The 144179-nt window shown below is 44.6% G+C and overlaps 3 protein-coding genes across 5 annotated transcripts in view; 1 reads left to right on the plus strand and 2 right to left on the minus strand.

Moving 5' to 3' along the window:
• Positions 1–14653: 14653 nt before the first annotated feature.
• LOC142489519 (F-box only protein 36-like) lies at positions 14654–33169 on the plus strand. Of its 2 annotated transcripts, none has more exons than XM_075590455.1 (5): positions 14654–14733; positions 15093–15338; positions 18075–18183; positions 29412–29584; positions 30617–33169. In XM_075590455.1, the coding sequence occupies exons 2-5, from the start codon at positions 15243–15245 to the stop codon at positions 30782–30784; spliced, it is 546 nt and encodes a 181-aa protein (XP_075446570.1). In that variant the 5' UTR covers positions 14654–14733; positions 15093–15242; the 3' UTR covers positions 30785–33169. The 2 variants fall into 2 exon arrangements, with proteins under 2 accessions (XP_075446570.1, XP_075446569.1); XM_075590454.1 differs by having other exon boundaries at positions 14662–14733; positions 15096–15338.
• Positions 33170–45307: 12138 nt separating this feature from the next.
• UPF3A (UPF3A regulator of nonsense mediated mRNA decay) lies at positions 45308–93626 on the minus strand. Of its 2 annotated transcripts, XR_012799879.1 has the most exons (11): positions 93334–93626; positions 90227–90333; positions 74536–74642; positions 68066–68164; positions 67099–67209; positions 66517–66572; positions 66268–66426; positions 62055–62212; positions 51217–51455; positions 49802–49871; positions 45698–45733 (listed from the first exon to the last, which is right to left on the minus strand). XR_012799879.1 is itself a non-coding variant. In XM_075590456.1 (10 exons), exons 1-10 carry the CDS (start codon positions 93478–93480, stop codon positions 45666–45668), a joined length of 1251 nt encoding a protein of 416 aa, XP_075446571.1. In that variant the 5' UTR covers positions 93481–93626; the 3' UTR covers positions 45308–45665. The 2 variants fall into 2 exon arrangements, 1 of the variants encoding a protein (XP_075446571.1); XM_075590456.1 differs by lacking the exon at positions 49802–49871 and having other exon boundaries at positions 45308–45733.
• A 24940-nt stretch (positions 93627–118566) lies between these two features.
• CDC16 (cell division cycle 16) overlaps positions 118567–144179 on the minus strand; it is a 27164-nt gene continuing 1551 nt past the window's right edge. Inside the window, exons 2-18 of the mRNA XM_075590457.1 lie at positions 141597–141651; positions 140357–140454; positions 139630–139668; positions 138568–138708; positions 136459–136618; positions 133304–133395; positions 132793–132926; positions 131999–132078; positions 128473–128522; positions 127880–127953; positions 126799–126924; positions 126230–126382; positions 125817–125880; positions 123284–123345; positions 122186–122321; positions 120110–120200; positions 118567–119491 (exon numbers count right to left, since the gene is read on the minus strand). Coding sequence (XP_075446572.1) covers positions 119226–119491; positions 120110–120200; positions 122186–122321; positions 123284–123345; positions 125817–125880; positions 126230–126382; positions 126799–126924; positions 127880–127953; positions 128473–128522; positions 131999–132078; positions 132793–132926; positions 133304–133395; positions 136459–136618; positions 138568–138708; positions 139630–139668; positions 140357–140431 — 1743 coding nt within the window. The 5' untranslated portion in view covers positions 140432–140454; positions 141597–141651 and the 3' untranslated portion in view covers positions 118567–119225. The remainder of the gene's footprint in view (positions 119492–120109; positions 120201–122185; positions 122322–123283; positions 123346–125816; positions 125881–126229; positions 126383–126798; positions 126925–127879; positions 127954–128472; positions 128523–131998; positions 132079–132792; positions 132927–133303; positions 133396–136458; positions 136619–138567; positions 138709–139629; positions 139669–140356; positions 140455–141596; positions 141652–144179) is intronic.

Raw genomic sequence — 144179 nt, forward strand, 5'->3', positions numbered from 1 at the left:
ATCAGGCATGATCAGGGAATACAGGCAGTCAACCACTTCCTCAGCACACGCAGCCAACACCACCAAAAACACAGTAGTTTCACAGCAGAACTACTGGAGTTTGTTCTGAAGAGAAACTACTTCTGGTTCAATAAAACCATCTACCACCAGATACAGGGTACAGCTATGGGCACCAAATGTGCCCCCACATATGCTAACCTGTATCTGGGATGGTGGGAATCAGAGGTGGTTTTCTCTGAGGAACTAGAACATCTAACCATCTTTGTGGAAATTTGGCTGCGCTTCATTGATGACGTGCTGATATTGTGGCGCGGGACTGAGGCCTTATTGAAACGCTTCATTGAAATTCTTAACAAAAATGACTTCAACCTCCGCCTGACTCTTGAATATAGTCCTAAACAAATTTGCTTCCTGGACCTACTGATTACAAAGGATGACAACGGCAATCTTGAAACGAGTATATACCGTAAACAAACAGCCACAAATAGCATACTCTTAGCCAGTAGTCATCACCCCAAATCACTCATTAGGGGGATACCGGTGGGGCAGTTTCTTCGCCTAAGAAGAAACTGCAGCAAGGATGAAGACTTCGAGGAAAAGGCGAGGGACATGAAGGAGAGGTTCACTGAAAGGGGATACAGTCAGACAACAATTAAAAGGGCATACAAATGGGCGAGGCACAAAGCCAGATCAGAACTGGTTATGGACAAAAGAACGCAGCCAGAACAAAGAACAGTGAGATTCATAGGCACCTTCAACAAACAATGGAGGGTGGCTAAGGAAATCTTACAAAAACACTGGCACATACTCAGGGCGGATGAAGACCTATGCGATTCTATACCAACTTATCCAGCAATGGTCAGCAGACGTGCCAAAAATCTGAGAGACCATCTGGTCCATAGCCACTACAATGTGGCAACACCAAGGGCCACCTGGCTACCACCTCGTATAAACGGCAATTACCATTGCCAAAGGTGTAAGGCCTGTCAGTATATGACAGTCTCAAAAACCTTCAGTAACTATAACAACAGGAAGCATTTTGACATACGCAAATTCATCAATTGCAATACATTGGGAGTAATTTACATGGGAACATGCAAATGTGGGAAAAAGTATGTGGGAAAAACCCGCCGTCCCCTAAAAACACGGATACTTGAACATGTAGGCTCTATCCGGAACACACTAGACACTCCTGTGTCCAATCATGCAAACAGGTGCCAACCTGGGGATCTCAAAGCCATGAGTTTCATGGGGATAGACCAATTTTCTCCAGGAATTAGACGCGGGGATTGGGACAACGAACTATTAAAGATCGAGTCTAGGTGGATTTATACTTTGGGAACACTGAGTCCACATGGACTCAATGAGGGATTTATGTTTAGCCCCTTTATATAATCCCCACATGCCCTACGTTTAACCCCCCACCCACCCTCCCCCCCCTTATATCAGCCATCAAACATCAGAATAAACCTCAAACATTTAATGAAACAACGACAAAGTGTGCTTTTATTATTTTATTTTTCAATCAATGGAAGACAGTGTATTAGCATTTGGTACTATCTAGACTCATGGATATACCTCTACTATTAGTGATTAAACCATCACTTTCAACCATGAATATTAAAGCTTACAACACTAAACCCCCAGCCTATGTGAGTAGTTACAACAGTAACATATCACATATACAACTAGTATTGTAGCCACAGCTATTCAGCCCACTGTAATGTTGCAACTGATTTGATACTGTTGGAACAAATGAATGGGCACCCTGAATCTGGCATCAAGGCAGTTACGAGTATGCAAGCCACACACAGTGCATTTATGGCAGTGGGATATTATATCCGCCATGCAACAGTAACGAAGGGGTTAAGTGAGGAACCAGGCAATTCAAACTTGGCTATATAAACACACCTCTACACGCAGGGACCTCCCCCTACGTGCCCTGAAGAAGCGTTTACTACGTGAAACGCGCGCGTCGGCATTTTCTCTCCTGCACACGCGGGAAACCTGTTGATTCAAACACAACAGCTGTTGGATATTGATCCGCGTTGCCAGACTTGCGGTTTCCCCCGGCGTGTATGTTACATAGGATCGCAGTGTCTTTGCACAGCGGGATCCTACTATTTCAAGGGGTCTATTCACTCACTCCTAGATAGGCAGGCCCTCGAGCATATCAGCGCTGATATAACCAAGATCAGCGCTGATATAGGGGACCTTGCGACTCACAGGTAGACCGTCCCCCCCCCTTCTACAAACAGGTATTAGTTATACATTTGGTATTAAGGGTAGAGGGGTTAGGGTGATCTTCCAGTGGTCTCCCTTCCATCAGCAACCCCCCATACACCCATCTTACCTATCAGCTGACATTGTTGGCATTTTGTCAGTGTACTCACCAAATACTGGCAGACTACTTTTTGAGCAGTCAAACAGCTGCTGTGTGTATTTAACAGTGACTTCAACCTGTGTTGATACCAGCTCTAGCCACCACACACTGAAGGTTGCTTTAAATATTAGCCGCCTCCTCAATGCACCGCATCACTCAGCCTTGGGAACAGGGACCATGAGTGTGAGCTAGGTGCATTAATGTGGATTATAACAGAATGGTCAATATAGGACTGGTAATCACATTGCACCAACAAGCTCAATATTGATGCACCCAGACTTTACTGACAGTATAGGTTAGCTCTATGGACTAAGAGCACACCCATAAATCCAACGATATCGTCAGTATATATGGTAGTTTACATCAATCATTTTCTGCAGTATAGGTGTCCTTGGTAAACAAATCACACACATGATTAATGCCAACTATATTATACCTTATCCGTATTTGCTTATTAGCCTGCGCTTTATTTTATTTGTGGGCACAATATGATTCCACCATAGATCTAGCACCATTAACGCTAGAGAGACTATCAAGCAAGCAGCGCTACTTTAAGCAGGGGCAGATATGGTCAAACCTGTTGCTTATTATGCCATAGAACACTTACATTATCAGTATATCAATTGAGTGCGGAATACATGCACTGATACACAGATACTGAGACAAACCTCTTAGTGAGCCTCAATAGACCCATTACCTTACCTTTTAGGAAGCTATTACATATAGCGCCCAGATCCCAAATATCTATTAGGGATCTCATTATTATATCTACCCACCTAACCTTGGGTGGGTTATGAAGGATACAGTCAAGTGCTGTTGTAATACATCATTTAATTACGTTTTAACACCCTATTTTTTATTCTTGGTTATTAATAAAGTATTTTAAAATTACAATTCTACATTTGTTGTGATAGAGTGCTGGAAGACTGGGTCCTTTTTTCTCCTATATGATACAATCAGTCTCCATCCAGTCAGCACCTCATTGTGGTTAGCATAAGCTGTGCGGGTTTTTCTTGTGTGTATTACTCAGACCAAATCTAGAACTAGTCTTGGGATCAGCACCCAACTTCAACCTTAAACTCCTTTTCTCAGACATTCTTGTGCGAGATTGATCCATTAGAACATCTCTCTTTTTGGCCTTGATCTTCAAAAATGACTCTTGAATAATAGATTGCTCAGACCCTTTTTCCAGGAAGCGATCCACCAGTACTTGAGACTGCCGAACAAAATCAGTATCCACTGAGCAGTTCCTCTTAATTCTGCTAAACTGGCTCAGTGAAATGTTATTCAGCCACTTTTATGGTGGCAACTCCTGGCATGTAGGTAACTATTTGTCGAGACTTCTTTGAAGTGTACATTGGTCTGTATGTTGAAATCACTGTCCACGAACAGCAAGGTCCAAAAAGACTATGCGCTCTTTGTGGATGTGATGAGTAAATGTGAGACCCAGCTCATTAGGTGCAACCCTAGAGATGATATCCTCGAGGACTTCTCTCTTCCCATCCCAAATCATATAATTATCGTCAATGAAATAGCCATAGTACACCAGGCCTGCCCCCAACTGGGTATTGGTCTGTCAGAGTATCTGTTTTATGTAGTTGAATAAAGTTTTTTCATTTTAACCACTTCCTGGTGAGTCTGAGTATACAGGAGCGGCGGCGGCAGTGGCGGCGGCGGCATCGATCACCTACTCATCTACTGTTCATCCGGATCATGGCCACGCAATGGAGGGATACCGGTCACCTTTCTAGGTGCTCCGCCATGCAGAGCGAGAAGGGGAAGCTACGGTATTTATTGTGAGTATCATTACTCCATACCGATCACACTGTGCACATTGCAGCCATATCCACATACAGGAACGGGTCTGCACTCAGTTACTCCCCTCACGCTATATGCGTCTGATCAGGCACAATCTTCATATGCTCCGCTTCAAAACTCTATGTCCAAAGCAGACACAGTTTATAGTGTGTGATTAGCCTTAAGCCACAGACGGTTCACACTGCATCCAGGTCGAATTGAGCTCCCAGAAACCCATTAATAGGTTTGGATAGCTGGGGGCGAACCTGTTCTCCATGGCCGTTCCACAGACTTGAAGATAGAAAATATAATTAAATAAAAAATAATTATGGGATAGGATGAAGCGAATACATGATAGCAAAAAATCCCTTTGGGTTACAGGAAGTTTGCCGTCCACATCTAGGAAATGCTTAACTGCAGTAATGCCCTTGCTGTGTACAATGTTGGTATACAGAGCTTGTACATCCAGAGTTGCCCATAGATAAGTGTTTTTTAATTTAAAATAGATTCATGTGGATGCAGGTTATCCTCTAAGAAGCTGCAGTTCTGCCAAAGTCAAGTCATATCCTTTTTTGGACATTAACATCATTGTTTCATTCATGAACATGCCGATACGTATTATATTTATTTTTCTACAATTGTATATTTATTAATTGAGTAGACACTCTCATATTTATATATGCAATATTGCCAATTTCTATTGCCTCTAGTCGATGTATTCTTTTCTATTGGGTCAATACATTATTTTAACTATAGATACCATTTTACTGGTACTGGATGTCTAGTTAGCGCTGACTGTTTATTCTGTTTATATATATATATTTATATATATCTATTATATATATATTGCTCCCCTCAGCTGTCAGACACAGAGCGCCAATCATTTCCCACAACTATCTCCGAAATCTATTGTAGTGATGCATATATGTTTGTTAAAATAAGGTTCCGCAAAGTTTGGGAACTTTTCATAGACTCTTCGAGGTAGCTTGTTATGCTCTCCATAAGCTCTCTTTCTCTATGCTCTCCATAAGCATTGCTGGGATACTTGTTCCCTGACCTTTCTATATGTGGGGGGATTGATCTGTCTCCAACACCTAGCAACCAAACATCTGGTAGAATTTAGAATATGATAGTAATGAGCAAAAAAGGGTCATAGGCGCAGGCCCTGATATACAATACCAGTCCAGTATTGGAAACAGTCCTTAGATTAATAGTAGATTAAGACAGTCCTCTGTTGAAACAGCACGCTGACTCTGTAATGTTCACTCGAACTTCATGCTGTGTATCTGTATCTGGTACCGCACATGGTGTTCCATATTATTACATTGCGAGGTACACCAGCGGAGACCAGGAACAGAGGTTTTATCAGTGAACACTGGACCCCGTACTGGTGGAAGCACACCACATCTGAAGGAAGCATTAGAGGACCCCTGAGACCAGTCCCTAAAGATACCAATTGATGTATGCTGACTACCAATACATTGTAAGTAGTTAGCAGGGGTGAGGGAGCCTCTTAATCCTAGATGTACTGCGCAATGGTGTTCTTGTTTTTCATTTTCTACACAGCATGAAGTTCGAGTGAACATTACAGAGTCAGCGTGCTGTTTCAACAGAGGACTGTCTCAATCTACTATTAATCTAAGGACTGTTTCCAATACTGGACTGGTATTGTATATCAGGGCCTGCGCCTATGACCCTTTTTGCTCATTACTATCATTATCATCATTAGATTCTAGTGGAAGGATCTATATTATATTGTTTGTAGGCTGCCATCCTGTTACCTCTGATTTGGTCAGGATACTGATTGTGTTTAATTCCATGTATTAACCACACAGTTATTTTTCATTTGTTTCACTTTATTAGTTGCAGTGGTACACATTGGTCACTGTTGATTATTTCACATATATGTTGAACAATCACTAATGTTAATCAAGGCGTCATTGTAAGCACGGTTAGTCACAATTTTGTTATATTAGTTGAGCGCTTTTTTAGTGTTAGTGTTTTTTTTTAGCTCTTTTATTCACAAAATTTAGAATATGTACAATTAATTTTTCCTCATTCTCTAATACTTTCTATTGGTTTATTTAGTAGTAGGAACCATGGGTCTCAGTGCCCACTATTAATGCTCTAGGGAGGTGTTTAAGCTTGTTGCTGTTACTGTCATCATAAGTGGCCATCTTCTGTGTAGCATCCGTAACTCTCTTTTGAGCAGCAACTTGGGTTACCCTTACTATCATGAACCGTGGGATCATTATCCCACAGTAGAGTAATGCATGCCACTCTTAGGCACTCTATTTCTGAGTTAACAGTGGGCCTATGTTAGGTTGTTGCTGACATCTTGGTCTGCAGTACCCATGCATGTCCACCGGGACAGCTGTTGCTCTTACTAGTTCTCTCAAAGAACCTTCCAGATTCTGAAACCTGATACGCTGCACCTGTCTTCTGTCTCTCAGCCTGCCCTATATAAACCTCCCCTACCTATCAGTGCCTGTTTATATACTGGTTCCGCCAGCACCTGCTTGGTTCCTGTGTTCACTGCTCCCTGCTGCTGTTGCCTTGTCCTGCTTCCTTATCCCAGTCCTGTTCCCTCGTCCCAGTCTGAACTCCTTGCCACAGTCCTGTTCCTGCCTCAACTGCTGACCTCTGCCTGTGACCCGACTACGATACACTGCCATCTTCCTCCGACTTATGCCTGTGACCCCGACTACAATACACTGCCGCCTGCATCCGACGTCTGCTTATGACCCTGGCGATTCTTGCCTGCTCCCTGCTGTTCCTGCCACTGGGATCCACTTCTGCCATAGATCTATCCTTGACAGCCTCTTATCAAGGGTGATTCGACTAGTTCCCAGGGCTACTACTTTGATCACCCCAAAAGTACATAGGCTTCCTCTTTGTGAGCCCTTTGAGCCCTTTGTGACGGAAGCAGCAAGGACGAAGGTAGTGTGCAGGGAGCAGTCAGCATCCCGGACCAGGCCAGACCTGGCCCCTTAAGTCCAGATAGCCCCTACACCATGAGCAGAGTATTTTAGTGTAAGGCCTCGCAAGTGGTGCACGTGTAGAAACCTTTTTGTTGAGAGAGCCAGTTCTCTTTCACTACTTTGTTAGAGGATTTTTAAAAGAGCGGGCAATTTAAAGACTAAGCTTGCGCCGAGTGTTTTTCAATCCTCTAACAAAGTAGTGAAAGAGAACTGGCTCTCTCAACAAAAAGGTTTCTACACGTGCACCACTTGCGAGGCCTGCTCACATGGATCTAGCAATAAGGTTAATTTTAGTTCAAATGCTACAGGAGAGGTGTTTTCTATTCGGCAGTTTATTACCTGCCGCACCACGTTCATGTTGCAGTGCCCATGTGGTATCCAGTATGTGGGACGTACCAGTAGACCACTGAGGGTCCGCATACTGGAGCACATGGGCAACATTCGGAGACACATGATGACGCATTTTGTGTCGAGACATTTTTTTCTTGAGCACAGAGTGGATCCCACTGGTCTGGTCTACAGGGCAATAGAGGCAGTACCAGCCAATTGGCGGGGTGGGGATCGTGTCAAAAGATTAGCCCTGAACGAGACCTTTTGGATATATAAGTTGAAGACCTTTGTGCCATCGGGACTCAACATAGATATAGACCTTGGTCCTTTATATAGATTCAATCAAAATTTAGTATAGGTCTTCTATGTGTTAATGTATCATTCACCCGAGTTTCCTCTTTGCTTCTGTGCCATTTTAGATCTCTACACTGATCATGACATTGATCGTTGTTTATGATATGAACGTCGTTTATGATATTTATGTCTGGGTTTTCACTTTATATATGCTATATATCCTAGTACATTTTGGGGAATTTAAAACCAGAGACATAACATAAAACACAGACAAAGCTCAGTGCACATCCAGAAAAACTTATATACGGTACCGTATATAAGTTTTTCTGGATGTGCACTGAGCTTTGTCTGTGTTTTATGTTATGTCTCTGGTTTTAAATATAAATTGCCATGCTCAGTAGCACTCCTCTGTGAAACTTATATGCTTATATATATGTTGTGGGTATTTTGGGGGTTCAATTTGAGCTTGTAGGTGTTCTGTATGTTTTACATTTTGGGGAAGCAGGCTATGCCTTGACCTGCTTTAAGATCTGTATTTTATTAGTTTTTTTTTTTTTAATTATTATTATTATTCTGTAAATAGCCTAGACCTGGTTTTATTTGTATTTATTTATTTGTATCATCTGTTTGTGTTTTTAGCTTTATATTTATGATCATGACGTGCTATTATGGGGAATCTGTCCTCGACACACTCAAGGTGTGAGTATATCTCTGAAGCGTATTTATAGATTTTACTTTCTCTTTATGGAGTTCTGATTGTGCCTCTGTCCCTCCACTTTACTTCCAATAGAGGGCGCTGGTTCACCTTTGAAAGTTTGAGGGATATCAGATCGCAGGGCTAGCATTCCTGGTGGACAGATTTTTAATGTGTTTTTTTAATGTGTACTTTCTAAATGTGTGTTTTTACCATTATTTTTAAATATTATCACTATATATGTATTTTTTGAGGAGGATTTCATTTTATAATTATCGGATGAATTTATTTGTTAATTAGTATGGTTTAAGTTGATCACACCCTATACCCTTTCCTTTTTTAGGATCTCATTTTGACTGATTTAAATGTGAGCATGAACGGTCCTGTATATATAAAAAGAAGGATCATGTTGTAACAAAGTGTGCTGTCATTTTCTATATGCCAATCAATAGGATTAACCAATGAAATGAATACCATTATGGGGTTGCTACCTATTGAATGAGAAGAGATTCAATGTGAACTCTCTTTTATTAAAGGATTTATTTGTGTGTGTATGTTAGCTGCAATTACAGCATGCAGATGGGGTTTATGTTTAAAAAAGACGAGCATACTCACAACTCACCTCCCTCGTTAATAACCCTAAATTCCCTCCAGGATGCGGATCTAAGCTGTTCGCCCACTTTCACACACGGGGTATAGAGGCGATTGCCGACGTACTGAGCCTAGGGAAGCTCCTGAGCTACCAAGAACTGAGGAACAAATTTAAAATTACAAAATTGGACACCTTTAAATATCTACAAATTAGAAATTTTGTTAGAACTACGTGCCCTCATCCAGAATACCCCACTCTCACTTCGTTTGAACTCCTGTGTGAGGACAAGTCTCACCAGAAGGGACTTATCTCTGATATATATAATATCCTAATGCGCTCAACGTCCCCAACACAGCACGACTACATGCTGCGATGGTCAGCTGATCTAAACGTTAATATAGAAAGAGAGACTTGGGAGGAAATCTGGCAGGCAGCCTCAGAAACTTCCCTTTGCACCACAATTAAGGAAAACATCTATAAAATCATGTTTGGCTGGTATCTTACCCCAGCACGATTAAACCAGATCTACCCTCTGGCATCAGACCAATGTTGGAGAGGCTGTGGTAATAGAGGGGACATGGCCCACATCTGGTGGACCTGTCCAGAAATTGTGAAATACTGGGCCAAGGTCCAAATTCTTTTAAAAGAGGTCACCGGCCTAGAAATTCCTATTGAACCACTGACCTTCCTGTTGGCTGCACCCATGCCGAATATAGTTCGGCCCACCAGGAAATTAATATCCTTCATTCTCACAGCGGCGAGATGCTGTATTGCGGCCTCCTGGAGGAAAACAGCTACGCCAGCGCTCAATACGATAAAGAAAAGGATTGGGGAAGTAATGACTATGGAAAGGCTCACAGCCAACATCAGACAAAAAACCCAGGCCTTTGAAGATATCTGGGAACCTTGGTTCCACTTTACCAGAGCGCCCCGACCAGCACAGGGGGGTGGGAGTCTAACTCCCCCCCCATAAGGAGAGAAAAAAAAAAAAAAAAAAACTCGTACGAATTTCACCAGCAACACCCTATCAGCCAAGTAGGACGAGAACACCCTCCCCTCCCCACCCCCCCCCCTCACCCCTCCCTCACACCCCCTCAACTACCCCACCACCCTCCTTCCTTACCTTCTCTCTACGAAGGCTCCCCCCCTCTTTTCTGGACAACTTAGGTTGCCTTTCTTTCCCCCCCTTTAAAAAATATGTTTTGGAAAATGTTAGGCAACAAAATATGTCAGAAACGTTGTATTCTCTAAAAATGCCTAATAAAAACATTGAAAAAAAAAAAAAAAAAAAAAGACGAGCATTGGGTTAATGACACTAATTGGAGTCAGCCCTATATAGGTATGGTACTCCAGGTCTTATGCATGAACCTGACGAAGGATTATCACATCCGAAACGCGTTGTTCATGCAGAGACCTGCAGTGGTATTTTGACTGTATGAGGACACCGTAGCTGGCGCCTGCACCTTGGGATTACAGTCCTGTGTATCGGACGCGATGATCAGGAGTACACTGCACCGAAGAGCGGGAGGTCGGCGACGCGGTCCTGGAGCAGCTATTCCCATGTGAGTTGTACTGTTACTCACTTTTACTTTAATAAATTCACTTTTAAATCTGTTTGTTTGGCGCTGTCTTCCATTACATACGCACTGAGACTACCACTGTGAAAAAAAATGAAGGGAGAACCTGTGACCTGCTGCAGAGAAGGAGCAGAGTAGAAAAAAATAAATGGTCACTACTCCCTTGTACCGACACAAGCTTTGTAAATTAAAAGATAAATTTTATTACAAAAAAAGGCTAGACATCATGGCTAAGACCACTCTGACGCGTTTCATCCCGACATGGGACTTTATCAAAGAGATAAAGATGTCTCTTTGATAAAGCCCCATGTCGGGATGAAACGCGTCAGAGTGGTCTTATCCATGATGTCCAGCCTTTTTTTGTAATAAAATTTATCTTTTAATTTACAAAGCTTGTGTCGGTACAAGGGAGTAGTGACCATTCATTTTTTCTACTTTATTCACTACTTTGAAATGGAGCACACAGAGGTCTCATACTATTAGCAGGTGCTAATCACCAGTATCCAGCGGAGGCGGTATCCAGACGATCTACGCGCCGGAGCGCACTGCATGCCGGGTCCCCAGTCAGAGCGCAGCTGTTTGTTACCTGGACGCGGCCCCTTCGTCATCCATATCGACGGGCTGAGGAGTTGGTGCGTGCACCGGCCGGCACAGCGGTAGCGGCATCCGTTAGAGCCTTGCGCAGGAGCGCCCTGCTTTCCTGGTCTCAGCAGCTGTGTACCCGCACATCATTCAGGTTACGGGGGTTTCTTCCACTTACACAGATTAGCTGATGGGGTGGCCAGGACACTAATCGGTTAAGGGCAGCAGCTTGGGATATTATTTGAGTTTACAGGTGGTGTGTCTGCGGTCAGATCACCATGTACCTCTAGTTCTTTTTTCTGCAATTTGGCCCCCGGTTGGTTAAGTCATACCACAAAGCCACCCCTTATTCATCAACTTTATTACTTTATATTACCTGCATTGAGACCCCTTCTCTTGTTGAACTTGGACAGTGGCTGTATACTCTTCCATATACCTCTACATGATTGTCTTAGCATTGGAATATAGGAGGTCATTCTCCACCTTTCTTTCTTGATGCAGAGAAGGAGCAGCTTAAAGATACCCATAGAGACACTCAGTACCACACATGGCCGTATGAGTACATCTATAGATTATTCCTACACCATCTATGTGCCATTCCATTGTGTCACTTTATTATTATTATTTCCTTTATTTTTATTTTCACTATTTGCAATATTCATTTGACATTTGCTTGTGCCCCAATATTTCTTTCTTCACGGATTTTCACATTAGACACTATTAGTAGGAGTCGTTAAATCTTAGGTATTTTTTTTAAATTAACCCTATTGGTGTTCATATAGTAGATAGACGCATTCGCGGTTCCCTTTAGGATGAGTCAATGATATTTGTTTATCTATTTAATTACATTGATTAAAATGTATTAGATTTTTATTTGTTAATTGTGATGTTGATGTTTTTTCTATGTTTTTGTTTATATACACATGCACTTTTGGATATAAACAGTTGCTTTTCTTTATACATGCATATGTACTTTATTGAACTATATTATATGTTCTTCATATTTTGAACATTTGTTTATAGGTGTTGATATTATACTATAGATTGGATGTATATTGTGATAGTCTGTTTAGTCACAAAAAATATGTTTGCACCATTGCAGCTTCCGTAGTTTATGAAGCAATGTTAACCACTTGCTTGTGGTTCACTTGGTGTGTTCCAGGGGGCGCTGATGTCAACACGCTTTGGACGTTCGTTTTTACGCTCATGTGTGACGTCATCAGCCACTACATTTAACTGATTGGGTTATTTGTATATAAACGTTACTTTTATGAGTTATCACTTACGTGATGAAAGGTCCAAGGATGGACCCGAGACGTAGTACTCTGACTGCTCGTTCACCAATAAACTACATGATTTGTAAAAATAAACACAAAAGCGCACCAAGGGTCAAGATTTATATAAAACAATGAAATAAAATAACAAGTAAAAACTTACATATAGGGATATATATGTCCAGTAGAGCAGTGCATGGGTAACAGTCCAAATGGATTCCTAGGCACAGGGGGTAGGTGCTGAGGCTTACAATCAGTCCCGCGCGCAGGGGCTGGCTTGCTCGGCACCACGTTGTTGTCACTTCCGGGTTGCGGCTTCTCGCAGGACCAGTGTTTAGTAGCCCACCATGATCGCCGGTCCTCCAGTATGAATCTCACTCGGGCACAGAGGAAAAGTCTCTAGCTGTTTGTGGGAGTACTGGAGCTTGTTCTACCAATTGACTGTGTACCAATAGCACTGTGTGAATTCCGCAACGCGTTTCACACGATACAGTGCTTCATCAGGTGCCTGAGTCAATTGGTAGAACAAGCTCCAGTACTCCCACAAACAGCTAGAGACTTTTCCTCTGTGCCCGAGTGAGATTCATACTGGAATTCATACTGCGCTTTTGTGTTTATTTTCTCATTGACACCTGACGTTTGGAGCCATCCCACGACGGTATTGGTGGAGGAGGGGTGCCTTCACACCACATCAGCTGCAAGAGGGAAGAGTTGATCTATTTCAAGATCCTGCTAGGATGCAAGAGCGCGGTTTGAATTCACTATACATGATTTGTAATTAGAGCTCTATTCAGTTTTTTATTTCTTTTAAAAGTCTTTGCTAATGTAGCCCTTGTACCCCCCTGTGTACTTAAACTACCTGTGCTGCTGTCACCTGTTCGGCTCACAAGAGGCCTGAGCCTCCACTACTGGGAGCCTGGGGTATACTCATTATCTTATGCAGCGCCTCCACCGGCGAGGGATCCCAGCGCAGTGGGAGGAGTCCCTCCCCGGAACCCATATACACAATAATACACACCTTAATGTAAACGGTATTTACTGAACACACCTTATTCATGCATCAGAATCAAAACATAGCTAGCAGATTATCACTCCACAATAACACCACCCGGTTGGAAACCCCAAAGTACTGGAGTGCCTGGGCACTTAATCCCTGAGTGTCCACCAGCAAGTTCCTCCCCAAATTGTGTGTGTGGGGGGGATAGTGCGCTTCCCTGTGTTGGGGCCCGTTGGTGCACTTGTCAATACCTCCCTGGTCTCAGTCCAGACCAGGACAAACAATGGGACTCCGCAGATCAACGGCTTGGCTCCGCGCTGTAATGTGCTGCTTCTCTCTCAGGTGGATCCTTAGGCGGATGCCTCTGGAGGGGTCTCCCGACTGGAGTGTACCCCTATAAATAGTCTCTATCAAGGAGTCTGATTTATTCAGATTCTTTACATGTTTTGCAAGAAGGATCAGGGCATTAAGCTTTAAATGGCCAAACTGACAGACAGGATAATTGATGGGAATAATTAAAAACCGACAACATATTGATGAAACAATTCTGAGCAAATATAGAAGCAAATTACAAGAATGAATGAGAAGCAACAATATATGGGAATTCTGATCAATCTATGTATAAAAAATCACAACGACAAATGATTGATTTTCAGAAGTGCCCCAATTTACCTGATACCAACATGGACACCAGCATAAAACATAAATATACAATATGTTTCCAGTGCCAACAGCAATTGATAGATAGGCCCATCAGATGAGGAACAGGTTAAATGAATCAACATGATTACAAACCTTTTTTCCAATAAGTCAGTATGCAAATTGTTAGTGTTTTATAACTCAGGGAAATGATCCCATTATAATAAGGATAAACACTATTACTGTACAGGGTAATCTGTCTGCTAGTATTCAATGAAGGGTTTCGATCTTCCTACTTGCGGTCGGTCTGAAAGAAACGAACCAAGTTACTCTGTAAACAAACGAGCGGTGAATATATATATATTTGTTTTACATGTTCTGTTGTGCCGAAATAATTCCTTAGCAGCACGCTTCCAGAAGGCGTCACTATTAGGGTGTGATTAATGCATTTATCCAGTCCACCTGTAACTGCTTATTGAGCAGCTTGTGGGAGGTTTTAGCCCCTCCTGTCAAGGTATATAATCTCCCAGTAAGGTCCCTGCAAATTCACCTTCCCCCTCACAAGTAGTGAGTGCCTTAAGACTTGCCTACATGTGAGTACCTTTCCTGGTATACCAGTCTTTAACTGCACTACAGAAGCATATGCTTTGTTTATTAACCCCTTCAGGGCATATTTCACATATTGCACATAATTCACTACAATGTGTATGCATTTAGCATAGAGAGCTGCTATTGAGACTTACCTTGACGCTGGTTAGCAGACTTGTCATAATTTGATCAAAAGATGCAACCAAAAGTCTCCTTTGTCACACAGACGTAGGTTTCACTATGTATATTTTTCACCAGATATTGTTAGCACAATGGGAGAAGCGCAGGGATTCACTTTCTGTTTATCACTCTGTAAACAAAGTCAAGTTTGTTCAGGGAATTAAAGATTAGCCCTTATATTCAGCAGGCGGGACCCAGGAATGTGATGTTCTCCGATCAAGACGACTACGCCAGACCAATGGAAAAGGAGGCTTGTGGCACACACATATTAGCAGACACTTAGAAACTCTTCGACAAGAAGCAGCGATCTGCAGGTGACAACATAAAATCCACAATGACGTCCCTACTGCAGGATACGCTGTATGAAGCCCAGCGCCAGGCTCCTGCCCCCAGCAAAGACTTTTACCACTTTACCATCACCAAAAAGGAGGTAAATTCTGATTATTACGGTGTGACTTCTTCGCGATGCACTCTTTCTTGTTGTTTGTATTCCTATGGAGAAATCATGTACATCCAGTTTGAGATGATTTTAACTTGAACTGCTTTGGGCGGCTATCACTCTAATCACTTCCAGCCGTATCCAGATTTTGAAGCAACTCTGCCTGACAGATTGCTCCTAACACATCATATGCATGATGTGCAACTCAGAATAACCTCAGTACTGGGGAAATAAAACAAGTTAAGACAGGGAGTGCATCTGCATAAGGGAATGAGGTTTTGGTGAATCTGTCATACAGGATGCAATTTCAGAAACGATAACCAGAACACACCAACCATTGCTTAGCAATGCAATGCATGCCCCCCTGCAAGTCAACACTTAAAACTGCAGCTATGGGAACATCAGCAATGTGCCAGTCCTGCTGCCTTGATGACAGTTAATATGGATCAAAATGTTGAACTGTGTTATTTTCAACCACCGTCCCCCCACTCCCCCCAGGTTTCCATCCTTTAAAACACAATGGGTAAAAAAATGAGGGTGTGATTGTTGCTTTAACATGTAGTTGGTGCACATACTCTCTTCTGAACAGTTTCCTTTCATTTCCCTTCAGTACCGGAGAGACCTGAGGAAGGCAAAACATGCATTTGACTTACAGATGTAGTAAGACTTACTGTCCCCAGTTCCGCAGACAAAAAGTAAAAGCCTACTGCGATTGCTCTGCGGGGGATCCATGCTTTTCAATGGGACCCCTGCAGGGGTAATCCTTCGGTGCCGCGACAACCTCGGTCTCGAGGACTGGGAGCAGTGGCGCCACCAAAGACATTAAGTCTTACTCCCTCTGTACTCTGCAACATTTATTAACGTTTTTGAGCTTGTGTTGAGCTCTCACTATAAGCCTAATTGCCCTGAGCCTGTGCGCACATGAGTTGTTTAGATAAAGTCTCTGCATTCAGACAAAAGAGGCGTCTAAGAGAGGATATGATTACTATTTACAAATGTAGGCAAGGTCAATACAAGGAAGGTTCGAGGTAACTTCAACCCAAGGACAGTACAGATGACACATGGTCATCCCTTGAGATTGGAGTAAAGAAGATTTCACCAGGAGGAAAGGGTTCTATTTTTATAGTAAGGGCAGTTAAAATTGGGAATTTACTACCGATGAAGACTGTGATGGAAGATACAATAGATACATTTAAGAAAAGGTTAGATGTCTTTTTAGTAGAGTAAGGTATACCTAATGTTAATCATTAGGAGGATGGTTGATCCAGGGAGAAATCTGATTGCCATCATTGAAGTCTGGAAGCAATGTATCTTATCTTTCTCCTTATGAGACATAATCAGATAATGTTTTACTGGGATTTTTGTTTGCCTTCCTCTGGATCAATATAAATACTAATATATAATGAGTATCTCAGTCGGCTACATTTAAACATTGCTTGAACTCGCTGGACATATGTCTTTTTTTAACCTCATATACTATGTAACTATGTAATCTGTGATACATTTTTATTCGGAGATGCCGCTTCTCTCACTGTAGGTCCTATACAGCAAAACAGAAAATTAAACACAAAAACTTTACGCATGTCTCACTAAATTTCATAGATACACATATACTTTCCAGGCCCTCGTTGAGACGTAGCTTCAAATGTTCAGACTATAAAAAAAAAGTCTGGGCAAAAGGTATCCAATGGGGTAAATCCGTGCGCGAAACAAAACCAGGGCATATAAATGGGTCAAAAACCCTCTCTGCTGTGGATGACGTCACTTATTCCATACTAAGGGAGAGATCCTCAGCACATATGGAAAAGAGAAATAAAAGTGAAAAAGGGAACATAGCACAAAACCATTTACTGAAAAATAAGTAAAGAAAACCTCATACCTTTCACTCACAAGTTTAGGTGAGTATAAAGCCTTTAGAGCAGTGATTTTCAACCGGGGTTCCGCGAGAGTGTAAGAGGGATCGTGAGGGGGGAGAGGCACGAGAGACAGGGACATGGCGGCGAGGGTTGGGGTTCCCCAGAATTTCACACTCTAATTCTGAGGTTCCCTAACCAAACAAAGGTTGAAAGCCATTGCTTTAGAGCATATACTACCCGAGCCTTCTTTGGGCGATTGGAGAGCTGTATTTGGGAAGTACTGAGGAGTAATTCTACGCCAGCGCACGACCGTGCATGTGACGATCAGGCAGCTGGCAGAGGGGATTGTGCGAGCGGAGAGTGGAGCGCTGGGAGAACCCCAATACCGCAACGCACCCAAAGAAAGCTCAGGGCAACCTCTATACGCTCTAAAGGCTTTATACTCACCTACACTTGTGAGTGAAATTAGGTTGTTTTAATAAAAAAATTTTTATCAGTAAATGGTTTTACGCTATGTTCTCTTTTATTTCTCTTTTCCATATGTGTTGAGGATCTTTCCCTTAGCATGGAACAAGTGACGTCATCCACTGCAGAGAGGGTTTTTAACATATTGAATATACCCCAGTTTTTTCACGCCCGGATTTATCACATAGGTCCTATACTGTACCAGCTTCCGGCATGTCTGTAGGATGATTTGCTGCTATATCCCCACAAGTTGTACCTAGTGAATGGATCTGCACATACGTACTTTCACAGCACAAAGCAAGCGTGCTCTGCAGTATAACCACACTCGCGGTTTTAATCAGCATAGTAGATCTGCACAGGTGTTAGTACTAACATCAGCCTTGTGATGTATGCTGCATTTTCCCAGGTGATCCTGAAATCCTGGAAGATCTCTGTCCGGGCTGAGCACAGGAAGACGTTGCCACGGGAAGTAAGGAAACCAAACAGCGAGTTCTTGGAGGAGGAAGAGATGCATAGTAAGTTTCAGGAGAATACATAATCCTTGACCACGTCATTTTACTTACCCTGCAATGTCCCTACATTATGTACGTGCATAAGTCTTAGGCCCTGCAGTCAAATACTAGATGTGATTAGGGTTGCCAGGTGGCTTCGCCAAAAATACTGGACACAATGGGGAAAGGTGCGATGTGCTCGAGACACACACACACACTTCTCACCTCTCTCCGCTCCATGATGTTTCCTCCTTTCTGCGGCTCGACCTCCACACCTTCTTCTCCTGATTGGCTGCTGCTGGGTAATGCAGCCAATCAGGATGGAGGAAGCTGCCCAGCCCCTTAACAACAGCCCTACTCTCTCCCTGCTTGGGGGAATCCAGCGACCCCCCCAAGCCGGTCAGGTCACTATGTCCAAAGAGGTAATATGTGGACACATGTATGTCCAGTATTACCTCTACATTTTTACTGGACACAGTGTCCAAATACAGGACAGTCCAGTTCAATACCGGACACCTGTCAACCCTAGCATGTGATCCGCCATACTGTATATTACAATTCCATCTTCCAAATAGCTAATTGTGTTTCCTTATGTACCTGGTTGCTTTTCTTGTTCTGTGAGAGTCTAGTGTGACGACCTCTATGCGTTTTGCACAGTAGTGCTTTATCAGGGGGTCCTGATGAAGATCCCCAGATGAAGCACTCCAGTGCGAAACGCGTAGAGGTCGTCACGCTATACTCTCACGTCATCATGGATGCAGGGAGAACTTCTTGGTCAACCACGAGCGGCGCAGCTGTTTGTTGTTGTGAGTAGAGGATTCTCCCATTTGGTGTCCGTGCACGTGGCCGTGTGCTGGACGCATCAGCGGTGTAAGAAACTGTTGAGCAATCAATTTTGCATCTCTTCTTCTTCCCGTGTGCTGCGAGCGGACGTCTTGGGACCTGGCTCGCTGGGCCCCTTCTGTAAACCATCTTTGGACTTGTCCAGCTCTCACCTTGGACTTTGAGAAGTTTGCTCTTAATTATATTTAATGTGAGTTACTATATATGTTTGTGTCTTGAATACACCTGTATTTCCACTCATTCCGGTGCGCTGTGCTATATAGATGTAGCCGGGCTCCCCGCTTACCTCTGCTGCAGGCGGGGCAACTGCCGGCTTGCCCGGGTGCCGCCGGAGCTACGGGCGGACCCGGCTAGGTGTAAGGAGCTCTTCTGAGGATGCCGGTGTAGGGCACCGCCATTTTGTTTTCTCGCGCATGCGCAATGGAGCAGGTACGCATGCACAGGTGCCAGAGTTAGTGTGGTATTCATTAGACATGCTCCGCACAGGAGTACATGTCCCAGCAGCCCCAGGTGATGCACACACATTGAGCAGGAGAGTCAATAGGGCTCAAGGATTCACGGAGAGTGAGATATAGATACATTTTGCGTGCTAGGTACCATGCCAGTTGGAGCAGGGACAGCAAGGGGTGAGGATTTGTTCAGGGTGCCAGTGGCCCCTGAACTAGGCAAGATTTTCCTCTAGATCCCAGCTAGGCCCTGGCTCACCTCAGCTTGTGGTTGCTACAGGGAAGACCCATAGATAGGGATTCTTCACCAATAGAAAACAAACAGTAGATGGCGCTCTAATACTAAAATTGTTTTAAGTGAATTATATAAAATATACAAATGTGCAATGTGATAATAAAATAAACATCAACAAGTGCAAGTATTGGTACAAAAATCACTGAAACCCTTCGATGGACTGTTTCAAGGTCCAGAAACAGTATGAACAGGAAAAACCAGGGGAGCGGTTGCACCTTAAAATAAAAACAAAATCTACATGGTGTAATATTGTTGGCACAATGAAGTGGTTTCTAAGAAACTTAGAAAACTGAATAGGGAGGCTATAGTGACATATAACCAACCAAACAAATATGGTAGAACCACAGGAGGAGCTTAAGATCTCAAGTAGAGACAAAACACAGGGATAAAACAAACACTTTTATCCACAAACGAATGAAATGGAGGCTTACAGGATCCAAAAGGATAAACAGCATAGGGAGTATATAATCTTCCGATTACTGCACTTCACCGATCACCGATCACACTGCCGATCGCTGCTGCTGCTGCACGCCACCCGACTGTGTCTCGAACAGCCGTCACGTCACTTCCGGAATTCCGGCCGGTTGGAGATGACGTCACGGGCTCAACGTTCTCTCTCTCTCAGTCTCAGGGTCACACTCAACGCGTTTCGACGCTCTAAAATGACGTCTTCATCAGGAGTCTATGTTTTTTGTCTATGTCTATGTGTTTTGTCTCTACTTGAGATCTTAAGCTCCTCCTGTGGTTCTACCATATTTGTTTGGTTGGTTATATGTCACTATAGCCTCCCTATTCAGTTTTCTAAGTTTCTTAGAAACCACTTCATTGTGCCAACAATTTTACACCATGTAGATTTTGTTTTTATTTTAAGGTGCAACCGCTCCCCTGGTTTTTCCTGTTCATTCTTCACCAATAGCAAGCATCAGTATTAGTGCACCAGTGACGGACGCCACGCAGTGTGCGCGGCCTGCGATCTGGGACCAGACCACAGGCATATCATAATAGACATTAAGGGACACCCTCCATTGGGAGCTCCCTCAAGAGACAGGCGCCTATGGACCTAGGTGTCATCCCTCATACCATCGCGGGAGACTCAGGCCCTCCTGTTGCCAGCAGGTATGCACCAAATTCAGACATGTAGCCAGGCCCTAGTACACCTTAGGGGGTCCGATCTGCGACCGGGTGGGGGTCTATTTAGTTAAACTGTTTTTAATTAGCAGGTTTTTTCATGCAAATGTGGAAGAATGGTTTAGGAGATGAGTGCAGAGGTACAACCAGGGAGACATAAATTGCGGAAATAAACAGTGTTTTGTTTTTTTAGCCTGTAGCTTTAAAACAGTACAGCTTCATGTAAGCAAAAACAAATCAAACAGGCCTATCCCTTTGTGAGGGCTGACTCAGCCCCTAAATGCAGGGCTGGGAGGCTAGGCCTCTTGCCGACCTCTGACCCCAAAGACTTACCTGTAAGCAGGGGGCTTTTTATATCAGTCTCCGGGTCTGTGTTGGTGTCCGTGGGGTGCACCCTCTGGAGGGCTCCAGGGATCGCTGTGTCCTAGAACAGAGGGTCTGGTTCCTTGGGATCTCTCTCTGTCAGCACACTCCTCCCCTATTGAAGATTATCCAAGGATAGCAGCGGAGCACAGCTGAAGGATGGGGTCAACACCAGCAATGAAGAGGTTAAAAATACTTCTTTAAAATACTTCACTCTTTGAAAAAGGGCTGCATAGCCTGAAACGCGTTAGAGTTGTTGCTGTCTCCCCCCGTTTTGCACCATGTCTCATTAAAGAAGTATTTTTAACCTCTTCATTGCTGGTGTTGACCCCATCCTTCAGCTGTGCTCCGCTGCTATCCTTGGATAATCTTCAATATGTTTACTTACTCAGCGTGATGCACGCAATAAATGGATAAAGGTTTCAAAGAAGAGTTTTGATTCTCCCCATTTATGGATTCAGGGGGAGTTGCTGACCAGTAAAAGTGCCGCAGGTAAGAGAGTTTTTTCAAGTCTAGTGAGGTGCTTTTCTAGCATTACAAATGTACCCTCATTAAAGACAGATTACTCTATCATACCACTTCCTGCTTTATGATGCACTGGGTCCAATACTCTTAATCACTCATTTAGACCTTATCCTAAACCTGCTTATTCATACATTTTTGAGCAACAATTGCCATTGTACCCCCTTTTTGCTGTAGCACTGTTTATAGGGAACCTTCCCTTATCTTCCACTCCTCCCCTATGATACAGAGCTCCATGCAGTTTGTGCAGCACACATTTAAACCTGCCCGATGAGCCAGGTGAAAGCTGGCTAACTGACTAACCAAGTTAACCTGCTCTCTGCTGGACTCATCAGCTACAGGCTTTATGTGCTGCCTTTTTAAACCGGGGAAAGGCCCTGTCACAAATGGTCTATTAAGACATTTTCCCTCCCTTACAGAGGTAAATGAGAATTTTCACAGTTAGTTTGAGGACCTGCAAAGGGGTCATGCCGTGATGTGGCTGCAGGTTTTAATGCTTTGGCTAAAGAGTTTAACTGTATGACCCATACTTATTAGAAGTCAAACAGATAAGTATTTAACTACAGTATAATATACTTTGTCATTTGGATGTTGCATTGGCGCTTTTATTTTTGTTGTATACTGAAGTCAGGGCTGAAACAGTGGCTCAGAGAGCGAAGACCCTGACTCTGGTATCACTGAGTTTGTGAGCCTGGTTCAGTTCCTGGTGTCAGCTCCTTGTGACCTTGGGCAAGTCACTTTATTTCCCTGTGTCAATTTCTTTTTATTGGAAGCTCTATGGGGCCATTGATGAATATCAGTAAAACCTGACCATTAAATATGAAGGGATATGTATGATGATATTCGTATGTGCTACACAATGGGGACCTAGTGATCAAAATTAGCAATGCATTGAGCAGAAGTCTAAATGCTGCTTCCTGTGTCAGAAATTGACATTCTAAAGTTAATTTGTTCTACCTGTTTATTTTCTTATCAAGCAATTAAACAACTTATTTTCTGTCAAACAAGTCTTAGATTTAATAATGGTACACAGCCTTACATACTTTATGCAATCACCTTTCGAATGTTGCAGAATTATGTTTTTTAATGAAGAATTAATTACTTTTAACCCTCCTCCATTCATTGTACAAGGAGATACACCTTGATGAAGGGCACACGGCCCGAAACGCGTAGGTGTGCGTTTGCTGTGACATCCAGGGGTCATGTTTGATCCTTTTATCCAATAAAGGAACTCTTTTTCTGCCACCGTTAGCCTCCTCCATTTTTTCAGGCAGTGCACTGCCTTTGTCTACCTACCTTCTTTTATTAGTATAGGCATATACCACAAAAACAGCTTTATATATTCTATCAGAAGCCAGAATCCCTGTGCAATTTCCCAAAACATTCTGAATGTTTCCTAAAGGGAAATATTGATTAGCAACTACATACTTAATGAAGTCAAAACTGTATTGCTTAACACATTGATTGCTCAGCTAGAAATGTTTATCCAAATGCTTTCATAGCCAAACATCACATGCCTTCAATGAAACAAGTTAATGGATGTAGCCAGGTTTGTTATGACAGTTCTCTGGCTGTAATGTAATAGTTACCATAGTGCTGCAACTATGCAGAAAATCACTCATTGGTACTTCAAGCTACTTCTTAAACATTTAAACTCCCTACAGGAGACTGAATAACCTAATTACTCTCAAGAGCAGGCATACATTGTTTGTACCAGGAACTAAGCGTGTGTAACGTCTTTCATTAATCTCTTGGGATAACTGTATCCATTGTATCGTAATGGTCTTTGAAAAGGAAACACCTTGCACTCATGTATCTGTGGCACACAATGCTCAGGCATGTTGGGGCAATCCATTGCACATTTGACGAGAGGTGTTTTTTGAATTGCAGTCCGAGTCCATGACCGTGGAGGTCATTATGGGCATTACCCCTGCCCCCTGCGTCTGGTGATAGAAATGTTTATAGTATTATTATTATTTTTTTTACTCAAACTTTATTGGTGATTTTGCCATTTTAACATGTATGTGAACAATACAGTATTGAGTGGGGTGGTGGCACAGAAATAATAGGAGGGGGGGGGAGAGAAAATTAAAAGGTTGAGGGGAAGGATGGGGGGGGGGAGAAGAGGGAGGGGGGCACATGTAAGTACAATCCAATAATATATATGTTCCAAGTCCAGATATATCAACAGTTATAGTAATATCGCCAACTGAATTGTATCCTTAGGAACAACATATCTTTGATCCCCATCTTTGATGTTTATACTATTTCCATGTGTTCACAGTGGTACCTGGTAATCAACTAACATTAGAAATGATCATAGATGGTGAAAGAGTCCACAAGCAGTTCTGGCACATGTGAAGAAAAGACTTGTTAGGTCTTGTAACTCGTGTCTAAATTAATCTGTGAAGAGCTCTCATATTGGTCCAATAAACGTGTCAATATTTGCACAAGGATCAAGATTTCACAGATTTTCAAAAAACATTTACTTTGTGTGTTTGATTAAAGCAAGCGTAACTACTTCCTATTTGCTAAGCACATAGACTCTTGTAGCTACCAAGATGGATGGTGGAGTCTAATTATTAGAAAAAGTGACAGTACTTTTATATTATTCAGTATGTCATTTATTTAGAGGAAATTAAGACTAATGGGAGTAAAAATTGTAGTCCAAGTAAACAAAGAGATGAATCAATTTTTTTCTTATGACAGTGTCCCTGATTACTTTACAATCCAGGTAAAAAAAACATACTTTTACAATCTAATACCCAGATATACTAAGCTCCATCAGGCTATTTAGCATAATGCTGTCGTTGTTTGCAAACTCACAAACACGGGTTTGTATATAATGAGTAGTTTATTGCCTGTACAGATTCAGAGTATGATCATACACACAAGTCAATGAGACTTTCTGCCAGGGGAGTTTCCAAGCAGGCTTTATATACATTTTAGATTCCTTTGTTTCAAATAGGTTACTAGGCAGAATATAATAACCACTCCTTAATTCTTAAACCAATCATCTTACAGATCATTAAAGTCTGGTTAAAACAGCTCTCTAAAGGTACTTCTTGATATCAGGAATGCGGGCGTTACATCAGGCACAGTCGTAAATCTACTGTGAGCGAATCTCTTTCAAACCACACACACACATTCTTATGCACAAAATGGACACTAAAGACATAACAGACAAAATGGAAACAGAACATTGCCTTCAATTCTTCTGCAGAGACCTCCCCCCCCCCCCCAGTCCATTTCAGAAATATATCGTCCATTTCAACAGTATATTAATTTCAGCAGTATTATTTCATCAATGCTAACTTAAATTAACATTGGGTCAATAGTAACACCGACCCACTAAAGCCAAGGTGGGCAACCCTATCGCCATTCGCCACTTGTGGCGAATTGTCAGTTAAACTGTGGCGAATAAGGCCGCCGGGACTCTCAACTCCCCCCTCCCCCCCGAGATGGCCCCCTCAACCCCCCCTCTCCCCTTCCGTGGTAGGGAAGGAGCGTGTGTGTGGCGCTCCCCCGCCCACTCCAGCGTGTGCTCCCTCCCCTACGAGACCGCTCCAGCATGACGCGCACACCCCCCCCCACAGCCCACTCCAGCATGACGCGCACACACCCCCCCACAGCCCACTCCAGCATGACGCGCACACACCCCCCCACAGCCCACTCCAGCATGACGCGCACACACCCCCCCACAGCCCACTCCAGCATGACGCACACCCCCCCTCCCAACAGCCCACTCCAGCGTGATGCGCTGGCCGTCTGCCAGCCACCCACCCGCCAGGCAACACTGCTGCTCGCCAGCCACCACTGCCGCGCGATCTGGTAGGCATGGGGGGTGGGTGCTTGATGAGGGGGACTGCTGAAAAGGTGCTGGGGTGGAGAGAGATCAATGGTGCCGCCGGGGAAGGGGTGGAGATCAATGGTGCTGGGGGGGGGAGGTTAAGGGTGCTGGTGGGGGAGATCAAGGGTGTTGGGGGGGAGATCAAGGGTTCTGGGGGGGGGGAGATCAAGGGTTCTGGGGGTGGAGATCAAGAGTTGTGGGGGGGGGGATCACGGGTGCTGGGGGTGGGGGAGATCAATGGTGCAGGGGGGGGAGATCAAGGGTGCTGGGGGGAGATCAAGGGTGCTGAGGGAGATGATGAGAGGGGTTAAAGGAGATGGTGATGAGGAGATGGTGATGATGATGTCTAATCATGGCTAGTGGTGGTGGCATGAGAGGAGGATGAGGAGGGGGGTTGCGGTCTGAGGGCTGTTCTATAGTGCGTGCGCTTGCTGCGCCGTGTGCGCGTGCGGCAGTTATAGTTTGCTGAGGTTAGTCAGCCTTTCTATAATGGTGCCGCGCGTGCATGGCAGCGAGTGTGGAACCGACCGACGGGAGGGAAGATGAGGAAATGAAAGATTTCTCGCTGCTACCGCCGCTGAAATGTGTGTGTACGTACAATGTTAATAAATACTTTATTAAAGTATTTCTTTATTTATTTCAAACTTATTTATAACACACACACACAGTGCCTCACTCGCTCACAGCATACACACAAAAAGCATGCGGCAATTGCACGTGCGTTCGCACACACTATAGAACGGCCCTGAGAATTTATAAACTTGTTCAAACAGTGTGTGTTTAAAATTTTCGCATGCGCAACACAATACCTCAATTTTTACATGGTGTGGCTATTTTCACTTCTAATTCGCCACACCTGTGGCTACATTGAAAAGTAGGCTGCCCACCCCTGCACTAAAGTGAATAACATTTCAATAGCGTATGGTAGTACTTACTGTATAATATACGAAATAGATGTTCCCCCTAACATTGCATATATATATATATCCACTTTCCTGTGTTCTGGTTAATTCAGGAAATTAATGTTAATGCTAGGTTATACCTACAGAACACATTACTCCCATCTAGACCAAGAGAGAGATCATGCTAATTTAAGTCATTTGAATATAGTTTGCTTATCCCAATTGGCATATTTCCCAAGTATCTCAGGTGTGTGGTCATTTTTGTTCACATGTATGTCTCTCTCTTGCTACTCTCCTCAAAAACCTATATATGAGAGCCTGGATGGCAGTAATGCCAGCTATAGGTAAGGCAGGCTGAGCACCATGTTATTTGAAGCTAACACAAGACAGCGCTAATTTAACCTGACATTAAGCCTGTGCCACGGAGTTAAATAACAGTTGCTGTTTTTGTATAGAATTACCTTTGTGGATATACATTAAACCCAGGGAAAATAGGATCCATTACTATTTTAGATAACGTCTCATTACTTGCCCTGACTTAACGTCGCTTTGTGTATTTTGCCCCGGTTGGTGCCTGAGGCACAGAGAGATAAAGTGATTTGCCCAGGGTGATGAAGAGAGAGGACAGAACGAGGCTCACCCCCTTCAAAGGCAGTAAAATTACCACTAAGCTATTTTTATTTATTTACAATTTGCAATCAGCGCTCCCAGCGTTTTCCAAGAAGTGCTGATGCCATATTTTACCTTTAAATAGTAACTGTAGTTACATTACCAGAGGACATAAAAAAAGTGTTCCTGGCTAGAACAAAAACGTACACCAATCTACGTTTGCAACATCCAGATTTCTTCCAAACCTCCTTATGTACAGTATACTATGCGCCTATTTGTATTATTCTTCCCTGTATTATGTCTTGTATATTATCTCCATAGAGCGCTGCACACACTGGTTGGCACTAAATAAATACAATACAGTACAGTCTATAATAATAAAATTCTGTCTGTCAGGGCGGTAGCTCTAAAACCGTGCAACCTAGACACCTGAAGCTTTGCATGCATGCTAAGGAGACCCGAAGGGTGTGCACCTCAGAGGTTTTTTTTTTTAATGTATACGCTTTAATTCTATGGAGTTGTTAACATTTCTCTGACAAGCAAGCCAGCCAGTGGTTGTTGTACCTGGTAGGCTATGTATCTGGCATGTGACATCATAATTCACATAGCCTGGTGGCAGAGAAGGAGAGTCGGATAGCTATACAGTTCAGACAGAAAGTAGACGAAGAAAGAAAGAAAGAGAGGAAGTCAGTTGACTCGTGAGGAGAAAGTAAGAATGCTGGAGGAGAGAGGCGGAAATAATTGGGGACATCATAATGTGTTGGGTGGGAGAAAGAGGGGGGGGAGAGAGAGAGAGAGAGAAAAGGTGAGGTAGAAGGGGAGAAGGGGAGTGAGAAGAGAGGCAGAAGAAATTGGGGACCTCATAAGGTATTAAAGGAAAGTGAAGGAAGGAAGAGAGAGTAGGGGGGAGAGTGAAGGGGAGGAGGGGGTGAGAGGAGGGGAAAGAGGGAGGAGGGGGAGATGGATGGGAGCAAGAGAGTTGAGGGAGGGGAGAGATATGAGGGAGGGGAGAGGAGAGGAGAGGGGGGAGAGAGGAGAGGGGAGAGGAGGAGGGGGTGAGAAGGCAGGGACAGAAAAAAGTCAGAGGTAATGCGTGTTGTTATTGAAGTCTTTAATAAAAAAAAACTCAACCCCGTCATTTTGGCGGGCATTAGTAATTTCGAGTATTGCAACCTGTGTGAAGCCAGGCACATTAGCTACTGTAGTACAATAGTAAACAAACACCACAATATATACCCAATGCGTTGGAACACATTGGTGATGCACGCTGGTTGGTGATGCAGCAACGTTGTGATGCCATGTTGTGATGACATACCAATGTGGTGACGTATCCAATGACTATCAAAATAGTTATGAAATTAATGAATACAAACATCACATGAAACCATAGTCATGCATTCTACCTATCATGAGCAAAATAATAATTTAAGTTATTTAAAGAAGTAATAAAGTAAAAGGCTGATATAAAAAAATCAAATAACCATCAGAATGTCTCAGAGGTCAGAACTATTTGAACAAGGGCCAGTAAAAGAGCATATTTATTAGAACAAAACACGGATGCACAGTATTACTTTTTTGTAACAAAATAGTTTGTCTGTTCACATCTCCCATAGAACTGGGAACACAATCATGCCTGTTAACCTTAATGACGACTCTGTAGGCCATATTTATTTAAGCAGTGCCAGAAGGTGTTATGTGGCATAGCAGTTCTTTGTAAATATGAGTGTCTCATTCCTCACAATGCTGAAGCAGCACTGTAGTACCCCTCCCCCTTAGAGATCACATTCTTCTGCAATCCTGTCTAGTTTAGTTTTTTTAAATTGATTTTCTTTACAGAATTTTAACCGGGAAGTCCTCGGAAACAGAGCCCCTCTATTATTAGCGGCAGGAACCTCCCCCTCTTAATTGTTGGTGTACCTGCATTTTCAAAGATAGTGCTCACAGTCATTCAATAGGAAGCCACAGATTCATCCTTACGATGACGTTGCAGCTTTCTTTTGTCCTGCTACCCTCAGTATTTGGCGGCCATTTTGTTTACCTACGTATGGAAGCAGAGGCACCGGAATCTAAACGGGTAGGTATCTCCAGAAACATGGGCCCCTGGAGATAAAAATACTGCGGTTCTAGTTTCCGTAGGTAAAAATACACATCTTAAAAAAAAAAGTAGATGGGATTGCTACTTGAGGAATTGCTTTGACGACCTGCCTAAAAAGCTGTTGTGGTTGATACCTTTCCTTTCACGTTGCAGTTTAGCCTTGACCAAATGTCTTAATTGTATTTATTTTGTTATGTAGAGCAAATACAGAGAGTCTTTGGGAAGGACACACTGGACTATGTACTAAATTTGTGCAGGGGGCACTGTGATTTCATCGTTCGAATGCCTGATAAGCTCAAGATATGTATCCTGTCTTTTCTTGATACAAATGACATCAAACAGCTGTCAGAAACATGCAAAACGTTCCAGAAGGTAAGCAATATGTAGCTCCTGCTAACCAGACTTCACTGTGTTCCGCATGTCTCTACAGTACAAGAAATATTGAGAGACAATAAGATTTCCAGAGACAGGAAAGCTGAAAAAATAGTCTGGCCAAAATGTTACAATGCTTTCCCAGAGGCACTGTGATGAGAGAACTAGGGAGAGACGTGCAGTGGATAGATATGATGGTAGGGGGGAGAGGAAAGTAGGAAATAAGGAGATACTGTATGTGGGAGTGAGGGAGAGCAGGGGTACGCAAACTGGGGGGATGTGAGATTTACGGTGGGGGTGTGTGTGGCTGTTACAGAGGTCCCGCGCTCTTCCCAAAGGCATTTAAATGAAATGCTGGGGGAGCGGCAAAGGCCTCGCCGTAACTTACCTTACCTTCGGCGGCTTTACGTGGGGTCACGTGATGTCGCGTTGCCATGTCAATGTGACATCAGAACGCTGGAGACAAGGTAAGCAGGGGGGGGGAAAGCCGACAGGGTGGTGCAGGGGAAAACGTTTGCGCACCCCTGAGGTAGAGAATTGAACATTGTGGAAGGAGAGAGTAAAGAGAAGAGAAAGGTACTGTAGCAAGGAGAAAAGATCGTAAAGAGAAAAGAAAGAGAGATAGGGATGGGACATGTCCTCTTGGTGAAAATCATACTCTATGCCATTTTCCCAACCCATTAACCATCCCTGTTCAATAAAACAAACATTTTCTGCTCACATCTTTGGTGTTCTGCTTTGCAGTTTTCAGAGGGGAGAAAAGCTCAGTGATAGTTATACCTAGACAATGATGGGTAGGAGGTAGAAGACGGCAATACATTTGGTAAAGATCAGTGAGTATTATTGGCTACGGCTGCAAGTTAACGTGTGGTGTTATCAAGACCAACACATTAATTACTAAGCTAAGGCTTCTCCCAAAAGATATATCCGGAGGATGTGTTGTGTGCATTATATTTGATACTTTAATTAGGCTCCTATGTATGTTGTATTATTAGAACTGCTGATTCTTCAGTGTAAACATTTACCTTGCAGCTATGCAGTAGTGAGGAGTTTTGGGAAAAAGTCAAATTGAGACGACAAGAAAAACATACTAATGCTGTTCAAAGAGTCGTAGTCCCAGCTTCTCCGAAGGTGAGGAACTACAATCAAAAACCAGAACGTCCAGTCTGGATGCAAAGAAGAAGGAGCACCTTGTTTTAAAAGAGCACATGTAGCCCTGTACATAAACACAAAGGTTATTCTGCATAATATTTAACTTTGCATTGAAAGCCAATTCGGTTCTTGCGCTAGTTTTCAAATTCTCCCCTAGTATCCCTGTACTTTAGCTATTACTCCTCCTATTTGATATGCTGTAAATCTGTTTCCCAGTGCTGGAGAAGAATTTTGGCTGGACATGTGGGACAAAATTACAAAAATAGGGATCACAATCTCCAAGGACTGAAATCATTGCTATTTGGTGTTTATTGCCCCCCCCCCCCCAAATACTTTATAAGGGGAAAATACAGATGTTTATCAATGTGACCCGTGAGACCCAAAATGCTAAAAATCAGTCAGACTGATTCCAGATCACCGAGACTTCTACAAAATCAGAAGAGTTGATATGTCTGCATAAATCAACTCACCACAGCACTTGGAATTGCCGCGTTTTTCCTTTTACCTTCATACCATTCTGTGCTGGAAAGCAGTGCTGTGGTTAGCTCATGTGTAATTATCCAATTAAAGCTGCAGTTCAGTCTTTTTTTTTTTTTAATTTATTTTTTTACTTCAATAGTTTCATGTGTGCAATCTCTAATTACCTAAAGAACTGTATAGCTGCAGGTCAATTCGTTCTCCATGTATTGATAGGCGAAATTTGGTGACATAATTAGTGAAGGGATCTGTTTATCTTCTGCTTCTGTCTCTCAGTGGAAGCTCATGAATATTCATGAGCACTCCTGCACTGACATGTGCTAGAGGGAGGGCAGGGCTGACAAAGGGGTGTGCCAGGGCTTGTGACAGGACATGAAGGGGCAGTGCCTTAGCAAATGGTTGTTAAAATAGAATACAAGAAAATTGGTCTTTCAAAGTTGTTTTTTTAAAAACAGAAAATGCTAAAAGTATTTTTTCTTACTACAGAACTGATTTATTAAAAAAAACAAACATGCAGGATATTGACTGAACTGCAGCTTTAAAGCGGCAGGCAGTTCAGGCTCCCGTTTTTTTTTTTGTTTTTTTTTTTTTACTTCATTAGTTTCATGTGGGCAATCTCTACTTACCTAAAGAACTGTATAGCTGCCGGTCAATTCATTCTCCGTCTATTGATCGGCAAAGTTTGGCGACATCTTTAAATATGGGGAATGTAAATGGTTGCTATAGCAACAAACAAACAAAAAGGAAGATGAATGCTGCATTCCTCAACAAAGAAAATAATGATAAATACCGGTGCTCCTGGTTCAGGAATCTCTGGGTGGTGCTCCAAGTAAAATGGGAAGGAAGAGCCTGGGCACTACGGATTTCTACTAGTGAAAAAAAGAATTTATTAAGCCAGTATGATGACGTTTCGGCCCCTATGGCCTGATACAGGTTTAGACAAAAAAATATATAAATTTAGTCAAAATACCACATACCATAGAGTACTGCCAGCAGCAGCCAGTATGTGCAAACACTGTAATAGGGATATATGGGTGCTAACAAAATATACAGAAAGTACTTACAAAAAGGAAGATGAATGCTGCACTCCCCAACAAAGAAAATAATGATAAATACCGGTGCTCCTGGTTCAGGAATCTCTGGGTGGTATTCCAAGTAAAATGCTTTTAAAATTAGAATACAAGAAAATTGGTCTTTCAATTTTTTTTTTTTAAACAAAATGTAAAAGTATTTTTTCTTACTACAGAACTGATTTATTAAAAAAAACACACATGCAGGATATTGCTTGAACTGCAGCTTTAATCAAAATGTACTGTATGCCACAATAAGATTTTGTTGCATTTACTGTATGAAAACATGTAATGTATAGCAATTGCTTGTTATCCAGTCTTTTCCATTCACATTGCTTCTGCTGTTTCAGTCCAAAACATTTTCATTGGCATTACAATTACAAAATATACATAGTAGAAAATCATGTGCATCAATGGTACACTGATGTAATGTTTGTCATATTGTGTACTCCCCCTAATGGAGCATTCAGATAGGAATAGGTTATTGTGAGCAACTAAAATCAGAGCCGATAGTTGAAAACAACTGTAATTATATTCAAAATGGTAACTGATGACTTCCTACGGTATTCAATAAGATCGTAGCGGTTTCTTACCAATTTTCATATTAAAGTTCCAATGGGACATTAACATTTGATTATAGGCTAAAGCAGTAAAATTCAGGGCATTATTGAAAACCCTGCTCTCTGATTGGATAGTGCCCAGAATTTAAGCAGCTTGCAGTGTGTAGTTTTCAATGTGTTTATTTCCAGCCAATCAGCTTTCAGAACAGCTGAGACAGGACAGGGGATTCGTCTGAATGAAGTAATAGCTCTGAGACAGGGCAGGGGATTGGTCAGGACGTTTCAGCCATGGGTTGACTCCTCCCCCTCCCGAGCTGACTGAAATTTTCTGGGGTGGGGTGGGGTGGGGTGGTGGTGGTGGTGGGGGGGGGGGGTGGGGTGGTGGTGGGGGGGGGGGGGGGTGGTCTGCTAAGAAGTAAGTGGTGTCTGCAGTTTCTTTATGGCTGCAGTTTGTGTTTGAGTGTGTCAGTAGCAGTGTGTGTTTGCTGTGCTGTTGTATATCTGTGTAGAGGTGCTGTGTGTGTATAGAGCTCCAGTGTGTGTCAGTGTCAGCAGCAGTGTTTATGGGTGTAGCATGTGTGTGTAGCAGTAGTTTGTGTGTGTAGAGGTGCTGTGTTGTGCTGTGTATAGAAGAGGTGCAGTGTTATGTGTGTGTGTGGGTGTGTGTGTGTGTAGAGATGCTGTGTTGTGCTGTGTTGTGTGTAGAGGTGGGGGGGAGAGTGCAAAGTTTAGTAAGTGGCTGCATTTTTTATTGTGGCTGCAGTGTGTGTGTTGTGCTGTTGTATGTGTAGCAGTAGTTTGTGTGTAGAGCTGATGTGTGTGTTTGTGTATAGAGCTACTGTGTGTGCGTGTGTCAGTGTCAGCAGCAGGGTTTATGAGTGTAGCATTTGTGTGTAGCAGCAGAGTTTGTGTGTGTAGAGCTGCTGTGTTGTGTGAGTGTAGAGGTGCTGTGTTGTGTGTGTGTAGAGGTGCTGTGTTGTGTGTGTATAGATGTGCTGTGTTGTGAGTGTAGAGGAGGTGCGGTGTTGTGTGTCTAGAGCTCCAGTGTGTGTGTGTGTGTGTGTGTGTGTGTGTGCGCGCGGTGTGCTTGTGTGTGTGTAGAGGTGCTGTGTTGTGTGTGTGTAGAGCTGCTGTGTTGTGTGTGGTGTGCTGTGTGTGTGTGTGTAGCAGCAGTTTGTGTGTGTATGTGTGTATGTGTGTGTGTGTGTGTGTGTGTACACACAGAGGGGACGGCAGTGTGTGGATATAGATGTCTGCAGTGTAAGAGTATATAGAGGTGGTTTCATGTATTTACCATTTTATTTTAATAAAAAAATCTATTTAACTATACAAAAGTGTCTATTATTTATGAAATAAACCTACATTTAGCCTATAATAGTAATAATCCCCACAGAACAGGGCATTACTGGCCAATAATGCCCTGGCTGTGTTAAAGTCCCTCGGCTTCGCCTCGAGCCTTCAACTCTTGGCCAGTAATGCCCTGTTCTGAGGAGATTATTACTTAATTAAAACAGACCGTAGCTGTAAAAGGCAAGTGTAATAAACTAGCAGTTGCAATTAAAGGTATATACAAAGTTCTAGCAAGCAAGCTTTCATGGTATCTCTGGTTAAAGGTTGAGTTGTTTTCAGGTGTTCTTGAGCATTTTGTAGAGCTACATAATATTTAAAGATGTTTCCGTTAATAAGATTGTTAGTGTTACACGACACATTGGCCGGGCGTCACGAAGCCATGATGCAGGACATCGCGCCCTATCTTGCGGTAACTACTTTTGACTTGAATGGCAGTTACCACCAGATGGGGCCGATGTCCTGCATCGCGGCTTCATGGTCCCGGCCCTTATTGAGTATGTTTTGAAGCCGCTTCACTTTGTTGGAGACCATTTTAATCCCATTCATTTGAATGGAGCTTCACAGCATATTGAATAGGAGCCATTGAATATTTGGATAAGGCAGAGGTAAAATATATATTTTGATCCACAAGTCCAATTACTGAGGCATAGATCCACAAAAGGATGCTAAGATTAACACGCCTTTACTCCCATCCATGGGAAAGGGAGTAAAGGCGTGCTAAAACTTAGCAACCATTTGGGGATCTGGGCCGGATTTGGGCCTAAGTGACTGTTCTAATGTACTTTGCAGCACCAAGAAAAATACAATGTTAATATGTCAATACCTACAGTATGCTGCAGGTCTGTGGGTCGTGTGTGGTTTACTTTCTTAATAATCCTTTGTTCTTGCTTATAATGCATTCGCTCCCCACCTGCAGCAGTATACAAATGTGTCACAAATTGAATTATTGTATGCAAATGTTTTCTTGCTATTTTCTCAGTGATTGGGACTGTCGGGGGTAATATTGAGCAGCATGTTACAACATGTAGGTAAGCGCAGTTTAGACTGGTAATTTAGATGCTAGTCAGGAGGAAACTTCATTCAGATTTAGTGATACATTTATAATAAAGTACACTGGTTATGTATTCAACAATGTATTGAAAAATAAACAAAAACACATATTATTGATGTGGATACAGATGGTGTTAAAGGCCTGATAATGTTCCTTTTCTGTACCAAAGGGTGTCTTCTGGTAGTTTAACGTGGAATGGATAAGAGCTGGTGGAGCTGAGCAAATGAGTAGCAGGAAATGGTTTTGATCAGTTTTAATGTTATGGCGGCCTCGCTATAAGGGTAAGGAATCTTATGTAAACATCTGCCAATCTATTGTGATGGGGCATCATGACTCCAACTCTAGCTGAGCACGTTAGAAGAGCACACTATGTCCATAGCAAAATACAAAATGAATAAGCAAGGTGTTGGCTTGTTTCTTAGATATTAATGTTTATCTTGTGGTCAACTCCATCTCACAATTTTGCATGTTATCTATCCTGCTTATAAAACTGTTGATCTCCTTGTTGTTGAGGTTTCCATCGCTCACACAGTACACATCACTATGCCAGTCGTAGCAAGGTAACTTAGTTGGATCCCTGTTTCATTGTAATTCAAGAAAGTAGTGAAGCATCACAGGGCACTTAGGATTTTTATAACTATTTATTAGCCAATTTTTAAAAAGGCTATCCCTAATTGCAGGGGCACCGACCGGTAACTGTATATTTTTTAAATGTTATGGTGTGCAGCAGATTTCTCTATTTTTCATTGTAGTTCAAGTCATGATACAAGAAATTCAGACTTATTCAAAATATAAACCACAGCAATATTTATTGTTGATCTCACCTTTGTTAAATATTAATGGTGAAAAAACAACAAAAACAACTGATCACAGATGTACACCAAATGTTTTGCATTGTATCACACGTACAATCAGTGTACTCTGAAAATACATACATTGCACAATAAGAATACTACACTTTGTTTAAATTTATAAAAGCTAAACAAAAACAAAAAAACATATTTGTAGTTACTACATAGAGGGAATGTACCAGCCAAGGAAGAACTAAAAGATGTTTCCTTGTCATTGAAATGTCTCACTTTAGTGTTGCACCTCTGCGTAAATGCACCTGCGTTACCACTTTAACAGCCACAGGGGTGGACATAGTAATGTTCTGCAGGCTTCTCTGCCATCAAAGGGTTAATAAAGTACCATCATTCCTTACATCACTAGGAAATGTGATCAAGACCAAGGGGCTGTGTATCAAGAGCACGTTGGCTGTAAAACCGATGCTTTGTAATGCATTTTAAACATGCATCTCTCCTTGTTAATGTATCAAGTTCTATTGCTTCGATTTTACAATGATTGCCCTAATTTGAAGATTGGTCAATAAGCAAAACATTTCCCGCAATAGCGATACGAAAACAATTGTTTTGATACCGATTATTATTGTGATGAATATCTTTTCGGTCGAAAAAAGACATTATTAATCATTTTAATTAATCAGAAAACGTTTATGGCAAACGAAATGTGTTTTTTTTTAAATCAATTACTTTTTAAAATAATAAAATATCCTTACTTCCCCTTGTCCATGAGCATCTGAGATAGGGGCCGGGAAAGAATTAAGAGGGAGGAGCAAACACAGGGCAAAGTGAGGCTCCCGGGAAAGAGGGTTAGCACTGTCCTTAAGGTGTGTGGTGAAGGAGGGCTGCTTAGATCCTGATTACATTGGCAGATCTGCCTTCTCTGAAGCTGCCTCATCTCAAACTGCGTGTCACCACCTGCTCCTAAAACATCAAGGACCTTCACGGCTGACTGATAGTAATACTGTGATAACAACACATTTCAATATCTACTTATCGCCACTTTTTATTATTGCGATATTAATATCATATTGGGATACAATATTGCCCAACTCTATAAGGGGCCACAGAAAGATTAAAGATGCATTACATGGTACACATCTTATCATGGCATGTGTCACATGTTGTATGTGGGGCCTTTGCTCTTTTCCAATTACCTGCAGCACCAAACGTCTGAAAAAGCATATAAAACAGATCCGTTTCAAATGTAAGATCCCCCCATTATCAGATGTAAAAATGTATCAGCATTATCAGATGTAAAAATGTATCAGCATTATCAGATGTCAAAATGCATCAGCATTATCAGATGTCAAAATGCATCAGCATTATCAGATGTCAAAATGCATCAGCATTATCAGATGTCAAAATGCATCAGCATTATCAGATGTAAAAATGTATCAGCATTATCAGATGTCAAAATGCATCAGCATTATCAGATGTAAAAATGTATCAGCATTATCAGATGTAAAAATGTATCAGCATTATCAGATGTAAAAATGTATCAGCATTATCAGATGTAAAAATGCATCAGCATTATCAGATGTAAAAATGTATCAGCATTATCAGATGTAAAAATGTATCAGCATTATCAGATGTCAAAATGTATCAGCATTATCAGATGTAAAAATGTATCAGCATTATCAGATGTCAAAATGTATCAGTATTATCAGATGTAAAAATGTATCAGCATTATCAGATGTAAAAAATGCATTTAATGTACATTTAGAGTTAGACCTAATTTTAAACTGCCTATAACACAAGCCCGAAAGGCACAATGCAAAATGGCATAAAAGAACATTTGAGTATTTGTGTCGCTCCTCTTAGCTTGATACATGCCACCACTGACTTGTTTTAGTCAAGGTGAAATGCTTGAAGCTGAACAATTATAGCTGCCACATCTTGTATTCTTCCTACTAATTGTGTAATTATTGTACAAATAGGGGCACGCATTCAATCAGAGGCCTCTGTCTGCAAAGGAGGAATTAAAAAATGTAGTCCCAAAATGTTGCATATTCTATGGGGTCTATTTACTAAAGTCTCGTGGCTGCCAAACTAGCACACAAAACAGAGCCATATTCATCAAAGAAAATGAATCCCATTAAAAGCAATGGGAGATTTTCCTTTGATAAATCTGGTGCAATTCTTTTGCACAGACTTTGCCCCAGTTTTGCAGCTGGGAGACTTGAGAAAATACCCCCCCCCCCCATGTGTGATAAGACAACACTGCCTGTAGGGAAGAAAAAAAATAAAAGAGAGAAAGCAAACCAGGCCAAAAAAGTAACAATTTGTAAGAGAATGATATACATTAAATATGAATCAAACTCACATATGACCGTGTAATTATGATGCACAACTGATTAAATTTTTTAACAGACTTAAATGTACAGGCTGTGTAATGAGGGCTATCCACAATCCCCCACCCCCTTCCGGTGCTGAAGGGGCCAACAAAGCATTGGTTTTCCTTTCCTGCATCGTTATTTGGTTTAAAGCTTAGGTATCATAAATGAGACTTCTAAACTTTATCACGCAAGCCTGTGTCTGAGCAATTTATGTGTTCTTTTCCATCTATGTTAATTACTTAAGTACTAAAGAGCCTACAAAAGCATAAGTGTTGGAAAGATAATCTATAAATATATTTAAGCAAACTCTTTACATTTTCTTTGTTATATATACTCATTTTTAGCGCCACATAAATTAGATACATTTATGATGCCTGATTTTTCAAAAACATCTACAGTATAAACAAAGTAATTTTGTTGGACAAATAATCGTTGGAAAGATTTCTGCTATAATAATGCTATAATAATGCAGCACCATCCAAACTTTATCGAAAACCACTGCAAATATTTCTATCCAAGCCCTTCTAGCACATAAAACCTAGCAAGCTATGTATAAAACATGCATTAAAATCAAATCACTTTCACACCTAAAATCATTAGCAGCATATGTAGGTATGTTACTATTCATGTTCTTACATTCGACGCATGGTTTCTTATTCTTTGTATGGTGTGCGTCATGTTCAAAAAAGGAGAAGGTTCCAGGGCACTACGGATTTCCAAAAGAATTTATTAGAACAGGCACAACGTTTCAACCACCAAACGTTGTATTTCTCAAGTGAAGATATCTTCACTTGAGAAAGACCACGTTTGGTGGTTGAAACGTTGTGCCTGTTCTAATAAATTCTTTGGAAAACCGTAGTGCCCTGAAACCTTCTCCTTTTTTGTCTGCTCTGGAGCTTGTCATTGTCAGGAACTCCCTTGTTCCGGGAGCACCGGTAACAGCAAGTATCTACTTTTATTCAGATTGTGGTGTGCAGCATTACCTTTGCTTTTTGTACGTCGTGTTCATACATATGAATCCATTAGGAATGGTTTTGCGTCATCTTTTACGGCAATAATAACTTGACGGACAAATTTGACGCATTTATGACACATAAAAGTGGTGCATTGTGGCGATGAGGGGGGTTAATCAGGCCATTAATAAAGGCATTATACCAGGCTGATTAACCCTAAATCGCATTGGGAAAGAAGGGGTTAACTGTATGTGCACCACACTGATCTGTTTTCCCCTACACCATCTTTATTGTCCCCATTCTGCAGCTCAGTCCATAGCTGCAGTAATAGCAATGTATGTGAATTGGGCCAATTGTATTTCAGACGCAAGGAGTAAGCTAGCACTCTAATTTTTGGAGTGCAGCAAGCTAAGGATGTAGTAAGCCTATACATATTGTTTAGTGTCCCTCACACATACAGAAAGTATATATATAGATAAACTGTATTTTAGTTATGTTTTAAAAGGTACCAGCAGTAAGCTTTTCCTGTGCCCAGCAATGAATGTATTAACATGCATATATGTTGAGTAAATGAGCTGAGGGTCTTTCATCTCCGCACTTCAAAGGGCTCCCTGCGAAGTGAATGTCGCAATGTCTAGAGAAGTACCGGAGTTGAAAAGCCTCAGAGAGCCAAGGTGTTAGAGTGGCCATGATATCCCTGAGTACCAGATCCTGGTACACAGTATGGGGCAGTCACACTTGGTAGCCAAATCCCAGACTTACTGTCGCCAGGTAAGAAGTGGGACCCAGTATGCTAAGCAGCTTAGGTGTCAAGTTGACACATGCTCTGTGCAAACCAGGAAGCCACTTCTGCCCATGCTATGAACTACTGGCAAGTCTGGGATAGGGGGAAAAAGTGTTCCCACGGAAGGGATTGGGTGTGTATGTTAGGTATAGAACCCTTAACCCTATAAAGATGCCTTCAGCCCAGTTCCAGTTAGATTCACCTAAGATTCATGATTTATCCAAGCGTTGTTCAAGATTTCGTCCAAGTGCCGTGGCAGCGGTTCCGGAACACATGGGGTTAAAACATCGTAACCAAGGATTTACCCCTACTTCAGGAATTCGTTAGCTCTGGGGATCCCAGAACGAATCCCAACGAACCAGAACGAACTCTCTGCATTTGGTGAAAATATCGGGCAGGCAAGTTGCACCCTAGCCAAAAGGATTTTAAGCCAGATACTTTATTTCTTCATCTTTCGTTCTATGGACAGTTTATTTATTTTGTTTCCCCATCCAAGTAAGTGATTATTAAGTGTATTCTGAGGTTTTCGTGTGTTTTTCTGGAAAGAAATAAATGACAATTTATTTTGCCCGCCTTGTTATGCTCAATCGAGAATCCCAAAAATAAAAGATTGTTCATAACTACTAGTCTACCGTGACATGCATGCTTGCAAGTTTGTTTATAGATATCATTTGCATATGTGCACCACGAACAACATCCAAACTCCACCCCATGCGGCATTTATGGAAAACAAGTTGCTGCACGTGCCGCAATACACAACAATATCATTTTTATACATTGCTGCACCAATCCCCATGCATTTGCTACTCATCTTTGCGGCAGTTTTATGACAAAATTCTTGTAGTGATTCATCGTGCCATCCCTGTATTGCCAGAGACAATTATATTCGAAAAGCAAAGATGGTTACCGTGAGTACATCTACTGTAGGTCGCCCAGAAAAATTGGTCTGACTCAGAGACCTGAGGAGAGATTTAGGAACTAGTGTGCTAGATTATTTCTGCCTAGGCACACTGTAACAGTAACATAAATTATACCAACACAGTACTTAAAGGTCTACAGAGAAGTCGCCATGTTCACAGCTCTTAATCAATAAGACAATCCCAATATATTTAAAGGTGCATTCTTTCCTATTACGAAAGTAAACCAATGATAGTTATAAATGTTTAAGGGTTTAAATCATGGTGATTGAATTGTAGGATAATGTTTCAGTGTTAGAGTGCCACTATGTCAATTTGAAAATTGGACCTGTGTGTTTCACTTTGTTTTTGCCTCTTTTTTGATGTTCTGAGCAGGACCTGCCATCTAATTCCACGGGCAAATTGTCCTCCTTTCTCCTGATTAATCCAGGGAAAGGGATGAAACATACAGGATTGTAATAATGTCACAATGGAGTCAATGTGAAACAGACCAAAGCTGGAGAAATCAATAGATTGATTGACCAGCTACATTTAATGGTATATATTGTAAATTAAAATGTATTCATTTTCCATAGAATCCAAAAAGTAATATTTGCTTTAGGGATGATTTCTTTTTGTTTTTTGTTAGGAAGACAATTATACTGGAACGTTCTTTAAAATTTATATTTTTGGGTGAGCTAAATAGATTAGCCTCCCTGATACATTCGGCAGCACAATGATGACTACTTCTTGACTCATTATGAGTACAGCTGTGTAATCTCTCACCGTCGTACTTCCATTTGGGAATGTCCATATGAATATGTAGTGAGTAATTTTCGCAACAGCCAAAAACTTTTTGCCAATTTTTTTCTTTACATTTCACATAAAGATGAATGTGCCTGGATTCATGAAATCCGACCCCCAGCCCCGAACATCGCCAATCCGTGCATAATTTATTCAGATGCTCAGAGCGTTGTGCTGTACCTGGAATGGAAACGAGGCTAACCCTCATTTTCATTTCCCACCCACCTCTGATCTCGCGGGATTTTACACTCTCTTCCCTGCCACCATTTGGTGTCAGCTGTGGGAGGAAAAAGGAGGATGGAAGTGAGAAACAGGGTACTAGAGAGGCTAGCATAGAGAGAGGCAGAGGATAGCCTAGAGCAGGGGTCTCCAAACTCGGCCCTCAAGAGCCGCACACAGGCCGGCTTTTATGGATATCCCTGTTTCAGCACAGGTGGCTCAATCAGTGGCCCAGTCAAGCACTGAGCCACCTGTGCTGAAACAGGGATATCCATAAAAGCCGGCCTGTGTGCGGCCCTTGAGGGCCGAGTTTGGAGACCCCTGGCCTAGAGAGTGGGGGGTAGAGAGACAGAGAGACAATTGTCCCCACAGAGCAGCAACAAGGTGTAGTACCAGTATAATTGCCACTGGTGGTGCTGTTGGATCAAAAATGTAATTCATAGAAAAAAGAAAACAACTCCCAATCTAAAAGCAGTTTCCCAAGGAATTACAGAAATAATCAATTTATTAGATATATATATATAGGGGTGGCTTGTCTCACATCTACACCAATCGCACTGAGCAACCAGAGATCCGGTTATGGAGTTCAGTTGACATCACTGTACATGTCTTGCTGTGTGAAAGGGTGGACTGCATAAGTATCCACATTACTTTACAGCTAGCAGACTGTTTCTACACTTGTTTGTAATCATCTGCCCTTCTACCTTTAGGTTGCATTATGCAGGTATTACTGTGGTTCATGCATTTATAGGGATAACATACTCTATTGCTATCAGTTAGATTTTTTTAGTGGCCCCATCTATTTGTGAACGGTCGGTCCAGGTGATTTCTCACCAGTCACCCTTGGTAGTACTTATTCCATCTGGTGTGATATTTTTAGAGGTTGATTTGTATATGTATGTATATATATATATATATATCTATATATATATATAGCTATATATATATATATATATACACATACACACACACAACAAAATGGCCGCACACACATGGCGTATAGAGCCTTTCCAGAAGGCAGTCATGGTGCATGGTAGAGGAGATAAGGAATAATAAAAAATTAAAAAAAGATCACAAGTGATCTATATTACCGGCACAGCACTTAGTAAGGGCAAAAATTATTTTCTTGCATCCAAATTGTACACCGCATGACGTTTCTGTCCTCAGAGAAATCTTCTTCAAAGAAACCCCTGAATAAGGTTTCTCTGGGGACCAAAACGTCAGGCCTGTTTACAATTTGAATGCAATAAAATCATTTATGCCCTTACTTAGTGCTGTGCCGGTAATATAGATCACTTCTGATTATATATATATATATATATAATACTGAGTTAAGTTATGGTGAGTAAAAAAAGTGACAAAAACCCTCCACAGGAAAGCAAATATGCAAATATAGCTGTATGCTCATCTGCATGTCTTAGGCAGGTCTGCAACCCCACCTTTCCCCATTATCACCCAGCATACAGCACTTCCACTGCAGCAAGGGATTCTGGGAAATGACATGCAAATGAGCACACAGTGTCACTTTTTGCCTCAATAACCATTATATATATATATATATATATATAAATATTTTCGCTAAATTGTTTGCAAATTACATAAATATTTACATAGGAAGCAAAAAACAGCTCTAGACGTGGACATTTACGAAGATGTTTTAGAACCAAAACCTAAACACGGGGTAAGGTGCATATTTATAATTCACATCCTTCTTTTTCACCAAAAGTCTTGTGAAAATACCAACATATCTGTTAAGTGATGGGTAAAATTTGATCCCTGAGTAAGATATGGGTATTTGGTCTGTTTTTTTTTATTTTTAAGAAACGTTGACATTCTTCACATCTTTTTCTATAGTCATAATCATGCTGAATATTTCGGGCATCTCTAATTAGGATAAGCCAAGATTAGTTCCACTATATTATATGAGATCTCGTGTAAAGCTACATTTTAAAAACAATGTATCCTGCTTTTTTAGCGCGGTTTATTTAATTATTGCAATGTCAACAATATGCAAAGGTTATAAAAGCTCAGTGCAAGATTTTGTGCGATTTCTCATTAGATTGAATGAAGCGTTTGTTCTTTTCTCATGGGATAAAAAAAATGAGTTAGAAAGATGTATCCGATGTTATTGCATTCATCAACGCATACAGGGATACTTATCGCAAGAAATACAGCTGCGCCATGAAAACAATGGGAAACCCGTGTGTTATCTCAGCGGTGCGCAATCTGTGGGGCGCGACCCCCAGGGGGGGCGCGAGACTGCCGACGGGGGGCGCGGGGTTTACAGAGGCCCCGCGCGCTTCCCGAAGGCACTTAAATTAAGTGCCGGGGGAGCTGCAGGGCCTCTGTAAACCATACTTACCCGTGGCTCCGGCGGCTTCCTCCCGGCGTCGCCATGGCAACGCGGCGTCAAAATGACGCTGCGAGGTCATGTGACGTCACGTTGCTATGGCAACGTGACGTCATTACGCCGGTGCGAGGGTAAGTTGGGGGGGGGCGCGGGAGTGAGGGGACAGCCGGCAGGGGGGCGCAGGGAAAAAAGTTTGCGCCCCCCTGTGTTATCTCTTTAACGCACTGAACGTTTTCTGCATTGTTTCTTTTTTTAACAGGAGTAATAATGTCTGCTGATCTGTAACTTCAAGTGAAGTGTTTCATATTGCTCAGACACAAGCCATCTATGACATCTCTACAGGGAAAACTAAGCTTTAAAACCTTTAGATAGTACAATAGTGTTTATTGCAAAGAAATGTAAAAAAAAAAAAGCCATAGCAATTTGCAGGAATTATCTGCAGGATTCTAAGTCACAGTTCGGTCAGCGTTAGGCTAGGTCCCCGCTGCCCGCTCCAGCGTCCGCTATGCCGTGCGCTGCAGGGACAAGAGCCGCCCCTCAAAGGGGCCGGGCCCGCTACCTACCTTGCCCGCCGTGTTGTGCGACCAGATTTCTCTGAGGACAGGAAATCTGTGTTAACAACTTGCGATGGAGCGCTAGGCCACGCCCCTCCAGCGGTTCAGCCAATGAGTGCGAACCTGTCGGGTGACGTCATGGCCGCCCCCGCCCACCCCCCCATCTTTCCCCCTGCAGCTCACCGCAGACCGGGGATCTCAGCTGCACGCGCCGCCAGCCTGGTAGTCGTGCGTGCACTGCCGACACCGGGACCTCAGCCTTACACTGAGATCGCAACAGATTATGATCATATTTTCCAATGTTCTAGAAAAGTACAACTGCTCAACTTCTTCTGTGGCAGGGTTGGGCCACAGTACCATTTATTGGGAGCTCTTGGCACTGAAGGGATAATATGCCTTTGAAGTAATTCTGCACTTTTTTTTCCCCTTCAAATTCACGATTACGCTTCTTTTCCAGGGAAAGAACGAGGCAGGCAAAATTGAATTTTGGCTTCAGTTTCTATTGCCCATGGTGTAAGGCCCAGATGTACTTGTGTGCATAAGGGGATCTGTGAACAAGCTGATTTTTTTCTACGATTTTGCTTTTTAAGGTGTTTTACCCAGCATCTTCACTCTTCTCAGAGCTTCTTCCTGCTGTATTGTCTGCATCAGACGTTCTGTCCGTGGTCTCCTCACAACCTTTACTTGTAGATCCTGTAGGTATGCGACTGCGAGCTCCTGGCTGGTATAGCTGCATGGCCGGGCGGTCCTGCGCAATGTAAGACACAATCCGCTGTTAACAGCATGAAGATGTAACATGCAGCAGTTTCTGTGGGAATCACAATGTTGCTTGGATCATATTTAGCATTTCTAATAGTGTTGCATAGAAACATGGTGGCTTATTCAATCAAATGTGATAATGCCTATTTATGTGCCACACAGAAAATCAGATTCAAGTCAACGGCACTTTCCGTGCGGTAGTACTGAATCGGGACTATATCACTTTATTGATAAATCCCCATAGACTGGATACAACTGATAGAGACAGTAAAAGAAAAAACCAAGGTAAACAGAGTGTGTACTGTATTTTATTTCTTCTGGGGGTCAGCCTATCATTTTGGAATGAGTAGTATCAAACTGTGGGCAATTAAATGTACAGTAAATATGCATACACATACTGTGTGGGTGCTCAGATAACCAAGTCGGAAACAGCACTGAGAGTGAGCAGGCACAGTACTGAGAGCGAGCAGGCACAGTACTGAGGGCGAGCAGGCACAGTACTGAGGGCGAGCAGGCACAGTACTGAGGGCGAGCAGGCAAAGTACTGAGGGCGAGCAGGCACAGTACTGAGGGCGAGCAGGCACAGTACTGAGGGCGAGCAGGCAAAGTACTGAGGGCGAGCAGGCACAGTACTGAGGGCGAGCAGGCACAGTACTGAGAGCGAGCAGGCACAGTACTGAGAGCGAGCAGGCACAGTACTGAGAGCGAGCAGGCACAGTACTGAGAGCGAGCAGGCACAGTACTGAGAGCGAGCAGGCACAGTACTGAGAGCGAGCAGGCACAGTACTGAGAGCGAGCAGGCACAGTACTGAGAGCGAGCAGGCACAGTACTGAGGGCGAGCAGGCACAGTACTGAGGGCGAGCAGGCACAGTACTGAGGGCGAGCAGGCACAGTACTGAGGGCGAGCAGGCACAGTACTGAGGGCGAGCAGGCACAGTACTGAGGGCGAGCAGGCACAGTACTGAGGGCGAGCAGGCACAGTACTGAGGGCGAGCAGGCACAGTACTGAGGGCGAGCAGGCACAGTACTGAGGGCGAGCAGGCACAGTACTGAGGGCGAGCAGGCACAGTACTGAGGGCGAGCAGGCACAGTACTGAGGGCGAGCAGGCACAGTACTGAGGGCGAGCAGGCACAGTACTGAGGGCGAGCAGGCACAGTACTGAGGGCGAGCAGGCACAGTACTGAGGGCGAGCAGGCACAGTACTGAGGGCGAGCAGGCACAGTACTGAGAGCGAGCAGGCACAGTACTGAGAGCGAGCAGGCACAGTACTGAGAGCGAGCAGGCACAGTACTGAGAGCGAGCAGGCACAGTACTGAGAGCGAGCAGGCACAGTACTGAGAGCGAGCAGGCACAGTACTGAGAGCGAGCAGGCACAGTACTGAGAGCGAGCAGGCACAGTACTGAGAGCGAGCAGGCACAGTACTGAGAGCGAGCAGGCACAGTACTGAGAGCGAGCAGGCACAGTACTGAGAGCGAGCAGGCACAGTACTGAGAGCGAGCAGGCACAGTACTGAGAGCGAGCAGGCACAGTACTGAGGGCGAGCAGGCACAGTACTGAGGGCGAGCAGGCACAGTACTGAGGGCGAGCAGGCACAGTACTGAGAGCGAGCAGGCACAGTACTGAGGGCGAGCAGGCACAGTACTGAGAGCGAGCAGGCACAGTACTGAGAGCGAGCAGGCACAGTACTGAGAGCGAGCAGGCACAGTACTGAGAGCGAGCAGGCACAGTACTGAGAGCGAGCAGGCACAGTACTGAGAGCGAGCAGGCACTGTACTGAGAGCGAACAGGCACAGTACTGAGAGCGAGCAGGCACTGTACTGAGAGCGAGCAGGCACAGTACTGAGAGCGAGCAGGCACAGTACTGAGAGCGAGCAGGCACTGTACTGAGAGCGAGCAGGCACAGTACTGAGAGCGAGCAGGCACACTACTGAGAGCGAGCAGGCACAGTACTGAGAGCGAGCAGGCACAGTACTGAGAGCGAGCAGGCACAGTACTGAGAGCGAGCAGGCACAGTACTGAGAGCGAGCAGGCACAGTACTGAGAGCGAGCAGGCACAGTACTGAGGGCGAGCAGGCACAGTACTGAGGGCGAGCAGGCACAGTACTGAGGGCGAGCAGGCACAGTACTGAGGGCGAGCAGGCACAGTACTGAGAGCGAGCAGGCACAGTACTGAGGGCGAGCAGGCACAGTACTGAGAGCGAGCAGGCACAGTACTGAGGGCGAGCAGGCACAGTACTGAGAGCGAGCAGGCACAGTACTGAGGGCGAGCAGGCACAGTACTGAGAGCGAGCAGGCACAGTACTGAGAGCGAGCAGGCACAGTACTGAGAGCGAGCAGGCACAGTACTGAGAGCGAGCAGGCACAGTACTGAGAGCGAGCAGGCACAGTACTGAGAGCGAGCAGGCACAGTACTGAGAGCGAGCAGGCACAGTACTGAGAGCGAGCAGGTACTGTACTGAGAGCGAGCAGGCACAGTACTGAGAGCGAGCAGGCACAGTACTGAGAGCGAGCAGGCACTGTACTGAGAGCGAGCAGGCACAGTACTGAGAGCGAGCAGGCACTGTACTGAGAGCGAGCAGGCACACTACTGAGAGCGAGCAGGCACAGTACTGAGAGCGAGCAGGCACAGTACTGAGAGCGAGCAGGCACAGTACTGAGAGCGAGCAGGCACAGTACTGAGAGCGAGCAGGCACAGTACTGAGAGCGAGCAGGCACAGTACTGAGAGCGAGCAGGCACAGTACTGAGAGCGAGCAGGCACAGTACTGAGAGCGAGCAGGCACAGTACTGAGAGCGAGCAGGCACAGTACTGAGAGCGAGCAGGCACAGTACTGAGAGCGAGCAGGCACAGTACTGAGGGCGAGCAGGCACAGTACTGAAAGCGAGCAGGCACAGTACTGAGAGCGAGCAGGCACAGTACTGAGGGCGAGCAGGCACAGTACTGAGAGCGAGCAGGCACAGTACTGAGAGCGAGCAGGCACAGTACTGAGAGCGAGCAGGCACAGTACTGAGAGCGAGCAGGCACAGTACTGAGAGCGAGCAGGCACAGTACTGAGAGCGAGCAGGCACAGTACTGAGAGCGAGCAGGCACTGTACTGAGAGCGAGCAGGCACAGTACTGAGAGCGAGCAGGCACAGTACTGAGAGCGAGCAGGCACTGTACTGAGAGCGAGCAGGCACAGTACTGAGAGCGAGCAGGCACTGTACTGAGAGCGAGCAGGCACAGTACTGAGAGCGAGCAGGTACAGTACTGAGAGCGAGCAGGCACACTACTGAGAGCGAGCAGGCACAGTACTGAGAGCGAGCAGGCACAGTACTGAGAGCGAGCAGGCACAGTACTGAGAGCGAGCAGGCACAGTACTGAGAGCGAGCAGGCACAGTACTGAGAGCGAGCAGGCACAGTACTGAGAGCGAGCAGGCACAGTACTGAGAGCGAGCAGGCACAGTACTGAGAGCGAGCAGGCACAGTACTGAGAGCGAGCAGGCACAGTACTGAGAGCGAGCAGGCACAGTACTGCAGACTTACCCAATTGCTTTGGCTTTTTACTATGAAGCTGGAAGCCAGTAACAATGAGAATATGTTGGAAAAAAACTATGACAAAAATATATTAGACAAATTATTTGCTTTCTGATCATTGACAGTAGTAGGGCAGATTTCCAAGTGCAAGTCAACACACATAGGAGTGATGTCAAAGTACTGTATGCTGATGTAAAGAACTGTATATGTGTACCTTCAATGAGCACATGAAGTGTTAACTTTTTAACTATCAAATTTAATTGGCTAAAAAGATTCAGTTGGCAATTCTGCGCACATGGCATACACACCTTATTGCTGAGAGTTAAAATGCAGAGCCAATGGAACCAAATCTAAACAAATGCACCTTAGGTCTCACAGGTTAGCAAAGTGTGGCCAGTCAGGATTCCACTTTCTACTTATTAAAAATATATATTTTAAAGACCTCAACAAAAAAACAGAAATTGGCAACACAACAGTTACAAAAAGTTACACAAAACAATAAACTTTTTGCCTTATTTTTCAAATCTTAATTCACAGTACCTCCACACACACTTTGTCTTTCCGGAGGAACTATGTTATGTTTTTGATTGTTATATCTCTTACATTACCCCTGTACAACAGTGACAAAGAATAACATGTCAAATACTTCCCATGATACTCTGATGTATGTAGCTAAGACAGCGAAAAAAAACAATTTGGCCTAAAATTCATGTCTTCAAAGACATATACATTAGTTCTGCCCTCCTCTGTTATCATGAACAGAAGTAGAAAGATCTCCCAAATGTATCGCACTAAAGAAACACCCTTAACTAATTAAAATGTAACTTTTATTAACATATAAAATAAAATGTAGATATAGTGAGGTAAAGAATGGACCAAATAATTAAAATAAATTAAAAATGAAAGGAGACGTCAGTATGCTAAATCTGAACGCTGTTAATGGAAATGAAAATAGCTATCAATTCTATAGTGTGAACCACAGTCATACAATTCAATTAACTGTGGTGCTAGCTATTTAAATAAATCCTGGCGTTATCAGAAACCTGATCCTAAAAGTACCTAGAACCTCTTCTACGGAGAGGTCCAATATGTATATAAGTGCTTGATTAATAAATACACACTCTGTATGCCTATATTTGGTGTTAATTAATAAAGTATATACTGTGATCACAAAGACTGAGGTCTATTTGGTTTTCAGGGATGATCCATATCACTCAATATATGTATGTATATATATATATATATATATATATATATATATATATATATATATATATATATACTGTATATATATATATATATATATATATACTGTATATATATATATATACTGTATATATATATATATATATATATATATATATATATATATATATATATATATATATATATACTTTTTTACCAGACCTGATAGGTTCAGAAACTGCTGTACTGTAATGGTGAAAACACCTGGCACGTATTTAGGCAGACACTCCTAATGTTGGAGCAAATGCCATTTAGCACTTATAGGTACTGCAAGATTTTTAATAGGATCTAAAGTCAGAACGTTGCACTTCCTATGATGAAGGCTCCAAAACGTTCTGACAAGGTAACTCTACTTTGTTTTCTGTTTAATAAACAAGTGTATGTTTGCTTAATCATCTACTTACATGTAATTTTTGACTTCCCTCTAAACATGATACATTTCCCCCCGTCCTGAAAGTGGCAAATATGATAGCCAAAGTAAATGACATTTGAAATAATTTTTGCAACTAATATTAACAACAACATCCAGAAAAGATGCTACTTTGAAAATGTTTATACAAAGAGCATCTTTACGCTTTTCTTAGCACATAAAAGCCACTCGTGACCTGGGGCATATTTGGCTAATGAGAAATGATCCTAGAAGAATAAAAGAACCTTATTTCTTATGCGGTCCTTTTTGGATGCCATGTCATCACACTTGTCCTCTTTACCCAGTTTGTCTACTGCCTCCGTTGCAAAGCTGGAGGTGTGGCTCCCTTTCTTGCCTCGGTCTTGGTTGTATCCCTTTCCCCATTTCTGATCGTCTTCGTTCCTCCTCATAAACTTCTCAAACTCGTAATGGGTTCTCTGCTTTCTTCCATCCTCCATCCGATACCTTTGCCTTTCTTGTTCTGCATCTCGAATCTTCCTTTCAATATCTCTTTGCTCTTTATCGCTGTCGTTCTGTGTCCTGCCAGAGTTCAGGGTGTAAAACAGAGGGGTTACGATAATCACCAATATGCATTTCAAGTTTTGGACACTTACATAGTTAAAAATAACGTCTCAAATGTCTTACTCCTCCGATCATTAACTTAAGCTCCAACATTTCACAAGCAGAAGGCAATCAAAAAATTGGAAACATCTGAAGGTCAGAGCTTTATTCTAATATTTAAAAAAAAATAAGCATGCATTATCCACATCAACAGACATGGGCTGCAGGCCATGCCTCAGAGTCTATGCATTTTGTGACCTGATGCTCTCCGCCGAACGCTACAATACAGTATGTGGGTGAAGCATGCTTACATGCTTTTTTGAAGGGGGTAATTCTGTATACTCTAAAGCGGCCTTTTGGGTTATTTTCGGCCGAAAATCCCCCTTGGCCTCAATGGGGATTTGCAACTGAAAACAGACCAAACAGCTGCTTTAGAGTATACTAGCTGAGAGACCCGGCGTTGCCCGGGAGTACAATTTCCCGCTCCCCCCTCTCTTTCCACTCCCCCTGTCTGTTTCTCCGCTCCCCCCTCTCTGTTTGTGTTCCCCCCCTCCTGCGCAGCTCCGTTCCCCCCCCTACAGTGTTCTACACACACACTGTCCCCCACACACACACAGTCGTCCTTCCCACCACACACACACACATTCCCCCCCCCACACACACACTGTCCCCCCCCCCACACACACACACAGACACTGTCCGTCCCCCCCTCCCCACACACACACACACACACACAAACACTGTCGTCCTTCCCACCACACACACACACAGTCGTCCTTCCCCCCCCCCCCACACACACACACACACACACACACACACACACACACACACACACACACACACACACTGTCCCCCCCACACACACACAGTCGTCCTTCCCACCACACACACACAGTCGTCCTTCCCACCACACACACACACTCCCCCCCCACACACACACACACTGTCCCCCCCCACACACACACTGTTCCCCCCCCCACACATACTGCCCCCCCTCCACACACACTGTCCCTTCCTCCCCACCCCCCCACACACACACAGTCGTCCTTCCCACCACACACACACAGTCGTCCTTCCCACCACACACACACACACACACACACACACACACACACACACACACACACACACACACACACACACACACACACACACACACACACACACACACACTGCCCCCCCTCCACATACACTGTCCCTTCCCCCCCCACACACACATTCCCCTCCCCCCTCACACACACACACACACATTCCCCCCCGCACACACACACACACTGCCCCCCCCACACACACACTGCCCCCCCCCACACACACACTGCCCCCCCCACACACACTGCCCCCCTCACACACACTGTCCCCCCCACACACACACTGTCCGTCCCCCCTCCCCCCCCACACACACACTGTCCGTCCCCCCCTCCCCACACACACACACACTGTCCCTCCCTCCCCCCACACACATACACTGTCCGTCCCCCCCTCCACCCACACACTGTCCGTCCCCCCCTACCCCCCCACACACACAAAGCCCCCTCCCTGTTACAGGACCACAAAGCCTCCTCCCCTCTGCCAGGACTCACAGCACCGCTCCTCTCTCCCGCGCTCCTCTGATTGTTGCGCGCCTAGCCCTTCTCTGCTCTCCCTCCTTCCGTCCGGGGAGCGCTGCGCATGCGCCCCCTCTCTGCACCTGTGAGCGCGAGCCACCGGGAATCTTGCAGCAGAGAAGGTGCGGGGCCTGTCCGGCTGAGGGGGAAGAGTGACGGCCACCAGGAGGGGGGAAGGTGAGCTGCGGTCCGGCTGAGGGGGGATAGTAACGGACACCGGGAGGGGGGAAGGTGAGCTGTGGTCCGGCTGAGGGGGGAGAGTGACGGCCACCGGGAGGAGGGTGTGTGTGTGTGTGTGTTGTTGGTCAGAGGCGCACGCGGTCACGGTGTGAGGAGAGTGTGCGTGTGTGTCTCTTCTCCCTGCCTGGCTCCTCCCTGCCTGGCCCGCAGGCCAATGAGCTGTGCAGCAGACATACACACACAAACATTATTTGAAACTTATATATATAGATAGAATTACAACCTTAATTTTAGAATAAATCTTTTTTTTTTACTTCAACCTCCAGGTAGTTCCATTTTTTTTTATTGCATGTAAGTTTTGGCTTAATTTCTTTATTGAAACCTTTCTGATGCTTTGGAGGCAATCTTGGTAAGAAATCAATATTGACATAGTCAGCGAGTCGCCATTTAAGCAGAAGAAAAAGCACATTTCAATAATGATACGATAGTTTGAACGTGAATCCCTTCCTGTCAGGCAGTGATGGATTATATTACCGAGCATCACGCCGCGTCCCTTAGTTATAAAAAGATCACTGACAAAATCAAACGTTTTAAACCAAAGGCCAGGTCATAAAGTGCACACAATGGGCTTTATATATGGGCTTTATATATGAAAGTCTCCCAACTGTAAAAGCGGGGCAAAGCTGAAACCAAAAAACACACCAAATTTATCTAAAAGTACCATTGTTTCCTTTTAGACATATCGCTTTGATAAATGTGGTCTGTTTTTTGCTCCAGCATTGTCCCAGTTTTGCAGCCGGGAGACTTGGATACATCACTCCCTATGTGTGTCAAGATATTAAAAAGTGCTACACAACGTGTGCTCATTTGCATGTCATTTCCCAGAATCCATTGCTGCAGTGGAAAACTGTATGCTAGGTGACAATGGTGAAAATCATGACTGTCTCGGTCATTTGGCTAAGATCAAGTGTAATGCCATCCTACCAGTGGCAGCGGTAGGATGTACAGTAGCACCCACTTCATCCTCCGGCCTGATCAAGAGGCAGGACTAAGAAGCTGAGATTTTGATATGGCCTGTGAACCTCCAGCTTGTAAACCAGGGCGGGGGGACTGTAAAGAGAGCAAAAAGGGCAGGAAGCCCTGAATGTAGTAAAACATTGGCACCTCAAACTTTCCCAGCATGGATACTTTTTAATGCATGGACTTTATTTCCCTCACTTTTGCTGCTCCTTGGGCCCATTGGCTAAGGGGGCATGATCATTTTTTGGTCAGGGCGCTTATGCACTGACACAGAGCATTTGGTGTACTGTTATGATCACTATAACAGTGCACCCCCTTGCACAGCACTTATTTTTGTTTTGGTTGCACGTTTTGGTGGTTAGTCGCCATATCTCCCTGAGAGTAAAGACCTGGGTGATTAGGCTTCAGCCGAAAGTCAAACGTCTTGGAATTGCTTGCTGGCCTTTTGGCCAAAGAAAGGAAAAGAAGAGGATGTCCGGATTCCTGATGGAGGATGGCATCAAAGCCCCCCGAAGACCGTTTTGGCCCAATGGCTGAAGAGATTTGGGGATAGCTACAGAACTTGCCTGGCTCTGGGAAGGCGGTCACAAGTAGGAACACCAAACACTACGGTGATTTGAGCACAGGGCACTCCGGCTCTCAAAAAAAACTACGAGTAGGTTTACTGGCTATGCATTTAACTCTGGCTGTGCTGAAAAGCCGTGTAATGCAGCAGCCTAAACTTATAAGGGTCCATGTCAAAATGAATTTGAAGCAAAAGGTGACGCTGTGTGCTCATTTACATGTCATTTCCCAGAATCCCTGGCTGCAGTGGAAGCGCTGTATGCTAGGAGATGATGGTGAAAAGCAGGGTTGCAAACCGGTCACATGTGTGAATGTGCTCACAGGTGGTATTTTTATTTGGTGTATATGAGGAATAAATGCTGTAGGAGTAATATTAGTTTCTTTAAAAATGTTTAATGTGTTAAGCAAGAGTATTGCTTCCCACATGATAGGAGCTGTCGAGTAAAGCAAAATCCACTTCATTACAGTAATTGCCATTTAAGGAGAGAAAGCATATAATTGAATAACATGGGAATTATGATTTTTAACCCCTTCAGTACCCTAGAGACATACAACGTACATCATGAAGGGTGGTAGCCTGGGGAGAGGAAACAAAAAGTGATCACTCAAGTGAACGTGATCAATGATGGAGGGTCTGTAACTATGGAGGAAGCAGGACCCTCTGGAACTAAAGAGCAGCAATCCCGATGCATATGAACGGGGGGTGGGTGGACCTCTGGAGCTGAACCACACAATTTTTTTTTTTAGCTTTGGTGAACTCCAAGCTTCTGAGATACAGGTTAAATTACTGGTGTTTCCTGAGGGGATTTAATTGGCCGTCCAACAGGATGCAATGACGTTACGCCTTCCTACTGGCCTGCAGGACCTCCAATATTTGACCGTTCAGTTTCCGCTGTAGGGAACTAAGACACTGATAACTAACCAGTAACCAGCACCACAAGACCCCCTGCTTCTAATTCCATAAAAAATAAAATAAAAATTGATCAGGTGAAATTGCTGCTTTAACATCATAAATTACATTTGGACGTCTATGTAATTGCCAGATTAAGACAGATGTAAATATAATTCTCCTGTTTATTTCTCTCACTTTTCATGTGCACGTTTACACAAATAGATGTTGGTATTGTGTTAACTCATAGAGAGCAGACAGAAAAAAGCTGTTGAAAGGACAGGAGTTGTCCTGAAAGCTTCCCCTCTATAAACATAAGTTAGCATTGAAAGGTATCAATTTTACTTTTTGTTCTTTTTTTTTTAATTACAAAAGCCTTTTTTGTACCTGTGCACATTTATGATACATAGAATGGGATGATATCTTCAAAGCTGGAAATGTAGAATGATACTTTTGGACCAAGCTGCATCACTGTTCAGGCATCATAGCGATGCTATAGGGTTGCTAAGACCACGCAATGGCAAACGGGAGCATAGGTCCGCCCACCCCCGAAGAAGTTCCCAGCCGGAAGAAACAACGTGTCGGGTGCGACGTCCGTGTGACGTCAACAGCGCGACCAGCTAGCAGTAGCTTGGTCTGTTTCTTCTTACAGCATGGTGTACGATTTCAGTCGCTAGTTAATCAAAGATGTGGGCCATACGTGGATCCCACTAGCTAGCGCTAGGACTCTGTGGTATAACCATTACTTTGACAGGGATCACTGACCTATGTCTGCAGGTATCCAGCATCAAATTTTCTCCGGAATGGGAGAGAACAGCAACAGTCACGTACAATACTGTGATTGCAGACATCTTTATCAAAAATCTTTTGCCTCCATGGGGTACCTTTGGCCTTGGTCTCCGATAGAGGTTCACAGTTTATACCCAAGTTCTCGTGCTCCTTCTGCCAGCGACTAGGAATAGCGTTACATTTTTCTTCGGGTTATCATCCCTAAACCAACGACCAGACTGAGCGCACCAACCAATCTCTCGAACAATACATCTGGTGTTTCATTTCAGACACTCAGGACGATTGGTCGGATCTTCTGCCCTGGGTCGAGTTCGTGCATAACAACTTGCGTAATGAATCCACCATGGAATCGCCCTTTTTCATTAATTATTTTCATTAATTAATCACTTCTACCCATCTCTACACCCACTTCTGGGGTACCAGCAGCAGACAACAGAATTCTTAGTCTTCAAAATTTGTGGGAAAAGATCCAGGAGAACCTCAAGAAGGCAACTACCAGACAAAAGGCACAGGCAGACCATCACCGAAGGAGGATCCAAGAGTTCAAACCAGGAGACAGGGTGTGGTTGTCTTCTAGGAATATCAGGCTCAAGGTCTCTACACTGAAACTGGCACCAAGGTTCATCAGACCATATTCCATCTTGGAAAAAGTCAACCCAGTGGCATACCGGCTACGCCTTCCTCCTTCTATGAAGATCCCCTCTGTTTTTCATGTGTCTCTGCTAAAACAAGCTGTGCGGGATGCTCGCTTTCCCGTTCCCTCCTTGTCTACGGCTCCTGTTCTCGTACACGGCCAACAAGAGTATGAGGTTCAGTCTATCTTGGACTCCAGGATTTTAAGGGGATCGGTCTGGTATCTCGTGCACTGGAAGGGTTTCGGACCCAAGGAACGATCCTGGGTTCCTCACCACCGTCTTCACACGCCAAGGCTTGTTCGCTCTTCCATGCCAAGTACCCTCACAAGCCGTTCCTGAGATGCCAGGAGGTCGCTCCTGATGTGGGGGTACTGTAAGGATGCATGAGTCCCTCTACCCTCAGTGCGCCTGTAACAGGGGAGTAATCCCTGTTCAAGTAATGTGCCTTTAATCTAGCAGTGTGGTGGTTAACTGCTGGTAGTCAATTAATAAACACCACCTGCCTGATTTAGATTGCTTACAAAAGCCTGTCTGTTGAGACAGGAAGTGACTCCTTAGCTCACTTGTGAGCTGACCTTTGGAGACAGAGCAGGGGTTCTTGAGTCTCCCAGGAGAGACTGACCAAGAGAACACAGATCTCTGGAGCTGACCATGTCTTGAGCTCTGCCAGAAGACACAGCACAGCTGATTTCAAGACACAGGGAAAACTACTAAACCTGAAGCTGACACACCCTGAGGGAAGGGAGCTGAACCAGGAACTGAGAAGATTTTCCCTCCAAGAAACAGATAAGACTTTCATTCTTAAGAGACTTCTTATATCTGCTTATTTCATGCTATGTGTTTGGGGCTGGGAGAAATGCTTGACTAAGGGAGATGTGAATTAATTGCATAGTGTTTCACTACAAATACTCCCAAGTGAATAGAAGCTTTGTTCCTCCCCCTGTGTTTGGATGGATTTCCTGATGAAAAGGAAAAGGCACAATAAAGCCTTATTATAATTTCACCTTATAAAAGTCTCCAATTGTGTACCTCTGTGAACGTCCGTCTACAGCGCCCCCTCCTTACCTCAGCCCGCGATTGGGTGCTTCGCTTCCCCCGCCTCCTGTGGCACGTCACCTGGGCCATCTATCAGCCGTCGGACTACGGGCGCGCACAGAAGTTTATACCAAGCCCTCTGGTCCTGCCTCCGGGTCTTCTGTTCTCCTGACCTCGGCTACGTATGACAATCCGCGGCTAGCTCCTCATCGATCCGCTCCAACACTGACCTCGGCTAAAGTACTACGATGATCCGCCGCTCTCCAATCCAGACCACGGCTAAGTACCTCCTATGATCCGCTACTCTCCAACACCAACCTTGGCAAGTATTACTGACCATACAGACCTCTCCTACCCCGACCCGGCTTCCTCGACCAATTTACACTCCAGAAGCGCCCACCCGGCTGTGGGTTGGTGTGGTGTTATATCAAATCCTCACCTCGGCCTCGTGGTCACGCCTTGTTTGTGGTGAGCACTCCGTTACACCAACATAGGCTTATCTACAAGGACACCAAAGTAAATAAATGACAAAAGCAGTATCACATGTATAGAATCCATTGATTCAATTGACAAATGATAGATTCAGTTGGTGCTCTTAGGAGAGGGACTGATAGGGAGGAGTGCTTGCTGCAGAGGGAGAGCAGGTGGCTTCCCTATGTTTCCTGCAATAAATATTTGTTGAATGCTTTGACAAGAACTTTGTAAGTAGTATCTTATACTTTCTGGGAATTTGCAATCGCTTTTTTTGGTTTTGTGTGCATTTTGTGCTTACTATGCAGACCGTTTCTTTTCCCCTGCAAGATTTTTGTGGCCCTTTTTTTCCCCTCGTGAACTGTAATAAGTTTACGTACCTCCCTAGTGTAGGAGTGAGAGATACCTGGGGATGAAAAGATGAAATCTTAGTACATCAGCCTTGCTAATGTGTGTAATATCTGAGGCATATGAGGCCATTGAAATAAAGCCGCAGTAGTAAGACAAAGACATTGTAAGAAGCATCAAAAGCCTGTTTTCTGCCACACTGGAATCTCATCATTTTCCTAATTATTCCTGGAAAATCAAACAGAGACAGTAGGAGGGCGTTCTGGTTAGTGCGTCTGCAAGGGACAAGGTCATGCATATGAGATGTATAGTATCAGCCAGCGGAGCTACTCATATGCTAAGTTAAAGAAGTGTGTTTTAAGAAAGGTCCTAAAGGTGGAGAGAGGGTGCTAAATGGATATTGAGGGGAAGGGCATTCCAGAGGTGTGGGAGGTGAGTGAGAGGTGAGTGAGAGAGGTTTTAGGCGGGAGAGGGCTTTGGATATAAAAGGGATAGATGGAAGACATCCTTGAGCAGAACGCAAGGGTTGTGTAGGTGTATAGTGAGAAATTAGGGCTGAGATGTAAGGAGGGGCAGAAGCCTTAAAAGATAGGAACATTTTGTAAGTAATATGCGATTATTTAGGAAGCCAGGAGAGGGATTTAGCAGGAGAGATGGTGAGACAGATTTAGGAGAGAGTAAAGTGACTATCAGCAGCATTTAGAATAGATTGTAGGGAAGACAGGTGAGAGGCAGGATGGCCGGACAGTAGAAGGTTACAATTGTCGAGAAGGGAGAGAATGAGGGCCTGTGTTAAAGATTGAGCAGTAGAGCGACAGACTAAAGGGCGCATCTTTACAATGTTATGGAGAAAAAAATAGACAGGATTTAGCTACATTGTGAATGTGACAGGAGAATGTGAGGGAGGAGTCAAATGTGACCCCTGGGCGGCGTGCTTGTGATACTGGGTGTATGATAGTGCTGCCAACAGTAATGTAGAAAGGGGCAGTAGATCAAAAATTTGGGAGGAAGTATGAGGAGCTCTGTCTTTGACATGTTAAGTTTAAGTCGGTGGCGGGCCACCCAGGATGATATAGTGGAGAGACATTCAGAGACTTTGGTCAGTACACGTCAGGGGTTGAAAGGTAAATGTGTGTGTCATCAGCGTAGAGGTGGTATTTGAACCCAAGTGATGAAATCAGGTCACCTAGAGAGAGTGTGAAAAGAGAAGAGGTCCCAGGACAGAGCCACGGGGTACCCCACAGAGAGATCGATGGGGGAGGAGTTGGCAAATGACTCTGATGGTACGATGGTAGTGGTAAGAGGTGTAGCCCCTTGCTAAAATCAGGCCCCTTTTAGCATGTAGGCTATGACAGCACTCTGGCAGTGTAGGGGTTAAACCCATTGCACATGGTCCTGCGTGTGAGCTGGCTCTTCGCTAAGCTATATTGTTGCAATCTCCAGGCACCTGCATGTCTGGAGAGTTCTAGTAGGTCATGCGACCGGTGGGGTGACAGATTGCTACAGCATGTTTTACCCAGAGACAGAGAGGGGAAAGAAGTTGACACCCCCTGGGTAGATAGGGGGGGGGGCAATAGTGGGGGGGGATCTGATCTGTTCAGAAGAGAGAGTATGCTGGAGCAGGGGAGCGCAAACTTTTTGTGCTGCGCCCCCCTGTCACTCTGCCCCCGGCTCTCGTGCCCCCCTGCCTACCTTCTTTCGCGGCAGATGACGCTGCTTGGGCGTGTGACGTCAGGTCACATGGTGCCGCGGCGTCCATTGACGTCGCGTTGCCATGGCGACGCAACACAGCCGGCTGAATCCCGGTAAGTAAATAGTTGCAGGGGCCTCACGCGATCCCCCGGCATTTAATTTAAATGCCTGGGGGAAGAGCGCGGGGCCTCTGCAACTGCCCGCGCCCCCCAGCACAATCTCCCGCCCCCCCTGGGGGTCGCGCCCCCCACTTTGCGCACCGCTGTGCTGGAGCAGACTGTGCTAGGTGCCTGGTGCAGACAGAGGTTCCCATGCTACAGGGAGTAGGGCTATACTCCAGGTTTATGTAGGGATCTGGGGCTGTGCCTGCTTCATCCTACGCCAGGGTTAGGTTGGGTCCTTTGAGGTACTGCGGGCAAAGAGGGAACTGCTGCAAGAGATACATGCTGAAAGCCTGTCCTGTTATGCTGTGTCTGCTGGTGTGCAATAAAAGCAAGCATCCTGTTTAAAAGTTCTTGGCGCCCTGTTCTACTTATTCTACATCTACTCCTCACTACTGCCTTGCCCTGGATTCACCAGAGAAGCCATGAGACCAGAGGTAAAACTGACAGAGCTACACTACGCTGAAGCAGGTAGATTGTGTGTACACCCTATCTCCTGCAGCAGGGGTGGAAGGGGGGAGATAAGGGTGTTACAGAGGAAATCCAGGATAGAGCTCTGTTACAGATACCAAGGGTATGGAGAATGTGAAGAAGAAGACTGTGGTTCACAGGATCAAAGGCTGCGGACGTGATTGATCAAGTTCAGCTTTGAAAGAGACAGAGAAAATGTCTGTCTCTTTCTCTTGCGTCAAGCAGAACACCTTTGTATATTAAAAAGCAACACACAAATAATATTTTTATAGCAATATATTTGCATATACAATTCTTATCGAATATAGCATCGATTTCCAGATAATTTTGAACTACTAATCTTGCACATTAATCAATAGACACCATAGTGTGTAAATATATTTGTAATCTGATTGAACTAAGGCAAGTTACATACGTTATTTGTATTCTGAGGTGAGAAATTCTGCTGAATGACACAAAAATAATTGTGTCACTACTCACAGTTTAGGTGTCCTTCGAGACATCACATTGCACTCAGTCATATGCACAAAGAGCTGCTAAATCGCTATAGCACTTTTTAGCTCTAATACATGTTTACTTACTGCCATGGCACAGTTTAGTAAATATAGCACTTAATCTGTCCTGAGTAGGATCCATTGTGTATTTTGACATAACTGGCCTAAGTTTGTAAAATCTAGGTACAAAAACAATCACTCTGAAAATAAATAAAGAATCCTTACTTTTCCTTGAGTTCCTTGACAAAGCTCTCAAATGGTCGTACTTTTATGTTCCCAGAAACGGCTGATTTTTCCCATGTTGCCTCTTCCACCTCAATCTCTTCTATTTCCTCCTGCTTCTCACTGGCAACCTCGTCTCCTTTCTCTGGCTTCTTAAGGAGCTAAACAAAATGATATTTATTTTTGATTTCTGCTGTTAATTTCTTGTGGTTTATGAAAAGAATGACAGTGGGTACAATTTGCTATTGCAAAGGAAATAGCAGCATCACTGTGAAACGTTAAAGCGTTTCTGCTGGAGAAGACTGTATATGCCACCGCCACCGACAGATGTCTGAGGAGAACGAGCTGTGCTCTGCTTGGGTAAGATGAAGAGATACTACTTGGAAGCAGCTAACATAGAGACAAAAAGATTCTGAATGGCTGGGCTTTTCAACTGGCTGTCCGCATGCCATATGCGACTCGCCAAAGACTTTTATGTGGCTTTTGGACTCTCTGCTCATGCTAATTTTATACTAGTTGCTTAGGCAGCCAAGTGTAATTTTTCATTCGGAATCTCTTGTAAGTTAAGGTCATGTCAATATATATGGTACAGATTATAAACACTTGCAAAATGTTGAAATACAATAATGTTTAGGTCTTTAAGTGTATCTACAATTACATTACAATAAGCGTGTGGTCCTTCAATGCCTAAATCTTCTCTGATCTGGCTCTTTTGGAGAACTGGTTGAAAAGCCCTGCTGTAGCGGGGAGTGAATAAGTGAGACTGGCAACATAGGTTTCAGAAAAACAGTTTCTGCTAAAAAGAGTAGACTGTAAAATATCTGAGATACCAAGAATGAGGAGGGTAGAAGTAAAAGTGTAGGAAAGCTGCCATAACTGGTTACAAGTTTAGTTAGTCCAGTGTCTGTAATAACTTCTTGTAGTGTGTCAGAAGTTATCAGCAATTACTAAAAACTTGTATTAATGTCAATGTATCATATTCAAGACTTCGGTTACTAAATGTCAAAGGGAAAGCTAACCAATAAACTTATTTATTTCGCAATATCTGATTTAAAAATTTTAATTACAAATTAGGGGGCTCTCAAAAGAATACGTTTTACGGGTAGATCCACAGAAGGCCGTCATTTTTGCGCTAATAACGATCATTACTGAAATTGGGAACAGACTTTTTTTTTCTTCTGTTTAACAGGTATCCTCAAACTAATGAGATGCAAAACTAACGTACGTTAGAAAAAGTAGCAGCGCTAGTAATGGGGATTTTTATTTCTCCAATACACTGCACATTGGTCAAACTTGACCACACGTTATTAATGCATGTGCGTTATCAAAAGCTAATGCAAATCTTGTTATAAAAATTAAATATTCATTATTATTGTTGACGTATGTATGGATACACATTACTGTACACCCATATTTAATACATTCATGATTACAGTATATAACATATTAGGTCACACAAACATATGACTTTAATCACTAAAAACCATACTATAGTTTATGATGTGTTAAAGACATTTATATGATCCCTAAGATATATATTTTTGTATGACACGTAACTTTTTGTAATTAAAGGATTAAGTCCTGCACTCGGTACATTGCTTTTAGACTATTCCAAGAAATAGCACACTGATAATCAGTGTCTGGATGTAAGTAAGGGCAGCTTTTGGAAGGTCTTAAATATCATAGTGTTATTCCCTTGGGCTAACATGAACTAACTGAGGGTCTCCGTTGTTAGGTAAACTGTTCATTACCCTATTATTTACATATGAGTAAGTCAAACATCTGTTAAAATGTATCGATGCAATATTTTTGGTGATAACGCAAGAGTATCGTAACGCATTACGGATATCGATACATAAAATGGTGATAACGCAACGATAACAATTTAATGGATTGTGAGGATCTACCCCAGGGCTGCACAACATACGTCCCGTGGAACCCCTTCAACCCCCTCTTCTTCACCCCCCTCGACGCGCTCAGTAGGAGCGCGCTCCAGCCGTGTCTGTGCGCGCTCTCCCCTGCTCTCCCCTAACCTCCCTCCTCTCTCCTCCAGCCTTCAGCACGGGGACGCACTCTAGAAGTGTAGCGCGACCCGGAACTTCCGAGTCTGCTGCTAGAGCGCGCATCCCTTGCACTTCCCTCACGCTTCCCTGCCATCACCAGGTAAGTATGGGGGTGGGGGGCTGCTGACATGGGTGGGGGGCTGCTGACATGGGAGGGGAGTGGGGGGCTGCTGACATGGGTGGGGGGCTGCTGACATGGGTGGGGGGCTGCTGACATGGGCGGGGGGCTGCTGACATGGGTGGGGGGCTGCTGACATGGGTGGGGGGCTGCTGACATGGGAGGGGGGCTGCTGACATGGGAGGGGGTGGGGGGATGCTGACATGGGAGGGGGGTTGCTGACATGGGAGAGGGGTGGAGGGCTGCAGACATGGGAGGGGGTGGGGGGCTGCTGACATGAGAGGGGGGCTGCTGACATGGGTGGGGGGCTGCTGACATGGGTGGGGGGCTGCTGACATGGGAGAGGGGTGGGGAGCTGCAGACATGGGAGGGGGGTGGGGGGCTGCAGACATGGGAGGGGGGTGGGGGGCTGCAGACATGGGAGGGGATGGGGGGCTACTGACATGGGTGGGGGGCTGCTGACATGGGAGGGGGGCTGCTGACATGGGAGGGGGGCTGCTGACATGGGGGGGAGGGGCTGCTGAAATGGAATGGGCTGGGGGGGCTGCTGAAATGGAATGGGGGGCTACTGTGGGGGGCTGCTGAAATGAACTGGGGGGCTGCTGATATGGGCTGTGGGCGGCTGCTGAAATTAACTGGGAGGCTGCTGAAATGGGCTGGGGGGGCTGCTGAAATGAACTGGGGGGCTGCTGATATGGGCTGTGGGGCCCGACTCTGTTTTCCTTGTGAGGGGGGAGAGTAGTGTGAGTTGCAGGGGGGGGGGAGAGTGGTGTGAGTTGCAGGGGGGGGGGAGAGTGTCATATTGAGGGGAGGGTGAGAGAGTGTCATATTGAGGGGAGGGTGAGAGAGTGTCATATTGAGGGGAGGGGGAGAGAGTATCATATTGAGGGGAGAGAGTGTCATATTGAGGGGAGGGGGAGAGAGTGTCATATTGAGGGGAGGGGAAGAGAGTGTCATATTGAGAGGAGGGGGAGAGAGTGTCAAATTGAGGGGAGGGGGAGAGAGTGTCATATTGAGGGAAGAGAGACATGAGGGGGCTGCTGACATGGGATGCTGACTTGGGGGGGGGAATGCTGACTTGGGGGGGATGCTGACTTGGGGGGGGGGGGGGTGCTTATATGGGATGCTGACTTGGGGGGGGGGCTGCTGACATGGAATGGGCTGGGGGTATGTGGAGGGGGTATTGTGTGTTTGATGTGGAGGGGGGTATTGTGTGGGTGAGGGGGAGAGATGGGGGTATGAGAGATAGATGGGGAGTATCGTAAAGGTTGATAGTGAGGGGTTCTGGGGGAGTTATGAGGATGATGATGATGATGATTTTACCCGTGCGGCCCAAATGTTTTTTCCTTGGAGCAGTTCGACCCTTCTCACTTTACGAGTTGGGCAGGCCTGATCTACCCCTTAGTTGGGGTAGATTTTGCATGGATGAACCATGGGTTACTTTCGCTGAAGAACTATGGTACCTGTGCCATGGTAAATTCACCATCCCCGCACTATGCCTAGGAGACCTATGTGTAGGTCTGCAGTCCAGTAGTGACCTGGTTAATCCCAGCTTGAGAAAAGGCTTGGTTAATTAACCGGGTCCCAGCTCCCTTGTTAAGGGGTTTTAAGAACCCAGAGCTCCCACTTGTTGCGGCTTCTTGTCTGAACCAGAGAAACACATTCTGAAACACTGGAGGGAGACAAGCCTGCTGCAAGGTCTGTTACAGTGGGACAGGTACCCTTATGTTTTTCATGAGCTTGAACTGCCATTTCTGGGAAAAGGGCAAAACCCTGTTATGGACTAATTAACTGGACTGTTTATTTTTACCTTTACACCTATGCTGAATGAAACTCTTTTTTGTGTTCCATGTTTCTGTGGTTGAATAAACAAGCCTATCAGATAACCCACGTGTTGTTGCATGGTTCCTGCAACAGTACCCTTATTACATGATGAATTGTATGTAAAACAGGATGTAATTACATTCTAGATCTTAAGAAAAGATGAATATTATGTAAACCTGAAATTAATGAGTCTGGTTACGGTTTAATTTACCTTAATTCTTATCTCTTTTTCAGATATTTTCTTTTGCTTTTCTGCTTCTTTTCTCTTACGCCTTTCTTCTTCTCTACGTTTTCTCTTTTCTTCCTCTCTTATGCGCTTCTTCTCCAATTCTCGTCGCCTTCTCTCTTCCCGTTTTTCTTCTCTTATTCTCTTCAATAGAGTTAAGGATAGAATTATTTCCCAGTCTGACAGCATTTACATTTACAGCAAATGCTGCTGTTGCTTCAGATTCAATCCTACCTGCTTCTCCAACTTTCTGTTTTTGATAAATTCCAAAAGAGGTGTTGTTCTTCTGGCTAAAAGAAAATATCAATCAAATATATAAAGAAAAATTATTTTTATTTTCCTTAGACTGAATTCCAATGTAAAAATGTCTGTAGCTGTTTGTTAAATAACGACCAGATCATGCTGCAAGTTTACCCCCACTGACATGAGGATATAATTACAAAATCTAATGGAGTGTATAATAAAAATCCCTACTAGTTATCCTTGTACAATATTTTATTGTATGCAATGTGGAGTACGATATCGAGAACAATGTAGCAATGGATGTAAAATCTGCAGTGATTTTTAGTATAAACACTTCCAGTAAGTTACAATATTGCAAGTCGGCAAAATCAATCACCAACAACTTTTGATGCACTGGCTTTTGTCTGTTGGTGTGATATAGCTACACCTTCGTGTTCTGTTCTAGGCTCATTCTTGGTGCATGTTTGTTAATTTACCATTCATGGCAACTTTAATATCTCTCACTAGCGTATTTCATATTTATTTTAGTACATTTGGAAAATAATACAAACACTGAAAACATGAATAACAAACCAATGAGTTCCTTTGTCTTTGCTTCAATTTCTCCCAGAAGAGTCTCTGGATTGGCACAGACTTTCTCCTCATCGGCACAATAATTCTCTAAAAATTTATTGTACTCAAGATCTGCAAAATAATTGCAAAGCAGTGAATCATCCATTGCCTAGAAACGGCAAAATCTGCAAACCATTGTAATATGCTTGTACAATCTTCTGGAACACTAACAAAAATATCTCCATGAAATTAAGTTTGAAATATCACTGCAAAATATTCAGTGTTTTGCTACTGCCACATTTATGGAAACACAATTGCCCATATATTTACTTAGCGGTGCTTTCTCATAAGACACCTTTTGGTCCATTCAAGTCTTTTTACATAGAACTGCTTAGTAAATATAGGCCAATATGTTGTGTGTGCAGAGGCAAGGCAACATTACATGATTTTAACCTCTTCATAAATATAAAGTCATTTAAAATAAATCTGGCTTTAACCAAATGACTGCCAAAGAGGCCAGAGCACAATTAACTGGCCAAAGGTTTTAGGACTGGGTGTCACCATTATCCAGGAGTTCTTCCTCTCACCTGTTCAACTACTAAAAAGAAGCAGTCAATAGGATTTCTATTGTTAAATGAGGTGTGGAGCAACTAAACTTCTACTTCTGTCCTGGGCATCTAGATTAAGTTTAATTTCCTTAACTGGATTGGTCAATCATGTGTCTTCTAGCACTGGAATATCACATCTTAGTAAATATGGGTCTACATTTTCACACTTGATTTTGTGTTTATTTTAATTATCTTTGTATTACTCATTGGGGAGGGGGGGGGGTTCTATGGTATTGATTTATTTTGTGAGTAGCGTTTATTTTTAAAATATATGTATACATGAATAACCTCATTTAATGGCAGAATGCAATGCTTTGTGAAACTATTTTTTTTTAGTGTATTGTCCTATATTGTCTTTTCCTACAGACAAAAATACTTGCCTTCTGCAATGCTTCCAGCTTTAGCATCTTTTTTCTTCAGCTTCTTTTTAGAAATCTTTTGGAAGGGAGCAAACTCAACCACAGCAGGGTACTCTTGGCCTAAGTAAAAGCCAAGCATGTGCAATGCTGAAGTTAAACAAATCAACACAAGTCAAAGGGGGTAGCAGCATTAAACACCTCTTACTTTCTAATAGGTGATAACAATTCTCTCAGCTGCACCGCATTTCCAAACCAGTAAGGTACCCAGCTATTCTTGGTCAGGAAATGATGTATTAGTTCTGTGACTTTAACAGTAAACTAATTGAAATAGCAATGTATGGGGCATTTGGCATATTGGGGGATGTTTAGCAAGGGTTGATGCAGTTTGTTGAATATATATACTGTATAAATACTTATTACAGGAAAAATATGTTGTCACGGGAGACCAGGACTTTTTACTAATTTATACCGGGATCATTCACTAAGCAAAACAAGGTAGTAGAAAAAAATTGAAGTTTATTCGGGTAAACCCGCGTTCACAATGAATACACAAAATACAGACATACTTACTGTGGGTGAAATCTAGGCTCAAATAGGTGCGGGCCGCCTGCTTCGGAAGGCTTACCCTGACCGGGATATACACACGGACATCATGGTCCTCTTTCCGGCTAAAGATCCTAGCCGCGACCGCTACGTTCAATTCTCAGAAATTGGTCCTGACACGTGACTTTGCAGGGCAGACTTTCCTAGCTTCAAAACGAAGCTAGTTTGCTCTGCTATTCGTGAAAAGCCCGCCCTAGCTTCATCGACACAAGTCACAGGATGGCCTGGTTCCCTGAGTGAGCTATCTCCTTACATACCCTCTGCTGTTCTATGTTCAGCATGGAGGAAGGAGGAGCGACCAATCAGAGCGTGGGAATTCCTCCCCAATAGCCAATAGGAATAGGGGCTCATCCTTTGGCTGACGTCAGAGGAGGGGACGTGCCAAGCCGGCTCGGGATGTCCCATGGGCGGAACATACGGATTGACCAATGGGAAACACGCTGACATTCTGCAGCTTCCCCCAGTCAACCCCTTGCCACCTATTGGGCAGGCTCCACTGAGTCTGGCAGACCCGAGTGTCCTCCCCGCAGGAGGTCTCTCTTCTCTGGACCCAGTACTCTGCCCTGCCCCGGCCACTTAGTACCCCGACACCTCTCAATATCCCGTCTCCTCTTTGAACTCCGATGTCTATCCAGACTTCCCGGCATCTATATGGATGCCCGGGCTGACTGAATAGTCATTTATTGCAAATGCACCAACACAATAAAAATATGGTTTCATACAAGATACTGTATGCCTTGGGGAGACCCATATCTGTGAGGGAAATAGGACTGGGATATCTGGGCTTGAAAACCAGGAGTCTGGGGGACACTGGGTAGCCACGGTGTAATTCAACCCGTATACCGGAAAATAATGCCTGCACGTCGGGAGAATTAGGGGACTACCGGTAACTTTGGCCCCCGAACTCCTGCAAACAAAATAATTGCATTTCTACCAAAATATCCACCTAAAATTTACACCAGTGATTCCCAACCTTTTTTGTTTGGAGGAACACTTGACGTTTTTCGTAAAATTTTGGGAAACCCCTATCTGGATGATACGTATTAGGTTTGACAGGGGTAAATCACAAAATAGACGTGTAAAGCAGTAGGGTTAATAAATAATAATTAACTCATACTTCGTCGTTAACGAGAAAACAAGTAACATTTTAATGTTTTATAATACATTCACAATTGAAAATTGGGGGGTGGGTGACTGACTGACTGACTAACTGGGTGACTGGGTAACTGACTGACTGACTGGGTGGGTGACTGACTTGATTAACTGACTGGGTGACTGACTGGGTGACTGACTGGGTGACTGACTGGGTGACTGACTGGGTGACTGACTGGTTGACTGACTGGGTGACTGACTGGGTGACTGGGTGGGTAACTGACTGACTTTGTGGGTGACTGACAGGGTGGGTGACTGACAGTGTGGGTGGGTGACTGACTGACTGGGTGACTGACTGGGTGGGTGGTGGGTGACTGGGTGGGTGGTGGGTGATTGGGTGGTGGGTGGGTTGTTGGTTGATTGACTGACTGGGTGGGTGACTGACTCGGTGACTGGGTGGGTGATTGACAGACTGACTGGGATGCGGAGGGAGTCAGTGGATGCGGAGGGGGTGCAGTGGGTGGGGAGGGAGGCTAGTGAGTGCAGAGGAGGCTAGTGAGTGCAGAGAGAGGCTAGTGAGTGCGGAGGGAGGCTAGTGAGTGCAGAGGGAGGCTAGTGAGTGCAGAGGGAGGCTAGTGAGTGCGGAGAGAGGCTAGTGAGTGTGGTGGGAGGCTAGTGGATGCAGAGGGAGGCTAGTAGGTGCGGAGGGGGGGCAGTGGGTGGGTGACTGGGTGGGTGACTTGGTGGGTGACTGGGTGGGTGACTGACTGACTGGGATGCGGAGGGGGCCAGTGGATGTGGAGGGGTGGCAGGGGGTGCAAAGGGGGGGGCAGTGAGTGCGGAGGGGGGGGGCAGTGGATGCATGGGGAGGCAGTGAATGTAGAGGGGGGGGCAGTGGATGTGGAGGGGGCAGTGGATGCGGGGGGCAGTGGATGCAGGGGGCAGTAGATGCATAGGGGGCAGATGGTGCGGAAAAGGGGGATTGGGGGGGAGTTGGTGCGAAGGGGGGGCATTGGCACCCAGGCCATGAGACCACCGCACCTGTCTCCCCCCATTCAAACAGCCACCAGCAGTAACCGGGGGAGCGCTTGGAGAAAACCACCCGAGGAGAGAGCGGAGAGAACTGCCCGAGGAGAGCGGGAAACCTCATGCGCGCCAACCGCCAGACTTTGTCTTCGCTCCCCCCCACCCACTGTCCCATCTCCAAACCTGCCAGGGCAACCAAGGGGAAACGCGCGCCCACCTCCCGCCCCAGGCAGCAGCCACAAGGACTGAGGGAGGCCAGTTTAGGCAGCAGACGTGGGGATAAGGGATGAGGAGGGGGGGAGGGGAGTGCCAGGGATCAACTCCTCGCCTCAGGCGGCAGCAGAGGGTGGCTGCAGCAGGCAGTAGGCGGCAACAGGCTTGAGGCAGGAAATCTGCACGCTCTATAGCAGCAGGCACCGGAAGTGCCAGATTGCTAGAGCGCGCACCGAGGGAGGAGGAGGGTGGAACCCTAGTTGAGAATCACTGCATTACACTCAGAAAGTTTCATGAATCTGGGACAAAGGGAACATGAAAAGTGGAAAAGCAGGGGACACTTTAACTTTTGCACGTTATAATACCTGGCCCCTGGCTTATGGTGCTATGTAGCTGCCAGGGACCCACAGATTTCAGGGGTAACCAGATGGGCCTAACCTTTATTGTATAGCCTGGCTACCCCCTCCCGTCACATATGTGTTAACCATTTAAGGCAGGGAAAAAAATATATTTAAAACCAGAGACAGAACATAAAACACAGACAGAGCTCAGTTTTAGCACATCCAGTGAAACTCATACGCGGTACAGTGCCTAAATATATATGTATAAATATCAAGTAAAATGGTCTTTTAGTTTAACATTTTTGGCCAAAATTGTTGTAAGCCCCTGAGCCAACTGCACGGCAGACCACAATTCAGGGGTCCCTAACGCTAATATAAATTCTTAATAACCTGTGTGATAACAGGAAGAATGATTTATAGTAAATCTGTCAATATTAGTTGCAAAGTTCTAAGTCTGATTGAAGCCTTTATTAACCTGTACATTACCAGGAAAAGCACTCTGTATTAGAGTTGTCACAACCAATTTATACATATATATTTAGGCACTGTACCGTGTATGAGTTTCACTGCATGTGCTAAAACTGAGCTCTGTCTGTGTTTTATGTTCTGTCTTTGGTTTTAAATATATATTGCCATGCTCAGTAGCACTCCTCTGTGACACTCATATGCTTATATATATGTTGTGGTTATTTTGGGGGTTCAATAGGAGCTTGTTAGGTGTCAGTATAGGGAAAAAAAATATGGAAGTTTCAAATTAAAAAATTCAAAAATAACACAAAGAAAATTTCAAATGAATAAATGCAGTACTGTATATAATGAAGTAATTATCTTCGGAAAACTGCCAGACCCACCTGAGAATTTACCTGAAATCAGCAGGGATCTGTGAAGATAGCTTGTTTATACAAACCTCCTCATCACAAATATTACTGATTACACAAGAAGGGGGTCTGAAAAAGCAATACTATCGCAGAACGTGGGTATCCACAATATGAACCTGTAAAATACTAGGCGCTGCTCCCTGGAGTGAGGATTAAACACTGAAAACAAACAAGAGGAAGTGATAGGTCCCACAAGACAAGACCTACAGAAACTCCAAGCTGGGGCACTCTTAAAGGTGGGTACAAAATGTTTCCTTTATTAGATAAACAATGGACGAGGAAAATACTGACAGACAACGATAAAAACACTAAAGAACATTTAGTGGACCGTCTCTAAGGCCGCGCCAATAGTGCCGTCAATGGCGACGGCGACACGACGGGTGACGTCACCCGTCGCTACAGGGCGAAAGTTATATTTATCTGGGCGGCGGCGGCGTGGGTTTCCGGGCGTTTGATTGGTTCAAGGGCCATCACATGAGGCGACAGCCCTTGAAAAATCAAATTTGCCGGCTACCGGTTTTCGCGACGTCGCATTGTCGCCGTCGCGCTTTACTATAAGTGCACGCGGCGGCGGCAATTCATTTGTTTTCAGGCGACGTCACATCGCCGGCACTATAAGCGCGGCCTAATACGTATAATAAACATTGATGATTCAAACAATGTAAATATATGTTAATGAAATAGTAACATATATGTGTATATATAGTAAGTAGCCACAATAGAGCTAAACAAACTACCATCAAAGAAGACCACAAGGCTATCCCAAAAAGGGAAAGGGAGCAGATAGCAAAACACTCCCAACCAAACTACAGGCACAGCTGGCTTCAAAGTAATAAACAGCAGTGAAGCATGGCATTTAAAATGAAATGCAAACAGATAGCCGCTACATGTTGTACAAAGCAGTAACCTACATAAAACTGTAGCAATAATGGATCTAGGACATGCAGAAGATGTGCAATGACATACCTAACTTGCAACAGTATCACATTTCTATTCCCAGAGCATTTTCTATTAAGTATCAAAAACAATGCAATGATGTAACTACACGTAAGCAGAGGGTTTATATAAAATGCAGCCGTGTGTGATGTTAACTCCCAAAGTGGTGTATAATAGCTACCAAGTGGAAACACAAGCTTATTGCTAAAGCTGGTGCAAATAGCTGAGCAGGATTTCCTAAAGTTGCAATATATAGTATCAATCCCCAGAATGTTCTCTTGAAATGATCGTTAGAGTAACTGAACAGAATAACACCCATATTCAAGGAAGAAACTGTCCTGCTAAGGGAAAAGTATATCTTCTAAGGTCCAAAAAAGGTATTTAACCAGTTACTGCCTGGTCTCAGTATACTAGGCATAGAGCAGTATATAGTATATAGATCTGAACACTTAGAGTTGTTCTTTGCACTAATAAATATCAATGTGCTGGTAAAAGAATAAAGCCGAGATGCACTGCAGTACTAAATTTGTTACCACTATGAGCTGTCACTGCTGGATAGGGCAAATATAATTGGTTACAAGAAATCTCCCTGTACTAAGAAATATATACTTCCCCAATACAATAGTTGTACTGTACGTAGTAATACATATTCACATGTGCATTTTAGTATCCATTTAAATGTACTCCATGTCAGCATTATCTATGTGACGTGTATCAGGATTGGCATTCTATTGTTTACCAGAGCATCAAGATAAACAAAGCTTTCCACTGGCTTACAGTTATCAGAAATAAAAATATCTCAAATGAAAGATTCCTAATACTTGGACACTGGTATAAATCATGTACTCACTATGCTCCTTCTTGTCTCTCATTGTAACACAGATTACATCCCACTTTTAACAACTAAGTAAAAATGAATTGCTTATTTTACTGATGTTTTTAAAGAATAAGGTACAGATATGTTTCGGTTCTCAAAAGCAGCTATTATTGTTTGTTGGATCCCATTTATCTGTTAATCCACAACACAAGGGGGCTGCTTGTGTTTTTGTTCCAATGATCGGAAATACCAAACCAAAATGTCAGTTTTCACAAATTTTTTCACCACAATAAATAGTTGGTTGGGATGAGTAGTGAATTTATGATTGGTAGTTCCAGACATCAGCAACATCATTGGTTTACCTTTTCAGTTGTTTAAACAGTTTATACTGTAAGTAGCCTTTATATAATCTGTTAATATGTTGCACAGGTCATTATTGTCCATCATTCACTGCATGGATTGGTAGTTTAATCAAGTGATCAACTAACATCACAAGGTAAGCAGCACATAAAATCCCAAAGATAAACAAGTCAGTTTTTACAATGTCAATAAATTACAACTAAGATGGAAAATGCTGATTCTAACCTTTGCTGTCAATGAAGATAAATCCATCAAAGCGATCTCTAAAAAGAAGGATGTCTTCAGGATTCCTAAAGTTAATATAGGCTCTTGAGAAGAGATGGGGGAATAAACTGAAATAAGAGAAAATAGTTAGTTCATTTATTTTTATTTTTTAAGGAAAAGGGCAAGAATATATCTAATATTTCTCATATGTGTACTGTGGTTCAGTGTTTTTACATTTTTTTGTCTTAATGTGACAAAAAAGTCTATGAAGCAGCTATATGTATCATCCTTCATATTATGTTGCAGTTCTAACCCTGACTGGGGTCAACATGTGTATTTAAATTTATTTACCATAAATTCTTTCATTTGAACTACCATGTTGTAGTCCTATTGCTGTAAACAATTTTAATATTTATTAAATGCATCCAAACTTAGGCCAATTGACTTAACCATTAATAACCATGCAATAAATGAAGCTCAAAAGAGACCATATCAAATATATGACAAAAACATAGTAGTCTGGTCTGTGTCATCAGCACGCTCCACGGCAGCTCTGAGCTCAGCGGTTAGTTTCTGTGCACTCCCCTTTGTGGTTTTGTTTTATGACTGATTATTTCTCATTTGTTTGCTTTCACCTCACTGTAGTTCTCATTTGTTATTATATTTTGTTCTGTTGTGCTAGTGGCGTCTGCCATCTGACATTATGTGTATCTGTTGTTGAGTTACATTTGACTATTAATATAATTATCATTATATATATTTATTACATTTTTGTCATATATTTTATATTGTTGTCTCTTTTGAGCTTCATTTATTGCATGGTTATTAGATCGTGGTTTTAGGTCCATTTGGACTCCCAGATTTAAGGCATAATATGGCCTTGCATCCATGCATATTGTTGCTTTTGATTATTTACCCCCGGTGCGCTGTGTGCATTTTTCTTCCTTTCATTACCTTAGCAGTTAGCCGCTAACGTAATGAAACTGACTGCTATTTTATTTTTATTGCATAGGATTGATAGTGAAGGCCGGTGGGGATCCCTGGAGATTCGGGGACCCCCGGGGACTCCCGGAGATGGGGGGACCCCAGAGATGCAGGGACCCACGGGGCCTCCCAGAGATGCGGGGGTCCACGCCAGCCTACGGTATCAATCCTGTGCAGTAAAACTAAAATAAATGGCTTTTATGTATCTTGCAAAACCTTTAGCACTAGTTTTAAGCTGGTGCCAAAATATTGTAAGTTTTTATAGCACTATATCAGCAGTGCGCAAACTGGGGGGCAAGATTTTTTTGGGGGGGTGCGGGCGGTTGCAGAGGTCCCGCGCTCTACCACAAGGCATTTAAATTAAATGACGGGGGACCATCTAAGCCTCTGCAACCTCTACTTACCAGATTCAGCCGGCTTCAGGAAGCGTGACCATGGCAATGCGGCATCAAATGACGCGGTGGGGTCATGTGATGTCACAGTTGCCCTCGTCTCGTGATGTCAAATGACGCCGCGGGTCACATGACGACGCACGAGGTAAGGAGGGGGCAGGCAATGGAGGAGGTAAGGCAGGGACGGGCACTGCAAAAAAAGTTTGTGCGCCACCTGTACTGTATGCTTATCACTGCTTAGTGAATAGCAGTTTCTGGCAAAAAGAAAAAGCGATTTCGGGCATTGTTTTGGCTTATCGTACGGCTTGTTTTTGCTAGAGTGTTATAGTACTATAAAAAGCTGTTTCAGTGCAATATTGAACATGCAGATACCCAGTAAGCTCATATAAACCCTAAAAATTACCACAGCATGTATATGTGTATATAAGTGTCAAAAGGAGTTCTACTGAGTGTGACATTGTATACTACAAAAAACAAAACACAAAGGAAGCCCAGAGCTACTTCCAATATGACAAAAATACATCAGTGAAATATATATATATATATATATATATATATATATATATAGATATAGTAAACAAGAACAGATGGCACTCACAAAAAGATAAAAGATAGGTGCTTATCCCATAGGTATTGAATAGGTAACAGAGTTCATACTGGTTGAGTGTGCCTTTAAAATACATCGTTTTGGACTTTACCATGAGTGCTGTCTCTTTTCTTGCTGCATGGTCTTGGATCTCCTGGTCTGCCTGGTAAGGAACTCTGATATATATCTATCTATCTATATATATATCTATCTATATATTTCTCAAACCGTCGTATGTGTGTTTGCGTGTCTGTATGTGTGTTACCTGTGTCTAATCTCAAAACGTCGTATGTGTGTTTGCGTGACTGTATGTGTGTTCCCTGTGTCTAGGGGCAATCGCATTGGACCTTTGGCCTGTCACTCCGCCTCAGGCCAATCCGCCTCAGGCCATTGCTCCCTTGGCCCGCCCGCCCCCGCACACCTCTCATTGGCACTGACACCACTGCCTCAGGCCATTGACATAGCTCCCTTGGCCCCACGCCCGCCCCCGCACACCTCTCATTGGCCTGCGGCCAACACACCGACCCCACTGCCACACTCTCCCAGCCCTCACTGAGCTTTGGGAACGCTTCACAGCACCTAAGCCTCACTGCTCTGGGAGATTTGGTAACGCTTCACAGCACCTAACCCTGGGAACGCTTCACAGCTCTTACCTCTCAACCCACAAAACCCTCACCGCCTGATAACACCAAAATAACTGCGGAATCAGGTACAGACTCTTAGCTATATATATATTGTTTTCACCACTGTAACACTACCCACCCTCACACAAAAGCGCACGATCACCTACACACACCGCATGCTCACGGAGCGCACACCGACGGCCACCACCTCTTAACAACCACCCCCCCACCAATGCAGACCACGACCGCACGCCAGACCTCTCCCGGTACCGCAGCCCCTCTACCACCTGCACACACTCCTGCCTACCCTGCCAACACCCCTCCCCTTCACCTCAACACAACCACGCCGGAACGCACGTTCACTGCACAAACACCACACACCCCCAGCAAACATACAGACTCTGCTACTCACTTGCACCGCCACATAACCTGATCGCCACTGGACAACGCCCGCATCTCCGCTACTAGCACGCAACACACTCCCCCCCTCCGGAGGCCGCAACAACACCCTCACCTAGCCCGCAACCCCCCCCTCCCAGTCTCCAGTAGCCCGCAACACACTGCTACTCACTTTCACCGACACCACCGGACAACACAGTCCCCCCTCCGGAGCCCGCAACACACCCTCCCCTAGTCCGCAACCCCCCCCCCCCCCAACACACACACAGCCTCCCGTAGCCCGCATCACAACCACTCCCGTGGAGCGCAACCCCTCCCGTACGACGCAAGCCCTCCTGTATCCCGGCCAACACTCCCAAAACACTCACGTAGCCCACACAACGCCCCCAAACCCTCCCGTGGCCACAATCGCCAAACCCCCCCAAACCGCACGTAGTCAGCAAAAAAGCCAACACCTCCCGGAGGAGGCCACAACCCCTACCTCCGGAGGGCCCGCATCACAACCACGCGCGTGGAGCGCAACCCCTACCTCCGGAGGGCCCGCATCACAACCACGCACGTGGAGCGCAACCCCTACCTCCGGAGGGCCCGCATCACAACCACGCGCGTGGAGCGCAACCCCTACCTCCGGAGGGCCCGCATCACAACCACGCACGTGGAGCGCAACCCCTACCTCCGGAGGGCCCGCATCACAACCACGCACGTGGAGCGCAACCCCTACCTCCGGAGGGCCCGCATCACAACCACGCGCGTGGAGCGCAACCCCTACCTCCGGAGGGCCCGCATCACAACCACGCGCGTGGAGCGCAACCCCTACCTCCGGAGGGCCCGCATCACAACCACGCACGTGGAGCGCAACCCCTACCTCCGGAGGGCCCGCATCACAACCACGCGCGTGGAGCGCAACCCCTACCTCCGGAGGGCCCGCATCACAACCACGCGCGTGGAGCGCAACCCCTACCTCCGGAGGGCCCGCATCACAACCACGCACGTGGAGCGCAACCCCTACCTCCGGAGGGCCCGCATCACAACCACGCACGTGGAGCGCAACCCCTACCTCCAGAGGGCCCGCATCACAACCACGCACGTGGAGCGCAACCCCTACCTCCGGAGGGCTCGCATCACAACCACGTATGTGGAGGGCAACCCCTACCTCCGGAGGGCTCGCATCACAACTACGTATGTGGAGGGCAACCCCTACCTCCAGAGGGCCTGCAACCACCACCGTACACAGTAAGCCCTCCTGTATCCCGGCCGCCCCCCAAAAAACACGCCGCCGCGGCCGCTATCTTGGATTCTGGCGCTAGTGTTACAGAGCGTGCGCTTCCTTCTAGGTTTTATAGCGCGCGCATTATGCCTGTCTCCGCCCCCCGCTCGGCGTGGGAGTCTTCACCACGTCTCCAGCACTCTCAGTTGTGCTCCACTACTTACTGGTCTCTCAGCCACTCACGAGCAGCTCCTCGACACCCCCCCGCCATGCCCCTCGCCCGGATTGGTCACTGCCCCTTTAAATATCCTGCTTTGCTTTCACTTCCTTGCTCTGCATAGCTCCTTGCTACCTGTGTTGCCTGGAACCTGTGTCATACATAGTTACATAGTAGATGAGGTTGAAAAAAGACGTACGTCCATCAAGTTCAAACTATGCTAAATTTAGACAACAGATACTTTATTCTATATCTATACTTACTTATTGATCCAGAGGAAGGCAAACAAAAAACCCCATTAAGGGGAAAAATTAATTCCTTCCTGACTCCAAGAATTGGCAATCGGATTAATCCCTGGATCAACATCCTTCCCATGTATACTTTTTTGGTATATCCCTGTATACCTTTCCCATCTAAAAAGATGTCCAACCTTTTTTTTTGAACAAATCTATTGTATCTGCCATCACAGTCTCCATGGGTAATGAATTCCACATTTTAACTGCCCTTACTGTAAAGAACCCTTTCCTTTGTTGCTGCTGAAATTTCCTTTCCTCCAACCTTAAGGGATGGCCCCGAGTCCTTTGTACTGCCCGTGGGATGAATAGTTCTTTTGAAAGCTCCTTGTATTGTCCCTGAATATATTTGTATATAGTTATCATATCCCCTCTTAGACGCCTCTTTTCTAATGTAAATAAATCTTATTTAGCTAGCCTCTCCTCATAAGTTAGAATGTCCATCCCCTTTATTAATTTGGTGGTTCTTCTCTGCACTCTCTCTTCTTCCACAATGTCTTTTCTTAGGATTGGTGCCCAAAATTGTACTCCATATTCAAGGTGCGGTCTTACTAATGCTTTATAAAGGGGCATAATTATGTTTACTTCCCTTCCATCCATTGCCCGTTTGATGCAAGATAAGATCTTGTTTGCCTTTGCAGCTACTGCATGACATTGGGCACCATTGCTAAGCCTGCTGTCTACAAGCACTCCTAAATCCTTCTCCATCAAGGATTCCCCCAATATATCTCCATTTAATTTGTAAGTCGCCTTTTTATTCTTGCATCCCAAATGCATAACCTTACATGTATCTGTATTAAACCTCATTTGCCATTTACCTGCCCACGTTTCCAGTCTCTCCAAGTCCTTCTGAAGAGAAATTACATCCTGCTCTGATTCTATTACCTTACACAATTTAGTATCATCAGCAAAGATGGAGACTTTGCTCTCGATCCCAACCTCAAGGTCATTTAATAAACAAGTTAAAAAGCAGGGGTCCCAGTACCGATCCTTGAGGTACTCCACTCACGACTTTAGCCCAACCTGAAAAAGTTCCATTTATGACAACCCTCTGTTGTCTGTCCTTTAACCAGTTTTCAATCCAGGTGCATATATTATTACTGAGTCCAATTTTCTTTATTTTGTTCACCAACGTCTTGTGTGAAACCGTATCAAAAGCCTTTGCAAAATCTAAGTAGACCACATCAACTGCATTACCCTGGTCTAAATTCCTACTTACCTCCTCAAAGAAACAAATAAGGTTAGTTTGGCAAGACCTATCCTTCATAAATCCATGCTGACTATTACTAATAATTTTGTTTTCCATTAGGTATTCCTGAATATTATCCCGTATTAATCCTTCAAGTAGTTTCCCTACTATTGAAGTCAGGCTTACAGGTCTGTAATTCCCCGGGTGTGATCTAGCTCCCTTTTTAAATATAGGCACCACATCTTCTTTACGAAAATCTTGTGGTACTGAGCCTGTGGAAATGGAGTCCTTGAATATTAAATATAATGGTTTTGCTATTACTGAGCTTAACTCCTTGAGAACTCTTGGATGTATGCCATCGGGGCCAGGTGCCTTATTTACTTTAATTTTTTCAAGTCGCTTATGAACTTCTTCCTCAGTTAACCAATTGGTCATTAATATGGAGGTTGTGGCTTCCTCCTGTGGCGCTACTATTGAACTTGATTCTTCCCTGGTAAACACAGAGGCAAAGAATTTGTTTAATACCTCTGCATTTTCCTTATCTCCAATAATCTGCATACCCATCTCACACTGAAAGGGTCCTATATTTTCTTTTCTCATTTTTTTGTTATTAAGGTACTTAAAGAACTTTTTAGGGTTGACCTTACTTTCTATTGCAATCCTTTTTTCATTATCCATTTTTGCTAATTTAATTGCCCTTTTGCAATTTTTGTTGCATTCCTTATAATTCTGATACGATGTCTCTGTCCCTTCTGACTTAAAGAATCTAAATGCCTTCCTCTTCTTGTCCATTTCCTCCCCTACCTGTTTATTTAGCCACATTGGTTTTGACTTATTTCTTTTATACTTATTACCCAAGGGTACAGTAGCGACAAAGTTTATTCGAGCAAATGCCGCTCGGCAGGATGCGTGGCGGCAGCGTGGAGAAGCGTTGAGTAGCGGCTCGTTCGCGTGACGTCGGTGACGTCACAGTCAAGGGAGCGCCCGGCTTCCCCGGCTTCCCCGACTCCCCTGAAGGTTTGAAGTGAGGTAAGCAGGGGAGCGGGGAAGCAGAGGGGCACAGCAGGCGCAGCTAGAGGGTCGGGAAGATGTTTAAATTGCGCGCGGATTGGAGGGGGGGGGGGAACGGAGGGGACGCGGCTGGATGCGGCTGATGTGCTGACTTTCCTCAGCACCAGCCGGAGTAAATCCCGGTGAACCGGCGGCATTTGCTCGAATAAACTCTGTCGATACTGTATACACTGATAAGTGTGCTTTTCTAACAATGTTTTAAAGACTGCCCATTTATCTTCTACATTTTTCCCTGCAAAAACATCATCCCATTGTATTACTACTGTATTAGACCTCAGTTTATTAAAATCTGCCTTTCTAAAGTTTAAAGTCTTTGTTGAACACAAGTAATCTGTTTTTTGATAATTTATTTCAAATGAGACCATGTTATGATCACTGTTACCCAAATGTTCCAGGACTTGAATATTTGTTATTACTTCTACATTGTTTGATATGACCAAATCCAGAACTGCCCCTCTCCTGGTTGGGTCCTCAATAATTTGGGTCATATAATTATCTTTAAGCACCACCAAAAACCTGTTTCCTTTTGTTGTAACGCTAATCTCATTGCCCCAGTCTATGTCTGGATAATTAAAATCCCCCATTATGCAAACATGACCCAGTTTTGATGCCTTCTCCATTTGCAAAAGTATTTTAGCTTCCTCAATCTCACAGATATTTGGTGGTTTATAGCATATTCCCACAAACATTTTCTTTATACTTTTACCTCCACTGCTAATTTCTATCCTCTACATCTCTACATTTTCATCATTCCCTTCATAGACATCATCCCTTATAATAGGTTTTAGATCTGGTTTAACATATAGACATACTCCACCTCCTCTTCTATTTCTTCGATCCTTCCGAAAAAGAGAATAACCCTCTAAATTAACTGTCCAGTCATGAGTTTCATCCCACCATGTTTCAGTAATGCCTATGATATCATACTGCTCCCTTGTAGCTATTAATTCAAGCTCCCCCATTTTATCTGTCAGGCTTCTTGCATTAGCAAGCATGCATTTAAGTTTTTTTCCAGCCTGTACTATTATCTTATTTGCTCCTTCCTTTCTGGTTTAGTCTTTAGAAATGTTCTAGTATTATCTCTATTTACTATGGGTATCTCACTGCTTGTCAAACTTGCACTTGCCCCCATTCTACCTCCATACCACCTTGTATCCTCATCTATTCCATTTAGTTCATTATCTGTTTCATTCCCCTCCCCCCTCCATCCTAGTTTAAAATCTCCTCCAACCTTTTTAGCACTCTCCCCCCAGCACAGAAGATCCCTCTTCATTGAGGTGCAATCCGTCCTTAGAATATAGATGGCACCTCTCAGAAAAGGAGTCCCAGTGCTCTAAAAACCCAAACCCCTCCTTCCTACACACTTTCTTAGCCATGCATTAACCTCCCTGATCTCTGACTGTTTCCCTGCGGTAGCGCATGGCACTGGTAGTATTTCAGAAAATACTACCTTGGAGGTCCTTGCCTTAAGCCTTAAGCTTTTGGCCTAGATCCTCCATCTTTCTCTAACTTTGTCATTGGTGCCAACATGTACCAAGACCGCCAGGTCAATCCCAGCCCCCCCCCCCCAACAATCTGTCTACCCGATCCGCAATGTGCCGAACCCGAGCACCCGGGAGACAACAAACTGTTCGGTTCATGCGGTTCTGGCAACAGATTGCCCTATCTACCTTCCTAATAATGGAGTCCCCTACCACCAAAATCTTTCTTTGCATCTGAACATCCTGAGTCCCCACTGTGCTGGAGGAACTATTCCCCTGGCTGCTAGAGGAATTAGTCTCCCCCAGCCTTGCCATTTCTGCCCCAACATTCCCAATATCTTCACTCAACATGGCAAATCTATTGGGATGTGTCAACTCAGAAACGACCTGCCTCTCACTATTGCCCCTGCTTCCCCTTCTAACTGTTACCCAGCTACCTACCTGCTCCTCACTAACAGCAACTAAGCTACCTACCTGCTCCTCACTAACAGCGCCACCATCTGCACCACTAGTCGAAGCAAGGGCCTGCTCAGTGAGCTCTAATTCCCTTTCAAGATTGCCAATGTCCCTCAATATTGCAAGTTGCCCCTTCAGATCAGCAATCTCTGACTCTAAAGAGACCACCCGCTCACACTTTTCACAGCGGTATGCTCCTTGGAACAGCTGCTCCAAGTGCACATACATGTGGCAAGATGAGCATTGAGTGGCATTTTCAATCCTGCTCATTCTAGCAACTATGAAGTTTAGAAGTACTAACAGTAAACTGTACTTCAATAAACTATACCTTGTTTAACCGCTTCCTTGTTCAAACTCCTTCTGGTTCTAACTGCACACACTTTAACCAACCAGCACTTCAATCAACCACACAGATCAATCAGTACACGCAAATGTCGTGCTCTCTTTGTGTTTATTCCTACAGCTATTGACCCGGCTCGTCTGAATACCCCCTCTGGCTCATAAACTCAGCTTTCCTACCGACTACTCTACATCTAAGACCCTCGGACTCAGCTACGGATTTTGACTACGGAACTTTCTATATCCTCGGACTCGGCAAGTACTTGACCCTTCTTTATCTACATCCAGGCCTGGCCACACTACTATGCCACATCCCGGACATGCCCCCTATGCTGTCAGTGCGCATGCTCTACATCCCACCTCAGTACAGGGGACTAGTCTGGTCTGCGGGCTGCGCGGCGTGACAGCTACTGAGCGTGGCACTGTGTACTACAAAAAACAAAGGGAGCCCAGAGCTACTTCCAATATGACAAAAATACACAGTGAAATACCTATAAATATACCTCTTGAATAAAGGGGTATTTAGTTTAACTCTTTGTAATTATACAGGTAAATAAGAATTTTAATCAGTTAGTGTTAGGACCTGCGATATTATGGTCATGACTTGAAGTGGCTCGCAGGCTTATAATTCTTTGGCCAAAGAGTTAAACTAAATTACCCTTTTTTCAAGTTATATATATATATATATATAGTTATACGTTACCGTTCCAAGGATTGGTAAACAAGAGACAGCACTCAATGTTGAAAATCAAATATACACTTTGATTTTCAACATTGAGTGCTGTCTCTTGTTTACCAATCCTTGGAACGGTAACGTATAACTACATTCTCTATATGGGACGTGCACCTGTGGCTTACCAGCACCTATTGGAGTGCCAACTGCCTTATCTGACATATATATATATATATAGATATATATATATCTATATATCACTGTGTATTTTTGTCATATTGGAAGTAGCTCTGTGCTCCCTTTGTGTTGTTTTTTGTAGTATACAGTGCCACGTTCAGTAGCACTCCTTTTGACACTTATATACATATATATATATATATATATATATACACACACACACACACACACACACACACACACACACACACACACACACACACACACACACACACATATATATATATATATATATATATATATATATATATATATATATATATATATATATATATTGTTTGTGGTAATTGTTGGGGTTTATATGAGCTTACTGGGTATCTGTGTGTTTATTAACTTTGTCCAACTGTTCTCAGCTATTTTGTAAGTAAATTATACAGGTAAATAAGAATTTTAATCAGTGTTAGGACCTGTGATATTATGGTCATGCCTTGAAGTGCCTCGCACGCTTATAATGCTTTGGCCAAAGAGTTAAACTAAATTACCCTTTTTCAAGATTATATATATATATATATATATATAAACAGTGTTCGACAATTATATACATATACACGCCCGGGGCGTGTGGATTTAACCCCCGGGTGAGTAAATATTGTCCCAAGCAGCACACGTGTGTTTTTTAAATTTCCCGCGCTCGCGCTGCTGTTTTTCCCGCGCTCGCGCTGCTGTTTTTCCCGCGCTCGTGCTGGAGAAAAAAAAAAAAAAAGCCGGAGGACCTCCGGCTCTCTGAGCAACTTTCCCTCCTCAGCGCTTCCACTCCTCCCCCTTTCGGCAGCCAGCCCCTTCCACGCCTGTCTGCCTCAGGCCCCTGCAGGGCCGTCTGTCGCCCCCCCCTCCCATCGGGCCATCTGCCCCCCCCACCCCAATCTCTCCCGGACTCAGTGACCCCCCTCACCCCAATCTCTCCCGGCCTCCACGACCCCCCCCTCACCCCAATCTCTCCCGGCCTCCGTGACCCCCCCTCACCCCAATCTCTCCCAGCCTCCATGACCCCCCCTCACCCCAATCTCTCCCGGCCTTCGTGACCCCCCCTCACCCCAATCTCTCCCGGCCTCCGTGAACCCCCCCCCCCTGACACCCCAATCTCCCCCCTGACACCCGTGACACCCTCGACACCCCAAATCTCCCCACTCACTCCCGATCTCGCCTCCAACTCCGTGTCCCTGGCCTCCGGTGACCAGCCGCATCACTAGCCCCCCCACTCCTCTCTCCCCTGTGTCCGGATCCCTCACTGCCACCCGGTGACCCGCAGCGACAGCCGCTGAGGCCGAGGGCGACACCCGGCCTGCCGCTTCCTCGGCTGTCACAGAGACTGGAGACCACAGCGATCCACGGTGAGTAAGGGGGGGGGAGAGAGAGTGTGTGTAGGGAGGGGAGAGAGAGTGTGTGTGTGTAGGGGGAGAGTGTGTGTGTGCGTGTAGGGGGGAGAGTGTGTGTGTGTGTGTGTGTAGGGGGGAGAGAGTGTGTGTGTGTATATATGTGGGAGTGTGTGTGTGTGTGTGTATATATGTGGGAGTGTGTGTGTGTGTATATATGTGGGAGTGTGTGTGTGTGTGTATATATGTGGGAGTGTGTGTATATATGTGGGAGTGTGTGTGTGTGTGTGTGTGTATATATGGGAGTGTGTGTGTGTATATATGTGGGAGTGTGTGTGTATATATGTGGGAGTGTGTGTATATATGTGGGAGTGTGTGTATATATGTGGGAGTGTGTGTATATATGTGGGAGTGTGTGTATATATGTGGGAGTGTGTGTATATGTGTGGGAGTGTGTGTATATATGTGGGAGTGTGTGTATATATGGGAGTGTGTGTATATATGGGAGTGTGTGTATATATGGGAGTGTGTGTGTGTGTGTATATGGGAGTGTGTGTATATATGGGTGTGTGTGTGTATATATATATGGGAGAATGTGTATGTGTGTATGGGAGTATGTGTGTGACACCAGAGGTACCTCCCCCCAATCAGTCACCTGCCCCGGTCAGTCAGTCACCCCTGCCCCGGTCAGTCAGTCACCCCTGTCCCGGTCAGTCAGTCACCCCTGCCCCGGTCAGTCAGTCACCCCTGCCCCGGTCAGTCAGTCACCCCTGCCCCGGTCAGTCAGTCACCCCTGCCCCGGTCAGTCAGTCACCCCTGCCCCGGTCAGTCAGTCACCCCTGTCCCGGTCAGTCAGTCAACCCTGTCCCGTCAGTCAGTCACCCCTGTCCCGGTCAGTCAGTCACCCTTGCCCCGGTCAGTCAGTCACCCCTGCCCCGGTCAGTCAGTCACCCCTGCCCCGGTCAGTCAGTCACCCCTGTCCCGGTCAGTCAGTCACCCCTGTCCCGGTCAGTCAGTCACCCCTGTCCCGGTCAGTCAGTCACCCCTGCCCCGGTCAGTCAGTCACCTCTGTCCCGGTCAGTCAGTCACCCCTGCCCCCCTCTCTCTGGTCTCCCCCCGTCTCCCCTCTCTCTGGTCTCCCCCCTTTCTGGTCTCCCCCCGTCTCCCCTCTTTCTGGTCTCCCCCGTCTCTCCTCTCTCTGGTCTCCCCCCTCTCCCCTCTCTCTGGTCTCCCCCGTCTCCCCTCTCTCTGGTCTCCCCCGTCTCCCCTCTCTGGTCTCCCCCCTCTCTCTGGTCTCCCCCGTCTCCCCTCTCTCTGGTCTCCCCCGTCTCCCCTCTCTCTGGTCTCCCCTCTCTCTGGTCTCCCCCTCTCTGGTCTCCCCTCTCTCTGGTCTCTTTCTCCCCTCTCTCTTTCTCTCCCCTCTCTTTCTCTCCCCCCTCTGTCTCCTTCTCTCTCCTCTCTCTTTCTCTCTCCCTCCTCTGTCTCTTTTTCTCTCTCCCTCCTCTGTTTCTTTTTCTCTCTCCCTTCTCTCTTTTTTTCTCTCTTTCTCTCTCTCCTCTCTCTCTCTCTCTCTCTCTTCCTCTCTCCCCCTCTATCCTCTTTCTCCCTCTCTTCCTCTCTCGCTCTCTTCCCCTCTCTCTCTCCCTCTCTCTCTCTCTCTCTCTCTCTCTCTCTCTCTCTCTCTCTCTCTCTCTCTTCCTCTCTCTCTCTCTCTCCCTCTCTCTCCCTCTCTCTACCTCTTTCTCCCTCTCTTCCTCTCTCTCCCTCTTCCTCTCTCTCTTCCTCTCTCTCTCTTCCTCTCTCTTTCCCTCTCTCTCTCTCTCTCTCTCTCTTCATCTCTCTCTCTCTCCCTCTCTCTTCCCCTCTCTTCCCCTCTCTTCCCCACTCTCTCCCTCTCTCTTCCTCTCCCTCCCTCTCTTCCTCTCCCTCTCTTCCGCTCCCTCCGTCTCTTCCTCTCCCTCTCTTCCTCTCTCTCCCCCTCTCTGTATCTGGATATCTTATTTACCCTATATATCTTAACTGTCCTATACTACACCAAAATAACTTATACTGCTTTCTTCCAGATCTGACTCAAGCTTCACACGGAAGATATCGGAACCCCCCTAACCCAGAAGACAGGTAGGGAACACATCCCCTCCAACTTATAACATTGCGGGAATGAGGTACCTGGACATTGAGGGACTGCGGATCAGGTAAGATCCCAGGCGGGATTGCTGCTTTAGATATTGTGAAGCGGGGACGTCCAGACATTGGTTAAGGAAACAAAGGGTTCAGGAAACTAGTCATTCACCTGTGGCTTTTATTTCTAGATCCAACATTTACACACTTACACACTGTAACAGGGGACTTATCCCTGTTCAGTAATGTGCCTTTAATCTAGCAGTGTGGTGGTTAACTTCTGGTAGTTAATTACTAAACACCACCTGCCTGATTGAGATGGCTTACAAAAGTCTGTCTGTTCAAACAGGAAGTGAGAACTCTTTAGCTGACACCTGAGCTGAACTTGGAGACACACTTGTTTTGAGCTCTGCCAAAGTTAGCAGAGCTGCTTTCAAGACACAAGGCCCAAATAAGACTTCTAAACCTGGATGTTGATTTTCTGTGCACGCTCAGTGCGGTTCCAGGAGAGCAGAGAAGCTTACTCTACAGCTCATAAACAAATAAGACTTTCATTATTAAGAGACTGCTTATATCTGCTTATTTATGCTATATGTTTTGGGGAGAAATGCTTGACTAGGGAGATGTGAATTGGTTGCATAGTGTTTTCACTAGAATTACTCCCAAGTGAATGGAAGCTTTGTTCCCCCCCCCTGTGTTTGGATAATTTTCCTGATGAAAAGGAACAGGCACAATAAAGCCTATTATAATTTCACGTTATAAAGCCTCCTAATTGCGTACCTCTGTGAACGTCCGTCCACACACACACGTAACAAGGACTAATTGTAGTATAATGTAATAAATACATTTGTCAAAAACGAATGTTGTTCTGACTAGGAATTTATTAAATGTATTTTATTTATATATTTTATTTTAAAGCGGGGTTGGGGGCGGGACTGGGGGCGGGACTAGGGGCGGGTTGGGGCGGGTTGTGGGCGGGGTTGGGGGCGGGACTAGGCGGCGAGTAGATTTTTTGGTTGGGCGAGTAGTTTTTTGCTTGATTTGTCGAACACTGTATATATATATGTGTGTGTATTTTTGTCATATTGGAAGTAGCTCTGGGCTTCCTTTGTGTTTTGTTTTTTTGTAGTGCAATATTGCCCTGTTATCGGAGCTTTGTGAATAGTAACACAGGCAATATCGCACTATAAAGGGCAATTATAGTGCTATAAGTCAAGGTTTAGTGAATAGGCCCCATAGTATTTGTCATGTTAATGCCATTTACTGAATATTTTACATTTATGAACAATACAACTAAAGGTGTTAGCTTGAGTTTTAAAGGAACTATTTTTCTGTGTTACTGGTGTAATTATATGAGATTTACTAGATAGAATACAGACCCTACTGGTCAGCCAGGTAAATCTTCAAAGGCTGATTGTAAAACATTATGAACTCTCCTTGGCCAGAGGTGATCAAAAGCTCAATATTCTTTTACTCACGGATTTACCAAAAATAACATCTGGTAGCGGATAAATACAGGCTGATGCATTAATATCAAACATGTCAGGTATCGGATATATGCAATAGTCCGGATGTTTGGAGAGCGCAGGTATATGAAATCAGAGAAAACATACAAAATATAGTGCAATATGTCTGTGAATAAAGTGTTTTCTTGGTTGTTAAAATCCAATAGGGTGTGACTCCCAAATCCCCAAATATTTTGTGCATATACATAATCAGTGGCAAATAATGTGTCTTTAAGGTGTCTGTCTGTATTTCTTGGGTCAACAGGTATGGCAACATGGTTTCAGATAAAATTGCGCATTTAGTACAAATGATGCGGCGTGACCGGCTGGGATGTGTGGACGTTCTCCACACTCTCCTAATCAGCTGGGCTTGCGTTGCAAGTCTAGGCTCCCGCACTTCCGGGTGAAGGTCCCCGGATGATCAGCAGTCGGGCAAGTAGGCAGCGCGGCGTTCAGCGTCCCACTCAGTGATCCTATGTCTTCCACTCAACGCGTTTCTCCGGGTACACTGGTTTCATGCACAAAATATTTGGGAATTTGTGAGTAGACAACCTGTTGGATTTTGACAACCAAGAAAACACTTTATTCACAGACATTTTGCACAAAAAAAAATATATATATCCCTTTACCTGGGATCAGCGGTGCAAAATTCAAAGTAATCGTTTGCTGGCAGAGGATGCAGTTGCTCCTCCAGTTGTTCTTTACTTATGCTGGGAGGAAGTCGCCGTATAACTACCTAAAAGACACCACAGACAAGTGCTTGGTTACCATGGAGTCCAACTCGTGACAGTGGGAGTTGTGATGAGAAAAGGTATTTTAGTCAGTTTGTAAATTGCATTAAAACCTCACTTTTCCTTGTGGTCTCTGAATTTGTACCTTTTTCTAATAATTAACAATGTCGTTTCCCAAAAAGCAAAAGAAGGCTTTAATAAAATAATAAAAAAATATTTATGTTTGACAAAGTTGGACTTAACTGTTAACGTTGTTTAGTTCCATTGATGATATCATCATCATCTATGTAAACAGATTGTTTTAAGGGATATATATGATCACAATCATGTGGTTTCTTGAAACTTGTTTCTACTGGTAAATGACTTGGTAAACCCAAAGAATATGAAAAAAAAATACCAAAAAAGTAGGTGTGGTCTAGACGAGGGGCTCACAAACTGGGGGATTTTTCTTGGGGGGGGAAATAGATATTTTTCTAGGGGGGCACGGCGGTTGTGGAGGCCCCACGCTCTTCTCCACAGCATTTAAATTAATTGATGGGGGATCGCGTGAGGTCTCTGCAACCTCAACTTACCGAGATTCAGATGGCTGTATTGACGCATCGCCACATGACCCCGCAGCATCATTTGATGCCGGGAACAGAGGTGAGAGGGGCATGAGCAATGGGGGCAGGAGGTGGGGGGGGGGGGGCGCAGCTGCAAAAGTTTGCGCACCCTTGGTCTAGACTAGGGGTTCTTATCCAGGAAGTGATTGAAAAGAGTAATTGAGATGGTGCTGGGATTTGTTGAAAATGTAATTTTCTGAATATTAACAATTATCTAACCCTGAGACATCAAACATTTATTTCCATTCTTTATTTGTAACATTTTATTACCTTTATTTTGTTAAAATAACATATCGCTGATACATCATGTGAAAGCTTCTTTATCTCCCGCGACATAAATGCGTGGTCGATAAGATAGGAAACCACCCATTATTTGCCATCTCTGTTCGTTGCACATACTAAAAAAAAAGTGGGCCCTATATTAAATGTTTCAGTTGAGCTACTGGCACAGTTGATCTTTGCCATTTAAAATTATTGCTATGGGTCGATAAAGATACAAAAGGTTAAAGCAGCAGTCAAAGCTGCCGTTTTTCCCCCTTTAATATGTGAATCAATACAATCCACACAATGATAAGTAATTAGCTAAGTTACCGATCGATCAGCGAAGATTTGGCTTGGAGGTTCACTAAATGGCTGTCAGTGCAGCAGAAGAGGACCAAAGATGCAAAGTTCTGTGGGGAAAATCATGTGACAAGGCAGTCACTAGATACAATTAGTGCACTGCTAGAGAGAGAGGGCAGGGCTCAAAAGGGGGTTTGTCAGAGCCAGTTTTAGAAGAGGAAGGGGATGTGACTTTGTAAATGGTTGCTATAGAAACAACAAATGCTTGTTACATTATAATACATTAAAAATGTCATGCAGAGTGGTTTAAAAAAAAGAAAGAACTTATTTATTTGATAAAATACACACACACACACACATGTAGGATATTGCTTGGTCTGCAACTTTAAGAGCCTCATGTGTAAACAAATTCATTAAGTTACAATAGTGCTGATTGTGGCACTCTCACGGAAACGCCATTGACTTTAGTTTAATAAACAACCCCCAATGTCTAGTCCTGTGTATGTGTCAGAGCAGACTTCCTGCTACTAAGCTGCTGTCCATGGTGCTGACATACAGCAGGGGCCTTGTGTCTGTATGAGGATCAAGCCACATCTGGCAGCAGAATGGATAGCTCATTACCTAAATTGTACAAAATACATTAGTAGTTGTGAGTACAGATTTGCCCATTTTACATTGTTATCGTGGTAAGGGGGAAAATAGGATTGTGCAAAAAAGAAAAATTGTGTAGCGCTAACAAGTGAGTGAGATAAAAGATAATATATTTAAATGTGGAAAGCCTAAATATTCACAAATAAATAAGTGATGGGCGACTACCTGAAAAATATATATACCTGACTACCTATGTCAGAGGGTGACTGTGCAAAACAAAGAAAATATAATCTGTGCAGTTTACCAGCACTGGACCTCCATATTGCAATATCCATATTGCTGTTTATATTGCCTATTTTATATTGTTATTTGAACTTTTAATAAATGTATCTTCCCCTTATTTTCACCCATCTCTGAGGCTTCTTTCCAGCACTATAAGCACTGACCCATCATTCAACAGTATTATGCTATGTTTTGTCTTTTTCTCTCTCTCTCTCATTTCATGTATTGGGAGCTCATCTAAATCGAAATCCATTTGGAATAACCAGGACATTGGTCTTCAACTAACATCCAGCGGTTGTATAATACATATGTATAGTCTTGGCTATGCTGTTCCGGGACTTTAACATCAGGCGCCGATTATATTTTCTTTGTTTTGGAAAATAGGATTGGTAACACATAAAGACAGATATATAGATAAATAAATGGATACCAAGATAGATGCACAGTATGCAGGTGCAGATAGATGCACAGTATGCAGGTGCCGATAGATGCACAGTATGCAGGTGCAGATAGATGCACAGTATGCAGGTGCAGATAGATGCACAGTATGCAGGTGCCGATAGATGCACAGTATGCAGGTGCAGATAGATGCACAATATGCAGGTGCAGATAGATGCACAATATGCAGGTGCAGATAGATAGTAAATAGCAGGTGCTGTGGTCACACGACGTCCAACCAGAAGCAGCGTCACTGCTAAACCACATAAACACACACTATTTATACAAAATGATACACACACACACACATACATATGCGCGCACACACACACACACACACACACACACACACACACACACACACACACACACACACACACACACACACACACACACACACACACACACACACACACACACACACACACACACACACACACACGCGGTGTGTGTATGTATATGTACACAATCTCCGCACATATTGATGAGGGATAAAGCTATGGCTGCCCTGCACCCCGCTCTCCTCCTCACCTTGCTCAGGGCCGCCTTCCTCCCGTCCCTGTGCTTGATGCTTGTGCTGTTTGCTGCGCCCCCCGGCGGCTCCGCCTCGCGGCTCTGGCTCCCGCTGCTCCTATTCTCTCGGCTCCCGCGCGCTGGCGGCTCCCGCTCGCTCCTCATATCCCGCACCTGGCTGATCGTTGCGTGCGCGAGGAACCGCTTCTCCCTTCCACCCGCCCCTCACAACCCCAGCGCTAGCCTCTGTGGCAACCCGCGCGCGCGGGGGGCAACAGTCTACGCCTCCGCGAGAGTTATCGCGAGCCCCGGCGCGCGACCCACCTGAAGAGATGCGCCTTGTGCGCGCGCCCTCCGCTGTGAGGAAGATGCTGCATCCTCTCTGGTCCTCGCGCTCACTCGCTGGTCCTCGCGCCCGCTGCCCTCCACTGGTCTCCTGCAGCACTGCAGAGTGTAAACCCAGTGCCGGGCAAAGTGACCTATAGTTCCACACACAGTGGGCGGCCCTCACACCTAGAGGGGCAGGGCGTTCCCCATTGAGTTAAATATTACACATAAAATACCATAGTTTAAAAAGAAGGTGCAAAACATCTGCGGCCACAGTACCTGCGCTGCATGCGCGTCAGCGAGGCTGGGGGCGCGTGCAGCCGATTCCCCTGGTCTGCAGGGAGCTGCAGACCAAAAGATAGGGGGGGCGTGACAGGGGAGGGATGGGGGCGTGGCCGTGACGTCACCCGGCAGGTTCGCCCTCATTGGCTGAACCCACGGGAGGCGTGGCTTAGCGCTCCGTCGCGACTCCTGCTCACAATTCTCTTGCGAGCAGGAGTCACTGTCGGCAGAGCGCAGTGCCCCCCCCTCGCAGCGGGCCCGGTCCCATTGTGCAGCGGCTATTGTCCCTGCAGCGTCCCCAACAGCGGGCGCTGCAGTAGCCAGCGGGGACCTGGCCTAATTATTAACGTACAACGTGTACTATACGGAATATGCATATTTCAACATATTATTTAGCCTAAACAGTATAGGTTAACTCACCTGGGCCACAGATTGTGCAGGGGTCCAAGAGGGATAGATGTAGTGGCTATTAAACTACTAGAGTGCTATTTGTGGCAAACACATAATGATGTTTGCCACCATGGTACTCAGTGGTGCTAGTGTCATAAATCAGTTGCACTGGAGATACACATATATAGGTGTAGGGATGTCTCAGTTTGCATCTACCTTCGCGGCAGCGTGTCTCTGCAGGGAGTGTTTGGAAGATTCCGCAGCGGTTCGGCAGTACAGGGCGCCGCCATGTTGTTGCGCAATATCAGAGCGGAGAGAGAGTTCACGCATGCGAAGTGCAAAGCGCGCGAATGGCTGGCCAATCAAAAAGAGGCTCAGCAAGTAACTACAACCCCCAGGAGCCTCAGCGAACCCACCTGACGCCAGGGAGCGAATGAGAATGCAGGAATTGCGAGAGGCAGAAAAGGGAAGCATGGGGGAGAGACCACGCTAGTCAGAGGGCACCGGAGGAGCAAGGGGAGAGGTAGTGTGTGTGCAGGGGGTCAGTGACCCACCTGCGTAGGCCAGATTTCCCCTCAGGCCCCAGAGTATTCCCTGAGTCACCATAGCTTGTGGTGCTGCAGGGACGCCCTATAGTGGTAGTGACACATAACCTTACTGCATAGACAGATAGGGACACAGTGTTGCGGAGCTGCGGTTGGTGACAGTCGTTTGGGCCCAGGCTGCTGTGCATCATCCCCGTGTGAGAGACTGCGCTGGATCGGCGGATCCTTTTTGAAGTTGTTGCCGGTCACCCCAGTGACCGGAAGGTATTTACTAAAGTGCACCAACACCGGTACAAATAGGCGCTGATCCTGCCTGGGGAGAGACTCTTTGGGGACACTGGGTGGAGAGACCAAGGAACTGAGCTTGTATAATTATCTATATTTCATATGGAGACGGTGTGGGGCACGCGGTGACGGGACAGTGACATTTCTCCTAATGAGAGTGGCCGAGCCACAGGTGTTATATTGCATGTTGAGGGTTAATACTATATTGTGTGTCATAGGTGTGTTATTGCCATAACTAAAAGATAATGCTTAGTAGTAAACAATTACAATCCGATGTGTGTTGCTATTGTTCTTGCCTAGGGGAATCTCGCTTATTGGGGATCCTGGGTAAGTGGAGGCGCTTCACATATTGTTACTATTACCCCAGGCTCCCAGCTAGCGGAGGCCCAGATCTTCCTGAGTCAACAGGTGTGTGCAGTACCAGTAGTTACTCTAGAGCCATAGGAAAGAGGGCTACATTTGGAGGCACTGCTGAGAGACTCAGACCTGGGGTGCCCCTTCAGAACTAAATTGTGGTTTTCAGTTCACCATGTTTGTGCCCTCGCTGACCGAGGTGCGCAAGTTTGCCCTTCAATGCAAGCTCCCCTTGACCTGTGCCATAGCCATTGGAAATGTCCCTGCTGCCACATCTTTGGGCACCTTAAGAGATGAAGTGAGAAAACTTCCCTTTGTGGCCACGGCACGAGTGAAAGACCATAAGTATGATGTGGATAACACCTGGCGCAAAGCGTTATTTGTCATGGAACAGGACATATGCCCTGAAGCAGTACCTTCCATATTAATTCTGCCTGAAGCCCCCGGCATCCATTGCTCGCTGGTGCACGCAGCCGGGGCTGAGCCGCTGGCTGCGTCCATGCCACAGAAGGAGCACCCTGGCCCGTTAAGTGCCGCAACGGCCAATCCCTTCAGTACCCCTGAGAGCAGTCTGAACCCCCGGTGGCCTGCAGCCATGGGCCTAGGAGTCTCTTTCACCCCCTCCACCATCCGGCCCTCTTAAGTAGAAGCAGCATGTCTAGATTTGACGCGTATGTACCTGCCGGGACTGTCGCCTAAAGATATGTCCATCCCTGTGCTAGCAGAGGCCATACATCAATCCACCCAGTCGCACCAGTACCGGAAGCTGAAGGCGTTTTCCGGAGACAAACCCACACCCCTGGGGGAAGTTGGATTTGAAGACTGGCTGGATCATGCTGAGCAGGTACTCCCTCAATGTTCCTGCATGGATGCCGTGAGGATGCAGCGCATAATTGAATATCTACGACCGTCCGCTTCCCATATAGTGCATTGGTACCGAGACGACCACCCGGATGCCGGCGCTGCCGGTATAATTTATGCCCTCACCAAGGCCTATGGAATTCCGGTGGATGCGTTCGCCCTGATGGCCAAGTTCCACGCCCTAACTCAGAAAGAGGGAGAAATGGTGTCTGATTTCCTTAGGCGTCTACACTTGGATCTCTGGACCATGGTGAGGAAGAAGGTAGTACAGAAGGCGGATGGCGACAGGCTGCGGACCACGCAATTGCTGAGGGGACTTCTCCGTTACATCCGGTGTCCGTGCGAGTTAGCGGCTGCCTGGCCCCGGGACAAGCTCTGTCGTTTGATGACCTGATGGGCTAAGTGCAGGCACATGAGACCGTGCTGTTGGGTCGGGACTTGAACCCAGGGAAGAAGACGGGAGTGCCCTCCAAAGAAGCCAAGAAGTCAGAGGCTAAAGTTGAGCCGGCGGGGGATGTGAACCTGGAGAAGGAGGAGTCTGAGGAACCCGCGGCTGCCAGGGGACGCTCCGCTTTGGGGCGGACCTCCCCGACATATCGAGATAGCCCCTTCCGCAGCAACCTCCAGTGCTACTCCTGTGGTAAGATGGGGCACATCAGAGCGCATTGCCCCGCACAACGAAGAACGGCGCCCAGCCGGCCAAATCCATGTTGTGTATTCCCCAGTTCACGGAACCCGGCCTGGTACCTCATGTGGGAACTGCCCAGGACACCAGTGAAGCATCGGGTCCTGCTACAACGAGTAGCCACATCGGCCCACCGGCCATCATCAAAGTCGTTATTGAAGGTATCTGTGCCTCTGCCCTGCTGGATACTGGTTCCCAAGTAACCATTGTGTATCGGCCCTTCTACAATCAGCATCTGCATCGGTTGCCGCTACTGCCTGCCGACTCCATGAGGCTGAGGGGGCTAAGCCATGAAGACTACCCTATCGACGGGGTGGTGAGGGTACACCTGGACATTCCCCAGTTGAATACCGGCAAGCATCACCCCATGGAGGTGGAAGCGTTGGTGTGCCCGGAACCCCAGGACCATCCAAGCGCCCCCATAATCATGGGGACCAATACGGACATTGTACAAGCCGTGATCCGTATCTACTTGCAGGAAGCGGGGGAGTTACCGTTGCTGGCCCTAGCCGCATGCCCGGCGTTACAAGAGGCCTGTAGTAGGATCGCAGCCCAAGAAGAGCACGGGATGCTGTATAATATTGAGCGCGGAGTGACGGAGATTCCTCCAGGAGAAGGAAGAATGATGGCAGCCGAGTGTCACTACCCGGCGAGACGAAGGGAGGATCGGCTGTTCTCCCTAGAAAGTACGGTACTCGATGACCAGCGGCTCGGCTACAAGGTGTTGGCATCAGTAAAGAAGTGGGTACGTAAAATTCCGCACCAAACGCGGGTGTACGTGCGAAACCTTTCCACCTATCCCATGCCCATTGACCACGGGCAACAGCTGGGCCGAAAATATCTGGTGACCCCTGAGGGAAGGGCAGAAGAGGGGCGGCCGGCCGTTTCCGTCCAGGCAGCGAGCCCTAAGTTGGCGTTTGACTTCGGAGATTCGCCTCTGATGGAGGATAGGAAGAGAAGGCTGCAGACCAAGCTGGAAACCCGACGTGAAGTGTTTTCTACAAGCGACATGGATGTGGGGGGCAGTCACAGTGCCCGCCATACCATCCGACTGAACGACACGACGCCGTTCCGCGAGCGGTCTCGACGCATCGCACCCGAGATGTGGAAGATGTGAGGAGGCTGTTAAACGCCATGGAGTAGGCCGGTATCGTCCAAGGATCCCGCAGTCCATATGCCTCACTGTGACAGGGTGAAGTCAACCCCTATCAGTTATGCCTGGGAAACATATGTCTGAGTGCTTCATCCAGCACTCATAAGGGTTAACTCAGGTGGAAGCTAGCTAATCATGATGTAAGCTGGCACCTGAGAGCCAGCAAGGTAGATAAGGATCTTGTTACCAGCAGTAGCTGCCTGTGTCAGAGGAGAGCACATGGATAGATGTGCTGCTAGCCAGAAGGATACAGCACACTACTTACTGAAGCCAAAGTAAGATTTCTTTCATTTGTTTGCATGACTGCTTAAAAAGACTCTTACGGTTTGGGTATGGTTTAGCCAGCCAGCCTGCTAGCTAGGACTGCTGTGTTAGTCAGTTTTCTCCCAAAGTAGAGCAGGATTTATTTGCTTAAAGGGACAGTATACCCGCATGTTATGCTGCTGTGGAGAAATAAAGCATCTGAACATTTTCATTTATCCTGAAACTACATGTGTGGACTGTTCCCTGACCTCGGCTACAGGCCGTCCTGCCACAGGTGGTGTCAGAAGTGGGATTTGGACGGGCCCTGTATCTGAAGGGCCACACACACACAGCCGGGGAAAAAAAAATGGAGACAATTTTTTCTCAGTTCCTTGAGCAACAGCTCCAGCTAGCAGAGAAACAAGTTGAGCGACAGGCCCAGCAAGATGAGCGACAGGCCCGGCGAGAGGAAAAGCTACTCTAATTGCTGGCCGAAGGCCCAGCCCCAGGCAGACCAGGGATTCCAAATAACCCACCGGTGATGCTGCATAAAATGAAGCCAAACAAAGACCCAGAGGCATTTCTCCTCACTTTTGAAAGGGTAGCCACGGCCCACGGCTGGACAGTTGATCGCTGGGTAACGACTCTGGCTCCACTCCTCATAGGGGAAGCTCAGGCAGCCTACCAGGCTCTTCCAGCAGACGAGGCCATGGACTATCAGCAACTAAAGGCTGCTATTCTGGATCGCCTAGGCCTCACTCCAGAGACCTACCGACGGCGGTTCTGGACAGTCAAATATACAAACAGAGACAGACCCCGGGTCGTAGCCCACCGCTTAATAGACTTATGTACCAGGTGGATACAACCGGAAAAACATGACAAGGCAGAGATCCTTGAACAGTTTGAGCTCGAGCAGTTCATATAGATACTGCCCCCCTCCTCCCACTCCTGGGTAAAAAGACACGCTGCATTTTCCCTGGATTCAGCGGTCCGCTTGGTGGAAAACTTCCTGGGCGACGACACCCAACAGGATAGCTGGGAACGGCCGGTGCAAACACCAGTTGCTTCCGGTGATGCTAGAGGCAGGAGAGCAGCCAATCGAGGGGTCTACAACCCGCCAGCTCGGGAGATCCAGTCAACCCGATCGGAAGACCCTTTCCCATCTCGGAGGGTTCCTGGTACAAACTCCCGCAGAAACGCCCATCCTGGGTCCGAGGTCACTGGATCACTCAAGGGAGGCTGCCACCCACAGTATTCCCCGAGAACCTGGACTCCTGTCACCCACCCGGTGGAGAGGATAACCCCACCAACCAGAAGGGAGGACCCCATCCAACAGCAGAGAGGTCCAAACACCGAGCCCCGTCGAGAGCTTCCGCTGACGACCGAGGTTGCGGATTCAGGAGATGATGAGATGGACTGTTCATATGGCAGAACCACTGCCACAGCTTGTCTCCGAGGGGACCACAATCCGTGGTTAGTCCCAGCATCTCTGGAGGGGACAAAAGTAAACGCCATGCTGGAATCGGGCTCTGGAAAAACCCTGATCCTAGAGGGCCTAATTCCAAGCAATAGACTATCTTATGACTCTCCTTGGAATATCGAGTGTATCCATGGGGATACAAAGAGATACCCGACGGCGAACGTTCTACTGCGTATCCAGGATCAAGAGGCTAGCCTACTAGTGGGAGTTGCTCCTTGGCTACCTGCTCCTGTTCTACTTGGCTGAGACTGGCCCTACCTCGAAACATTGTTGGCCCCTACTCCTACGGAACCTACTTCTCTGGTACCGGAGAAGCCCGGAGACTTGTTCCCTTTTTCCCCAGAGATTTTTCCCCGTAGACACCATGTCCCAAAGACACGTAAACAGAGACGTGCGGAAAAAGAGGACTGGTTAAGAAAGGCTGGGACTCTTGGTAACATTAGTCAGCCCAAAGGACTGCAGGTCATGGCCGGGGATGACCAGGGTGGGGAACAGATAGATACGGGAATTTTGCCAGACCTGGATCTTCCTGACTTCCGTCAGAGGCAGAGGGAGGACCCAGCTCTGGCTAGACAATATGAGAAGGTGGTACAGGTCAACAACAAGATAATGGATGAACAGGGTGTAAAAGTGTTTCCACATTTTGAACTGTTGAATGACATTCTATATCGTGTGAATAAGGTTACACAAACAGGGGAGGTCATTCGACAGATGCTAGTCCCTAAAGGGTTGATTAAAACGGTGTTCACCCTAGCCCATACTCTCCCATGGGGTGGTCATTTAGACAGAGATAAAACCACGGACCGCATCTCGTCCCGGTTTCACTGGCCAGGCATACATGGTGACATCATGAAACTATGTGAGACATGTCCTGAATGCCAGTTAACTAGCCAAAAAGGACAGAAGCCGGCTCCCTTGGTTCCTCTGCCCTTGGTAGCCGTCCCATTCGAGAGAATTGGGGTAGATCTGGTCGGACCTTTAGAACCCTCTGCGAAGGGACATAAATTTATACTCGTTGTGGTAGATTATGCCACCAGATATCCTGAGGCCTTCCCTCTGAGATCAGCCACTGCTAAAAAGTTTGCTCACAGGCTGTTAGAACTGTTCTCTAGGGTAGGACTTCCCCAAGTAATGTTAACTGACCAGGGAACAAATTTCATGGCAAAGTTAATGCAGGATGTCCTAAAGTTATTGGAGGTAAAATCCGTCCGGACCTCAGTCTACCATCCTCAGACTGATGGATTGGTAGAGAGGTTTAACCGTACTTTAAAAACCATGCTTAGGAAGTTTGTGGACACTGAAAAGCGAGCTTGGGATGAACTTCTCCCTTTCCTGTTGTTTGCGGTACGAGAAGTTCCCCAATCATCCACAGGCTTCTCCCCGTTTCAGCTCCTATATGGATGCCAACCTCGGGGTATTCTCGACCTACTGAAGGAATCCTGGGAGGAGGAGCCTTCCCCCTCCAAGAATAGCCTTCAGTATGTCATAGACCTTAGAAACCGCCTAGACATGATAGGTCGGTTTGCTAAGGAAAACCTCAAATCTGCCCAAGAACGTCAAGAGAGGCAGTACAACCAAAATGCTCGCTTGAGGGTCTTCCAACCTGGGGACCAAGTGATGCTACTACTACCGACATCAGAGAGTAAACTCCTTGTGAAGTGGCAGAGTCCTTTCCAAGTTCTCCGCCGCACCAGGGATGTGAACTATGAGATCTCTCAACCAGGGTCCAGGAAGGGTAAACAAATCTACCACGTGAACCTCCTGAAACCCTGGAAAACGATGAGATTGGTGTTCATCCACCCTCGGCAAGGAGAGACGGATTTGGGTCCGCAGCTTCCAAAGGGTAGTACGTACAATGACCATCAGGTTCCCATGGGAGGGCAGTTAACAACGGAACAAAGGTCAGACCTACTAGAATTATGTGACCAGTTCCCAGATGTTTTTTCGCAGCTGCCAGGGCAGACTAATTTAATGTCCCATAGGATTGAGACAGAACCTGGCGTAAAAGTACGGTCCCGTCCCTATAGATTGCCAGAGGGCCGAAAAGACTTGGTAGAGAGGGAGATAATAGACATGTTGGAATTGGGCGTGATCGAGGAGTCCCACAGCGAATGGTGTAGCCCTATCGTGTTGGTCCCTAAACCAGATGGGAAGGTGAGGTTTTGCGTGGATCTGCGAAAGGTAAATGCTGTATCCAGATTTGATGCATATCCAATGCCTAGGGTGGATAAATTGCTTGACTCGCTTGGGAAAGCAGAGTATATCTCTACCCTAGATCTCACGAAAGGATATTGGCAGATACCTCTAGCGGAAGAATCCAAATGCAAAACTGCCTTCGCCACCCCTCTCGGGTTATACCAATTTGTCACTATGCCATTTGGGTTACATGGGGCTCCAGCCACATTCCAAAGGTTAATGGACAAGGTACTACGACCCCATAGGGCATATGCCGCGGCCTACTTGGATGACATTGTCATCTATAGCAGACACTGGCAGTCTCATATAAAAAGGTTAAGGGCAGTCTTAACATCCTTAAGAGAAGCAGGGCTCACTGCAAATCCAAAAAAATGTGCCCTGGGTAAATCCACTACAAAGTACTTGGGCTATGCCGTTGGGGGAGGGATAGTAAGGCCACTAGCTAGCAAGGTGGCCGCCATAAAGGAAGTCCCCACCCCCCAGACAAAAACACAGGTCCGCTCCCTTTTGGGGTTAGCAGGGTATTACCGGCGGTTTATCCCCAATTTTTCAGAAATATCTGCACCCCTAACAGATCTGACAAAAAAGAGTGCCCCGACCCAAGTTAAATGGTCTTGGGAGTGCCAAGACGCCTTTGACATGCTAAAAAAGTGCCTGTCAGAGGGCCCCACTCTTCGGAGCCCAGATTTTAAAGAGCCCTTCATCATCCAGACAGATGCCTCAGAGGTAGGACTGGGAGCAGTGCTGTCTCAGCAATTTGATGGTGTTGAAAACCCCATACTGTTCATCAGTCGGAAGCTGTTCCCAAGGGAAGTGAGGTATTCCGTTATTGAGAAGGAGTGCCTCGCTGTAAAATGGGCAATTGAGGCCTTGAGACATTATGTCGCCGGAGTACACTTCACCCTGGTCACTGACCATGCACCCTTGAAGTGTTTAAAAACCATGAATGACACAAATCCAAGGTTGACCAGGTGGTATATGGCCCTCCAACCCTTCTCTTTTGATATTCAGCATAGACCTGGAAAAGACCATGGAAATGCTGATTTTTTGTCAAGAGAAGGAGTGGAGGGTCGGGCTTCAGCCGTGTGTGACACTAGCCACACACAAACAGGGGAGGTATGTGACAGGGTGAAGTCAACCCCTATCAGTTATGCCTGGGAAACATATGTCTGAGTGCTTCATCCAGCACTCATAAGGGTTTACTCAGGTGGAAGCTAGCTAATCATGATATAAGCTGACACCTGAGAGCCAGCAAGGTAGATAAGGATCTTGTTACCAGCAGTAGCTGCCTGTGTCAGAGGAGAGCACATGGATAGATGTGCTGCTAGCCAGAAGGATACAGCACACTACTTACTGCAGCCAAAGTAAGATTTCTTTCATTTGTTTGCATGACTGCTTAAAAAGACTCTTACGGTTTGGGTATGGTTTAGCCAGCCAGCCTGCTAGCTAGGACTGCTGTGTTAGTCAGTTTTCTCCCAAAGTGAAGCAGGATTTATTTGCTTAAAGGGACAGTGTACCCGCATGTTATGTTGCTGTGGAGAAATAAAGCCACTGAACGTTTTCATTTATCCTGAAACTACACGTGTGGACTGATCCCTGACCTCGGCTACAGGCCGTCCTTCCACACTCACCTATCGTAGTAGGGCGCAAGAAGAATGGGAATGTGCGTCTATGTGTGGACTACAGGACCCTGAACAATCGTACTGTACCCGACCAGTATACCCTTCCGCGAATTGAGGACCTCCTGAACGCGCTATCCGGGAATAAGTGGTTCATCATGCTGGACTTGAGGTCTGGGTACTATCAGGTGCCCATGGATTTGGAAGATCAAGAGAAAACAGCTTTCATCTGCCCCTTGGGATTCTATCAGTTCACGCGTATGCCTCAAGGGATATGCGGGGCTCCGGCCACCTTCCAGCGTCTGATGGAGAAGACCATTGGGAATATGAATCCTCGGGAATGTCTGGTGTACTTGGACGACATCATAGTGTTCGGAAAGACACTGGAGGAGCACGAGGAACGGCTGTTGAAGGTGCTGGATCGACTCAGCAACGAGGGGCTTAAGCTGTCCATGGACAAATGCCGGTTCTGCCGCACGTCCGTGACTTATGTGGGCCATATTGTATCGGTGGAAGGGATATCTACGGATCCTGGGAAGATAGAGGCTGTGGTGATTTGGCCAAGACCCAATAACATCCAGGAATTACGGTCATTTCTGGGGTTCTGCGGGTACTACCGAAGATTCGTGGAAGGCTACTCTAGTAAAGCCAAAGTCCTTAACAATCTCTTAAAAATATACCCCGAAGACAATGGAAGGAAAGCCACCTCAGCTCAAGCACCATTTGGGGACAAGTGGACCCCTGCATGTGAACAGGCGTTCCTAGGATTGAAGATCAATCTAACCCAAGCCCCGGTGTTGGTGTATGCAGATCCTGACCGAGAATACGTCCTGCATGTGGATGCAAGCTTCAACGGCTTGGAGGCAGTGTTACATCAGAAACATGACACTGGACTCCGACCAGTGGCGTATGCTAGTCGAAGTTTGACCCCAAGTGAACAGAACTATCCAGTTCAAAATTGGAGTTCCTAGCCATCAAGTGGGCTATAGTGGATAAATTACACGACTACCTGTATGGTGTGCAGTTCGAGGTCAGGACTGATAACAATCCGATGACATACATCAATACTTCTGCTAAGCTGGATGCGACGGGCCACCGTTGGCTAGTGGCGCTGGCAAACTATCGATTCAATCTCAAGTACAAACTAGGGCCTACCAACATAGGGGCAGACGCTCTATCTCAAAGACCGGGGCTCCACCCTAATACTAACGAGGAAGTGTGGGAGGAAATCCCGGGGCCTGGTATACATGCGCTGTGTTCTCTAGCTGCTGTGGTTGACGATAGAGTTGCGTTCTCGGAGTTAAGAATAGCAGATTCGCTAGGGTCTCAGTCCAGAGCAGTTCCTAGGGCGTACCGACATCCAGCCGGCATAAATATCACTGAAGATAAGATTATTGCCTGGAAGGAATTGGTGCAATATCAGATCCAAGATCCAGTGGTTGAACTAGTTCGGCAAGCCTTGCAACAAGAGAACCCCTCCCTACTTAGACGAGCTCCCAGAGAACTGGTGGCCCTATTAATGATGGAGCCAGGAAAATTTGAACTGGACAACTGTCTATTGTATCGGGTCATACCGTGACACAATCATCCCGACAGGCGGCAGTTATTCCTGCCCAAGATTCTACAAATCATGGTACTCCGGGCATTACATGACGATCATGGTCATCTTGGCATTGACAAAACGTTCGGTCTACTCCTTGATCGGTTCTATTGGCCCAAAATGAGAGACACTGTAGAGATAAATTGTAGGCAGTGCACTCGTTGTATACAGAGGAAGACACTCCACACCCGGGCGGCCCCCATGGCCCATCTGAAAAGCTCAGGCCCCATGGATCTGGTGTGTATGGATTTCTTGTGCATTGAACCCGACACCCGGGGTATTGGGAATGTACTGGTGATTACAGACCACTATACAAGATATGCTCAAGCTTTTCCTACCAAAGACCAACGGGCGGTGACAGTGGCTAAAGTGCTGTGGGAGAAATACTATATTCATTATGAACTGCCGAATCGATTGCATTCTGATCAAGGCAGGGACTTCAAGAGTAACCTCATTCGAGAACTGCTGAAGTTGCTGAACATCACCAAGTCACAAACTACCCCGTACCATACGGAAGGGGACGCTATGCCCGAACGTTTCAATCAAACTCTACTCGACATGCTGGGCATCCTGAAGGGCTCACAGAAGATGGAGTGGAGTAAGCTGCCAGTGGATGTGCGATTGCGGATATCTACCGATGGGGTATCCAATAGGACGCATTTTCGGTATGTGCAGAGATTACAAGACAACTTGCAGCAGGCATACAAACTGGCCGAGAAGGCAGCGGCGCAACTAAATGCGAGTAATAAAAGGCGGAAAACACAAACTGGCCGACCGTTGGAGAGATGGCGTGTATGAAGTGGAATCACAGATGCCTGTCCTCCCGGTATACCGTATCAAAGACTCCGAAGGCCAGGATGATGAAGCAGGATGATGATGAATCGCACAGCCACGAAAATCCAATTCCCAAGGGGACCGGAAGGTATAAGACAAAAGTACACACTCCAATGATGCAATAGGTCTGGTTTAATGCAGGTGGGTACAGCAACAGGACAACACGAACGCACCTACGCGTTTCGTGCACGAGGCACTTTATCAAGGTGACAACATAACACATTGCTGCTTAATTTATACTCACCTGAGTTATATCTCGTGCTACCGGGTGTGACGTCATCAGCCCGCGTCTCAACGGGTCGCGGTGAGGTGGCGTACACATCCATTGGCCCGGCAAGTCAGGTGGTATGCTAATTCTAACTTACTATCGATTTTTTCTAAAACAAACTTTATTAACAAAAAACAAACGGCGAAATAAAAACATTTGCAAGATTAAAAACGGGATGAATAATGTTCAAGCAGCGAACTGGCATATAGGTCCATATAGGTCATATTGTTATTGGTTATTGCAAGGTGTTGGTGCACAAATTTCCCCCTATTCTATGGACAGAAGAAGGGAGGTTACATAATTTGAATGGAACTTATATAAGAATCTCTCACTTATAAATGTGTAGAAGAAAACACTTGGATATATAAAACAATTGAATTTTTATTTCCATTCTTTTGTAACCATGGACATTGAAGAAACTGAACATGTTGACCCCGAAGATTCCACCAATTATATCTTTGGTTATCTTGATAACACACACAGGCTTAGAAAAGCCAAAAAAGTTTTTGACAATCAAACAATTTTGGACTGTGATGATTTGACAGATCTAGAAGATCATTTTCAGAAACTAAATAAATTAATGACCAATGATACCAGAATATGGTGGGACCTCATTTCACTGGAAAATTATCTGTTGGTAAAGAGGATCCCAAGAGGATTAAGAGTTAAAAAATCCCCCACGTTTGGTTTTGTAAGTCAACAATTTGAAAACGATTGGAAGAATATTTTAAATGATTGTTCGTTCAAATTGATGGAACTAATTGTAAAATTAAAAACTAAAGAAAAAATGGCTCTTGAAAAAGAAATGAAGGACTTGCAAACATACCTGACCAAATTTTGCAGAATGGAAGGTTTCAAAGAATTAGACAAAAATCTAGAAAAAAGCATCAAAGATCTAGAAAAATCCATAATGGATAAAAAACAACAAAAATTTGAAAGGGACAAATTAGATTATGATCGGCATCAAGTATACACGTGGGAAAGAATAACACCTAATAAAAGAAACAGTAAAGATGCACGTCCCTATCATTCAACACCAGATAACAAATCTAATAAAAATAGAAAATCCATTTTAAAACCAAGAGGCAATTCCAATACTGTGTATAGTGGAGATTCAGACACAGCAGACACAGATAATATGGGACACACGGTTTCATTTTTCACCACACATGAGGAAGATAATTCCCAATCAGATGGAGATGCCCCTAAAGAACAATGCCCTTTTTGGGAAAGAAAATATAAAGAGCGAGAATCAGAGCAAAGACCACAACAAGGACATTCCTCTGAATCCTCCAGACCATCTGTGGCGTCAAAAAAACCAAAAGTACGAGACGGGGACAAAAACAACAAAATCAAAAAGGAGCACCAACAAAGAGAAAAACTTTTAAATGAAGAGTGTGGTGTGATAAATATCTCCAATGTAACACTCTCTAACGACGAACTTTCATTACTGAACAAGGGCTTAGGATATGTTCCAGACACTGATTTTAATTTATTTCAAACTGTTGTAGATTTGAACAAATTCATTAGGAAGTGTACTCTCAAAAAATTCTTCAACGACAAAAGTAATCAAGAAAATGATCAGTTGATTAATAGTGATGTATTACTTGATGATGATTGTATTTCTTCCAATGAAAATTGTAATATTAATATCAATTCTTTTAAGGAACAGTGTCTGGTTCAAGATATGGAGGAGATTCAAGGATTTCAAGATCTTGAATTTCACCCCGAGAATTTTTTGGGTAATTATAAAACAGGTCTAAGGAGAAAATCACTGTTTTTTCCCACATTCATTAAAGGAAAATTGCTATCAACATTTGAGTCTCTTGTAGAGAGAGATCTCAGATTATTACAAAAAGGTTTTTCATTCACTACTCAGAATGTTTTTAAACATGAGGATAATCTAACAACAAACGAAATATATGCGTTGAAAACTTTACAAACTAACAAATTGTTGGTCATTAAAAATGCCGACAAAGGTGGGGCGGTGGTGGTACAGCATAGGGATGATTATCTCAGAGAGGCTATGCGCCAACTCGGGGATTTGACTTCCTATGCTGTGCTATCTTCTGACCCCACTACTAAATTTCAAAGAGATCTTAAGAATCTGTTGGATGTGGGTTCCATGTTAAGAGTATTAGATGACAATGACATTGATTTCCTGTATAATCCCCTGCCAACCACGCCTGTGTTTCACCATCTCCCGAAGATTCACAAGACATTGGTCTCCCCTCCAGGGAGACCAATTGTCTCCAGCATTGATTCTTTGGGGGATGGTGTTTCACGGTATGTGGATTTTTTCCTTCAGCCCCTTGTCCAACAATTGCCTTCATACATTCAAGATAGCAGTGATTTATTAACCACTCTTGACCAAATTGTATGGAACCACAATATGGTGTGGGTGACATTAGATGTCACATCTTTATATACCATCATTTCCCATGAACATGGCTTGACAGCGGCACGTCACTTTCTTAATCAATCAGATTTAGCACCAGCACAAGTTACTTTTCTTTTGGATGCAATTCACTTTCTTCTCACTCACAATTTTTTTCTTTTTAATGGGATTCATTATCTCCAAACACGTGGAACGGCTATGGGCACAAGTTTCGCCCCATCATACGCCAACCTCTTTATGGGGTGGTGGGAGTCGTTCCACGTGTTTGGAGAAATGAATAAATATAGGGAGCACATAATGTTTTATAGGCGCTATATTGATGATCTTCTGTTTATTTGGGAAGGAGACATCACCACACTTTTGGAGTTTATTTCTGCACTTAATGACAATGAGTTTAATCTCTCTTTCACTTTTTCTTATCACTTTCAACACATTTATTATCTAGATTTATGTTTATATATTGACACGGCACTTTCTATACAGACCACATTATACCGTAAACCCAATTCACGTAATACTTTTCTATGAGCAAGCAGTTGTCATCCTCAAACCACGTTCATGGGAATACCTAAAAGCCAATTTATCAGAACCCGTCGCAATTGTTCTAATGATGATGAATTCATAGTAAAGTCAAATGAGTTATATGTTCGTTTCCTACAAAGAGGGTACAAAAAAACTGATTTAGATAGAATACTAAAAGAGGTTTATAACATGGACAGGAACAGTTTTCTTAGACAAAAATCTGTTAAGAGATCCAGATCCAAATATAGCCCATCTTTCATTACACCCTTTAGTAAACAAGCACAATCTATCAAAGCCATTTTCAAAAAACATTGGAATATCTTATCACTAGATCCTGTGTTAAAACCATATGTGTCTTTGGGTCCTAACATTATATTCAAACGCGCAAAAACAATAGCAAATACACTATCCCCCAGTTTATTTACAGCTGGAGAAGAGATAAAATCGCCATTACCAAAAGGAATGTATACGTGCACCAAATGTAAAGCATGCACATATATTAATCAAAGTAAAATGTTTACATCAACGGTTACAAGGATGACATACAACGTCCAAACTTTTATTAACTGTAACTCCACACACATTGTATACTTACTTAAATGTGGTTGTGGACGTCAATACGTCGGGAGGACAACAAGAAAATTAAAAATTAGGGTCCTAGAACATCTTTGACTAATTCGTAATAAAGACCAAAACCATCCCGTACCAAAACATTTTTCTAATTGTCCCCATGGTAATGTGAATCTCCTTTCGGTTCAAGGTATTGAACACATCCTAGGGGTGGGGATAGAGTAAAGATGTTGGACAGACGTGAATCCTACTGGATATTTACCTTGAGAACCAGAGAACCTTTTGGCATGAACATTGATTGGGATATAAGTCATTTTTAAAAATGATTTTTTATAAATTATTTTTTATATATACTTTGATTTGATTACAAACACATCTAATAACTCTTTAATTAATTACCATAATAGGTACACATTAATATTAATTTATTGATTTATTGCTTGTATATTAGTTATTATTATTGAATCAATCAAAATAATTAAAATCTAATATTTTGTTTGCTTTCCCAACCATTGTTCATGCTCTTTTCCATCAGTTATACTCGTATAATATTTTGCATCATGTATACCTGTATTTCTTAATTATTGTCCAGGATTACATTACATCCCATTAATCAATATCAGATATGGGGTCATTCCATAACAGTTCATTATTTATGTTACTTTAATTTATTTATTTATATTACTAAATTGACAGGATTCATTATGAATTATAATTATACAGCTGCTATTTTTAACATACCCTTTTGAACTGTGTATATGTTCTTTTCATGAACTACAAAGTAACCATCATTGTTTGCATGAGTATATGTCTGTCTATATATATTTCACTAATGATTACAAGAAGGGTTGTTAGAAATATAACATCACGATTACAAATCCCCTCCTTATACTAACTTAATCAACTCGTTTATATTGACTATACTCATGCCAGTTCGCTGCTTGAACATTATTCATCCTGTTTTTAATCTTGCAAATGTTTTTATTTCGCCGTTTGTTTTTTTTGTTAATAAAGTTTGTTTTAGAAAAAATCGATAGTAAGTTAGAATTAGCATACCACCTGACTTGCCGGGCTAATGGATGTGTACGCCACGTCACCGCGACCCGTTGAGACGCGGGCTGATGACGTCACACCCGGTAGCGCGAGATACAACTCAGGTGAGTATAAATTAAGCAGCAATGTGTTATGTTGTCACCTTGATAAAGTGCCTCGTGCACGAAACGCGTAGGTGCGTTCGTGTTGTCCTGTTGCTGTACCCACCTGCATTAAACCAGACCTATTACATCATTGGAGTGTGTACTTTTGTCTTATACCTTCTGGTCCCCTTGGGAATTGGATTTTCGTGGCTGTGCGATTCATCATCATCCTGCTTCCTGCTGTTTACCTACCTGGATGGGCTGCACGCCCTGGATGTCTGGAAGTCCTGCTAAGCACCAAGGTAAAGGGCCGCAGTGCCCCAACATATATATATATGCAGACCTGTGCTTTTGCTATTTAAATATTAGTCATTTGGCTGGGTTCATATAGTGTTTAAGCTGTGGAGGTCAAGTGGACCTCACTAGATACTTAGCCCTTGCCATATATATGCCTTATTATTCATGGACTCTCCATTGTCATCCTGATTATTAATACATGCCGTGGAGGAATTCTCTCTAATTCTGGAAGCATCACATCTGTTCTACTTTGTCCTTCCCATACCTCAAGTAGGGGACCATGAATTGGAAATACCCACTGTGTCGCTCGATGGAGGATTAGATAGTACAGAGGCTGGTCCAGAGACTGTAATAAATGCCACCTCTGAGGATCCTATGGAAGTAACCTCTCAAAGGGGCCTTCCGACGCGGGGGCATCTCCCGAAGGAGCTACGGGTAAAGGGCCCCTTGGTCCAACGACAGATACGATGACTCCAATGAGCCAGTCGCTAGATCCACAGAGCCCATGCTTTGTGCCCCAAAGAGACTGTGTAGAAACATTGAGCCAAGCGAAAATTGTTACTCTCCCGAGGGAGTAACAGAAGAGCACCCACGCAGAAGCCAAAGAACTGGTCAACCTCCCATGAGGATGGCGTACGATCAATTTGGGGCACCCCATTATGAGGCTCAGCAGTGGGCTCGTCATAAAGTGAGATCTGTAACTGGAATGTTCAATGAAATGTATAACCTCATGTAGAGTATACAGTGATAAGATGTATTTCGTAAGTATGCATTTTTATTGTGTAAGTATGTGTATAGTTACGTTCCCAAGCGGGGCCGTTGGATTCTATGAGGGGGAGAATGTAGGAATGTCTCAGTTTGCTTCTACCTTCGTGGCAGCGTGTCTCTGCAGGGAGAATTTGGAAGGTTCCGCAGCGGTTCAGCAGTACAGGGCGCCGCCATGTTGTTGCACAATAGTCAGGAGTGACTATCAAAGCAGAGAGAGAGTTCGCGCATGCGAAGTGCAAAGCGCGCGAATGGCTGGCCAATCAAAAAGAGGCTCAGCAAGTAACTACAACCCCCAGGAGACTCAGCGAACCCACCTGAGCGAATGAGAATGCAGGAATTGCGAGAGGCAGGAAAGGGAAGCGTGGGGGAGAGACCACACTAGTCAGATGCACCGGAGGAGCAAGGGGAGAGGTAGTGTGTGTGCAGGGGGTCAGTGACCCACCGGCGTAGGCCAGATTTCCCCTCAGGCCCAGAGTATTCCCTAAGTCACCATAGCTTGTGGTGCTGCAGGGACGCCCTATAGTGGTAGCGACACATAACCTTACTGCATAGACAGATGGGGACACAGTGTTTCGGAGCTGCGGTTGGTGACAGTCGTTTGGGCCCAGGCTGCTGTGCATCATCCCCGTGTGAGAGACTGCGCTGGATCGGCGGATCCTTTTTGAAGTTGTTGCCGGTCACCCTAGTGACCGGAAGGTATTTACTAAAGTGCACCAACACCGGTACAAATAGGCGCTGATCCTGCCTGGGGAGAGACTCTTTGGGGACACTGGGTGGAGTGACCAAGGAACTGAGCTTGTATAATTATCTATATTTCATATGGAGACGGTGTGGGGCACGCGGTGACGGGACAGTGACATTTCTCCTAATGAGAGTGGCCGAGCCACAGGTGTTATATTGCATGTTGAGGGTTAATACTATATTGTGTGTCATAGGTGTGTTATTGCCATAACTAAAAGATAATGCTTAGTAGTAAACAATTACAATCCGATGTGTGTTGCTATTGTTCTTGCCTAGGGGAATCTCGCTTATTGGGGATCCTGTGTAAGTGGAGGCGCTGCCCATATTGTTACTATTACCCCAGGCTAGCGGAGGCCCAGATCTTCCTGAGACAACAGGTGTGTGCAGTACCAGTAGTTACTCTAGAGCCATAGGAAAGAGGTCTACATAGGCAAAAAAAGAAAACACAGACACTTTGTAAACCCAAGTCTTGTGTTATACTAGCTGAGAGACCCGGCGTTGCCCGGGAGTCACACTGTCCCCCCCCCCCCACACACACACTGTCCCCCCTCCCCCACACACTGTCCCCCCTCCCCCACACACTGTCCCCCCCCTCACACACACACAGTCCCCCCCTCCTCCACACACACACTGCCCCCCCTCCCCCACACACACACTGTCCCCCCCTCCCCCACACACACACTGTCCCCCCCCCCCCACACACACACACTGTCCCCCCCCCCACACACACTGTCCCCCCCCATGCACACACTGTCCCCCCCACGCACACACTGTCCCCCCCACACACACACTGTCCCCCCCACACACACACTGTCCCCCCCCCACACACACACTGTCCCCCCCCCACACACACACTGTCCCCCCCCCCACACACACACTGTCCCCCCCCACACACACACTGTCCCCCCCCACACACACACTGTCGCCCCCACACACACTGTCCCCCCCACACACACACTGTCCCCCACACACACACACTGTCGTCCCCCCACACACACACACTGTCCCCCCTCCCCCACACACACACTGTCCCTCACCATGACTCGCACTCCCCCGGCGCCCGCTTTGTCCCCCGTGACTCGCGCTCCCCCCCCCCCCCGACGGCCGCGCGTGTGGGCCGGTGGTGATGGTGTTTGGCGGGAGATCTGTGGCGTACGGTGGCCTTCGGAGGAGCTCCGTGCGGGCCGGTGCCGAAGTGAGTACCTAGCATAGTGTGTGTTTGTTTGTTGGGGTGGATCCGGCGTGGTAGAGGTGAAGTGGAGGCGTGCGGCCCGGTCCGCGGCCCGTAGTGTGTGACTTAGCGGTGTGGCGTGCGGGCCATTCCGCGACCCGTAGAGGGTCTGCGGTAGCGGGAGGGAGATATGTGGCGTGCGGGCCGGTCCAGTGTCTGATGTAGCGGGAGGGAGATATGTGGCGTGTGGGCCGGTGGCGATGGTGTTGTAGTGTAGGCCGCGGACCGTAGAGGGTCTGCGGTAGCGGGAGCGAGATCTGTGGCGTGGACCGGGACCGGGGGGGGTCGAGGGTGGTGTTTTGAAGAGGCAGTTTGCAGTGTTTGGTGTTGTGTGAATGTCTGTGTGTGCAGTGTTTGGTGTTATCGTGCGTTGTGTGTAGGTGATCGTGCAGTGTTGTGTGTAGCTGATTCTGTACCGGATTCGGCAGTTGTGTGGTAGCAGACGGTGATGGTTTTGAGAGCTGTGAAGCGCTGTGAAGCGCGGCCCCAGAGCAGTGAGGGTTGAGGATTAGGTGCTGCAAATGCAAAGCGTTCCCAAAGCTCAGTGAGGGGTGGGACAGTGTGGAAGTGGTAGCTCAGTGAGGGGTGGGACAGTGTGGCATTGGTGTTGGACGCAGGCCAATGAGAGTCAGTGAGGGGTGGGACAGTGTGGCATTGGTTTTGGACGCAGGCCAATGAGAGGTGTGCGGGGGCGGGCATGGCCTGAGCCAGAATGACAGGACAAAGGTGCTATGCGATTGGCCCTTGGGACGCAGACATACAGTGCTTTCAAAAATATATAGTAGATTTAGGGATTAATTAAAAAAAAAAAATTTAAGATTAAAGATAATTATTAAATTGATCTGATTAAATACAGAATATGTCCCCATATAAAATCTGCAAAAAGTCTGATTAAAATGCGCAAAAATGGATTGAGGCTGAAGAACATACTCCCATGATTAAATTACACAATTAAATTGTGGTTCATCTTTATAGTTACTGTGAGGTGGTGATTCCCCCATGCAGACATCATTCTTTCAACATATAATATATAGGGTTTACCACTATCTAGTTATGTCTACTCATGTTCTCTTAGGGTTCATCACACAAGCACTCTCATTGGTATAGGGATACGTAGGAGGGTGTGTTACTTTACTGTTTATGCATGACCGGCCGGTCGGAGATCACTCTTGGAACTTTGTCCCCAGAGTAATCCTTATATTGAGGTTTACATCCCCACGCTGTTTTCCCTTATCTATGTTCCACAGTTTTGTTTAAATTACTTTTTGGTCCGTCATTTATTGTTTGGCTTTAGGAGGTTTTGTTCAGTCTGTTTTCAGCTTTTCTTGTTTTGTTAGATGTGTTTCATTAAAAAATTACTTTTTTTTGGATTATACTAATCACATCTTTTGCTGTATTATTTGTAAGATATGTCTGAGTGCTTTTTTAGGGGTTTCTTTGTGTTTGTGATATTTATCTTGCCCCTTGGCACCACCAAGCCCTATTTTATTTATAGGGATATTTTTTGGCTCTAGATATCATTCATTGGTTATGGTTGTTATGATTGCGGTATTTCTTTGTGTGTGTATAATATACATACAGTAGAGGCAACTCTTATTCTAACAAAAACCAGTGGCAATTCCCCAAAAGACCCAGGTACACCCAGGTACATTCTGAATACATGCCTTAAACTTTCCTTAAACTAGCCCCAGCATTTCTGCATTGATTAATGGCCTATCATATTAACAGCGGGGGTCCCTGGCAGTCCCATTCAAACTGAATTGGACTGCCAGGGATCCCTGCTGTGTTAATCCTATGGGTCGTTAGTCAATGCAGAAATGCTTTAAACTTGCCTCAAACTAGCCCAGAACATACCCAGCACATACCCTGAATGTAACCCGGCTAGTTTAAAGCAAATGTTAGAATAAGCGTTGCCTCTACTGTATATACATACACACCAAAAGGAGTGCTACTGAGCGTGGCAAATGTATACAACAAAAGACAGGGGAGCCCAATGCTACATCCAATTGACAAAACATATATGGTAATGAGTATAAAGTTAAAATACTTCAATAATAATATTTTCTTGGTTATTTAGTTAAACCCTTTGGCCAAAGCGTCATAAGCCTGCATACCAACGTCAAGGTATAACCAACAATGCAGGTCATAACACTACACGTTCCTTTTACTTCTGTATGAGGGGAAATAACCACAGTGGGTCCCATCCATACAGCAAAATTATAAAACCTCCCAAGTTAAAATGGTGGGGAGGGGTGAGCTCTGGGAGGAGGGGTTGCCTACCTCCAAACAACTGTTGCCAGTTAGAAATTGAATGAACACACACTATCCCTCAATGCTCTTCTAAAATGCCTATATTGAGAGGAAATATACACCATTCCTTTTATAGGAAACTCAGCATGTATACACCCACTACGATGCCTGAGTAGCCATTCTGTGCATTTGTTTCTTTTGGGACACGCATACTAATGCGTACATGATTAGTACCACACTAACATAAAGCACAGTTCCACGTCGACTCTGCACTCTACTACGGGGATTTTATCAATTATTTTAACACTGTAAATATGTATTCACTATGAAACATATCAATTTGATGTAATAACATGTTATTGTTTTATTTTAATAAAGGATTGAGAGAACCCAATGTTGCACTCAAGTTCACCCTCTGGTGATTAATGAATTAAAACATAAACTTTTTTAAGAACAATTGTTAAAATAATGGGTGTTAAAACGACGTACTGTAGGTAGGTGGATCAGTAATGCTGACAGCCGTATAGGCTCAGGATCAAAATGGTGGTGTGCGTTTGGGATATCCAGATCACACACACCTGACGAGACAAACACAGAAATCCTAATGTGGACCTGTATATAAAGGAATACTATAGGGTGTGTTCAGGTAGATACCTAAACTGGCAGGGTCCGCATAAACCAAGGTAGATATAGATAATATGACTAGTAGTGACTAATATATATAAAAACAAATAAACTATATATACCAGTAAAGTATGTAATCAGCTGAAACTCCTTTAATGAATGATAGTGTACCTTGCACGGTGTCAGAGTAACCCAAGGTAACCTATTCTGCAAGAGTGTTAAGTCCTCTATTCACACATATAGCGTTAATCAGAAGTTGGTAAATCTGATACTGAATTGCAGGAATGGTAAGTGAGCCTTATCCAGAGGATACTGACACCTAAGGACATATAGTGAGCATGGTATACTCTCAATCCTTTATTACTGCAAATATACCCATTGCACCGTTCACAGCCATATTTCATTGTGGCCGCAGCAGGGGCTCCCCTATTGTTCCTACTTCTTTTATTTTAACCATTAATTACTGATCCTAGTCTATTATGACAGCCTACACAGGATTTATATCTGTTGACCATAGTTTCCTACACACTCTTTACACAAAACATTGAGTGCAATTATTGGAGAACCTTTGTTATCCTCCTTGGATCAATTCTCTGTATATTTCCATTTTCCTCCTATGCATCTTGTTAAAACACAATTACTACACAATTATAATCCAGTGAGCGGTCAGATTCAACTTTTTTGTGTTTGTAACGTCTACTGCCCATGCGCGCCGAGCGCGGGAGGCCTCTTCTGCCAGCAGTGACGTCACTTCCGGGAGTGCACTTCCGGCACCAACAAGGCAATATACTCCAAGGGACATTTTCATATGGTAGGTGCCAGCATAGAAGTTTCACTTACAAAAGAAAACATGTAGGATTTTGCTTGGATTGCTCCGGTTTGAAGCAGGGGGTCTCCGGAGCTGAATCACGTCAATTTCAGCCCCGGAGACCCCCTGCTTGCCGAAATAGCTCCTTACTGCGTGCCGGTTATCTCTCTTCAGTGTAAATGTCTCGGTCAGGCGGGACAATAGAAAGCTGCAAGGGATGACGTCACATCTTCCTATTGGCCCTCTCGGCGCAGTACTTATAAACCGCCATATTGTGAACCCAGCCATTGTGCCTACTGGTACCCCATATGGAGGTACGTAGTTCAGGAAGCAGGGGGGCTCCCTGAAGCTGAAATCAACACGGTTCAGCTCCGGTGACCACCTGCTTCAGAGATATATATATATATATTACACACACATATATATATAATATATATATCTCCAACAAGCATTGTCACGACGACTGCTCCTTTAAGAGCCACTCGTTAAGGGTGACAATTGAAATGGGTTGTCTTTATTGAGGACTAGAGAGATATGATTCGTACAGCATATTAAAAAGCAGCAATTATTCCTGCTCATCTTTTTATTTCGTATTTGAACCAGGGGGGCTCAAGTCCAAATCTGTTAATCTCTGACTGAGGTAATGCTAAATAAATGCTGACCCGGTAGCCAATTCTTTCAAAGCACAGAAACATTTTTACAACCGTCTAACATATCCACTTGCACATTGTCAGGACAGAATAATAATAATAAAAATAAAATAAAAAATAAGCATACATCATAATCTATTTAAAGTCTTTTGCGAATTTAATAAGTAAAAATTGGTGCAAAACAAAACATCCCTTATTTTGCACATTTGCATCTTTTATTACCGACTTTAAACAAAATAAAATTTGGTGTAACTAGTACTGTTTTACAGGAAAAAAAACATTAATTTCACATTATTACCTGGAGTCGTTTACCTTTTCTTGCGATACAAAACAATAATACACTAAAAGTTATTTATGTATATTTCCTCTTCACATGCTCAAAACTGTTTGCATGTGATTGATTTTCCAATTTATTTGTCATAATGGCAGTCCACATACACTAAAATGTTTTTTGTTTTTTTAAAACCACAATAGATGAAATGTATTTTTCTTGTATGTTACCCAACAGTAAAAATGGAAAACATATTTTGAGAGTAACGTGCTATTTAATCTTTACAACCCAGTTCCCTGCTGAATCAGGTTAGAAGTGGTGTCTTGGTTTCACATATAAAATAGCTCATTCCCAGAAAGCATGGAGAAGGAATCCTCAGGACATACACTGCAAGATGTACCTCCTCATCTATGCCCAGATCCACACAAGGGAGCCAAGCTTTAGCACGCCTTAGCTCCTATTCAAATGAATGCTAAAACTTAGCACACTATTGTGGATCTCAGCCCTATAGTGCTGTTGGGCTCATGTGCTGTGATCGGACATTGACGTTTCCAACATCATATCGCTCTCATTCATCTCAATTTCAAGGGTTTCTTCTGCGGGGGGCCTGACATCAGAAGATTTCTGTTGATGACATGACTCCAAGTCCAGGATTGCACTTTCATCGAGGGACTGTCTCTCAAAATCAAACTGTCTTCCCTCCCATGGAGGTGAAATAATGTTCTTAAGGGTTTTCATTGTGTGTACATCAAAGTCATAACATCTTAATTTGTCCTTGATCTCCGTTCCTATTAAGACACAAACAGATGTTAGCTGCAATATTATTGTACCATGTTTGCACACAGTAGATCCTAGGGATTCCCAACATAAAAATCAAGAACGTATCTAATATTATATATTTTCATTGCAGCATGTTAAGCGCGTTATGTTTAATGCTCTTTCCTATTCTTTTTTTCTATTTATGCAGCTCAATTATAAAGCAATTACTGTTTAAAAGAAATAAATAAAATACAAGGGATTCAAAGATTTAATATCATAAGACTATGCACTCATTACTACATATTTTGTGTTTGGTAATCCCAATTGAGGAGGGAAAGGCATTCATTTTACAATTTTAACAACTGTGAATACTATACCTGTGCACTTTTTTTTATTATTTTTTTCCCCAAAATAATATTCTGGTAGTTTGCAGACACCTGGTTGGTGTTTGAATGCTAAATACCACTAGTTACACAAACAGTATGTCAAAAGGAAATAATTAGCATTTACCAATGCTTAACATTTAAGTTGACTCAATTGCGCATTCAGCAGAAATCGTTTGGTAACAAGGATATAGCTCTAGGTAAGTACAATATAAGTAAAACAATGTTAACCTATTTTAGAAATTATCATGTACCAAGCCTTACCAATGTATGCTTCAGAGTCCCCAATGTACATTTCTATGCAGTGCCCAAGCATTGTGACAGAAAATGTATCATCTCTCCTGAGACCAAGGGCCTGGAACACAAAATGGATATGAAAATTACAGGAGACTTCCAGATAATTCCTTCATGTTCTGATTCACTGAACAAAGCCCATATTACAAGATCATCTCCGGAAACACAAAACCATGCAGCAAACAGGAGTCGTCTCATGTGACCTACATTTATACACTGATATACATGTTGTGGTGATAATTTCCTTGTAAATACATTTAGAAGACCTGCTCTGCTTAGAAATATAACCATCTTAACCACTCTTTCCCTTCCTCAGCTACTCTGCTTGTCTGAAGGTCTTCGGCCTCATCCAGGGTGAAGGCTTGCTCGCTCATGCGCGACGCGCTGAGTCAGCGTGAGGCAATGAGCGGCTGTAATGAGGGCGCGTGCACGTGAGTTCAGAGCGTTGCTTGAGGTGACAAATTGATTTGTATTTGTCGTGCGATGGCCGGGTCACGTGAGCGGCGAACCAGCTCCATGACGTCACGGCCATGCCCCCTGACACGCCCCCCGCGCGCTGCAGCCCATTTTCAAATGACCAGGAATCTCTCCAGCTTGCTCAGCACGTGACGTCACAGTGCTCGCTCGCGAGTGTGCATTTACCCTGGCCGAGGCATTAGGCTAGGTCCCCGGTGGGGACGGCGGCCCAGGCCACACACCAATCTCTCCCTCAATAGTGGCAGTCTCCAGTGTCTTCTTGCGTGTTGGCTCACACAGTGCGGTGGGGCGTCAGGCAGCAGGTGATACAACACTATTGTGTTCCCATGCGGCGACGCAGTCACGTGGTGCGCTGGGAGCCAATACTAGGGCAGATAGCTTGGACCAATGGGAGCGCAGCTACTGTTGACCAATGGCTGTGCCCCCCCCATTTTGGCCATGCCCCCCACCGTTCCCTACAGACCGCGGTTTTAAGCTTTGCACGTGCAGCCAGGACACCAGGTGACCGTGCAGCACCTTAGTCTTCACCCACTGAGAGCAGGAGGCTAACAACTCTGTTCAGGAGATTCTTCTCTGATAGTCAGCTGGGGCAAGTCAGCTAAAATAAGGCTTCATCCATATGGCAAGATACAGAGCAAGCTACATAGCACGCGCTACAAACAAAACGTGTGTATTCCAAAGCGCATGGCCATAGTGAGCGCGAGCTTGCACAAAGATACCAAAAGCAGAGGAGAAAAACTTGTTTACTATTGCAGCGAGGCAGCCTGGTCATGTGAGCCGCTAACAGCCAATGAAAACTTAGTAAGCTATTCTGCATGGATACTGTTCAAATGACTTTTTGTAGGTTGAGTTGCGCTCGCTTGCTTGCTGTGAGCATATGGACAACACAGCTATTGAAAATTTGATTTCTGAAGTTTACAAACGTGAAACTTTAATTCATACCATGACAGAAATATCAATGATAATTTATGGAGAGAAATTGATGCTGTACTGTCCATTACTTGTATATAATTGATATTAATAAAAAAACATTTGTACTGTGCAATGCTTATTTCAATGCATCACACATATACATATATATATATGTTTTTTTTAAACATGTTTTCATGCATGACAGTGTATATTTGTATGTTTGCAGAATACTTCTGTAAATTGCATGGCATTATGCATTTTATTATTTGCTAAAGGTGTGTTCTCATGCATGACACTTCCTTGACGCTCCCCTCCACATTATGACCGCGCCCACCTCCGCGCTCCTTTTCCAAAAACCTACATTCCACACATCGCTGGAGAGGAAAGCTCGCGCGAGGCAAGTATTGCTTGTACTCGCGCTCCCTTTCACTATGGACAAAGCCTAAGAGTACAGAAAGCGCAGAAACAAAAACAAAGCAAAAATGCTGTTGAATAAATGCAATATACTGTACCATGAAGGTTGCATGCAAAAAAAGGTCAGCATTAGTGCTCATTAAACTCTTCACCTCTACGTGGTCCATGCATACACATTCTCTCTCATCATGGCATGCGTAATGAATACATACTGCATGTTTTTATCTTTTTTTTAAAGCTCACCGTATGAAAATAATCAATTGCACTCTCAAAATTGCCCATTAGACTGTGTATATATCCAATGGCAGAATAGGTGGAGGCATTTTGTGGTATCAGAACTAGAGCTTGACGGTGATATTCCAAGGCATCTTCATACTTTCTGGAAGGGGGAATAAAAGTTTTTTGTTCAACCAATCATACCTTATGCAAATATATGCAAGCTAAAAATGGTTTCAGAGTGGCGACGTAGAAGTACATTACACTGCAAAAACCTATACTTCTATGTATGCTCTCTTCAATACCAACGGTGTTAATCCACTTGAGAGATAATGGTTTACCATCTCCAAAACCACTTTCATTAACAGTTCCTTTTTTTCTTTACTACTTGTAATGAATGCAATATGAATTTCAATTATGTATGCTGAATTTTAAAAACACTACAAAATGTAATCAATTTGTTGATCTACAGTTAAACATGTACTACTAATTACACAGCTAATTTTTTAGAAATAAAATATGATCAGAGAAATCCTTATGTAATGTTAAATTTAACATACGGTACAGACATTTTAATGAATCTCTAAGTGAGGTTTTAAACTGACGTTATAGCACGTAGGTATATAGCAATATAATTATGATTCTGGGCTGCACAGTATATTATGGGTGGCTGATGTCAACTGCAAACTTCAGTCCGAGCTGTACCACGAATATATATTGTTCTGTTTGGGTGCAGTTGTTTCCCCTTAAATAAATCTTGTCACAATAAAGCATAAATAAATAAATAAGTACATTTATGGATGAATCCTAACACTACCCCAACACCTAAACAAAACCCTGAATCAAAACTATAAATCAAGGCTTAACCAAACAACCATTAACTTACACCTACAAATAAATATATAAATACACACACACACACACACACACACACACACACACACAATAGTAGACTTAATTATGGTCTTTTTTTTTATCCCTCTTTCTGGTGCCCCCGAACCATATTTGGGAACACAACATTCCCCTTTGTATATACTTCCAATAATGCATATGCGTGACATGTTTGCAGACAGTATTATGCAAACACAATGCATGCATTTCACCTGTCTGCATTTACATACTTACTTGAGTTTCCTAAGTACATGACCCAAGTTGTTTAGCAAAGGTTCCCATTTATCTACCGTTACCTGCAAAACAACAGAATATCAAATCTATGACAAAATTATTCAAACCTTTTAGCAAGAGACATAATTGCTCAATTATACAGAAGAAAAATGAAATAAACATCAATATCTTAGGCCTCCCACTCAACCCTATGAACAACAAAGTTTTTGTTTCATTTTAGATAGTATTGCAAAAAACAAATAAACTCAAGCCAGATACTTAGTTAAAAGAGGATAATGCCTATGCAGCTCTAATTAATACCACAGTAATGGACGTGCCGTGTTTGAATTTTTGGTGATATGCAAAATAATTTTATATATAAAAAAAAAAGGTGTCTACGTATCATGGCAATTTTGACGCAAAACTAGAGCATTTTCATCCTGCACCTACCTATGTTTTAAAGTACTTTTGCTTTGCTCAGTAGGAGTTGGGGAGGAGTTACACGGTGCACATTTTATAATAAGACGCATCACCAGCTGCGTCTCTGTGCAATATTCATTTTCTCTCGTTATACAAGATCGGCCAAATTTGAAGAGGTATAAGTAACAAACTGCATCAGATGTAAGAAACTTATATGTCGCAACTGTGCTTCAAAAACACACTTTTCTCTATGCTGAAAAATAGACCACATGCTCCCAGTGGCCAGACACACTGTTTGGCTGCGGTCCCAGTCACTGCTACAGCACACGCCTCGGTGCGTGCGCTGTGCGTATAAGCACCGCCCTCAATGGGGCTGGGCCTAGTACTTAACTTCCCACTTAAGGTGCAGCTGCGCCGTACTGAAAGGTTTTTTTAAATTCAATGAAATTGAGATTACACCTTGCGACGGACCCAATGAGGGCGAACCAGCCGCGTAACGTGATGGCCACGCCCCGCAAATCCCCGACCACGCCCCCTCCTGTCGCAAGCTCCCTCTCTCCTGAAGCCCGCAGATCGCGGTTTGTGCTGTGCACGCCACTCCCCCCCCCCGCGCCGGGCGCGCGTGTCACAGTGATGACTGGGACCGCAGCCTTAAGGAGGTATAAAAACAGTCCGCTATGCTTAAGGGAAGAATAAGATAATTACAGCTAAATAAGTGAATTAAAGCTAAAAGGCACAGTGTACGAGAAAGGAATGAGGACCAACTAACAGAATAAGGATTTGTTTACAATATCTTACAAAAGGTCACTTTCTCAAACTTTCCCCTGGCAAATACCTATGGAAGGTGCTTCAGGATTAGTCTGAAGATTAGTCAATGCACTTTGCTCTGTTCTACTAAATGAATTGCCCATGTATTTCCACAGATATCCACTGCACATGATAAATAACACACAATATTGTGATTTGGCAAGTTGTGTATTTGCTCATCATGTGCACCTGAGTGTTCTGTTGTAGGCTTCATGTTTATTTTAAGTAAGATATTAGGGGACTCCTTTGAAGCTCTCCCACTCAACCTAAGATGTTCTTGTGTTGCCACCAACTAGGAAGGGTAATAGTTGCACTTTTTTCACTTAAAATTACATGTACTACTTGTCCAGATTTAAGTGCACCACATTTCCCTTTAGTATCCTGCAAATTATTTACAAAATTCTCTTGTGGGAACGTCTATTGGGGGGGGGGGGGGGGGGGCTGACACAAAGAAAGATTGGGGTTTTAGGTTAGGGATTTAACTAATCTAAGGTTTCCTTGACGTGGCAGGTATGCTTATCATGCTGTGGCCAAAACCTGCACCTAAAATCTAAAGTTTAACTAAATATTAGATGGGATGTATAATCACATTAAAGCTGCAGTTCAAGCTGCCGTTTTGAAAAAAAAATATATATATATATATATTCACATTCAATATGTGCCTCAATACAATCTGCACACTGACAAGTGATCAGATAAGCTGCAGATCGATCCGTTCTCCTGTAATCGATCGCTTGCTCAGGGTTATTTAATTCAGTTCTTGCACAGCATTTTGGGCAATGTAGTTCCTGGAATATGATTGACTGGGCAGTTACTAGATACCATTGGCTCACTGCTAGAGAGAGGGCGGGGCTCAAGAGCCAGAGCCTATCAGAAGGGGAAGGGGGCTGTCACTTGGAAATGCTTCCTAAATTAGAAACATTACAAATGTCTTTAAAACATTTTTTTTTTAATGCTACAAGTATTTTTTCATAGTACAGAACTGATTTATTAAAAACACACACCTGTAGGATATTGCTAGAACTGCTGCTTTAATGGGTCACATGTACATGCGCGACGGGATAATTAGCTGTGGACGTTTAGCTGCTGAGGGACAGTTGGCTGTGGTCATTTCGTTATTTTGGCTCGGAGGTAGGTGTTATTGTTTTTAGGGCTAGGGTAAAGTGTTTTTATAACCGTTACAGATGGACAGATTGAACAGTAGGCGTCGCGGGTACCTCTTATTTGCATCTTTCCAGTGTCTAACACGTTCCATAACCTAACCCGAGAACTGTCCAAAAACAAATCAAGATATTTGAGCATGTAGTAGGACAGGACAAAAAATTACCTCATTCCCAATGGCTTTTATTTTTTCTAAAGCATCCAAGAACCATTTCTCTGCAGTTTTCCAGCTACAAGTTTAAAAGGGGAAAAAAAAAAGTACCAGTGAAAATACAAAAGTACTAACTATTAATGATATAATTTAATATATATATATATATATATACGCACATGCACATGCGCACGCCCGCACGCGCGCACACGCACACACACATTTGAATTTCAGATTTAATGACATAAAACTAGTTCCCCTATACAAGTCAGTTGAAGACTGTAGCTAAACACCAAAACGAACACTTTTTCCTCCACAGGGCATGTTTGGAAAAACAAAGCTTGTCCATGAGATGGAGAGATGGCCTAGGCTAGTGTTACGAGATGGCACACGGGAATCACAAACAGCAGCCATGCTTTTATACGTACTCTCCATTCTGATATGCCACCACGCCAACTTCATGCATAACAAATGGATCCTCGGGAGCGATACTCAAAGCCTGGCTGAAAAATCTCTCTGCCAACTTGGAATTATTGGTTAAGCCATACTCTAGCCCAATATACAGCATGGGCAAATGGCACCTGTAAGACACAGAAAATACAGTAGTAAATAGCAAACACATAACTTAAAACCTACACCTATAAAAACATTGGTTATGATGTACGTCCCGTTAGTGACAATGGGGTTAGATACAGAAGAGAACCAAAACTATTTATTGCTTAATCAAAGATTTAATTTATATGTTTAATCAATTCCTTGATTAACAGTCTTGGAGCTACAGTCAGTCAGACAGACAGAGCTAAAATAGCAACATACATATATATATATATTTTTAAATACAATTTCTCCTGTGCTGCTGCTGGTGGCTACGCAAATGCAATATATTGTGTCCAATATGTCCAATATATTGTGAGACTCTTACAGTATTCTGCACTGCGGGTTTTCCAGTTTCCTATCACGGCTAATGATTCTTTCTACCTGTCAGTGATCGCCATACCCTTTCATTAGCTGTGCTGCCGTGAAGTAAGCTGCCATAGCCTGGTCATGCTCACTCTCCACAGCAAAGGAATGTCCGTATGCGATCCATGCGGGCCCATAGGTTCTCTCTAATGTAGTGGCTTTGCTAAAGAGAAGAAAAAAAATGATATATACAGTACACACACACACACATATATATATACATATACATATATATAGGCTATACGATACCGTGTAAGCAGATATCAGAGGCAGCACTCCAGTAGATAGTCAAAAAAAGGTATTTAATGTGACATATAAACCAACGTTTCGGTCCTCCACACGGGACCTTTCTCAAGGTGATATATACATATACACACACACACACACACACACACACACACACACACACACACACACACACACACACACACACACACACACACACACACACACACACACACACACACACACACACACACACACACACACACACACGTAAACCTTCCAACTTGATAAATATTCTGGCAAGATGCAACTTGGAAGAATGCTTGGTAGAACAGGAGAAAGGATACACAAACAGTATTTTAGACATTTAAAATGCAAGGTGCCCTGTGTTGTATTTGCAAATGTCTTGCGTTCTACCCATATATCCCTGCTGCCCAACATGAAATCTCATGGATTTCCGTTTAAATCCTGCCAATTCATAGCACAATGAAAATGCAAGCCATAACACCCCACAAATGCAGGTCCCCATTCTACTGATTGCAACAACGAATGGCTTTGTAGTTTTTTCATGCACAAATATTGAAAACTGCACTGAGACATATAGAGGTGACAAAATTGCTCTAGAATACTCAGGGAAACCAAACGGAGCATCTTTTAATGTACAACTAACAAAAAAAAACTAAAAAAATAAATAAAGCGTAACACCACCCTGCACTCAATGGTCTCCTTTAATGGCAGGTGGGGAAACATACAAACATGACAAGCGGTTTTCTCATTAAATAACCAGTTTAACCTCCATGTATGGAGACATTGATATAACTCAAAGGTGTGATGAATAAACATGCTGCAATACAGAATACTCGTCCACCATGCCAATATTATACTTTACCTACCTGAGGTATCTTCTGGCGTGTTCATTTTTGTGGCCAACCATGAGATAGTAACAGCCTACTGCAAACCAGGACACCTAAAATCAAATGAAAAAAATCCAAGCAATAAACACATTGAATAGGAAACAATTGTCATAATGTAAAGCCCCAGCGCCACTTAGCCAGTTCAAATGGAGCTAGAATTAAGTGAAATCAGTCGGGCATTGAAACATCTTCTATTAGCTATGTAAAAATACAACCACAAACGTACAAAATTATGGGGGCAGCTCTATGGAGACACACACACATGAAAATAAGCTGTAAATTAGTCCTAAAATAAACACATTTTGTTATGGCCTATCCTATCTTTGTAAATAACACCGGTGTACATACATTTTATGTCACAGTCAATAAAATAGAAGTTACATTTTTTTTTAATACTCATATTTTATTGGTTTTGCACCAAATTCTGTAATCATACAGTGCGTTCATAAAAATAAAAAAGTGGGAGTCACAGGGGAGGGAGGTACAGAAAGGATAAAAAAAAGATTGGGACGTGGGGGGACATGCAGAGTAAAAAGTAAAGGAGTGCAAGAAAATACATCATAAATACTTACTGGATTGTTTGGGTATAAATCCACTAATTTATGTGAAAGATAGAAAAGTTCTGTCAAAATAAGAAAATAAGTCATTAATAAAAACATTCTTAAATCAGGACGCTTAAAGTCAAAGTAATAATAACTATAAAAAGGTACAATGCCATGTTTCAAACTGTATACACACTGTTTATTTTAGCGATCTAATTAAATGATAATTACATGCTATTGAATAACATTGAAAAGTGACTATATATTATTATAAAGCTAATATTTAATGCAAGCACATTCTCAAGGCCAGTGTCAGAGGTATAGGTGCAACCCCTCCTAGTGCAAGAGGGCAGTAACATGCTTAATGCAGCAATACTACATTCAACCCCCCCTTCTCAATTTTGTTTGAGAAATGTAAAGCATGTGACAATGTATAATTTTACATTCTTACCTAAGCCGGCAATCATGTGGTGCTCCTGTTATAACTCTGTCACAATCCTGATTGTGTGCCTAACATGATGGGTGTTTCAGTCAGTGTAACTCAGCAGCAGATTCCCCATTAGGCCCTGGCCTAAGGCCCCGGTCTCTCCGCTGTAACGCGCGCCTGCGCTTTTGGCGGCGCGTTCAGCCGATTCCCCGGTCTGCAGATCACTGCAGGAGCAGAGACCGGGGGGGGGGGGGCGTGGCGGAGGAGTGACGGGGGCGCGGCCATGACGTCACCCGGCAGGTTCGCCCTCATTGGCTGAACCGCCGGGGGCGTGCCGTATCGCTCATCCCGAGTCCTGCTCTCAATTCTATTGAGAGCAGGAATAGCTCTCGCGCGAGCGCTGCGGCCCCCCCTCGCAGCGGGCCCGGCGCCATTGTGGGGATGGCTCTCGTGCGCTCAGCGTCCGCCACACCGGACGCTGTAGTAGGCAGCGGAGGCAAGGCCTCAGGCCGCATATGTTCTGTTTATCCTCTATTTTCCCCATATAGAGGCCCCGCTCTCTTCCCCACTGATTATCGGGGGAGAGCGTGGGGCCTCTAAAGGTCTCTTACTTCTCCATCACGTGACAACACGTTGCCATGACAATGTGACATCACATGACGTTATGTTGTCATGGAAATGCGTTGTCACGTGACATTAAAGCATTATTTGACCATCACTTTATATCAAGGTGCTATGCTCCAATTGCACCACTGGACGTTTTGGGGAGTGATTGTACCAAAAAGTAGGAAATGGGAACAGCTAGCACATTATAATAAGATGCATCACATTTGCATGTATAATTAGTGCTGTTCTCCTCTCCCACACCAGGTTTTAGGAGGGTTTAACCTCAGCTCCCAAGTGATGTGCTTCAAATCTAAGAAGCAAAATTAGCAAGCTACATACGCAAGATGGTAATACAAATGGATGCAGATTAAACCTTCAGCTTTGTATTTTGTAGTAAATTACATTACATCTTATACTATATTAGTGAAAGCACTGTATGTTTGCCTGCCTGTCTGGATGTCCGGTGTCCCTCTCATTGGTCCCTTGGCCCGCCCGCCCCCGCACACCTCTCATTGGCCTCACACACTCACACCACCCCCTTGGCCCGCCCCCCACACCTCTCATTGGCCTGAGGCGGAGTGACGGGCCAAAGGTCCAAAAAAATAAATAAAACACACACACACACACACACACACACACACACCTCTCTCCCCGCTCCAAATCACCTCTCTCCCCTCTCCAAATCACCTCTCCCCCCTCCCCAGCGGCATCACCTCTCTCCCCGCTCCAAATCACCTCTCCCCGCTCCAAATCACCTCTCCCCGCTCCAAATCACCTCTCCCCGCTCCCCAGCGGCATCACCTCTTCCCCCTCCCCAGCGGCATCACCTCTTCCCCCTCCCCAGCGGCATCACCTCTTCCCCCTCCCCAGCGGCATCACCTCTTCCCCCTCCCCAGCGGCATCACCTCTCCCCCTCCCCGCTCCAAATCACCTTTCCCCCTCCCCAGCGGCATCACCTCTCCCCCCTCACCGCTCCAAATCACCTCTCCCCCTCACCGCTCCAAATCACCTCTCCCCGCTCCAAATCACCTCTCCCCCCTCCCCGCTCCAAATCACCTCGCTTCCCGCAGCTGCCACGCGGCGCGTAAGATGGCGGACCCCCTTCCTCCCTCGCGGCGCAGAGTCAGACGGTGGCGGCGCCCGGAAGTACAGGTAGGTGTCGCTCCCCACCTCCGGCGCCAAACGGAACTGAGAAAGGGCGCATCAACTGAGGTGTGTGTGTGTGTGTGTCACTGTCCACTGCCCCCCCTCCTGTCCACTGCCCCCCCCTCCTGTCCACTGCCCCCCCCTCCTATCCACTGCCCCCCCCTCCTGTCCACTGCCCCCCCCTCCTGTCCACTGCGTCCCCCTCCTGTCCACTGCGTCCCCCCTCCTGTCCACTGCGTCCCCCCTCCTGTCCACTGCGTCCCCCCTCCTGTCCACTGCGTCCCCCCTCCTGTCCACTGCCCCCCCCTCCTGTCCACTGCCCCCCCCCTCCTGTCCACTGCCCCCCCCCTCCTGTCCACTGCCCCCCCCCTCCTGTCCACTGCCCCCCCCCCTCCTGTCCACTGCCCCCCCCCCTCCTGTCCACTGCCCCCCCCCCTCCTGTCCACTGCCCCCCCCCCTCCTGTCCACTGCCCCCCCCCCTCCTGTCCACTGCCCCCCCCCTCCTGTCCACTGCAGGAAATGCAGGGGGAGGAATCCATGCCTTTGAGGCGCCCCCCCCCTCCCTTTGACGCCCCCCCCTCCCTTTGACGCCCCCCCCTCCCTTTGACGCCCCCCTCCCTCCCTTTGACGCCCCCCCCCCTCCCTTTGACGCCCCCCCCCTCCCTTTGACGCCCCCCCCCCTCCCTTTGACGCCCCCCCCCCTCCCTTTGACGCCCCCCCCCTCCCTTTGACGCCCCCCCCCCTCCCTTTGACGCCCCCCCCCTCCCTTTGACGCCCCCCCTGCCTTTGACGCCCCCCCCTGCCTTTGACGCCCCGCGCGCACACACTGACTGACTGCCGCACGCACGCACACACTGACTGACGCGCACACAAAGCCTGACTGACGCACGCACACACTGACTGAGGCACACACTGACTGTGTGTGCGTCAGTCAGTCTGTGTGTGTTTGTGTTTCTGCCTCAGACTCACTGACGCGCGAGCAAACACACAGTGACTGACGCACACACGCTACATGAAGCTGTAAAGGAGGGAGGGAGGGGGGGGACTGGATTGATGTGAATGGGGGACAAACAGAGAGAGGGGGGAGGAGAGAGAGGAACGGGAACATTACATCCCGGGCAACGCCGGGTCTCTCAGCTAGTCGTCTTTAAACATATCCCGTTGGTTATTTCCCCTGAAATTACATTAGTATGCACCAAAAATATTTTCGAGTTCGTTTACTTGAATAAAAATGAAATGTCACTGGGACCATAGAATTAGAATAAATACAATAATTTAATAAGCATCCACTGAACTCTTTTCCAGGGTCTCCAGATGCCCAGCAACTAGAAATCAACAAAAAGGATCACACGTGTAACACAATAAAATAGTGCTTACCATTTGCTTTATTCAGTTCTACAAGTGTGCCGATATGTACAGGTAAGCAATTTGCATGAAAAGGATCTTTTTCCATTACTCTGAAAAAAAAAAGAAAAATGTACTCACAATCAGTTTTTCCTCTTACTTTTACATCGGTTGGGAGAAGAGTCCAAGTGACTTATTTACTGTACCTCCCCAAACACAGTATGTGGATAGATACCTGTGCACAAAACTACAGACAACCGAGATACCTGGGAAATATGTGAATATATGGATATGCGAAGCATAGTCACATGACAAATTGGCATATTTCCCATGTATCAGTTTGCTCAGGTATCTCTTCACGTGTTGTTTGGGGTGTTAAATTAAAGTCATTTGGCACTCTACTAAAATTGTCAGCCTCTCTCTCTCCTTCCCTAGCTCTGTACATATTCATTAAACTCATGGACAATAACAACATCTGTTCCTATTTTAGTTACCCCACGTTCTTTGCTCTGATTAAACAGAGCTTAGTGTATCTGGCCATGGATACCAGGTACTTCCACAATTTTTGTAGTTATGTGTGCCATGTTCTATATCTAACGGAATGCAGGAGGTGGAAAGCGAACGCATGTGCATTCTAGCAGGGTCAATGGAAAGTAGGTTAGAAGCGTTTAGCTGTGACCATGCTAAGCAGGCGTGACGAGTACTGCCCTGCGGATTTACATTCCCATAACATTTTGCGGCAGGCTATTCAAAATTAGCAAAATCAATATTTACAGTTCATAGTCTGCCAGTTCTGTAAAAAAACAGGAGAAGGATAAGGAACTTACACAGAAGTAAGTTTGTAGCACATTTTAAAGTCACAGTTATAGTAATGCCTTTCTGCTAAGGATACCACCACATCCAAGTTTTCTTGAAGTCCGTCTACAGATTCCGGAATCAATGTTTCACTAGGTTTATTATACTGAAAGACAGAGAACAGGGGAAAGCATGTTCAAATAGAGATTCTAATAACAGTTACGAATGTTTGGGAAAAAAAAAAAGAGAGAGACAGACACAGAAAGACACTTTGTTCAGATTACTCCAGTTGTGACCAAAACACATTTCTCTTCATTATGCAGGACATAACTTTATGGTGCACATTAACTGTATGGGATTATCATTCATCATTCAAGTAACAAGTTCATAAGGCGTCTTATGGCAAAGCCCCCCCCATGTATCATAAATGTAACCATAATATTGTGACACTTTCCTGCTTTTGACAGATGCAGAGCTCTCAAAACATTTTTGGAGGGAAACAGGTGAAAAAATACATTATACCAATCTTTTTTATTTTTTTACCTTTTTCAGTTTGTTCTCAAAGAGAAAACGCAGTAATTCCTGATCTTCTGAACATTTCTTACTAAGAGGTAGAGAATCAAGAAGTTCTTTTTCTGGTGGGGAAAAAAAATTCATTAAAGTGGTATGAAATAATTGCATTTATTTGTAAGACATTACAAAAGATTGGATACATATTTTGAAGAGAACAAATTATTTTGTATTTGTGTTCAAGAGAGAAAATGTTTGATAATATTTTTTACATACATTTGTATAGGACAAACTCCTACCGAGTAATCTTTATTATATTGTTTTTGAGTCTGTTTTAACATTTTTCCAGAGGAGTGAAAAACGGATTTACAAATGGCAGTACAGCTAAACCCCGTTATAACGCGCCTCGTTATACCGCGATTCGGTTATAACGCGGTTTTCCCGTGGCTCCCGTTTTTTTTTTAAAAAAAAAAAAAAAAAAAAAAAAAAATTTTTAAAAAAAAATTTTTTTACATTTTTTTTTTTGCACACTGCACACACTCACTGCACACACACTGCTCATTGCTCACACTGCCACACTGCACACACACTGCACACTGCTCATTGCTCACACTGACACACTGCACACACTCACTGCACACACACTGCTCATTGCTCACTGCCACACTGCACACACACTGCACACTGCACACACACTGCTCATTGCTCACACTGACACACTGCACACACACTGACCACACTCACGCACACTCACACACACTTACGCACACTCACGCACACTTACGCACACTTACAGACACACACACACTCACACACACACACACACACACACACACTTACACACACTTAGACACTCACACACACTCACACACACTTACACACACTTACACACACTTAGACACTCACAGACACACACTCACACACACTCACACACACTTACACACTCAGACACTCACACACACTCACACACACTTAGACACTCACAGACACTCACAGACACTCACAGACACTCACAGACACTCACACACACTCACACACACTTACACACACTTACACACTCACAGACACTCACAGACACTCACACACACTCACACACACTTACACACACTTACACACACACTCAGACACTTACCCACACTCACACACCCATATACACACACACACTTTCTCTCCCATATATACATACACACACACTCTCTCACTCTACACAGACGGGCCGCGACCAGCACCACCACCCGCTCCCCCCCCTCCTCCCGCGCAGGCAGCGGGAGCACCGGGGACAGCGGTGGGGAGAAGAAACCCCCCGCTACAACCTCCATGCAGGCAGCATGGTTCTGAGGTAAGCGGCGACCTGAGGGGACATCCCCACTCCCATCTCCTGCCCCGCGGCCTGTCCCGAGGTGACAGGGGGAAGCGGGGACAGGAGAGACATCCCCGCTCCCATCTCCTGCCCCGCGGCCTGTCCCGAGGTGACAGGGGGAAGCGGGGACAGGAGGGACATCCCCGCTCCCATCTCCTGCCCCGCGGCCTGTCCCGAGGTGACAGGGGGAAGCGGGGACAGGAGGGACATCCCCGCTCCCATCTCCTGCCCCGCGGCCTGTCCCGAGGTGACAGGGGGAAGCGGGGACAGGAGGGACATCCCCGCTCCCATCTCCTGCCCCGCGGCCTGTTCCGAGGTGACAGGGGGAAGCGGGGACAGGAGAGACATCCCCGCTCCCATCTCCTGCCCCGCGGCCTGTCCCGCGGTGACAGGGGGAAGCGGGGAGCGGAGGGACATGCCCGCTCCCATCTCCTGTCCCGCGGGATGAATATGCGCTAAAGCGCGGCGGCCATTTTTTTTTCTCGCGACCCCGTTAGTAACGCGGTGGTCTCGGGGTGGACCCCGAGACCCGCGTTATAACGGGGTTTAGCTGTATTTTGTGTGGAAAAAAATACATGATGCAGTCAAGGAAAAAAATGTGTGGTATTATCGTTGAGTTACTACCACATATACAACTATAATTGTGCTGAGTGCAGTATTGATTATTACTTGGTAATTGTAAAAACAGTCATTTGCAACATACGTTTCAAAAGAATAACATAGTTCAGAAAGCTTGACCTGTACATACATACATACACCGGATGAGCTCAGAAAGATTATACGCGTTTTAAACTGTTTTAAGTGCAGCTTGTATTTACAATGTTTTTGCTCAAGCTTCATACATTTCTTTTGATGTAGACTTGTAGAGAAAGAATTGAGAATGGGTACTTGTTATCTACAGTGGACTTTTTATTCACAAAAGTAGCCTAAGCCAACTATATGACACAAGTGATACAGAGCCCAAAATACTACACAATGGGGATTGCCACAATCTAGTATACATCGTATATTTTTTATTTTTAACGAGAGAGAGAATGAGAATATTACTTTATGCTCATTTGCATGTCTTAGACAGGTCTGCAACCCCGCCTTTCACCATTATCACCCAGCATACAGTGCTTCCACTGCAGCAAGGGATTCTGGGAAATGGACTGTGTGCTGGGTGATAATGGTGAAAGGCAGGGTTGCAGACCTTTCTAAGGCCTCGGACATGGTGCCACAAGCCGTGCAGCTGAGCAAACAGACTGCCTTAAGGCAGTGTTCGCGTCCATGCGTCACAATGAGGGCGAACCAGCTCTGTGAGGTCACTAGGAATGCCCCCCACGGCTCGTCTAGCATGGCAAGGGAAAGCACCCGCTTTCCCTCAGCCTCCGCACAGGAGATGTATGTATGTATGTATATATATATATCCCCTCTCTCCCCTGGCCAGATCAGCACTCCTTAGCGACATCACCTACTCAAGTGTAAGACAAAAATAGCACATGATAAGTAGAAAAAAAGTCAGCACACTCAGATTTTCAAAAAGTCTTACAAATATATTTTGCCAGTAATGAAATTGACGTTTCGGACTTCACAAAGAGGCCCATCGGGGTCTAAAACGTCAATTTCACTACTGCCAAAAAACGAGTGCAGACCTTTTCCTACATACATATCAATAATAAAGATACTGCCTATGTATATTTATTACATGTTACATATAATTTGGCAGACAGCCTGCTGCAAGTAACTGCTGTAATGCCTTTTGACAGCAACAAATATATATATATATATAGAGTATATTATAAGCAGCAACAAGTGTTTGTGCATATAGCTCAAGTAGTTTACAAACCTTCTTGCGCTGTTAGCATGTGGTGTGCTGTTAAAAGGTCAAAAGCTTCAAAACAGTAAACATCGAACTTCAAGGCCTCTTTGTAGCTATAGGTTGCCAGGCTCCTGTTATCCAGAGCATCATAGATCTTCCCACGCAGAAGGAAAATTGAGCTTTTGATCTGCAAAGACAGCATCAAGAGACTAAATCAATATTCCTAAGCAGGATGTAAATGTGTGGGAGTGTTTTCTCCCCGCAACATTTGCGACAATTGACAATGCTTTTAGTGATTGATCTTTCTACAGATTACAGCTATTAAGTCACTGAGAGTAGCTGGAAGATATTTACCTACCAAAAGCATGTTTTTCTACATAAAGGAAAAAACAGCCAAATGTCTATCTATACACACACACACGCTGAGGATAATGAGGATACTCCCATGACAACAAAAAATATGCATTCATTTCATATCAATAAAGCTTTACATATTCCTGGGTATTTTTTACATTGTCTAATTTTTTTTGTACTAATGTGAAGCCAGGGGAACAGGCCAGTTTTTCCAGCAGGAGAACCTCAGCTCAGCAGAAATCAACTTACAATTTCCCTTTAGTTTGGGAAATAAGGATCATCAAACCTTGTGTGTCAATTGCCCTTATTCTGTAAACTGCAGTTTACAAAATGAGGGCCAATGAATAAATGAATCCGTTTCCCTCGCTAATCTGCCTCTGCACCAATACCCATTTTTTGCACCAGAACTAATCAAATCCAAAGCAACCGAGTTGAAGAATTGCAGGTGATAAAATCTTTGCGACAACTAGTTAACATTTACTACCCGAATGAGTATTCATGTAGTCTTTGGGACTCCCTGGTTCCCAAGATACAGACCAGGAAAAGTGCTACTGGTATTTCCTGGTTATTTAATTTCCCCGCGTTATGTGGGCCAACACGAAGCCAGGACAGGTGATGGAGCGGCTTCCCATTGGCCCGTGTAACAAAGGAGATTTCAACTGCCATTCTGTTTCACCTACAGCGGACACTAATGGTGGCCCCTTCTCCGTTAAATATCCCGGGAACCAGGAGGTCCCCACAACTACGTTTGACATTGCAAGGAGGGGGATCACCAGAGCCGAACAATCTATGTGAAAAAAAGGATATTGGGGAGGGGTAAAAAAAAAAAACTGCACTTTTAAGAATCAGGAACATGAACAGTGGTATAAAAAATTAAAATATGGTTACCTTTGTAAAAACAGGATTAGTTATAGGATGCATTAGTTTTTAGTAAAGTGCAAAATCATTTTTATTCTACATCTTGTTTTCAAAGGAAATAGTTGTAAAAAAAAAAAAAAAAAAAAAAAAAAAAAAATACAGTTACAGGCATACCCCGGTTTAAGGACACTCACTTTAAGTACACTCGCGAGTAAGTACATGTCGCCCAATAGGCAAACGGCAGTTCACGCATGCGCCTGTCAGCACGTCCTGAACAGCAATACCGGCTCCCTACCTGTACCGAAGCTGTGCACAAGCGGGGAGACTATAGAGCCTGTTACACATGCGTTATTTACATCAGTTATGCACGTATATGACAATTGCAGTACAGTACATGCATCGATAATTGGGAAAAGGTAGTGCTTCACTTTAAGTACATTTTCGCTTTACATACATGCTCCGGTCCCATTGCGTACGTTAATGCGGGGTATGCCTGTATACATTTATTCCAGCTCTGTAGCAGAAATACACAAATCCTTTGCAATTATCTCAATGTTGACTTGAAAATGAATGCACCTTTAATGGCTAATATCCGAGAATTTGCTTTGTATTTGCAATTGGTGCAAAATTATGAGCACCAATCTAATAGAAATGATTAACCAAAATGACTGCACAACCCTTCTTGTGGGATTATTCTACTGTACATCCAATGAAGCGGCCAATCAGGCCGTTTTCGGACGACATTCCCCATGGACTTTAATGGGGAATTTCGAACAAAAACATCCACATCGGCCGCTCTGGTGGATATAGATAGAATAAGCTCCTTAGTGTCCATACTTCTTTATTGTTTTGTAAATGTCTCTCATTCTACTATGCCACCTTTACCTATAAATGACCATTTAAAAAAGTGAAAATATCACATACAGAAGACTGTGACATCTGCCAGTCTCCAGGGGACTCCTTCAGGATGCTCTCGTCTTTCCCACTCTTTTCAAACAATCTCTTGTTGATGGGTTCTTCCATATCAAGGATATCAAGAGCCTGCTGGTACTCTTTTGCAGCATACTTCACGCACAAATAGGATAAAATAGAAGTTGGTTAGTACCAGTACCTATTACAACATACATTGATTTTCTTTACTTGCAGAATTCCATAATGTGTTATGCTTGTTTTAAATGTGTACGAAAGTGTATTCTCATGTAATATGGAGTTTCAAACAGGACCATTCACTCGTTTGGGATCCTAAAGTGATGGCTGCCCAGGCGATATTAACAGCAGTCGCGGCGCTGGTGCTTTGCAGTATAAACATGAGACCAATTGAAATACATATATAATCAGGACCAAGAACATCCCACATGAACATAAAGAAAGGCCCTAAGTGTTTGCAGTGTAACTATATAATGGGACACGTGTGTTTGTTGCCAGTGCTATGTGATTTAGGACAGGACAAGTAATGACATAGCAGGGGAGTGAGCTGTGCTGGAGATGTGTCCTGCTGGGGAAGCAAGAAAGAAGAGAGGCAATGTATAGAGAGAGTATGAGATGGATGCAGAAAAGAGAAGCAGTTAACATGAGCAATGAGCCATCTCCATTACACAGGAAGTGAAGTCCATACATGAGGAGATGTTCTTTTTGAACATCAGGAAGGTAGAAAAAAAAAACAGATGTAACCCAGGCATCTGGGCACTGATGTTTATCTTTATCAAGACCCTTCAATTAAACCACTTATTAATATCAAGCTTCAAAGACCTAAAACATGTTACATTCAAATATGGTTTTGTTTTATTGTGTAAAGAACTTGTATGTTTCATGTTATAAGAGGGCTTCACGTAAAGAATAAATGTTTTATACGACAAACATTTTCTTGCTTTTTATTAAAACCAACAAACTGAGGGTTGCAGTGTCTTGAATACAGACCTGTCTGCACAGCATCATATGATAAGGTCATAAGGTTTAATAAGATGACGGCTCACAGACATTACTTACGTGACATCGAGCTGCGAGGTATCTGCAGGCCTCATATACCTGGTCAGAAAGAGAACAGGAAGGTCTAACGTTGCATCACAAAAAGTAACAGATTCTTGTATTAAACAGTCAGTACCACAATGGAGGGTCAGAGATAAAACACCAACAAAAGATCACGCTGAATACTGGAGAGCGGCAATGCAATTTATTACTGGGATGTCTAATCCTCAAGGTGTTAAGAAATGCATTATGCTACATGAGGAGCCTCCAGGTTTAGTATACAAGCTACGCCATCAAATTAGCATCTATAACTAAATTATGTTAAGAGAATGTTAAAGTTTTCCTGCAATGTGACAAAAGTGTGCACAGAAGTTTCATTTATTGTACAATAGCACGCCAAGTAACTAATCCAATCCCAAATAGCTTTGATTTAGATCATATAAAATGAATATAATCCGTTTGATTCATAACGTCCCCTTAATTTATTTGTAGATCATGGAAATACATATATATTACTACATTAATTAACCCACACATTTGAAATAACTTATTGCCCTTATAGATTTTGTTTCTGCGCGTTGCTTCAGAGTGACAGCCATATTGTTCTGGTGGAATTTTGGGCCAGACTGACAGGCTAGGAAGTCCCACTGGACACCAGTTTATCTCACACAGACATTACACCCTAACAGAGTACAACAATAATCCGGTTCCGCAGAGCTGCAAAGAATGGGCACGTGAGGCAACTTACTTTATCTAGTTTGCGTGCCCTCAGAGCGTGCGATGCCCTGTGATACTGAGCAGTCAGGTACAAACATTGTGCCATCCAGTAAATATCCTGAGGCTCTTCTACAAACAGAACAAACACCAGTGTTAATGTTAATGCAAACAACTTGAAGTATCTCTCATACGCCGATACACAATGCAAGTCCTTCTAGGTCATGTCAGGAGTCCCTGGCCCTTTTTATGAGACAGACAGTGTTGCGTAAACACTTTCGTTGCCCCTGACAGTGGCGTGGTTAGTCTCAGCTGATCTAATGCCTCATCTAATATTGTTAAAGTAACAAGGTTTATTGGATTATTGAAAGCCAGATAGATCCTCTCAGGTCACTGGCATAGATTTTGTTTTCACTTCTTCAGATAATAGAAATACATAAATATCAACCGTTATTGCTCTATGAGTTTTAGCGTTTCAGCTAATCATCTAAGAGCATACGAACAGCACACTTCTCAGGGGCATCGGGACTCAAGAAACACAGCGAGCTTCAGTATCGCCCCCTTTTCTCAAATGTTTAGAACACAGCAACAAAAGAAAGATACTCTGTGTCCAATAAAGAACCTTGAGGTAGTACTCTTTTCAGAACATGTTTATCCATTATAGGAGTACAAATGAAATAAGAGATTGTGGCTGATGAATCTGTACGTTTGAGTAAGTTGTTACCAAAGTCTACGCAGCTGAAAAAATTTCAAGGACACATGAAAGTTATCAATCAAATTCAGCTGAAAAGGAGAGTCTGTACTTGTATACAGGTTACAACTCACCTACTGTAGATATATATAAACACGTTGGTAAAAAAAACAATACTAAATAATTACAGATTCCTGTGAGGTTTTACGGACAGAAAACAGAACCTGCGGATTTGTGCTTTATACTTTTGATAGGAACCTGTGTATTCGTTCTATAGTTACAGAGCATTCCATACGTGCATTCCATACGTGCATTCCATACTCCGACACCAGAAGATGCCTTATGTAAACATAGCCTACAAAGTCATAGCGTTACCACACAAGTACCAATAATCACATTTGTCAACGTGACCTGCTTTTAGAACCCATCTTAAAATGAAATTGCCATATTAATTTAGATAAAATAAACAAAGTGTCCCGAGAGCATTAAACAGGGCATTAACAATGGGTATGAACAAGTCCCTGCCCTACAGAGCGTCCTGCAATCTAAAGTAGAGACTAACAGTCATAATAAAACGTCTTACCGTGCGACAATGAAGCAACTTTGTCTGCCCAGAACAGGGCACTTTGGTATTGTTGCTGTGTGGGAACAGAAAGATTTTGCCAACTGTAAGTAATTAGGATACATTATAACAAAATGGTTTCACATTTAAATGAGAAAGTCAAGATTCATTTCTTGAGTTGTAAATTCTATATATGCAGGTCCAAACCTAAGGCCGCATTTATAGTGACCGCACGCGCGACAACCTGCTGAGGTTCGAGGCGACAGGGAGGCGCGGCGTCACGTGAGCGGTACGCCCTCATTGGCTTAACCAAGCATGTGACCCGACCGTTGCGTGGCAATGATATAGGTCGCGATTCTTCGCTCGCGGCCTCTATGAGACGCCGTCGCTGCCACTATAAACGCAGCCTAAAATGTTTCATATTCAGCTGATAATTCTTGGTGAAAACATACAAAACAGTCTGCAGGTTGGGGATTTAATAAACACGTGTTTAAATGGTTCTCTCAAATGAAAACCTTCGGGGGGAAAAAGAAGATGAGTAAGAACACCCATATAAAGTTATAAACTTATTATTTTTTTAGTAAATGTATTTGTTATTCACTTGTAATTATTCAATGTTTCATATGCATTTAAGATGTTAGCATTACAAATATATACAGATATTTTTTATCGCATAAGGACCACTCTCCTTAGATAACCCATCTCGTTGGAAGCTCGGTTTAATAGCTTTGTGAGAGAAAAATACAGCATTCCCATACAGATGTAGTAAGACTTAACGGCTTCGGTGGCGCGGCTGCTCGCAGTCACACGACAGTAGTTGTCACAGCACCGAAGGATTAAACCCTGCGGTGGGTCTGTGACACGGAGTCAATTTTGTGCATGGCAGTCTTATGTTTTGGTCTGCAGTCCAGTAGGGACCTGGTTAAATCACAGCCTGAGAGACTGGATAATTAACAAGGCCCCATCTACCTCATTAAAGGGGTTTAAAAACACCAGCTCTGTCAATGTTTCAGTGCTGCCAGTCACAGGGAGACTGCTGTCTGAACCAGTGAGACCCCAGGTGCCTGAGATAAAGCACCAAGACCCTGGATGTCCCTCCCTAAGGAAAGGGAACCCCACATTTTCATCTATTGTTTTGTGACATTTGTAAGCTGAATAAAGCTCCTGTATGTTCCTGGTTTATTCCAAAGCGAATAAACAAGCCTTCTCATATACCCCGTGTGGCGTTGCCTTAAAGTCTGCAAAAGGGTCCCATTCAGAGGCATGTATCCCCCGCAGCGCGATCGCAGCAGACACTGTCCCAAACTCCGCAGATTTTTGCTTGATTGTCCGTGACGCTGGGGGCAGTAAGTCTTGCTACATCTGTATAAGGTTAGCACTTCTGATTATTGAGGCGGTCCCAAGGAAAGCACAGCCTGGTTGGGACTGACAAGTTAGGGTTTTATTAATTAAACTGCAATAGTGCCGATCGGGGCACTATCGCACTGAAACTTCTATTAAAACCAACAGGAGCTTCTGTGCAACTGTCTCAGTTAAATGAGTAACCCTCCTTAGGCTGCGCTTATAGTGCCGGCGACGCGAATTCGCCCGAAAACAAAAGCATTGCCGCCGCGTGCGCTTATAGTGAACGCGACATCGCGACGTCGCCAAAACCCGCCGCCGGCAAAATTTGATTTTTCAAGGGCCGTCGTGTCACGTGGCGGCCCTTTAACAAATCAAATTGCGGGAATCTTTCACCGGTGGCGAGGTCACCCATCGTGTCGCCATCGGCGGCACTATAGGCAAAGCCTTAGGCCCGGGCCATAGAGGGGTGGGGAGAGCGGAGGCGCGCTAACGCTGAGGCCAGCGTGCGCGAAGGGAGCCGGGGGGAGGTGGTTGGAGGCGGGGCAGTGACGTCGCTGGGCCAATCGCCCGCGACGCACTGACATCAATGTCACGGCGCCGACGTCACGGCGCCGTTGACGCTGCTGTGCTGTGATTGGAGGTTTTCAGCCGACAGCGCGCTGAAAAACAGCTTGGCGCTCGGCTGAAACCTCCATCTCGTCAGCGCGCCTGCGGACGCTCGCATGAGCCCCCTCTCAAGGCATCCTCATTGAGGATGCAGGGGCTCAGCGCGGAGCGTCAGCACGCCTCAGCACGGCCTGTCCGTCTATGGACTCGGCCTTAAGCTTTCGCAGTCCCTGCCATCAGCGTCCTGCAACCTCAGTATAAAGAATGAAGTCTCTCTTTCTGGATCTTCAGTCTACACCGGTCTATTCTTAAACTTTTAACAGCAGAAATCTTAAACTCAGTCAAAATCATGACAAGACCTGCTGTCACCAAACTGAGGACACTGCATTATAGGGCTCCATATTGAAATGGACAAGAACCAAAAAGTGACACACTGCAAGTGCTCATTTGCATGTTATTACCCAGAATTCCTGGCTGCAATAGAAGCATTGTTTACTAAGAGATAATGGGGAAAAGCAGGGTTGTAGGCCAGTCAGACATGTGAACGTGCTCACAAGTGATATTTTTATTTGCGGCATTCCCTACATTCTAAACAGTGGCCAACTCTACCCTCTCCACCTCAATACCTCTACAGTGTAATGTGCAGAGTACAGC

This window comes from Ascaphus truei, chromosome 3 (assembly GCF_040206685.1).
Source record: "Ascaphus truei isolate aAscTru1 chromosome 3, aAscTru1.hap1, whole genome shotgun sequence".
Classification (NCBI taxonomy): Eukaryota; Metazoa; Chordata; class Amphibia; order Anura; family Ascaphidae; genus Ascaphus; species Ascaphus truei.

Excerpts from the sequence above, each read along its gene's own strand:
- LOC142489519 (XM_075590455.1), top strand. The coding sequence starts at position 15,243 with ATGACGTCCCTACTGCAGGATACGCTGTATGAAGCCCAGCGCCAGGCT. Across the intron at positions 18,184-29,411 it reads GGAGGAGGAAGAGATGCATA|AGCAAATACAGAGAGTCTTT; the intron begins GTAAGTTTCAGG and ends TTTGTTATGTAG. Across the intron at positions 29,585-30,616 it reads CATGCAAAACGTTCCAGAAG|CTATGCAGTAGTGAGGAGTT; the intron begins GTAAGCAATATG and ends TTTACCTTGCAG.
- UPF3A (XM_075590456.1), bottom strand. The coding sequence starts at position 93,480 with ATGAGGAGCGAGCGGGAGCCGCCAGCGCGCGGGAGCCGAGAGAATAGG. Across the intron at positions 66,427-66,516 it reads ACAGAAAGTTGGAGAAGCAG|AGAATAAGAGAAGAAAAACG; the intron begins GTAGGATTGAAT and ends ACTCTATTGAAG. Across the intron at positions 62,213-66,267 it reads AAAAAGAGATAAGAATTAAG|CTCCTTAAGAAGCCAGAGAA; the intron begins GTAAATTAAACC and ends CATTTTGTTTAG.